This window comes from Aythya ferina (genome assembly GCF_964211825.1).
Source record: "Aythya ferina genome assembly, chromosome: W".
In the NCBI taxonomy this organism is placed as follows: Eukaryota; Metazoa; Chordata; class Aves; order Anseriformes; family Anatidae; genus Aythya; species Aythya ferina.
The window spans coordinates 18,455,147-18,599,325 of record NC_140313.1 but is presented as its reverse complement, the minus strand read 5'-3'; the positions used below and the strand labels follow the sequence as shown (position 1 = coordinate 18,599,325).

The 144,179-nt window shown below is 44.9% G+C and overlaps 1 protein-coding gene and 1 pseudogene across 6 annotated transcripts; one reads left to right on the top strand and one right to left on the bottom strand.

Moving 5' to 3' along the window:
- Positions 1-28,477: 28,477 nt before the first annotated feature.
- LOC311426287 (zinc finger and BTB domain-containing protein 5-like) lies at positions 28,478-140,909 on the bottom strand. Of its 5 annotated transcripts, none has more exons than XM_084502571.1 (4): positions 139,483-140,909; positions 37,467-37,512; positions 35,590-37,349; positions 28,478-29,969 (listed from the first exon to the last, which is right to left on the bottom strand). In XM_084502571.1, the coding sequence occupies exons 3-4, from the start codon at positions 37,343-37,345 to the stop codon at positions 29,836-29,838; spliced, it is 1,890 nt and encodes a 629-aa protein (XP_084358697.1). In that variant the 5' UTR covers positions 37,346-37,349; positions 37,467-37,512; positions 139,483-140,909; the 3' UTR covers positions 28,478-29,835. The 5 variants fall into 5 exon arrangements, with proteins under 5 accessions (XP_084358697.1, XP_084358696.1, XP_084358695.1 ...); XM_084502570.1 differs by lacking the exons at positions 28,478-29,969; positions 139,483-140,909 and adding exons at positions 38,268-38,372; positions 57,680-57,701 and having other exon boundaries at positions 31,362-37,349; XM_084502569.1 differs by lacking the exons at positions 28,478-29,969; positions 139,483-140,909 and adding exons at positions 38,268-38,372; positions 57,498-57,648 and having other exon boundaries at positions 31,362-37,349.
- LOC311426540 (mitochondrial nicotinamide adenine dinucleotide transporter SLC25A51 pseudogene) lies at positions 65,455-66,318 on the top strand (annotated as a pseudogene). The gene has a single exon. The product of its transcript is annotated as a mitochondrial nicotinamide adenine dinucleotide transporter SLC25A51 pseudogene (transcript).
- Positions 140,910-144,179: the final 3,270 nt, after the last annotated feature.

Below are 144,179 nucleotides of genomic sequence, written 5' to 3'. Positions count from 1 at the left end.
TCCAGCATACAGCTAAACAAAAACATCATATGATGGGTGAGCAATTGCCTACTGGGCAGGCCTCAGAGGCTTGTGGTAAATGGGGATGCATCAGGCTGGCAGATGGTCTCTAGTGGGGTCCCCCAAGGCTCCATTTTAGGGCCAGTCCTCTTCAATGTCTTTATAAACAATTTGGATGTAGGACTAGAAGGTGTTTTGAGCAAATTTTCCAACAACACCAAACTTGGAGCAGTTGTAGACTCTGTTGAGGGTGGAAAGGCCTTGCAGAGAGATCTGGATACATTGGAGAGCTGGGCAATCACCAATCACATGAAGTTTAACAAGAGCAAGTGCCGGGTCCTGCACCTGGGACGGGGCAACCCTGGCTATATGTACAGACTGGGCGACGACACAGAATCACAGAATCACAGAATCACAGAATTTTCTAGGTTGGAAGAGACCTCAAGGTCATCGAGTCCAACCTCCAACCTAACGCTAACAGCCCTCCACTAAACCATATCCCTAAGCTCTACATCTAAACGTCTTTTGAAGACTTCCAGGGATGGTGACTCCACCACTTCCCTGGGCAGCCTGTTCCAGTGCCTCACAACCCTTTCAGTGAAGAAGTTCTTCCTAACATCTAACCTAAAACTCCCCTGGCTCAACTTAAGCCCATTCCCCCTCGTCCTGTCACCAGGCACGTGGGAGAACAGGCCAACCCCCACCTCGCTACAGCCTCCCTTGAGGTACCTAAAAAGAGCGATAAGGTCACCCCTGAGCCTCCTCTTCTCCAGGCTGAACAAGCCCAGCTCCCTCAGCCGCTCCTCGTAGGACTTGTTCTCCAGGCCCCTCACCAGCTTTGTCGCCCTTCTCTGCACCCGCTCAAGCACCTCGATGTCCTTCTTGTAGCGAGGGGCCCAAAACTGAACACAGTACTCGAGGTGCGGCCTCACCAGAGCTGAGTACAGGGGGACGATCACCTCCCTAGCCCTGCTGGTCACGCTGTTCCTGATACAAGCCAGGATGCCGTTGGCCTTCTTGGCCACCTGAGCACACTGCTGGCTCATATTCAGCCGACTATCCACCATCACTCCCAGGTCCTTCTCTGCCTGGCAGCTTTCCAACCATTCCTCTCCCAGCCTGTAGCTCTGCTTGGGGTTATTGCGCCCCAGGTGCAGGACCCGGCACTTGGCCTTGTTAAACTTCATGCAGTTGACCTCAGCCCATCGGTGCAGCCTATCCAGATCCTCCTGCAGAGCTTTCCTACCCTCAAGCAGATGGGCGTCACGTTTGCTAGCCGCCAGTTGATTGGGACCTCCCCTGATAGCCAGGACTGTTGATAAATGATGGATAGTGGCTTGGCCAGCTCCTCTGCCAGTTCCCTCAGTACCCTTGGGTGGATCCCATCCGGCCCCATCGACTTGTGCACATCTAAGTGCCGTAGCAGGTCACCAACCAGTTCTTCATGGATAATGAGGGCCACATCCTGCTCCCCATCCCCTTCCACCAGCTCAGGGTACTGAGTATCCAGAGAACAACCGGTATTGCCGCTAAAGACTGAGGCAAAGAAGGCATTGAGCACCTCCGCCTTTTCCTCATCTCTTGTAACTAAGTTTCCCCCCGCATCCAGTAAAGGATGGAGATTCTCCTTAGTCCTCCTTTTTGTGTTGATGTATTTATAGAAACGTTTTTTGTTATCTTTAACGGCAGTAGCCAGATTGAGCTCCAGATGAGCTTTGGCCTTCCTAATTTTGTCCCTGCACAGCCTCGCTACTTCTTTAAAGTCCTCCTTAGTAGCCTGCCCACTTTTCCAAAGCTTATAAACCCTCTTTTTCCTCCTAAGATCAAGCCACAATTCTCTGTTGAGCCAGGCCAGTCTTCTTCCCCGCCAGCTCGTCTTTGCCACGTGGGGACAGACCGTTCCTGCGCCATTAAGACTTCCCTCTTGAAGAGCGCCCAGCCTTCCTGGACCCCTCTGCCCTTCAGAACCACCTCCCAAGGGACTCCACCAACTAGTGACTAGAGACGCTGGAGAGCAGCCCCGCAGAGAGGGATCTGGGGGTTGTGGTTGACAGCAAGTTGAATATGAGCCAGCAGTGTGCCCTGGCAGCCAGGAGGGCCAACCGTATCCTGGGGTGCATCAAGCACGGCATCGCTAGTCGGTCGAGGGAGGTGATTGTCCCGCTCTACTCTGCGCTGGTGCAGCCTCACCTCGAGTACTGTGTGCAGTTCTGGGCACCACAGTACAAAAAGGACATTAACCTGTTGGAGAGTGTCCGGAGGAGGGCGACGAAGATGGTGAAGGGCCTAGAGGGGAAGATGTATGAGGAGTGGCTGAGGTCACTGGGCCTGTTCAGCCTGGAGAAGAGGAGGCTGAGGGCAGACCTCATTGCAGTCTACAACTTCCTCACAAGGGGGAGTAGAGAGGCAGGTGCTGAGCTATTCTCCGTAATTGCCAGTGATAGGACCCGCGGGAACGGTGTTAGGCTGTGTACTGGGTCTGGCTGGAATGTTAACTTTCCCGGCAGCAGCCCATACAGTGCCGTACTCTGTACTTGTAGCTGGAATAGCAGTGTTATCACACCAGTGTTGTGTCTACTGCTGAGCAGCAGTGGCACAGCATTGGGCCTTTCTCTAACCCTCCTAGGGGGTGGGCAAAAAGTGAGGAGAGAAACATCACTAGGGCAGCTGACCTAAACCAATCAAAGGGATATTCCATACCATGTGGTGTCACACTCAGCAATAAAAGGTGGAAACAGGAAGAAGAGGGGAGGGGTGGGCTCTCGTTGAGAAGACGTCGGTCCTCCTCTCGAACACCGGCTGCGTGCGTTGAGGCCTTGCTTCAAGGACGTGGTCAATCATCGCTCATTTGTGGGAAGTAGAGAGTAATTTCTTTCCTCTGCACTTCCATATAGCTTTCATTTATTTTGTTTGTTTGTTTTCCTCCCTTTTTCCCCTTTCCCTTTTATTTCCCCTTAGTTAAATTGTTTAGTTCATGGTAGTCTTTATTTAATTATTATAATTATTTCCCTTTAATTAAATTATCCTTATCTCAACCCGTGAGTTGTTCTTTGCTTTACTTCTCCCCCTCCTCATCTAAAGGAGGGGGAGTGAGAGAGCGGTTGTGGGGTTTAGCTGCCCAGCACGGTAAAACCACCACAGGCTGAGGAAGGGGAAGTTTAGGCTGGGCATCAGGAAGAGGTTCTTCACCGAGAAGGTCGTTGCACACTGGAACAGTCTCCCTGGTGAAGTAGTCACTGCACCAAGCCTGTCTGAATTTAAGAAGCGATTGGACTGTGCACTTAATCACATGGTCTAAACTTTGAGTAGACCTGTGCAGTGCCAGGAGTTGGACTTGATGATACTTATTGGTCCCTTCCAACTCAGGATATTCTATGATTCTGTGATTCTATAAATCCTTGTTGTTACCGTGTGTTATATATGCAGTGGTAATTCATGTCAGAAAAATGGTTGATATTAATAAAGAAGGGGGAGATTTGGGAATGTGGCAATGGGGGTTGGAAAGCCTCAAGGTTGTTGATAACATCAAACTCTTAACGATGAGGTCATCAGGAATGTAAAGAGTTTAGAGGAAATAAAGATGGGGAAACAGTGAGCCTTTCATCCACAACGACCACCACAAAGAGAATTATAATATGAAGCGGGGGATAGGACATACATATGTATAGGCATACTCGGGTTTTCTTGTAAATATGTAACAGCAGTGTCCTATATATATTTGGAAAGTGCAACGGTTGCGTGTGTGTGTTGGTAGAGTATAGACTCCCCGCGTGCCCAGCGCTGTTTACTTGCCTTTTATAATTATTCTTTTATGTTGCTAAATTCAGAGTTGAGACTTCATTTATAACACTTCTATACATATGCATAACCTGTCCCTTTGTGAACAGTCCTCCTTATCTCAGACCCCTTCGTTAAAGTCCAAACCATGAGGTGGTTTTGATCTGGTTCTCGGGGTCCAAGGGGCTTCTGTTATCTGGAGGTCTAAGCACAGCACAGGCACAGTACATTGCAAATGTAACACATATTCATTCTTAATCAATCGCTCTCTAATTTCTAATTCCAGTGTTTCAGCTGCAGCATACTTGCTCTCTTCCGGATCCACGTGTATTCTACTATTAACATTAATGTTCAAAGCCTGACAGACCCAGTCCTCCGTGGACCCAAATATTGACCAAAATACATGGGGTCTTAAGGGTTCTTTTGCTCATTCTATCATATAATAATGGACTGTTATATATGGAGTGGCAATTCGTGTTGAGAAAATGGTTGATATTAATAAAGAAGGGAGAGATGTGGGAGTGTGGCCATGGGGGTTGGAAAGCCCCATGGTTGAGATAACATTAGACTCTTAACGATGAGGCCATCAGGAATGTAAAAGAGTTTAGAGGGAACAAAGAAGGGTGATTCAGGAGACTCCATGCAGTCTCAGGGTTTCTTGTTCTCCAGATGGTCTCTTGTTCTCCAGCCCTTAAGGCATGGAAGTTTCTGGGTGTTTGCTGTTGTTGTTATATTCAAAGTTGTTTGACCAATGAAAAGTTGTTTTGAAAAGAACTGCTGTGGAGAGAAGGGTATAAGAGGGGAGCCTGCCCTCAAGAAAAAAAAAAAAAAAAAGGAAGGCAACACAATGTGATGAAGTTACATCAATAAAGAAGTGGGAAAAAGAAGTGAAGAGGAACAGACTGGCAGAATGGAGACCAGGACGGGAACAGGCACATTGATTGCCTCATGAAGATAGGTTCAGCCAAACTCAGCAAACTGCTCAGAAAAGCTGGTACAGAAAGTCTCTGGAAATAGGCGCACTGGAGCTGGAGAAGCTCAAGCTGAGAGAAACGGACCTGTGCACACAACTGCCTCTTGCTGGTAAGAAGTTGCGCAGTATGGGGAATCATACGTCCTTAGAAACAAAGACTGTCCTGGTAACCTTACAGCTTATTCTCCTTATTAACAATCAGACAGTTTATGAGCCTGAAATATGGGACCAAACTGAGGTCAAGGTGTGGGACTCTGCAACTAAAAACGACAAGGTTGTAGTGGGATTGCTCGGCACCTGGCGAGCAGTCTCTGAGGCCTTAAAGAGAAACGTGTGGTTTGCCAGATAGTGAGGGAGCTGCGGGCTCCTTTACTAATCAGACTGCTACGCCATCGGCCCCTCTGCTGCTACAGCCATCGAAGGCTTTTGCTGTTACTTCCCCTGTTGACCTGGTTGTGCCTTTTGACCCAGGCCTTATTGGCCTTGAAAAGGAGATGGATAGGTTTTTCTTCGATCTGGGAAGAACGGGATACATAAGGCCTGAAGACCGAGTTGCTTGACAGCTTAAAGCAAGACATATTGTTCAAAAGGAATGGAAAACGGAGACTGTTAAGTCATGCAACTTAAAGGATTGTTTGTTACCTTTCCTGATTGTGCATATGTATAGGCATACTTGCGTTTAGTAAGTCATGCAACTTAAAGGATTGTTTGTTACCTTTTCTGAATGTACGTATATATAGGCATGCTTGCGTTTAGTACATAAAACAATGTTCTGTATATTTAGAATGTTTGATGTTCGTGTGTGCATGTTGGTGGAGCGTAGACTCCCCGCACACCCAGCGCTCTTTACTTGCCTTTTATACCTTTTATAGCTTTTATACCTTTTAGAAATATTTGTTTTATAAATATTACAAAATTCAGATTTAGTTGAGACTTCATTTATAACAAATTGCTGACCCCTACGTGATCTTCTTGGACTTTGAATCTGTGACCGGTAAAGGGAGGCACCCCACACAGTGGCCCTTGCTGATAGCAGTGCTAGAGTCCAACAAGATTTTGAACATAAGAGGCAAGTAAAGAACCAAGAGCTCTTCTTTGGGACCTGTAATTTTGCGCATGAAGACCCGAGCGAAGGTACCGTTCGGTTGGGTGGATTCGGTTGCGTGACTGTGTGTAAGGGTGTGACTGAGACGGAATTTAGTTCCGAAGCTAAGAATTCATGGGTGGGTTACCACTTGCAAGACACCTCTTGACACAGGCACAGCCAGGGATTTGGAACCTCTTTGAAGGTTCCAGGGATTCGGAACTTATTTGAAGGTTCCAGGATGGGTCAGGTGAAAAGGGACCCGTAACAGGAACTTGAAGTATATCAGGGCATAGCTACCCCTGTTGGATGCTAATTGTAGCAATTGAAATAATAGGTGGGAAAATTTACTTAGATGGTTGGTTATCTGCTTTGATCAATCGAATTTGATGTGTGTGATGCTGCTAGTGATGATTATTATACATCCTGAGGAAAAATGAGTTGTGTGAAATATTCTAGATATGGAATTCCAACAGTTGCTAAAAACTTGTTTATAAATCTTGCAGGGAATATTGTGACGGCATTCTCTTGTGGTTCAATTGGTCTTGGCCAAATTCGAAGCGAGACATATTGTTCCCATGACCAGCCCTGGAATTCTCTGGTGTTTGTAATCAAGAAAAGGAATGGAAAATGGAGACTGTTATATGATTTCAGAAAAATTAATGACAAACATCCATAAAAAAAATTAATGACAAGCATCCATTGATTAACAATTTGGGGGCTCGTCCGGGATGGCTATAGTTCCTGAATTCTGATTTAATCTAGGAGAGGCGCCCCACCATTTGGTGGCTCCTGTTTGAGTTGGATCGGGACTAATGCCATCCTGAACCTGAATAAAGGTAAGCAAAGAATTTGATTTTTTTTGAGCTCCCTTGCCGGCTGTTTTTTGCCTGTAATTCTGCGTGCGAAGATCCAGACGAAGACGACAGGGTCGTTTGGATACCGTTCGGTTGGATTCCGGTGTCCAGGATCGAACCGGATGAAGACGACAGTCGTTTGTGGATACTGTCTTGTTCGATCCCGGACAAAGACAGCAGAGACGCTTGTGGATACCGTCCGGTTGGATTCTGGACGAAGACGACTGATTCGTAAGATACTGTCCGGTTGGGTAAAGGTGCGGTTGCCAGTGTTTGTGTGTGTGAGAGTGTAACAGACTTCTAAAGTCAGCGTGGAGGTCTTTTTGTTTTCTCACCGGTTCTAATCTCCTGTGGGGGAGCTGGGCCGGTGAAGGGAGTGATACGTGGGTGTGTGATAGGTCCTAAACCCCCTGCAAGACACTCTCACTGGGGGCAACCAAGGGCTGTGGGAATTGCCACAAGTAAAATTCCCGGATGGGTCAGATAAAATCGAAGACCAAGGACCAGGAAGAAGGGAGCAAAAAGTCCATTATGAATAATGATTAGAAATTGGAACAATAGGGGCCCCAGAAAATTAAAGAGTAAATTAAAAATGATCCAGTATTATATGATAGAATGACCAAAAGGACCCTTAAGACCCCATGTATTTTGATCCACGGAGGAGGGGGTCTGTCAGGCTTTGAACATTAATAGTAGAATACCCGTGGATCCGGAAAAGAGCAAGCTGAAACATTGGAATTAGAAATTAGAGAGCAATTGATTAAGAATGAATATGTGCTACTGTGCTGTGCTGCGCTTATACCTCCAGATAACAGGAGCCTCTCGGACCCCGAGAACCAGATCAAAAACAACCTCATGTTTCGGACTTTAATCAAGGGGTCTGAGATAAGGAGGACTGTTCACAAAGGGACAGGTTATGCATATGTATAGGAATGTTCATGTATATGTAACTCTTTACTAAAGCAAGTTGCCACGTTAGGCGTGCACGACTTTGGTGGGACTACCCGCCCCATGCCGCCCAGAACTGAGTAAACATACCTACTTTACAATCTTACTGATTGTGGAGTCAGCTTTCTGTGAGTCATTTTGGTGAGCCAGCAAGGAGACACTCTGCTCGGCTGCGGGATCGGCTGCAGAGCGGACGCCCCTAGGTGCACCCTGAGCGTTTTTGCTCGGAGGGGACTCCACTCTCAGCTGCTCACCGCAGGAGCAAAGATCTGAAACTGCAGACAAATGGTATGTTTTCGGCTGCTGGAGGGATACTAACTGGAGTGTTAATAATTGTATGTGTTTTTAAATGTCCAGGTATTTTGTGTTGAAAGTATTTGTATAAGTGTAAGGGTTTAAAACAAAGTGTTACAAGTCAGTTCACGAGGAACACAGTCAGAGACAATACTTGTTTGGTTGGTTATCATTCTATTCCTGTGGTATGAATGAGATGTGCTGGAGGCCTCTGTGTGCGATTGTGCTGTGTGAGTGAGATGCAGCGTTGCTGCAAAGCGAGTGCAGAGTTCCGATCCGTGTTTCCGTACTCTCTGCAAGGGGAGTGGGCAGAGACGAATGAAGTGCGTGACAGACTGAAAAGAAGTGCTGTTTTATCCAAGTTTTGAGTGGTGGTGCCTAATATATGGGCCTGGCGGTGTATCTTGTGATCCTCTTTTTGCTCTAAAATGTTTTGAGTGTGACAAGAAAAAGGCAGGAGCATAATCTGACTCTACTGGTGCTTTCGGCCATGCTTCCTGCAACATACGAGACCTGAACAGGCCGAGAGCCTGGAGCGGCGCCAGGACATCCGAGATCGAGTTGCTATGGGAGACCAGAGGCGTCAGTGGACAACGGCAGCTGACCCTCACCGTGTGGCAAGTCGACACATAGCAGAGGGGCAGACATCAGGACCCTGCAGCCTGTCTGACGTAACCATGGAGGCAGCAGCGGCTGTGCTGCTTCACTCTAGCATTCTTTTTATAAGAGGTTTATCTTGCAATGCAACAAAGACTATTAGTCCCCAGATCGGTGTTATAACTATTACTAATGACGACTTAGCTCTATTGCGGGGCAGGAGTGCAGAGACGCAGATTACACTGCCAAATGACCACCGGCAGGCTCTTTCACAAGTAGCTTCTAAGGTTGCAGCTGGCACTGCCTGCAGCCGTATAGCAGACGTTACACTCTCTTTCCTAACTAGTAATCATGTGTCTCATCCATTTGTGGTGAATGGTCAGTGGCAAAAAGAAAAGGAGGATGCCACTGACACTAACAGCACGGGTAATAGGAGTAGTATAAGTGACACAGGTGACGGTGCGGGGCACTCTGCCTGCTGCTCGCCCTTGCCTGACTGTGCACTGCTGCCAACGGTGCTAGAGCAAAATGTGAAGACTGCTCAGATGGCAGTGATGAGAGTGCTTGTGTGAAGAAGACGTGTGCTGAATCTGACTTTGTGTGCAACAGTGGTCAGTGTGTGCCAAACAGATAGCAATGTGATGGGGATCCATACTGTGAAGATGGGTCTGACAAGAGTGCTGAGCTGTGTCATATGAGAACATGCCGGGTAAATGAAATCAGCTGTGGTCCTCAGTCAACCCAGTGTATCCCAGTGTCCTGGAAATGTGATGGTGAAAAAGACTGTGACAGTGGAGAAGATGAAGAGAATTGTGGCGATGTGACAGAGATCCTTATTGTAAGGATGGAAGTGATGAAATTAACTGCCCTTCTTGGACCTGCAGGCCAGACCAGTTCAGATATGAAGATGGGAACTGTGTCCATAGGAATAGGCAGTGCAATGGTGTGAGAGACTGTCTGGATGGCACTGATGAAGCAAACTGTAACAATGTTATTCAGTGCTCTGGACCTGGCAAATTCAAGTGCAGAAGTGGAGAATGCATAGATACCAATAAAGTGTGTAACCAGCAGAGAGACTACAAGGACTGGGGTGATGAGCCCCTGAAGGAATGCCACATAAATGAATGTGACTGTCCAGCTGGGAAACTGTGGAGATAGTGATGAATGCTTCTTATACAGTCATTAGCAGGTCTGTCCTGGCTCCCAAAAGTGGGATGCAGCGGAAACCTTGGATCTGCTCCCAAGATTGCTAGTGGCTGCTCTATCAGTCAGCAAATCCCCCCCTTAACCACTACGTCAGTCAGCCTATAGTGTACCCTCCTCCCATATGGGGACTATGCTGCACGTCAGATGTCTCTGCATGATTTACTAGCTGCCCAATATGGGGCCCCTTCTTTAAATGCAATACATACTGTTTCTCCACAGTCCAGCAGGTCGTCGTCTGCCCCTGCAGTGAGCAGCCGAGGAGTGGAGTTCCTCCAGGGAATTATGCCTGGTGCGCGCTAGGACGTCCACGGTGCGTCCACTCCTGTGGGCAGGCAGAGAGTCTTCTGGCTGGCTCGCCAAATGATTCGTGGAAACTGACTCCACAATCAGTAAGATTGTTAAGTAGGTATGTTTATTCAGCGCTGGGCAGCACAGGGGGGTAGTCCCACCAAAGTCATGCGCCCCTAACACGGCAACTTGCTTCGGTTATGTGCAGTAAAGGTTTACATATGCATGAGGTTTCCCAGTATGCCTATACATATTCATAACCTGTCCCCGCTTAGTATTAAAATTAGCTCCAAGAAGTCATTTCCATAAACTCCTCCCCTCTGCGCTTGCGCGGTACCTTCTGGTGGTGGGCGCTGAGGGTCGTGAGGATGAAGCAAGATGTCTTCATCAGGGTTGAACTTTTCACCTTGTCTCCTTGCACATGCTCTCTGAGCCCTTGGTCACAATCTGGGCCATAAGGTTGGTTTGGTCCGGTTCTTCAGATCTGAGGGGCTCCTGTTATCTTGAGGCCTTGCATGTTTGACGTCCTTTTTTAAGAACAGTCCTCCTTATCTCTGAGCCCTTGGTCACAGCCCAAACCATAAGGTTGGTTTGATCTGGTTCTCGGGGTCCCAGGGGCTCCTGTTGTCTGGAGGCCTAAGTGCAGCACAGACACATCGCAAATGTAGCACATATTAAGCAATGAGTGTTGCCTACATATGCATTCTTAATCAATCGCTCTCTAATTTCTAATCCCATGTTTCAGTCCCCCCTTTTCTGGAAAATCTAGTAAATTCTTTTAGTTAATACAAAAATTCTTCTTCCCAGTCTCTATGATATGTACTCCTCAATGCCTTGCCATGTACTTTTGTCAAGGAAGCTAATATAGCCATTTGTTGTAACTATTTCCAATTCCAAACAAGTATTACAAAAGACAATACTGAACTTATACCAACTAATATCAATAAAACAATAATTGGGTGACACAATGTGTTCAAAATCCTAGTTGCAGTTGGCAACCATCCAAAAAGTGCGTCCCACGAGTTGTGATTTGTGTCTTGTTTTACTCTTTGCAAAACTCTGCTTATTTCCTTTGTATCATGATGGACAGTGATTAGAGTCTTCTCTCCATTTTCCTGAATGATTTTTAAAATTTTGATCAGGTCTTGGTGTTTAACTAGTTGCTTCACTAGCGTGAGGTTCATCCCAATAGGTGTCAGTAATAACTTGTGATACATTGTGTTGTTAGACTTGATCAATTGGTGGGATACCACTGGTGCCAAATATAGAAAATCACACCCGACGATTCTAACAACGTTACAAATACAAAAGTTAGAATGATTTTTACTAGGGAGAGTTATGTTCTCCTTATATACTTCTACAAAAGCACAAGCAGCTCTTAAACACACACAGCCTTGACCAATATATACAAGCACAGTCTTTTGACTAGTATTTGGATGAATTTCAAAGTGGCAAACACCTTGCTCCATGTCAAGACATACATCCTGATCATCAACTGTGTTGCTTTCACAAATAAATCCTTGTTGTTCCCGTGTAACACATGATTCTATATTTACAGACTGCCATTTCCCATTCTTCATCTGTGCCCATGTTCTGTGCTCCGAAGGATAAAGAACTGTCTCCTCATGGTTTAATCCTAGTGCAATGATGGGGTGGATAACATAAACTGTGGCATTATGTATAGTAAGCACAAAGGTAGTAGCCATGTTAACAATGGGATCTTAGATAAAATTTACCAGAGTCCAAGATTGGAATTTCTCAAAATCAGTGGCATTGTCCCAAACAGTCTTTTGGACTTTAGCCGGAAAAATGCCTTCACTTCCTTCCCTAATGATCAAGGCAGCCGTTGCCTGAATCCATAACTGTGTTTGTATACAACTAAGAACTAGGAAAGTCGCTGGAAATAGGGGCACTGAAGCTGAAGAGAAACTCAAGCTGAGAGAAGCGGACCCGGGCACACAACTGCCCCTTGCTGGTAAGCAGTTGCACATTATGGGGAATCATATGTCCTTAGAAACAAAGACTGTCCTGGTAACCTTACAGCTTATTCTCCTTATTAACAGTCAGACAGTTTATGAGCCTGAAATATGGGACCAAACTGAGGTCAAGGTGTGGGACTCTGAAAATAAAAACAACAACGTTGCGGTGGGATTGCTCGGTACCTGGCGAGCAGTCTCTGAGGCCTTAAAGAGCCATGTAGGGCCACAATCAGAAACATGTGGTTTACCAGACAGTGAGGGAGCTGCGGGCTCCTTTACTAATCAGACTGCTACGCCATCGGCCCCTCTGCTGCTACAGCCATTGAAGGGTTTTGCTGTTACTTCCCACGTTGACCTGGACGTACCTTTTGACCCAGGCCTATTGGCCTTGAAAAGGAGATGGATAGGTTTTTCTTTGATCTGGGAAGAACGGGATACATAAGGCCTGAAGACCGAGTTGCTTGACAACTTAAAGCAAGACATATTGTTCAAAAGGAATGGTGTTAGAAATGGCTCAGGATTCAAATTAGGATTAAATAAAAAAATAGGATTTATTAAAAGAATATAAAGGAATAGAGGTAAGCAAACAGCGCTGGGTGCACTGGGAGTCTCCGCTCCACCAGGACGCACACCAGCCACATCAAGTAGCTGATTTTTATACTCCTTGACTAATACATATTCATTACTACTTCTAAAAAAATAGATTATTATAATTAGCTTCCGGGGTCCAGTCCCTCCTACTGGAGCATGCGCATCAGTCTCCTCTGGGGGTCTCTAGGGGTCTTTCATGCTGAAGGCTCGTAGTCTTCCTCTCCAAGTTTTTTTCTCGTCCTTCCCCTTTGTACTTCCTTGGCACCGTGCCAAGTTTATACAGCATCCCCTGCAGGTCTCGTCTCCCAGCCGTCCTTCAGCTTCTTTTTTCTTCTTCTTAATCTCTTGGCCACCTGGCCAGATATCAGAGGCTTGCATAGTATCCCATAACAGTCACTAGTTGTTATCAGTTGTTCTGAAACCCCCAGACATCAAAGACTTCATACAAACACAAATAGCTTTCTTATTGACACTTCACCAGTAATTAAAACATTCTTCACCAGCCATTCACAGGGACAGTCACACCTATAGCCGTGTTAAGTTAATCTCGAAGAAGACAAAAAAAAGGCTGTAATTGTTAGAAATAGAAGTCCAGAATAACAAAGGCAATCAGGTTCATAAAATTGAGGAGTATTTTCTGAAGACTTGATAAATTGACTAGAATGAGGGGGAGACTGGGACACACTGCATCTGTGGTTCAAGAATTAAATTGCCAGTGCAGGACCCAGAGGCAGACAGGACTGTTCTTTATTGACACGAATTGTTAAAACATTCCTCACAACTGGACAATAGACAATAATACCCTTTTACAATTGATGCTGTTCCTAAGAAGGGAAGGAAAATGGGATGAATTAGGGATATGGTTTAGTGGGGACTGCTAGCGTTAGGTCAGAGGTTGGACTCGATGATCTTGAGGTCTCTTCCAACCTAGAAATTCTGTGATTCTGTGATTCTGTGAAGTATCATATGCAGATATGTTTTTCACTCTCCGGAATCATCTGGAATGGCAAAGGGACTGTGGAATGGTACCACCACAGGACCCAATTGTACTTGTGCTTGAACAAGGAAATAATAAAGAATGTAGGGGTACACTGAGACGCTGTTGTTCAGCATGTAACATTGGGCAGAGGTGTACTAAAGTAGAAAAAGTTAATCAACCCTCAGAACAGGATCCAATAGATCTGTTTAAACATCCTCCTTGACCCCAGGAACAGGATACAGACTCTGATGGAGTGCCCCCCCCCCCAATAGTCCTGTGTCCTCCCGTACTAGAAAGAAATTCACTGCAGACGCCTCTTCGAGAGGCAGTAGGGCCCGAAGGTGGGACAATGTTGATCAAAATACCTTTTTCCACCACTGATTGGGGAGAATGGAAGGTTGCAAAGTGTTGAGGGATTTTTGAAACAGCAAAGATCCCATGACTTGCTGCAGCTGAGCAAACCAAGCTACCAGGATGACTATGAGAAGTTCCCATGACAATGTTCCCACATCGCCCGATTGAGGGATTTAAAAAATATTGTTGCCAGCAGCTGGCTTCAAGGACGAGATCTGCGTAACTGCTAATCACAAGGGGGTTGTTTTCTTGCAGGTGGGGTTGTTTTCTTGCAGTTGTTTTTCTGAGTGCTTTTTACCAATAATCTTGTGTGAGACACTATCCGCCCCTGTTAAGTTTGCTATAAAAGTCAGGCTATTCAGGTAATAAAGAGAGCGCATGATCTGACCAAACTGGTCTCTGTCATGTTTTCGGCTGTTCTTCCTGCAACAGAGAAAACTCTGAAACCACAGTGGGAAGGACCATACCAAGTGCTCCTTACTACCTTCACTGCAATTAAGATCAAGGAACAGCATGCCCGGATTCACCATTCTCAAGTGAAGAAAGCTCCAGGAGCCCCCTGGAAAGTAACGTCAGGTGGCGGTGAACTGAAAGTAAAACTCAGTCGAACAGAATGAGGACATTACGGTCAGGAGCATTTAGTAATATAGTTAGCAGAAATTTAGTTAACAGAATTGTTTTATTTCTATGGCTTATAGTTGTAATTGTGATTCAATAAGGTGCCTCTGTGATAATAGAGAATGGTGAGTGGCCTTGGTGCGAAGCCATAACAACAGAGGATAAGAGCATTAATGCAAAGTTAGCAATTGTGGTTATGTGGTAAACAAATGGCGACCATTTATATACATTATCAGAATGGCAAAAATTAGGGGAAGAGTGGACACACCAGAGAACCGTAGGGGACGAAATTAAAATAGGGTGCCGAATGATTAATGGAACGACCCACGAGAAATTAACGGGGATTTTAGTAAAACCGATTTCCAAAAGTGGCCAACAAGAAGGTTGTATCCACCCAGGTAAATTAGATTGCTGGTATAATTATATATTAAGATAGACTGTAGTAATTAGCTGGTTTTGGCTGTACTTCCTACAACCTATGCACCACCCCCAACCAAACTGGAACCGAAAATTTATGTAGTAAGGAACACAGGACAACAACAATTGTTATTTAATCGAGAATGGTCTCTCAAGAGTGTTGAATTGCTAATACAAATTAACATCTTGGCAGTTTGACCAGCCTGCTCTCCTTTCCTAAAGACATCATTTGAAGACTGGACAATATGGTCACAAAAGCTAGCACGCATCAGGGGCAAGACAAGAAGAGACTTAACTGGAATGCTAGGAACAGGATTAGGAGTTTTAAATGGAATTGATTCAGAAATATTAATGAATAAGCTAGACACAGCAACAAGTGATTTGATAAAACTAAAACAGCCCCTACAATCATCCTTATTGGCATTGGGAATGTTATAAATGAAGTCTCAACTCAATCTGAATTTAGTAATATTTATAAAAGGAATATTTATAAAAGGTATAAAAGGCAAGTAAACAGTGCTGAGTATGCGGGGAGTCTACGCTCCACCAACACACACACACGAACATCAAACATTCTAAATATATAGAACATTGCTTTTACATAGTAAACCCGAGTATGCCTATACATATGTACAATCATGAAAGGTAACAAACAATCCTTTAAGTTGCATCACTTAACAGTCTCCATTTTCCATTCCTTTTCTTGACTACAAACAAGTCTCCATTTTCTATTCCTTTTGAACAATATGTCTCACTTTAAGTTGTCAAGCAACTCGGTCTTCAGGCCTTATGTATCCCGTTCTTCCCAGATCGAAGAATAGCCTATCCATCTCCTTTTCAAGGCCAATAGGGCCTGGGTCAAAAGGCACGTCCAGGTCACCAGGGGGCATAACAGTAAAAGCCTTCGATGCAGCCTTCGAGGTACAGAAAGTAAGAAAACCCTTAACAATCTTACTGATTGTGGATTCAGTTTCCGCAAAATACTTTGTCCTGTTCAAGGAGAAGAATCATAAAAAACATATCTTTAACATCCAAAGCAGACATCCAGGGATAGGCAGTGCCTTGTATCGATGTCACTAATTCTGCTTTGTTTGGGAGCGCAGCAGTTAAAGGCACAGTGTTAGCATTTAACTTCCTGTAATCCACAGTAAAACGTTTCTGTACCAGCCACACTGGCGAATTATAAGGTGAATGGGTCCTTTTAATAATACCTCTTTCTTCCAATTCTGTTACCACCCTGTCAATTCCCATAAGTGCTGCTGCTGGCAATGGATATTGCCAAACATTAGTAATTTTAGAGGGATGTAAGGGTATGGATGTTTGTAACAGATTTAGTTTCACTGTGTCCGAATCCCTTTCATGTGTTGCAAAACTCCACAGTCCCATCTGGGAGTTTCCACATACTCCCACAGAGTATGTCAAATCCTAAAATATTAGTATGTGCAGCACCAACTAATACTTCTGCTCTGGTTAATTTTTGTTCTTCTGGCAGCCAGAGTGAAAGTTTTGTGATGGGGCATTGTTTTTCTACACCATCGGTTCCTGTGAATTTAACCCTGCATTGGTGTTATGCTCAGGGTTTGTCCTGTCTCATGTGTAATTACTGACATTTGGGCCCTGGTATCAATGAGGAAATTTACCACAATTTTTCAGGGTCCAACGGGAATGGCAGTAATGGGGTCAGAGTGTTCATTAGTGATCCATTGATTTGCTAATACCCGCGGAGCAGGGTGGCTCACTGTCCTCCCCGGGGATAGGAGTTTTTTTGCTGAGCTTCTGCCTCCTCAATTGGGCTCGGTGCAGAAGTTGCAGTTTCCTAATGGGTTGGGGGTTTTCCGGTTAGGCAATTCTCCCCAGCTGGAATATTTTTCTTACCCAAAGATCAGACTAATGTACGGAGGTCCTCCATAGAGGCACCATGCAAAATTGGGCAGGGTGCACCCAAAGCTAAAGCCACAACTCAGCCCGTTCTTTATTAAGTTTGAACCTCTCTTTGAAGTTGGGGTATCTGGAATTTTGAGTGTGGATTTGGCGGACTCGCCAAGAGTGATCTTGGGGCTTAATACTGGATGAACTAATCCAGCCCATTTGGCATCCGTACCTATCTATGTCTTGTACAATTTCACTCCAGGTGGGAATGGGGGAGTTCAGATTTTGCCTACGGCCACAATAGCCATCCCTACAAGCAGCTAGTATGCAATCCTGGGTATTTGCTACAAATATCTTAAGACAATCAGGGAGTCCTCGAATGAGAGGGGTTAATCGAGCTGGGTTGATAGGAGCTAACATCGGGGATTTCCTGTGTCCTGGTTTCAGTTAGAACAGAATTAATTCTCTTCTAGTAGCTGGTGGAATGCTGTGTTTTGGCTTAGGATGAGAAGAGTGCTGATAACACCCCGATGTTTTAATTGTTGCAGAGCAGTGTTTATACCAAGCCAAGGACATCTCAGCCTTTTGCTCTGTCCTGCCAACAGGCAGGCTGGGGGTGCAGTAAGAGCTGGGAGGGGACAGACCCAGGACAGGTGACCCAAACTAGCCAAAGGGGTATTCCATACCATCTGACGTCATGCTAAACAATATATAGGGGTGGCTAGCCGGGGGGAGGGGGCCGGACTGCTCGGGGTTAGGCTGGGCATCGGTCAGCGGGTGGTGAGCAATTGCATTGTGCATCACTTGTTTGTACATATTATTATTACTTTCCTATTATCACCATTGTATCATTATTATTATTATTATTATTTTGTTATTATTATTTTCCTGTCTTATTAAACTGTCTTTATCTCAACTCACAGGCTTCACTTTCCATTTCTCTCCCCATCCCAGAGAGGGAGGGGGGAGGGTGAGCGAACGGCTGCGTGGTGTTTAGCTGCTGGCCGGGTTAAACCACGACATCCTGAATTCATCTCTTTCATATATTGCCTGAATGCGGGCTGCTTTCTGTACTGCCACCACCAGGTCAGAATAGATTGTAGCTCTAGTTTCCAGTGGTTCTCCTCTCTCCTGGGGATCTATACCACCTGCCCAGTATGCTGCCCGTGTAGTTATAGAGTAATTATATGGTCTCCTGGTGTGGTAGTTAAAAATACTCCAGGTCCCCAAAAGCCTCCTGCCTCTTCCTCACTCAAAATAATTCGATCTCCTTCAAGAGAAACTTGCCACACATACTCAACTTCTGATTCCCCTGACCGCCTTCAGGACTTCTCCTGTATTTAAATCATCTCTGCTGCTGACCATGGGATTGTTCGCACAGTAGTGCAGATTTCAACAGCAGTCTCAGTCTTAACCAAAGGTCTCAAGGAAATTGATTGAGGTTCAGAATCAGCAGTCTCTTTGACCTCATCATCAGTGTCAAACCAAATATCACCATCCTAGTTTTCAGGATCTGCACTATGCATTAATCTACGAACCTGCTTAACTGGAGAAGGCTGGATTCTATTTAACAGTTGATTAAACCTTTCCAGTAATTGTTTAAGATGATTGTTCTCATTCACAAGTTTATCATTCCCATTAAAAAATTTATCCATTCTGATTCTAATGTTTTTCCTGTCTCCCTCTCAAAGACGAATGATGACTTCAACACCTCATTTTCCAATTTTAAAGCTGTATATTTGACATCAGAAATTAGTCTGGGAGCAGAAGTTTCCTTAGCTTCCTGCTCAGCACAAGACAAACAGGCACATGATACTGCACAGATTACACCTTTATCTTTTCTGTCTCCAATCTTCTGAGCAGCTTGACACTGCTTAATTCCTTTTATCACTTTCTCTTGATTTTTCCAAAATTTTTGGTCCCATTCTTTCCCCACCTGGGAAGGTGTCCTGGTTTCAGTTAGGACAGAGTTAATTTTCCTCCTAGTAGCTAGTAGGGTGCTATGTTTTGGATTAGGATGAGAAGAGTGCTGATAACACCCCAATGTTTTAATTGTTGCAGAGCAGTGCTTACACCAAGCCAAGGACCTATCAGCTTCTTACTCTGTCCTGCCAGCGGGCAGGCTGGCGGTGCAGCAAGAGTTGGGAGGGGACAGACCCAGGACAGCTGACCCAAACTGGCCAAAGGGGTTATTCCATCCCATCTGACGTCATGCTGAACAACAGATAGGGGTGGCTAGCCGGGGAAGGGGGGCCGGACTGCTCGGGGTTAGGCTGGGCATCGGTCAGTGGGTGGTGAGCAATTGCATTGTGCATCACTTGTTTCGTACACATTATTATTCTTAGTACTATTATCATCACTATTGTTATTATTATTATTGTTATTATTATTTTTCACAGAATCACAGAATCGTCTAGGTTGGAAGAGACCTCCAAGATCACCTAGTACAACCTCTGACCTAACACTAACCAGTCCTCCACTAAACCATAGCCCTAAGTTCTACATCTAAATGTCTTTTAAAGAGTTCCAGGGAGGGTGACTCCACCACTTCCCTGGGCATCCCATTCCAATGCCTAACAACACTTTTGGTAAAGAAGTTCTTCCTAATATCCAACCTAAACCTCCCCTGGCACAACTTTAGCCCGTTCCCCCTCATCCTGTCACCAGGCACGTGGAAGAATAGACCAACCCCCACCTCGCTACAGTCTCCTTTAAGGTACCTGTAGAGAGCGATAAGGTCACCCCTGAGCCTCCTCTTCTCCAGGTTAAACAATCCCAGCTCCCTCAGCCGCTCCTCATAAGACTTGTTCTCCAGACCCCTCACCAGCTTCATTGCCCTTCTCTGGACTCGCTCAAGCACCTCCATGACCTTCTTGTAGTGAGGGGCCCAAAACTGAACACAGTACTCAAGGTGCCAGGACTGCTGATAAAAGATGGAACGTGGCTTGGCCAGCTCTTCTGCCAGTTCTCTCGGTATCCTCGGGTGGATCCCATTTGGCCCCATTGACTTGCATACATCCAAGTGCTGTAGCAGTCCCAAGGGACTCTGCCAACCAGTGTCCTGAACAGCTCAGTCAGCCCTCCGGACATCCAAGACTGTGGTTTTACTGATCCCCGTCCCGACTTCGCCAAGAATGGAGAACTCTCCCATCTCGTGGTCACTCTGCCCAAGACAGCTCCCGACCACCACATGTCTCACTAGTCCTCCTCTGTTTGTGAAGAGAAGGTCTAGTGGGGCACTTCCCCTGGTAGGCTCACTAAACTGTTGTGTCAGGAAGTTATCTTCCATGTTCTCCAGAAACCTCCTAGACTGCTTTCTCTGGGCTCTGTTTGTGCTTCCAGGATATGTCTGGGAAGTTGAAGTCCCCCACGAGAACAAGCGTTGATGATTTTGCAATTTCTGCCAGATGCCTGTAGAATTCCTCATCCATCTCCACATCCTGGTTCGGCAATCTAAAACAGACCCCCACCAGGATGCTTGCCTTGTTGGCCTTCCCGCTGATCCTAACCCATAGGGACTTAACCTTATCATTCCTAGCCTCGACTTCCATGACATCAAAACACTCTCTGAGATAGAGAGCCACACCACCACCCCTTCCATGCTGCCTGTCCCTTCTGAAGAGCCTATAGCTAGATATTGCAGCACTGCAGTCATGAGTGGTCCCACCACATTTCCGTGATGGCAACCAAGTCGTAGCCTGCCTGCTGCACGATGGCTTCCAGCTCCTCCTGTTTGTTACCCAAGCTGCATGCATTAGTGTAGATGAACTTCAGCTGGGCCACTGCCTTCTCTGGCCTAGCCATTGTTCCCCCTGGCACACCTCCAAGAAGCCTTATTTCAGCCCCATCCCCCTTCTTACCTAGTTTAAAACCCTCTCAATGAGCCCTGCCAGCTCCTGGGCTAGGATCTGTTTTCCCCTTAGAGATAGGTGGGACCCGTCTGCAGCCATCAGGCCGGGTGCCAAGTAAAGTGCCCCTTGGTCAAAAAAAACAAAATGTCTGTGTTGGCACCAGCCTCAGCCATGTGTTTATCAGGTGGGCTTTCCATGTCCTCTCTGTACCCCTCCCTGCCACCATCGGGATGTACAAAAACACCACCTGTACTCCCGCTCCATCCACTACCCATCCCAGTTCCCTAAAGTCCTGTTTGATAGCCTTCAGGCTTCTCTCTTCAATATTATCGCTGCCAGCCTAGACTATCAAAAGAGGATAGTAATCAGAGGGGCAAACCAGGTAGGGAAGCTTTCTGGCAATGCCCCTGACCCTGGCCCCAGGGAGGCAGAAGACTTCTGTACGGGTAGGGTGAGGCCGACAAATAGGGCCTTCTGTTCCCCTGAGAAGAGAGTTGCCTACAACAATCACCATTCTTTCTGTTTTGGTGGAGGCAGTCTTGAGGCGTGGAGTTGACTTCCTCGCCCTAGGCATCCTCCTGGGTACACTTTCTACCTCAACCTCACCCACCGGTCTCTCAAGCTCTAGGGCCTCAAATCTGTTATGTAAGGGCACCTGGGAAGGTAGGGCCGGTAGGGTTGGTAGCGGGAGGCGCTGCTTGTGAGGTCGAGCAGGGACCTGTCTCCATTCCTCCTCAACTCCCAGGTCACCTCCCTCTGCCCGACTGTGACAGGGCCGGGGGTCCACCCCCATATGGGGTGTCTCACCTAGGTACCTCTCCTTCAGGCCTGGCAGGGAGTTGCTCCACCAGTCTATCACCCACTCACACTCCCTGATGGCCCTCAACCTCTCCACCTCCTCCTTGAGCTCTGCCACCAGGCTGACCAGGTCATCCACCTGCTCACACCTCACAAACATGGTGTCTCCGCCACCCTCAGAGGGCAGAAACAGGCTCAGGCACTCCCTGCAACCGGAGACCTGAACTGCCGCATTTTTGAGCGGGCAGTCAGTCTCAGTGGATGCAGACTTACCAGGGAGAGCTCTCTGCCTAATGTAGACCACTGCGGCCTAGCTAGGGGAAGACAGCCATTAGAGGATCTGTTCTTATAGGTGAGGGGCCCTCCCTGCACGAACTGCTGCGCAAACTGCCATGCAAAATGCCGTTCCCCGCCCTTCTGACGCGCCACGCCCTGTTTGCCTGGTCACTGTGCTCCGTTTTCTCCTGCTCCCTAGGGGCTGCTTTTGAACTTCAGGGTAGAGGGGGCGCTGCTGGCTCCACCTACACCTCATCAGCCTCCCTCGCGAGGGCTGCCGGACCCTGGCGGCTCCCTCAGCTGCCTTGAGGGGCCTCGATGCCCAAAAAAAAACCCCTGCCAGTCCCAATCACCGCTCCGCTGCAGAACGCGTCTGCCCCAGAGCCGATCGCCTCGGCATTTTCTGTCTTAATAAACTGTCTTTATCTCAACTCACAGGCTTAACTTTCCCATTTCTCTCCCCCATCCCAGAGAGCTTTCACTTGAAGGGGAGTCCAGTACATCTGGAATCAGCTGCCCCAGGGGTGGAAACACAGCCCTACCATTTGCCATGGAGTGATCCAGTCTGCACTGGAACAGGGGGAAGCTCCTGAACACCTGCAGTACATTGATGACATCATCGTGTGGGGTGACACAGCAGAGGAAGTTTTCGAGAAAGGGAAGAAAATAGTCCAAATCCTTCTGAAAGCCGGTTTTGCCATAAAGCAAAATAAAGTCAAAGGACCTGAACGAGAGATCCAGTTCTTAGGAATAAAATAGCAAGATGGATGCCGTCAAATCCCAATGGATGTGATCAACAAAATTACAGCTATGTCTCCACCAACTAGCAAAAAAGAAGCACAGACTTTCCTAGGTGTCATGGGGTTTTGGAGAATGCACATTCCAAATTACAGTCTGATTGTAAACCCGCTCTACCAAGGAACCCGTAAGAAGAATGAGTTTGAATGGGGCCCTGAGCAACGACAAGCCTTTGAACAAATCAAGCAGGAAATAGTCCATGCAGTAGCCCTTGGGCCAGTCCGAGCAGGACCAGATGTAAAGAATGTGCTCTACACCGCAGCCAGGGAGAATGGCCCCACCTGGAGGCTCTGGCAGAAAGAGCCTGGGGAAACTCGAGGTCGACCCCTGGGGTTTTGGAGTCGGGGATACAGAGGATCTGAGACCCAGTATACAAAAACCAAAAAAGAGATATTGGCAGCATATGAAGGAGGTTCAATTTTCTTCAGAAGTGGTCAGTACTGAAGCACAGCTTCTCCTAGCACCCTGACTGCTGGTACTAGGCTGGATGTTCAAAGGAAGGACACCCTTTACACATGCAACTGATGCTACCTGGAGCAAGTAGGTTGTACTGATTACTCAGCGGGCTCGAATAGGAAACCCCAGTCGCCCAGGAATCTTGGAAGTGATTGTGGACTTGCCAGAAGGCAAATATTTTGGGATATCATCAGAGGAGGAGGTGGTCTGTGCTGAAGAAGCCCCACTGTACAACAAGCTACCAGAAAATGAGAAGAAATATATCCTGTTCACTGATGGGTCCTGTCGTATTGAGGGAAAGCATCGGCGATGGAAGGCTGCTGTATGGATTCCTACACGAGAAGTTGCAGAAGCTGCTGAGGGAGAAGGTGAATCGAGTCAGTTTGCAGAAGTGAAGGCCATTCAGCTGGCTTTAGTTATTGCTGAACGAGAAAAACAGCCAGTTCTCTATCTCTCTAGTGATTCATGGATGGTAGCAATTGCCTTGTGGGCAAAAAACAAAAAAAGCCTCTTCAGTATGGAGGACAATGAAATATAAATATGGAGAGGCCTGGCAGATTGATTACATGACACTCCCTCAAACCCGCAACGGCAAGCACCATGTACTCACAATGGTGGAAGCAACCACCGGATGGCTGGAAAAATATCCTGTGCCTCATGCCACCGCCCGAAACACTATCTTGGGCCTTGAAAAGCAAGTCCTATGGTGCCATGGCACCCCAGAAAGAATAGAGTCAGGCAATGGGACTCATTTCCAAAACAACCTTATAGACACTTATGCCAAAGAGCATGGTATTGAGTGGGTGTATCACATCCCCTATCATGCACCAGCCTCCGGGAAAGTTGAACGATACAATGGACTGTTAAAGACTACATTGAAAGCAATGGGTGCTGGAACATTCAGAAATTGGGACACACATTTGGCAAAGACCACCTGGTTAGTCAATATTAGGGGATCTGCCAACCGAGCTGGACCTGCAAAATCAAACCTGTTACGTACTGTAGAAGGGGATAAAGTTCCTGTAGTGCATGTAAGAAATATGCTGGGTAAAACAGTCTGGGCTACTCCTGCCTCAGTAAAAGGCAAACCCATTCGTCGAATGGCTTTTGCTCAGGGACCTGGATTCACTTGGTGGGTAATGCAAAAGAACGGGGAGGTCTGGTGTGTACCTCAAGGGGATTTAATACTGGGTGAGAATAGCCCATGAATTGAATTGTACCATGTCAATTACTGTATAGTACTGGATGTCATCACTACCATGATTACTATATACCCTAGATGAAAATAGTGATTAATTAGAATGTATGGGAAAGAGTGTAACCTGAGCATGACATAAATGGTATGGAATAAGGGGTGGATAGATGTCCTGGTTTCAGTTAGGACAGAGTTAATTTTCTTCCAAGTAGCTGGTAGGGTGCTATGTTTTGGCTTAGAATGAGAAGAGTGCTGATAACACCCCGATGTTTTAATTGTTGCAGAGCAGTGCTTACACCAAGCCAAGGACCTATCAGCTTCTTACTCTGTCCTGCCAGCGGGCAGGCTGGCGGTGCAGCAAGAGTTGGGAGGGGACAGACCCAGGACAGCTGACCCAAACTGGCCAAAGGGGTATTCCATGCCATCTGACGTCATGCTGAACAATATATAGGGGTGGCCAGCTGGGGTGGGGGGCCGGACTGCTCGGGGTTAGGCTGGGCATCGGTCAGCAGGTGGTGAGCAATTGCATTGTGCATCACTTGTTTGTACACATTATTATTCTTAGTACTATTATCATCATTATTGTTATTATTATTATTGTTATTATTATTTTCCTGTCTTAGTAGGCTGTCTTTATCTCAACTCACAGGCTTCACTTTCCCGTTTCTCTCCCCCATCCCAGAGAGGGAGGGGGGAGGGTGAGCGAATGGCTGTGTGGTGTTTAGCTGCCAGCCGGGTTAAACCACAACAGAAGGGACACATTTTCATTTTTGCAGAAGTTTATCCATTGCAATCCTGCTGACTATGCCAATTTCTCTGTCGTGTTAAGGGGGTGTAGCCGATTAACTGTTAGGGTCAGATTCAGGATACTGAACTGTCACGGTCACAGATTCATCAATAGCATATTAACTGATATGGATCCAGTTTGATTTAGACTACTGAACTCCCATGGTCACAGATTCGCCAACAGTGTAACATGCCTTCACTCTAGTCTCGACTGATCCCAGAGGTCAGGAGGTCCTCGTGATGGTATGTTCCCTCATGATGATATCTTCCCTAACATCCCCTCTCTCTTAAGCCAATTTATATCATTTTCTATCTTTTAGGTGGAGCTTGAGTGACTCTAGTCATGCATATCTTGGATATGACTGGTGCAAAGTTTTCTCGCTTTCATTTAAAGCTATAGGCTACGAGAAATTCAGAGCACATGCTCAGTGAGGGGTGTTTGCACCTTGGATGCAGGTAGCTTTTGGGATGGAGGTGTGTTTTCGTATTATAATGATATTATAATGAGCAAAAGTTCACCAGAGTATAGCATTTTGTCAAAAACATGACAGGTCTTTGGCTCAGGATAGCAAATGTGCAGCTTATTGGTCTTGGTGTGCACAAGAACAGTCGAGTCTCCATCTTCTCCATCTTGTCACAGAGCCTACCTGTGGTGTCTCTACTCCACTCTACACTGAGATAAAGAACACTTAATAGGACAGAAAAGGAAGGAAAAATAAGAAGACGAATAAGAATGCACAAAACAAGTGATGCACAACTAAATTGCTCACCACCCGCTGACCGATGCCCAGACAGTTCCCAAGCAGCGGCAGCCCCCTGGACAAGTCCCCCCCGTTTTATTTTTCAGCATGACATTATATGGTATGGAATATTCCTTTGGCCAGTTCTGGTCAGCTGTCCTGGTTCTGTCCCCTCCCAGCTTCTTGTGCACCCTCCTCGCTGGCAGGGCAGTACAAGAAGCTGAAAAGTCCCTGATTTATTGTAAGCACTGCTTAGCAACAACTAAGACACCAGTGTGTTATCAGCATTATTCTCATCCTAAACCCAAAACACAGCACCATACCAGATACTAGGAAGAAAATTAACTCTATCCCAGCTGAAACCAGGACAGTTAATTAATATCAAAACTTATGGGCTTTGTTAGAATCATATTTTGTCAAGCATTTTCTTTAAAATGTCACTCTATTTTGTCATTTAACATATTTTAAATGTGCTATAAATATCTGTAGTGAAAACATTTGAAAGCTTGATAGATTTTCTCAAAACTTGTACTATGAATCACTACTAATGCTTTGTACTGCAATGAATTTTGATTTTTAATCTCTGTACTCAATTTTGGAGAGAGTTGTTCAATAATAAATATATGATTCATACTTGCACGTTTTTGTCCAGTTCCTTCTTCCTAGAAAGGGATGCAGTCTTTGCCTTGAGTATTCTCCATATTTCTGTATTTCTTTACATAACTCTAGATGGAAGGGTAATATGGTTGGGCATAAGCAATCCAGATTTCTGGAGTGTGTTCATGACAGTTTCTTGATGCAGGTGACTGATGAGCTGACTGGGAAAATGCACGGTGAAAGAACAAGAAGCAACAGGCCAAGCTGCAATGTAGGAAATTCTGATTAGATGTAAGGAAATTTCTTGTTGTTTTGCTTGTTTGTTTGTTTGTTTTCCCATGAATGTGGTCAGATATAGAAACATGGGCTCAAAGTGGGTTTTAAGTATCTCTAAGATGGAGATTCCACACTTGACAAGGTCCTGAGCATCATTATCTAGTGGATCAGCTGATCTGCTTTGAACAGGGTGTTGTCTTTCACTTCAGAAAGGATAGACAAGGAAGAAAGGGAGGGGGTGTTGCCCTCTACATTAGGGAAGGGAGTGATTGTGAAGAGGCCGCTGAGAAACAGCCACAGACAGGTTGAGAGCTTGTGGGTGAGAATTAAAGACTGTACCAATAAAGGACAGCTTGTGGTTGGGGTCTACTACGGGCCGCCTGATCAAGGGGAGCCTGTGGATGAAGCATTCTTGCTTCAACTACGAGAAGTGTCACACTCGCACACTCTCATCTTGATGAGGGACCCCAACCACTCATATGTCTGCTGGCAAAACAGCACAGCAGGCTGAAAGCAATTCAGATGCCTAGAGTACATTGTGGATAACTTCCTGGTCCAGGTATTAGACAAACCAACCAGAGGAGAAGCATTACTGGACCTGGTGCTCACCAATGAGGAAGAGCTCATTAAAGAGGTCAAGACTGGAGGCAGTCTGGGTTGCAGTGATCACACCTAGTTGAGCTTGTGATCTTGAGGGATACGGGCCTGGCAAAGAACAAAGTCAGGACCCTGAACTTCCGAAGAGCAAACTTCCAGCTATTTAAAGACCTAGTAGATAAGATCCCCTTGAACACCATCCTTAGGGACAAAGGAGCTGAGCAAAGCTGGCAGCTCTTTAAGGATGTTTTCATTAGGGCACAAGAACTGTCCACCCCCAACCCTGCATAAGAAAGTGGGCAGGGAGGGTAGACAACCAGGATGGCTGCTAGTCAAACTGAGGGACAAGAACGAAATGCACAGGCAGTGGAAGCAGAGGCATGTGGCCTTGGAAGAGTACAGACCTCACCTCTGTGCCTGGGAAGATCATGGAAAAGATCATCCTGAAAGCAATATCAAGGCACATGCAAGCCAAGGAGGTGATCTGAGACAGCCAGCATGGCTTCACCAAGGGCAACCAATGCCTGACCTCCCACAATACGACAGGACCCATCAGTGAACAGGATATATTTCTTCTCATTTTCTGGTAGCTTGTTGTACAGTGGGGCTTCTTCAGCACAGACCACCTCCTCCTCTGATGATATCCCAAAATATTTGCCTTCTGGCAAGTCCACAATCACTTCCAAGATTCCTGGGCGACTGGGGTTTCCTATTCGAGCCCGCTGAGTAATCAGTACAACCTACTTGCTCCAGGTAGCATCAGTTGCATGATGTGTAAAGGGTGTCCTTCCTTTAAAAATCCGAACCAGTACCAGCAGTCAGAGTACCAGGAGAAGCTGTGCTTCAGTACCGACCTCTTCTGAAGCAGATCGAACTCCCTCATATGCTGCCAATATCTCTTTTTTGGTTTTTGTATACTGGGTCTCAGATCCTCTGTATCCCCGACTCCAAAACCCCAGGGGTCGACCTCGAGTTTCCCCAGGCTCTTTCTGCCAGAGCCTCCAGGTGGGGCCATTCTCCCTGGCTGCGGTGTAGAGCACATTCTTTACATCTGGTCCTGCTCGGACTGGCCCAAGGGCTACTGCATGGACTATTTCCTGCTTGATTTGTTCAAAGGCTTGTCGTTGCTCAGGGCCCCATTCAAACTCATTCTTCTTACGGGTTCCTTGGTAGAGCGGGTTTACAATCAGACTGTAATTTGGAATGTGCATTCTCCAAAACCCCATGACACCTAGGAAAGTCTGTGCTTCTTTTTTGCTAGTTGGTGGAGACATAGCTGTAATTTTGTTGATCACATCCATTGGGATTTGACGGCATCCATCTTGCTATTTTATTCCTAAGAACTGGATCTCTCGTTCAGGTCCTTTGACTTTATTTTGCTTTATGGCAAAACCGGCTTTCAGAAGGATTTGGACTATTTTCTTCCCTTTCTCGAAAACTTCCTCTGCTGTGTCACCCCACACGATGATGTCATCAATGTACTGCAGGTGTTCAGGAGCTTCCCCCTGTTCCAGTGCAGACTGGATCACTCCATGGCAAATGGTAGGGCTGTGTTTCCACCCCTGGGGCAGCTGATTCCAGATGTACTGGACTCCCCTTCAAGTGAAAGCAAACTGTGGCCTGCACTCTGCTGCTCAAGGGATAGAGAAAAATGCATTAGCGATAGCAGTTGTGGAATACCACTTGGCTGCCTTTGACTCCAGTTTTTACTGGACTTCTAGCATGTCCGGCACTGCAGCACTCAGTGGTGGTGTGACTTTTTTCAGGCCACAATAGTCCCCTGTTAGTCTCCACTCACCATTAGACTTTCACACTGGCCATAAGGGGCTGTTAAAGAGTGAGTGAGTCTTGCTGATCATTCCTTGGTTCTCCAATTGACAAATTAGCTTATGGATGGGAATCAGGGAGTCTCGGCTGGTGCAGTATTGCTGCCATTGCACAGTTGTGGTAGCGATTGGCACTTGCTGTTCTTTGACCCTCAGCAACCCCACAACAGAGGGGTCCTCTGAGAGACCAGGCAAGGTAGATAATTGTTTAATGTCCTCTGTCTCTAAGGCAGCTATGCCAAAAGCCCACTGCAGCCCTTTTGGGTCCTTGAAATATCCTCTCCTAAGATAGTCTATGCCAAGAATGCACGGAGCATCCGGGCCAGTCACAATGAGGTGCTTTTGCCACTCATTCCCAGTTAGGCTCACTTCAGACTCCAATACAGTTAACTGCTGAGATCCCCCTATCACTTCATAAATACAGATGTGCTCTGGCCCTTTATAAGCTCGATGGCATTACAGTACATTGTGCACCGGTGTCTACTAAAGCCTTATACTTCTGTGAGTCTGACGTGCCAGGCCATCGAATCCACACAGTCCAATAAACTCAACTGTCCCTTTCCTCCCCCTGGCTGGAGGCAGGGCCCCCCTAATCCTGGTCAGAATCTTCATCACTGTGTCAGGGGGAATGCCCACTGGAAATTGGAACAGCAAATTTCTCAGAGAACCCCCCTTTTTCAATTGCTTTTCCTTGCAAGTCACGTACCCATGCCTCTAGGGTCAAGGTAGATTTTCCATCCCATTTTCTCATGTCCTCTCCATGGTCACGTAGGTAAAACTACAGGGTGGCACAGGGTGTGTACCCACTTTATCTTCTTTCTTGAACAGAAGGACGCTTACTCCTGATAGCTGAAACACTGCCTTGTACAGGTTGGGAGAAAGATATATCTCTTTGAATTGGTGGACCTCTTGAGAAAGTTTCTCTATTGACAAGAGGCAGGTCTGTAAGGAAGAAAAAAGAATTCCTTAGTACTACCAACATTCTCTAGTAAATTCATCCACCATGGGTTTTTCTTGGTCTTTCCAGGTCATTACTGCCCTAGTAAATGTGACTGACAAGACTCTTCCTTCTACCTCGTGCTACGTCCATATCCAACCACGCTCCTCACAGAGCTACGGAACCATGGATCGGGACCCCATACTCACTTCATACAAAAGTATATCTCAATCACACTTCACACAAGATTCTTACCCAACCCCCCAAGGTAATACTTAATATTTCTTACCTTGGTCTGTGCACAGAGTTACGAGGTAAATTCTTGAAATGGGGCTTCCCAGAAGGCTCCCGGACGAGCCCCCAGTTTGTGAGAAACAGTCTGCAGCCAATAACAAAGGCTCAGGCGAGGATCTCAGTGAAGTAGCATTTTTATTTGCAATTGCAATGGCGGCCGTCCTGCAAGCAGGAGTGCACAGCAAAAGTATATCATAACCTTATATTCCCTATTACCCGATGGTTGATTCCTCCCATTTCCTCATTGGCTGAGTACTACAGGTTCACAAATTACTCAATGCTTATTGCTATACTATATATGTATAATTTGATTTGACTAACCATTAATTTCTCCTTTTCCTTCCTTTCCTTCTTCTCTCGTGACTAGAGGGCCTGTGATTTTTCGTTTTTACTGATTTTGCACTGCTCGTCCTGCTTTCCTTAGCTATCCTCCTTATTTTGAGACAGTGGGACCTTCCCCTTATCTGCTTAACATACTCCACACTGCTATGCCACTGTCATGCCTGCACAATCACTTTTGAATATGCAAGGTTAGTGGAATTTTCCACAGCAAAAACACAACTTTGTTTCTCACTCCAGTGAGCTAACATATGATGATGGTGCACTCCGTACAAACTTCCGCCACATGGGTCATGTACACTTGACTTCATCTGGATCTGTCGATAGCAGTTCCTTGTCTAGGTCATCATAAATCACCTCCAGCACAGCTAATTCCCTCAGGTACTGTATTCCCCTCTCCATGGTGGTCCACTTGCCTGGCTGACATACAACATCTTCCTTGAAGGGATACCTTTCCTTCACACCTGACAGAACATGCCTCCAGAGGGTGAAGATGTGTGCTCCATTTCCAATTGCTTTGTCAATGCCTACATCTCTAGCAAGGGATCCCAGCTGCCTGGCTTCCCTACCCACTAATTCCAGACTATTGGCTTCGCTGTCCTGTGAGGAAAAATCTCAAATAATTTTCTTCAGACAGGATCTTCTGTGAAGCTATTTTATTCGCGATTGCAATGGCGAGCATCCTGTCAATTAGGAGTGCATTTTAGTAAACAAATCATAACCTTTTATTGGCTGAGTACTACAGGCTCACAAGCTACTCGACGCTCCTCTATACCATATATGTACAGTTTTTCTTTTTTTTTTCAACCCTTTAATTTCTCCTTTTTCCCTTTTTTTTTTCCATTTTCTTATATTTTAAGAAATTGTGATCTTTGTTTTACTGTTCCCACACTGCTCATCCTGTTTTTCTCAAGCTTCCACCCTATTTTGGAACAGTGAGGCCTTCTATTGTCCACTTATCTACTTAGCATTTCTCCTTATTATGACTACACAACTACCTTATATATCCCCATATGCTTCCCAGGCCACATGTCCCTGCTTCCACTGCCTGTGCATTTCCTTCTCATGCTTCAGTTTGACCAGCAGCTCCTTGCTCAGCCATCCCAGTTTCCTGCCTTCCCTGCTTGATTTCTTAGACATGGGGATAGAGAGCTCAAAAAAGCTCTCAATAAAGCTGACAATAGACAGTTTCCTAGGTAAAACCAAGGCTGCGCACACAAGCAAAGGAAAATAAGGAATTCATTCACTACTTCCCATTGGTAGGCAGATGTTCAGCCAATTCCAGGAAAGCAGGGCTCATCACATGTAAAAGTTTTTTAGGAATATTAATGCCATTACTCTGATTTTTTCCTCCTTCTCCTTCTTTCCCCCCAGCTTTTATTGTTGAACACCACATCATATGGTAGGGGATATCCCTTTGGTCCATTTGGTCAGCTGTCCTGGCTGTGTCCCTTCCCAGCTTCTTGTATACCCCCAGCTTCCTTGCTGGCAGGGCAGTGTGAGAAGAAAAGTGCTTGACTGAGTGTAAGCACTGCTCAGCAACAACTAAAACATCAATGTGTTATCAACACTATTTTCACCCTAAATCCAAAACACAAAACCATACCAGTTACTAGGAAGAAAATTAGCTCTATCCCAGCCAAAACCAGGGAAAAAGTTGAACAGTATTGGGACATGCCAGTATAGTGTGACTACAAGGGAAAAGGTTGGGTCAATAATTTGGCCTGTTCTAAGTTGGTCTGCATTGCACTGCTTTGTTATATGAAGTCAGTACAGTTCATTTGTTTCTGTTTGGACAATTTTCCTTGTTTGTAGTACTTAACATTGTCCAAACAGCTCATAAGGAAGCAGAAAAAGAAAAGTCATCAGCAGGAAGGGGGATAAACATTCTCCTGTTGTGCTCTGCTTTCCAGAAATCTGATTCCAGGGATAGAGAGTCCCATTGCATTTACTTATAATAGGTAGCATGAAAAGTTTATATTCTTCATATACTAGCGTAAATTTTTATTTTACGTCCCTTAGATTTTTGGTTTTTAGATTTATTTATTTATTTATTTATTTACAGTTTACTGATGGCTTGTATGAAAAAGGAATGGTTGAAGATGTTCACTGTAGCTCCATGAAGAGTATGCAACCTCGTCACTCTGGAATGGGCCCACCTCAGAGTCCAATGGACCAACATAATCAAGGTTTATACATATTATGCATAAAATATTATTTGGGGGTCCTTTTGTGCTACAGAAAGTCACAAGTTCCTTGGAACAAGTTTCTTATATTTCCTCTGTGCTCTGTTGAGAAAAGATAAATTGCTCATCTGAGAGCAAAATTGTACTGAAGTATGCAATCAGAGGAAGTTTTGCTTGTAACAGATCGATCCTTAAAATGAACAGAATGTTTACTCTGAAAATGAAAAATGGTTCAATTTAAACATAACGTGCTAATACTACACAAGCATAAATTGCAAATGTTTCAATTACGGGTATTTATAAAACATTTTCCCCTTTCACCTGCTTGCTGAGACCTGAGTCCTTGCCCTGTAAGAGCTGACAACATTAGTAACAGCTAAGACTGACTAAAAACTGCAGCTTCCTGATCTCTTTTTGGTGCATGTCAGCATCTGCTGAAAGGGAAACAAAGAATTGTGAAATTTTAATCTAAGCAAATCAAGCTTTTTAAAGAAAAAGCATTAAAAATATAGAATTTAATAGTTCACTTGGACGGGACCTTCAAAGATCATCTAGTCCAAATGCCTGTCCACTTTAGGGGTAACCAAAAGTTAAAGTATATTACTGAGGGCATTATCCAAATGCCTCTTGAACAATCGCAGGCATGGAACATCAACCACCTCTCTAGGAAGCCTCTTCCAGTGTTTGACCACCCTCACAGTAAAGAAATTTTTCCTCATGTCTGAATCTCCCCTGGTGCAGCTTTCTGCTGTTCCTGCACGTTCTATCATTGGTTACCACGAAGAAGAGACTGGCACCTCCCTCTCCACTTCTCCTCCTCAGGAAGTGGTAGAAAGCAATGAGGTTGACTCTTAGCCTCCTCTTCTCCAGACTAGACAACCCAAGTGTCCTCAGCCTCTCCTCTCCTCATAGGACATGCCTTCCAGCCCTTTTATGAGCTTTGTTGCCCTCCTCTGGACACTTTCAAGGACCTTAACATCCTTTTTATATTGTGGAGCCCAGAACTGTACATGATATTCAAGGTGAGGCTGCACCCATGCTGAATATAGCGGGTGAATCACCTCTTTTGACTGGAAGGCTATGCTGTGCTTAATGCACCTCCAAATGTGGTTTGCTCTCTTGGCTGCCAGGGAACACTGCTGATTCATATTGAACCTGCTGTCAACCATCACCCCCAGATCCCTTTCTGCTGAGCTGCTCTCTAGCCACTTGTCTCCCAGTCTGTACATGTGTCCAGCATTATTTTGTCTCAGGTGCAGAACCTAGCATTTTCCTTTGTTGAACTTGCTGTTGATGATTGTCCAGTGTTCCAATCAATCTAGATCTTTTTGCAATAACTCTTGTCCCTCTAGGGAGTCAGCAGCACCTTCCAGTTTACTATCATTGGCAAACATGCTGAGGATGCATTCTACTCCTTTATCCAGATCACTGATAAAAATGTTCAACAAGACTGGCCTAAGAATTGAGCCCTGGGGAACACAGCTAGTGACTGTTGAGCCCAGTTCATCACCCAGCATAGCATGAACCTGTTTATCTCACAGTTAGATAATTTGTACAGTAGGATGCTGTGAGGACAGCATCAAAGGCCTTACTAAAATTCAGAGATTATGTCTGCTACCTTCCCTTCATCTACCAAGCAGTTGACCTTATCATAGAAGGTAATCAAATTACTAAGGCAGGCCTTTCCCTTGATGAACCCATGTTGAATATGCCTGATAATAGCTTTGTTCTTTAACTGCCTTTCAGTATCTCCCAGGACAATCTTCTCCATAACTTTTCCAGGGACTGAGGTCTGTAGTACATCACTTATTACTCAATAGAAGTTTTTACAGAAAAACAGTAAAAAAACAAGGTCTTGCTGTATTCAAAGTATTTATATACACATCTAACAGTCCAGAAGTTACTTGTCATTGACTTATTTTAAGTATCTTCATTACATATTGTCCTTTACTGCAAAAGAGCCATAATTGTATTTGGAACCCTAAAACTATTTTCATAATTAACATATTCTAAAGCATTTTGTGACAGACAGGTGCACTTGGGGGGGGCTCTCATTATGAAAATGTCTGTCCTCCCGATCAACCGCTGCACATGCTGAGGCCCTGCTTTCCAGTATATGGCCAAACATTGTTTGTTGATGGGAAGTAGAGAATAATTGCTTTTTCTCTTTCTTTTCCTCTGGACAGTCTTTGCTTATTTTTTTCTCTTTCTTTTCCCTTTAATTAAATTATCCTTATCTCAACCCGTGAGCCTTTTTCTTTCCCATCATACTTTCCTCCTCCCCCCCCCTTTGAGGAGGGGGAGTGAGAGAGCGATTGTGGTGTTTAGATGTCCTTCAGTGTGAAACCACCACAAGTGAAGTAAATATGGCTTTATCGCCAATTTACAGAATCAAGACTTCTGTGTTTGTAACAATTTCACACACAAGAATTCACTAATCTATAAAGATAGCTTCTCAGACTTCAGCCTTGAACAAAATAGCATTAATATTCCTGAAATACTCCAGTCTTATAATTTTGTACTAGCATTCCCATAAAGCTATGGAGTGGAGGAGATTAAAGCAAAGTGCTAGGTAGATTGCTGCTCTGCCACCTCAGACAGGTTGTTTTGGAATGTTTATATAGGTGACTGGACTGGCTGAACCGTTTGCCACACTTCAAACAGGCATAAGGCTTTTCTCCTGTATGCACACGAATGTGCTTCTTGCAGTCTGTTAGAGTCAAAAAAGTCTTACAGCAGATCTTACAGGCATATTTACGAGCACCTTCTACAACCAACACATTGTGTTCAGATAAGGCTTTCTTACATTTTGAAAGAACATCGGCAGATGCCCTTGTCAACTGTGGTGGACCAGGTTGTGAAGGAAGTCCATTCTCAAAAGAAGTGGTTCCATTGATTAACAGCTGGGAACTGGAAGGGTTATCTTGTAGTTGGGAACTCCCAACAGAGGTCACAACAGGCATTTTGGGGGCTATGCGACGATAGCCAGGAAAACCACTAGCTCCACTTCTTATGGAACCCATCATTGTCCTTGACAAAGAGTGCAGGCCCAAGCCTGACTTTGGGAAATCAAGACCAAATTGTTCTGCAGCCCGGTACCCAGAAGTCTGTACACATGGAAGACCCATCATATCCTGCATTGGTCTAACAAAATGAGAGTCTGAAGGCTCACTGAATGGATTCTTTGCATGAGAAACCATAGCAGAGAAATGACCATTAGCAGTCCTGGACTCTGGACTCAATAGGTAAGAGGCATCACTATCCATTCTGCAGTCACTTATTGTATTTGGAATGTTGTCATTGGTATTTTGACTTGCACCCAAGTTGCCACCTCTGCTTTTATTCAGAAAATTTGAGATACTGAAAGTGGAATTATGTTCCAGGTTATTTGACACTTCCATAATATGGATGTCTCCAACCCTATCAGTACTAGACTGTGGATCAAAAAAGCTACGATCGCTGCTTTCAGGACTCAGTTCTAACTTCTCTGCAGTCACCACTCCTCCTTCCACTTCAACAGACTCACTGCCTTCTGCTTGAGAAGTGACATCACTCACTTCATCTTGAGGCTCTGGGGAACTCAAAGGTTCAGATTTAACCACCACCCCCATGTGTTCTTTTTCAGTTAGACCAACATCTGGATTTTTGCATGGGAAGTTGTTTTTCTCAGAAGTAGCTTCCCGATCAAAACAGGTTTCCACTTGTATTACCTGAGATGAGATAGATATCTGTGAAACGTTTCCTCTACTGTTGTCTGACTGGCTGGGTACTTGAGCATCTTCTTGAGCACCAGAAGACTGATCAAACATAATAGTATTATCCTCTTGTTTATCAGTAACAGCATCGGCCTTAGAATTTTCCACAATCTTCAGTGAATCTGGTGAAAGAAAATCTTCTCGTGAATGAACTACTGACTGCCTGCTCTCTGGAGTAACATCTGAAATGGACTCATCTACTGTAGGTCTGATTCGCTGTCTGGCCCGATCATCAGAAGACTGTTTACACTTGTGGAGAGTACATTGCTCTACGTTACTTCTCATTGATGAGCTCATGGTATTTGATTGCTCCTCTGTGCTTTGAGTGGAATTCAGTGCAGAGCTCACAATGTTGAGCCCGAGCTGTTGAAACATAAAAGATCTTTGGATGCGTGCATTTTGCTCCTGAACTCTATCATTAAGTGAAGACATTGGTAGCATCCTGGTAGTAAGGTAGTGTTTACACGCTTTAACAACAGAGTTCAAATGCAGGTGAGAAGCAGCAAGCAAGATATCCATTACATTGCTCTCTCCAAGCATTAGTGTAGAAGTGTACATCATATCAATCAGGGCAGAAAAGGCTTCTGCTGTCACCACTTCAGTGTCCAGTTGAATCATGTTCATAGTTTGATCACCCTCTGCTACAGTAAAGATTGCTCGGAAATGCGTGCTACATGCTGACAGAACAGAGCGATGGGCTTTGAAATGTCTGTTTCCCACCACAATGGCACAGTCACAGAGTTGGCCATGAAGCCTCTGGTAGTTTAGCTGCTGAAAGATTTGCTTGAAGTGTCCTGGAAAATCCATGATCCTATAAAATAAAGCAGAAGCAGCTATAATGATAAAAATAGATGGAGTTCAATTTAGAACACAGTGAGAACAGTTAAAAAAAAAGTGATAGCTAAGAGACAGATGACCAAAAACATACCTTACTTTTCCAATACCATATTGATATTATACTCCGTCTGGAAACCCTGTGAAGGAACACAAAATCAGAATCAAGACAAAAAAGCAAAGCAGGAATCTGTTATAGAGTTAACATGGTATAATAGGCAACAGTACATCAAATGTGTCACAGGATGCTCAATTGTGAGCTGAATAATGCAACATGGTTCCGTTAATTCCTGTCCAAACTAAAACACTCTTTAGTAAAAAACTTTTTACACTCTTTTAGTAAACCACTATTTTTTAGTAAACCATCCAATCCCCAATGTAAAAATTTCTACTTAAAAAGACAATACAGTCTTTGATAAATTGTTCAGATGATTATATATCCTCATATAGTCCAAACAAGGGGAAATGCTACGTCTTGAACATAGGGAGGAACAACCCCAGGCACTAGCATATGCTAGGGGCCACCCAGCTGGAAAGCAGTTTTGCAGAAAAGGACCCGAGGATCTTGGCAGACACAAAGTTGAACACGAGCCAGCAATATGCCCTTGCAATGAAGAAGGTCAGCTGCGTCCCAAGTTGCATTAGGCAGAACATTATCAGCAGGTCAAGGAAGGTGGTTATTCTCCTCTGCTCAGCATTGGTGAGACCACATCTGGAGTGCTGTGTCCAGTTCAAGGCTCCCCAGTACAAGAAAGACATGGACATACGGGAGAGAGTCCAGCAAAGGGTCACAGAGATGATGAAGGGACTGGAGCATCTGACATATCAAGAGAAAGTGAGAGAACTAGGATTGTTTAGCCTGGCTCAGGGGGATCTTATCTATGTATATAAATACCTGATGGGAGGGAGTAAAGATGGAGCTAGACTTTTCTCAGTGGCATCCAGTGAAGTATCCAGGATGAGAAGAAACAGGTACAAATCGAAACATAGGAAATTTCATCTGCACATAAAAAAAACTTTTTTTACTGCAAGGGTAGTCAAACACTGGACCAGAATGCCCAGAGAGGTTGTGGAGTCTCTGTCTTTGGAAACATTCAAAACGTGACTGGACAAGATTCTTGGGGATATTCAAAAGCCATCTTGACATGGTCCTGTGCATGGTCCTCTAGATGACCATGCTTTGAGCAGAGGGGGTTGTACTAGATGACCTCCAGAGGTCCCTTCCAACCTGAACTATTTTGTGTTTTTTATTAGCACACATGGAGAGACCCTGAAAATATTCACGATACTGTTTTTGAAATAATACATTTTGAATTTATATGAGTTATTCTGCCAACTGTAGGAGACCAGGTTTCATGTTAGAAAACCAGGTTAATGCCTTGTGTGCCTACATCCCCTGTGCAATAACCCAATCTTCTTTCCCCCTCAGACCTTTTCCCTTTTGGAATATCTTCAATTCTCCCTTACTTGCTAACTAGAGAAAGCACCGACTGTATATGATTCTGAGATAGGTCTGCTGATCAGCTGTTAGCTGGCCAAAACAAACAGCAGTTGAACACATGCAAAAACCTTCCATCCAGTGGGGACACTAGGTCTCCCTCTTCTACTCAGCCACCAGCTATCTAAAAAGGAAAGGAACTTTATGTATTGTATCAACTGAACCAAGACAGAGAAGGGATCGCTTTCCTGAATAGCAGTACAGCAAGATACAGTGATATTAATTAGAGTAACTTGGTCAAAATGCAGTAACACTAGCAAACACACACCACCACCCATAGAGGCAGCCATGACATGAATGCCTTGCTATACTATATTTTCAGCAAAGTAAAAACAAAACAAAACAAAACAAAACAAACAAAAAAACACAAAACAAACAAACAAACAAAAACCAAACAACCCTATGCCTTAAGCTCCATATGTATCTTGACTGCAAGTATACAGAAAACACTGAGAAGTACAGTGTTCAGCAGCAATTATTTCAACCTCAAGGCTTATCATCAACAAGCTACTTATAAGCATCTATCTCCTTCCAGACCCTGCGCATTACTTTATATCATTTTGAAAGACAGAATCACAGAATCGTCTAGGTTGGAAGAGACCTCCAAGATCACCTAGTACAACCTCTGACCTAACACTAACCAGTCCTCCACTAAACCATATCACTAAGCTCTACATTTAAATGTCTTCTAAAGACCTCCAGGGATGGTGACTCCACCACTTCCCTGGGCAGCCAATTCCAGTGCCTAACAACCCTTTTGGTAAAGAAGTTCTTCCTAATATCCAACCTAAAACTCCCCTGGTGTAACTTTAGCCCATTCCCCCTCGTCCTGTCGCCAGGCACGTGGGAGAACAGACCAACCCCCAACTTGCTACAGCCTCCTTTAAGGTACATATAGAGAGCTATAAGGTCGCCTGAGCCTCCTCTTTTCCAGGTTAAACAATCCCAGCTCCCTCATCCACTCCTCATAAGACCTGTTCTCCAGACCCCTCACCATAGTACATAGGCATAGTAAAATACATAAAATCCAAAAGGAAATGCATGGCACTGATAAAACTAATCTAAACAACTAAGGGACTAAATATTTTTCTGAAGATGATATAATATGCTATAGTCATTTCCCAGACTGAATTAAAGGAGAGACAACAGCATTGTACCCAATGAAGACAAAGACAGTATTTCACAATAGTCAAAAGATGAAGGTGGAATTCAAAAGAGAAGATGGGTTGTAGGAATGATCCAGTTATGACTAAGTTGTTCTCTTCCCCAGGAAGTGATAGGCATTTGAACCAGAGACAGTCAGGAAAATTGCTGTTTTGACCAATAGACTGAGAAATTTGAATTCTCAAAGGATCACTAAAAAGTAATCACATCATTTGCACACCTAAATCACACCTAAATCTTGATAGTTAATTTTTAAACACAGTAAAGGCTGAAATCCCAGGCCAAAAAGAAAAGTGATGAGGAAGGTGAGGTGGTGGAGTTGCTCTTTATATGAGTGAGCAACTGGAATCTATGCAGCTCTGCGGGGGGGGGGGGGGGGGGGGGGGGCAGGGAGGGGAGCAAAGTGCAAGTTGAGAGCCTATGGGTGAGGATTAAAGGGCAGGCCAACAGGGGTGACATTGTGGTGGGTGTTTACTACAGATGACTGGATCAGGAAGAGGAAGTGGATGAGGCCTTCTACAGACAGCTGCAAGTTGCCTCACGTCTGCAGGCCCTGGTTCTTATGGGGGACTTTAACCACCCTGTTATTTGCTGGGGAGACAACACAGCTCAGAGTAAACAGTCCAGGAGGTTACTGCAGAACACTGAGGATAACTTCTTGACACAGGTGGTAGGTGAGCCAACAAGGAGAGGGGCATTGCTGGACCTGGTACTAACAGAGATGGTCTAGTTGGAAACGTGAAGCTGAGGGCAGTCTCGGCTGCAATGACCACAAGATGTTGGAGTTCAAGATCTTGCGAGGAGGAAGCAGGGCAAAGTAGGACCACAACCCTGGATTTCAAGAGAGCTAACTTTGACCTCTTCAGGGACATAATTGGAGGAATCCCCTGGGCCAGGTCCCTAGAGGGAAAGGGGTCCCAGGAAAGTTGCCTAATATTCAAGCATCACTTCCCCCAAGCTCAGAATCAGTGCATCCCTCAGAGAAAGAAGTCAAGCAAGGGGGGCAGGAGATCTGCGCGGATGGGCAAGGAGCTTTTGGGAAAACTTAGAAGAAGAAAGCATACATAATGTGGAAGAAGGGACAAACCATTTGGGTGGAATATAGGAACATTATCAGAGAATGCAGGGATTCAATAAGAAAGGCCAAGGCCTGGTTAGAATTAAATTTAGCAAGAGGCATCAAGGATAATGAGAAGGGCTTCTTCAAATACATCAGCAACGAAAGGAAAACTAAGGAAAATGTGGGTGCACTGCTAAATGAGGAAGGTGCCTTGGTGATGGCGGATACAGACAGGGCGGAATTACTGAATGTCTTCTTTGTTTCAGTCTTCACTGCTAAGGCTAGCCCCCACGCACTACCAACCCCAGAAACAAGAGAGAATACCTGTAGAGAGGAAGACTTTCCACTGGCTGAAGAGGATTGGGTTAGAGATTATTTAGGCAAGCTAGACACCCACAAATATATGGGCCCTGATGGTATGCACTCAAAGGTGCTGAGGGAGTTGGCAGATGTGATTGCTGGGCTGCTTTCTATTATCTATCAGTGGTCATGGTCATCTGGAGATGTCCCGGAGGACTGGAGACTTGCTAATGTGATGCCCATCTATAAGAAGGGTCGTAAGGAGGACCCAGGGAACTACAGGCCTTTCAGACTGAAATGTGACAGGAAAGGTGATAGAACAGGTCATCTTGAACGCAATCACACAGCATGTACAAGACAACCAGGGGATCAGGCTCACTCAGCATGGGTTCATGAAAGGCAAGTCCTGCCTGACCAACCTCATTTCCTTCTATGACCGGGTGTCCCTTCTGGTGGATGAGGGAAAGGCTGTTGATGTAGTCTACCTAGACTTCAGCAAGGCCTTTGACATGGTTTTCCATGGTATTCTCCTGGAGAACCTGGCAGCCCATGGCTTGGACAGGTACACTCTTTGCTGGGTTAAAACCTGTCTGGGTGTCTGGGCCCAGAGAGTGGTGAATGGAGTGAAATCCGGCTGGCGACCGGTCACGAGTGGTGTTCCCCAGGGGTCGGTGTTGGGGCCCATGTCTTTATTGATGATTTGGACGAGGGAATTGAGTGCGCCCTCAGTAAGCTTGCAGACGGCACCAAGTTGGGGGGAAGTGTCAATCTGCCGGAGGGTAGGAAGGCCCTGAAGAGGGACCTGGACAGGTTGGGTCGATGGGCAGAGGCCAATGGGATGAGGTTCAACATGGATAAGTGCTGGGTCGTGCACTTTGGCCACAGCAACCCCATGCAACGCTACAGACTTGGGGGAGAGTGGCTGGAAAGCTGTGCAGAGGAAAAGGATCTGGGGGTGTTGGTCAATGTTCGCCAGAACATGAGACAGCAGTGTGTCCAGGTGGCCAAGAAGGCCAACGGCATCCTGGCTTGTATCAGGAATAGTGTAGCCAGCAGGACCAGGGAGGTGACTGTCCCCTTCGAGGTGAGGCTGCACCTTGAGTACTGTGTTCAGTTTTGGGCTCCTCGCTAAAAGAAAGACATCGAGGCCATGGAGAATGTCCAGAAAAGGACTACAAAGCTGGTGAAAGGTCTGGAACACAAGTCTTATGAGGAACAGCTAAGGGAGCTGGGGTTGTTTAGTCTGGAGAAGAGAAGGCTCAGGGGAGACCTTATTGCTCTCTACAACTACCTGAAAGGAAGTTGTAGGGAGCTGAGGGTTGGCCTCTTCTCACAGATAACCAGCAATAAGACTAGAGGGAATAGCCTCAAGTTGCACCAGGGGAGGTTTAAGTTGGAAATTAGGAGAAATTTCTTCTCAGAAAGAGTAGTCAGACCTTGGAACAGGTTGCCCAGGGAGGTGGTGGAGTCACCATCCCTGGGGGTCTTTAAGGAAAGGTTGGACATGGTACTTAGGGACATGGTCTAGTGGGTGTTATTGGTGGTAGTGGTATGGTTGGACCAGATGAGCTTGAAGGTCTTTTCCAACCTTAATGATTCTATGATTCTATGATTTAGCTTACAACAGAAATTATAATAAATATATATTAGTATAGATAATGCCTGTTTCAAGAGATTAAATCCATATGACAAACTCACATGTAGATAAGCCTTTAATTTGGGTTTGCTTACATAGTTGATTTACCTTTGATTTTGTTAGTATGTATCTAACTCTTTAAAGCTAAAGTATATGAATTATAGATAGTAAGCTACTACATTAATGCTCTTGTTAAGGAACAAATCATCCTAGTCTATTCTAATTTAATACTCCGAGCAATGTTAAAGTTGAGATTTTTATACATGAGCATTTGAGAAGTAAAAAGCTTTGTTTAGGTCAATATATATTATGTGTTAGCTACACACAACATTCATCAAAATGTACAATACTTTGGGTTATTAAATACGTGCGATGCAGTTAAGTCAATACCAAGATTATATTTTTGAAATGCTTAGTTCAATACATCATCTGATTTTCCCTTTTTGGTTCAGTGATGCTTCGCATTTCAGCAACAGCTGGCCACAAAGATTCCCAAAAGTACAAAAGAGATACAAAAGAAGTGTCACAAAGATTCACAAAGAAGTACTTGCAGGCTGTACACCTATATTTAGGATAAATGGCAGGGTTTGGTTTTGGTAGCAGAGAGTGCAGAACAGATCTGTCCATGCATAGGCCGTGAACAGCCAGCTCAGCAACTGATGAAAGCAACTCACCACATGACAAAACTTCACCCTGAGTAGCACATGAGAATTCTGTACAAAATTTTGACAACAGGTGGTAGCAGCTAGGGGCAGGAGACATGAGGACACACATGAGGAAAAATGGGAATCATAGAATCATTAAGGTTGGAAAAGACCTCCAAGATCATCTGGTCCAACCATCCCCCTACCACCAATATTACCCACTAAACCATGTCCCTAAGTACCATGTCCAACCTTTCCTTAAACACTCCCAGGGATGGTGACTCCATCCTGGGCAACCCATTCCAATTCCTAACTACTCTTTCTGAGAAGAAATTTCTCCTGATTTCCAACCTGAACTTCCCCTGGCACAACTTGAGGGCATTCCCTCTAGTCCTATCTCTAGTTATCTGCGAGAAGAGGCCAACCCCCAGCTCCCCACAACTTCCTTTCAGGTAGTTGTAGAGAACAATGAGGTCTCCCCTCAGCCTTCTCTTCTCCAGGATAAACAACCCCAGTTCCCTCAGCTGCTCCAATGAGATTGATAAGCTGCATATTTGCTACCCTGGGACAATGGCCTGCCGCGTTTTTGACAAAATGCTGTCCTTTTGGTGAACTTTTCCCATTATAATATCATAATACCATAACACACCGCCATTCCAAAAGCTATCTGCTTCTAAGGTGTAACCACGCCTCACTGAGCTTGCGCTTTAAATTTTTCTATTCTGTACCTTTAAAAGCAAAGCTAGAAAATTTCACACCAATTGTAACAAAGGCATATATGACTAGAGTCACTTCACTCAAGCTCAAGATAAAAAAATAATATAAATTATCTTAAGGGAGAGCAGATGTTAGGGAAGATACCATCACGTAAGGGAAGACACCTTCTGACTTCTGGGATCAGTTGATGGGCTGAGCGTCTCTTGCCCCCCATTGGGATGCCTTTGAGTAAGATTTGAACACTTGGTTATGCTAAGTGCCTCCCCGGGAAACTTAGAAATCTCTATAGAGTTGCTCTATATCTTTTAACGCATATATAGCCAGGCGGTATTACTCATACACTTAGCATTTGCACGTGTTTTGCAGACAGTGAATTTATCACTGGCAATCCAAAGAACCTGTGTACCTGTTGCTTTAATAAACTGCACTACTCATTTTGCACTCACATGACCAAATTCTTTAAATGTGGGCGCACTAGTTCATGGAACACGACTAGACTGAGGGTGTCTTACATTATTTATACATCTGTAACTGTGATAGTTCACTACACTGAACTAATTCTTTATCCTTTTTTATTTAAAAGATCCTACAACCTTTTATGAAAGGTTAAGTGTGACTGTTCTGAGCTGAACCTAGCACAAGTAATGCATAATTAAGTTGTACCCATTCTTGGTCTGGTATAATGGTCTTCCTCCCAATAGGATGTTTTTGCTGAAAAAAAATCTATCCTCTCTACATCAAACTATTAAGCAGAAGCTTTAGACAAGCAGCTAATAGCAAGTAGTGAAAAGAATGTTCCAGCAATTCGTGTCAATAGAGGGCTTGAAGGGTAAACCTTGAGTCTCTGATATCTGGGGGGGGGTTCAGAATAACTGCTAACTATTGTGACTATTGCATGGGACACTATGCAAGTCTCTGATATCCAGCCAAGAGATTCAGGAGAAGGGGAAAGCTGAAGGACAACTAAAAGACAAAGCTTGCATGGGACGCTGCGAAAGTCTCTGATATCCAGCCAAGATGGACAAAGGAGAAGGACAAGGACAAAGCCTGGGAGGAAGACTACGAGCCTTCAGCACAAGAGACCCCCAGAGGGACCACCGGAGACTGATACGCATGCGCCAGTGGGAGGGTTCGGATTCCAGGAACTAGTTATAATAACCCTGTCTTTTCTAGGAGTAGTAATGAATATGTATTAGCCTAGGAGCATAAAAACCATCTGCCTGATGTAACTTGTGTGCGTGTTGGAGGAGCCCAGACTCCCCGCGCACCCAGCACTGTTTACTTGCCTTTTATTGACCCCATAAATAAACCTTATAAAGCTAAATTGACTCCGAATTTATAACAGTAGGATGGGGGAGAGAACTGGAAAGATAAAAGTGTGAGAACTCGTGTTGAGATAAAGACAGTTTACTAGGCAAAGTAAAAGCTGCACACACAAGCAAAGCAAAACAAAAAATTAATTTGCTACTTCCCATTGGCAGGCAGATGTTCTGCCATTTCCAGGAAAGCAGGGCTCATCACACATAATGTGTTTTTTTGGGAAGACAAATGCCGTCACGCTGAACAACCTCCCTTTTTCTTTCCCCCAGCTTTTATTGCTGAGCATGATGTCATATGTTATGGAGTATCCCTTTGGTCAGTTGGGGTCAGCTGTCCTGGCTGTGTCCCCTGTGGAATAATTGCCTGAGGTGACTTGGGAAATTAAACTAATATTCACATTTTAAAGAAAATATACAGCACTGAAGAAGCTTTCAGGGTGGAATTTCATTATAATACCTAAACATACCCAACTTCTTGTGCAGCCCCAGCCTCCTTGTTGGCAGGGTGGTATGATACCATCATGACTTTTGGGTTCAGTTGACAGGATGAGTCTCTCTGACTGTTACATCGTTCTTGGTTTGCTCAAAAAGAAAAAGTGGGAATTGTTGAGGGATTTTTGAAACAGCAAAGATCCCATGGCTTGCTGCAGCTGAGCAAACCAAGCTACCAGGATGACTACGAGAAGTTCCCATGACAATGTTCCCACATCGCCCAATTGAGGAATTTAAAAAATATTGTTGCCAGCAGCTGGCTTCAAGGACGGGATCTACATGACTGCTAATCACAAGGGGGTTGTTTTCTTGCAGGTGGGGTTGTTTTCTTGCAGTTGTTTGAGTGCTTTTGACCAATAATCTTGTGTGAGACACTATCCGCCCCTGTTAAGTTTGCTATAAAGGTCAGGCTATTTGGGTAACAAAGGGAGAGCATGGTCTGACCATACTGGTGTCTGTTGTGTTTTTGGCCATTCTTCCTACAACACCCATAGATCCAGAAGAGAGCAAGTATGCTACAGCCTGGTTGGGACTAACGGAATCACCTGCCACTCGTGTATTTAATTTAATTAAGTATTGCAATCAATGGTGGCCACTATATAAACTAAATGGCCACTTTATGGGTCAATCGACTATAACGCTGTCGTGGTTTAACCCGGCCGGCAGCTAAACACCACACAGCCGTTCGCTCACCCTCCCCCCTCCCTCTCTGGGACAGGGGAGAGAAATGGAAAGTGAAGCCCGTGAGTTGAGATAAAGACAGTTTAATAAGACAGGAAAATAATAATAATAATAATACAATGATGATAATAGTACTACTACTAATAATATGTACAAACAAGTGATGCACAATGCAATTGCTCACCACCCGCTGACCGATGCCCAGCCTAACCCCGAGCAGTCCGGCCCCCTCCCCCGGCTAGCCACCCCTATATATTGTTTAGCATGACGTCAGATAGTATGGAATACCCCTTTGGCTAGTTTGGGTCACCTGTCCTGGGTCTGTCCCCTCCCAGCTCCTGCTGCACCCCCAGCCTGCCTGTTGGCAGGACAGAGCAAAAGGCTGAGGTGTCCTTGGCTTGGTATAAGCACTGCTCTGCAACAATTAAAACATCGGGGTGTTATCAGCACTCTTCTCATCCTAAGCCAAAACACAGCATTCCACCAGCTACCAGGAAGAAAATTAATTCTGTTCTAACTGAAACCAGTACAAACGCTATTTTGCAATTGATGTTGTTTTTGAGGAGAGAAGGTAAATAGGATGAAATGTAGTATACTGATATGTTGTTTCAGCATCTTAGAGGGAAAAGGAGTGGACTTAAGTTGGCCGCTGACTGAGCCTTTGGTGTTGGCATGAGAAAAGTACAGGCTGAAGAAAGATAAAGGAAGTGTTAAAAGGGTTGTTGAAGGTGTTAAAGGTGTGGCATGTAGTATTTAACAGTGTCCTGGTTTCAGTTAGGACAGAGTTAATTTTCTTCCTAGTAGCTGGTAGGGTGCTATGTTTTGGCTTAGTGCCAAAAGAAGTGCTGATAACATGCTGATGTTTTAATTGTTGCAGAGCAGTGCTTACACCAAGCCAAGGACTTTTCAGCTTCTCACTCTGTCCTGACAGAGGGCAGGCTGGCGGTGCAGCAAGAGCTGGGAGGGGAAAGACCCAGGACAGCTGACTCAAACTGGCCAAAGGGGTATTCCATACCATCTGACGTCATGCTAAACAATATATAGGGGTGGCTAGCCAGGGAGGAGGAGGAGGGCCGGACTGCTCAGGGTTAGGCTGGGCATCGGTCAGCGGGCGGTGAGCAATTGCATTGTGCATCCCTTATTTCGTACACATTAGTAGTAGTAGTACTATTATCGTCATTATTGTTATTATTTTCCTGTCTTAGTAGGCTGTCTTTATCTCAAGTCACAGGCTTCACTTTCCCGTTTCTCTCCCCATATCCCAGGGAGGGAGGGGGGAGGGTGGGCGAACGGCTGTTTAGCTGCCGGCTGGGTCAAACCACAATACAGAGCTGCTTGAAGTTGAATGAGCAGGGAAAGAGGATGTAGGAATGTTAATAGTTCCGCCTCAACAAGAAGCTGAGATCTCAAAATCACGGGTGTGAGCCCTCTGGGGCAGAGGGACCATGATAGGTCTGAGAGAGTTGTCATGGAAACAGAAAAGCAGCAAACTCTTAAAACAGCCTGAGTTTATGAGTGAGCTCAGATTGCCAACGGGACCGCTCAGGGTTGACGATTGCTCAGTTGACGATTGCATTCCCCTGATTGACCCCCCACTGAGACCATAATCACCCCGGAAATAATGAACGGTAAATACCAAAATCTGGTTAAGTTGAGAATCTGTTCCAACAAGGTCCAAAAGAAACCTCTATGGAATTTCTGGACCAACTTTGAAATGCAATGGAAAAGAAAACAAAACGAATTTGGACCTGGCTTCAGAATACAAACAGAGGCAATTGGCTAGCCTCTTTCTAGGGCAATTGGCCCCTGATATCAGAAAGAAATTGTCTAGGGCTGCAGGCAGGAATGACAGGGACCTAGAACTTCTACCCTAGCAGGTCCACTGGTACTCTGACCAGGGGACACACTTCACATCTAAGGTGTTACGGGACTTAACCACTGCCCTAGGCATTAAATGGTAATACCATACTCGATGGCATCCACAAAGGTCAGGATGAGTTGAGAGAATGAATCAAATGATTAAACAACAATTGGCTAAATTAATGATTGAAACCCAACTGTCTTAGATAAAATGTTTGCCATTGGCATTATTGAATATTAGGACTATGCCCCATAGTGAAACGGGTATCTCACCTTATGAGATATTATATGGAATGCCATATTCCCAAGGAATGCCATTGGATTATTCATTGATAGAGAATTATGAAAGCAAGAAATATGTGATCATGACAGGGAAACAACTACAACAACTAAGGGAAAAGGGAATTTTAGCACAAAACGCCCCACTGGGGTTTGCTATTCATAAGATACAACCAGGAGACAAGGTCTTAATAAAAACCTGGAGGGAAGAACCATTGAACCCCCAATGGGAGAGACTGTACCTTGTTTTACTACTGAAACAGCTGTGAGAACAGCAGAAAGGGGTTGGACCCACGCATCCAGAGTAAAGGGACCAGTAACTACCAAAGCTTGGAGGGTGGAGTCCACTCCTGGGGAACTGAAACTAAGGCTAAAGAACGACTAATATTCTGGCAACGAGGCTCTGCACAAATTAAGGGCATCAGATAAAGAGGACAAGTCTGAAGGGAGGAAAGGGAGAAGGCAAGACTGGGGCAGGACCTTCCACTGCGGTGTGTATGGTCTACCAAGGGAGCCAACCCCTATGGGTATTGACCGCCGAGTGAGAGGGTGTGGTGGTTTTACTCAGGTGGGCAGCCGAGCTCCACCACAACCACTCTCTCACTCCCCCTCTCCTCAAAGAGGAAGGGGGAGAAAATACAACACAGAGAACTCGAGGTTTGAGATGAGAAAGGTTTAATTAAAGGGAAAGGGAATGGGGAGAAAAAAGAAACAAAAGAAACAATAAGGCCGCGCGGAAGCACAGAGAGAAAGGAAAAATTTATTCTCTACTTCCCATCAACGAGCGATGTTCGGCCACGTCCTGGGAAGCAGGGCCTCAAAACGCGTAGTGGTTGTTCAGGAGGACAGCCCCCTCCCCCATGAGAGCCCTCCTTTTTATTGCTGAGTGTGACATCAGGTGTTATGGAATATCCCTTTGGTTGGTTTAGGTCAGCTGCCCTGGCAATGTCTCCTCCCCATCACTTGCCCACCCCCAGCCTGCTGGCTCTTGGGGGCTTGGAGGGAGTCCTGATGCTGTGCCAACACTCTGCAGCAATAGACACAACACTGGAGTAATACCAGTGCTGTTCCAGCTACGAGTGCAGAGCACAGCACTGTGTGGGCTGCTGCAGGGAAAAGGTGACTCCAGCTCAGACAGACCCAACACAGAGGGCCTCGACCAGACTTCTCCTGCACTAAGGTCAGGTCGTCCTGAGAAAAGTAACATAAGAACCACCTTATATATATATATATACACACACACACACGCACACACACAGTTGTGATTAGTTTTCTAGGAGCTGGATCACCCCTACAGGCTGAATGGTAACACAAGCCCAAACCAACTCTGAAATCGGGCCCAACCCCTTCATTGAAGGCGTTTCCCACACCCTCAGGATTGGATGGTGTAAAAGGATAAGAAATGCTATACTTCCTGGTATTGTTTTTACAGGGGCAATTGAGCCATGGGCAAGAATGGAGGAATAACTTTTTCACTCTGGGGGAGGAAGTGGACAAGGCCTTTAACCTTAGTAATGTGGGAATAGAAATGTTGTTTTTGCAGAGTTACATTGTTTAGAAGGAGGGAATGTGGTACTGAGATATGCTTACAGTGATAAGAAAGTTTAGCAGGCGACCTTGTAAAATGCAGACAACCAGACTCCTTAGGACAATTAGGTGAAAATCACGGTGTCAAGTCAAGTCAGATAAGTGAAGAAACATTACCACTTCAAGCAGTAAAAATGTCAAAAGAAATTTGAAATGTAACAGGCCGGCGACTGAAGGCCATGCATTGTTTGTGAAGCATCAGATAGATTGTGAACCTGGATTCCCCACTCAGTGGGGAAACAGGGGAGGGTCCTGCCATCAAAAGGTATATAAACTGTGTTTTGGAACTAGTAGATGCGCTCTCTCCTGCTTGTGGGGCACCCGCCATTGCAATCGCGAATAAATTACTACTTCACTGAGATCCTCGCCTCAGCCTAAGTTATTGGCTACGGAGTGTTTCTCACAGTAACTGCTGGGTTTGTGGAGGACCGGGGGGAACTGAAAGTTGGCCCTGGGTAGCTGGCCTGGTTCAACCCAAGTGGTGGGTTAGTAATTTGAGTGATGTTCATAATGGGACACAATTTTGGAAAGAGGAAGGAGGCCCGTGGCAATTGCACTCGTCAGATCGGGGTATATACTGTTTAAACAGGGGATCAAAAAAAAAAAAAAAATCAAGGGGATTTAATTTTGGGTGAGAATAGCCCATGAGTTGAATTGTATGATGTTAATTGCTATATAATATTATCTGTTATCACTGCTATGGCTACTATATGCTGAAAGGGAAACAAGCTACTGGTATGTAAGGAACTTGAGTAGCTACTGTTTGACATTAGAAAAGTAAATTTAGGGAAGCCTTAGGCCACAGTATGAGCTCTGTGCAACCCAAACCTGGTATGTAGTGGTGATTGAGCACCTTTTAGTGGCATTGTGTTGGGGTCTGGGTGGCATGTGCTGGCCAAGGAAGGCACCAGATGAGAGCCTGTCCCAGGAAAAAACAGTAGCCATCCTGCCCTGCAACAAGCAACTGCCAATCTGAAAGAAAATAACACATATTTCAAGAACTGAGTGGACTATAGCTGATGAAATGAAGATTGCATGGTTACAAGAACCCAAGGAAAGTTATGATCATGTTCCCACCTTCCAGGCACCCAGCTTGAGCTCATATATGGGTACCATTAAATTCTTGCTGCTTTAAATAAGAATCAACACTTTGAATGAATTCTGGATGCTGCGGAGACCCATTCTGCTAGGGGAAACAACAGAACACCATAATAATACCATATCAACGGTATTACAACAAGTATTACCCAGATTAATGAAAAAATAATTTTGGGTGAGAAAAAATAATGATGAAAAAATAATTTTGACAGTCTTTTTTTTTTTTTTTTTTTTGAAGTCTGCCTTCAGGAAATCTAAGGTAGCAATTTTACTTTTACCCCCCTCCTGACTCCACCAAGAATAGAGAACTCTACCATTTCATGGTCACTCTGCCCAAGACAGCTCCCAACTCACCACATCTCCCACCAGTCCTTCTCTGTTCATGAAGAGCAGGTCTAGCAGGGCACCTCCTCTGGTAGGCTCACTAACCAGCTGACTCAGGAAGCTGCCTTCCGTACACTCGATTGATGGAGCAGCTAATCTCAGAAAGACACATGAAGGACAAGAAAATCATCAGGAGCAGTCAGCATGGATTCACCAGTCAGCTTGCCTGACCAACCTGATAAGCTTGTACAATGAAATTACCAGCCTGATGGATGAGGGGAGAATAGCAGATATTCTCTACCCAGACTTCAGGAAGGTATTGGAAACTGGACCCATAAGATCCACATGGACAAGCTGTGGATGCATGAGCAAGATGAGCAGATAGTGAGGTGGACTGAAGACTGGCTGAAGGGCTGAAGCCAAAGGGTGGTGATCAGTGGCACAAAGTCTAGTTAAGTCCAGTATCTAGTGGTGTACCCCAGGGGTCAATACTGGGTCCAAATTCTGTTCAACATCTTCATTAATTATCTTGATGATGAGGTAGAGTATACCCACAGCAAGTCTGCACATGACAGAAACTGGAAGGAGTGGCTGATTCAACAGAGGGTCATGCTGTCATCCAGAATGGCCTGCACAGGCTGGAAAAATGGTCTAACAGGAACCTCATCAAGTTCAACAAGGGGAAGTGCAGAGTCCTGCACCTGGGAAGGAACAACTCCAGTTGTTGTACATGCTGGGGGCCACCCAGCTGAAAAACAGCTTTTTAGAAAAGGCCCTAGGGATCCTCAGACACCAAGCTGAACACAAGCTAGCAATGTAGCCTTGCAGCAAAGAAGGCTAATTCTATCCTGGGCTGCATTAGGCAAACAAAGTATTACCAACAGGTCAAGGGAGGTGATCCTTCCCCTCTACTCGGCTCTAGTGAGGCCACACCTGGCATCCTGTGTCCAGTTCTGGGCTCCCCAGTACAAGAGAGACATGGACATACTGGATAGAGTCCAGTGCAGGGCCACGAAAATGACTAAGGGACTGGAATCTCTCTTGTATGAGGAGAGGCTGAGAGAACTGGGGTATGTGTGTGCCTCAAAACAAAGTTAGATATATCAACAGCTCTAAGGGTTTATACAGACTCAGCATAAACTACAACTTCCACAAATTATTTTAACCACCATTTAACTCACTTCCTCCATCCATCCAAAAACTGAATACGTGTGCCATCTTCATGTTACCTACAATACTAAGCAAGAGGCACTCTTGGGACTTTTATTTCACATCTGAGAAATAAAGCAAAGCAACAGCTAGTGACTTTCAGCACCTGACGCTCAAGCTTACAACAGTACATTTGCAATATCTGCTTAATGTGGTTTTATGCATAGTTTAACATGCACAACTTTTCTCCTCAGTGTCAGAGAGAGTTAGTTACCATTTGCCCAGGAATCAGAGGAAACTCTGCTCTGCACTGCTCAATTTGCTCCTGATAGCACAAACTGTCCAATGAAGAGCAAGAGATTTCTATCTGGCTCAGGAAGCTTCCAATGTTTTATCACCATCTGGTAAGTACTGCAAATAGTCTCTGTGAGACCAACTTGCTAGTAAAAAACAGCAGCACAGTCTGCTAGCCACAAAGAGCACGTTTAAGGGAAAAAATAAAAAAATCTTTTTGTGAATTATTTTTTTTATTAAAAGAACACTGCTGTCTGAAGCAACCAAAGCTATCTGATATCAGGGTGCATGCCCATCCACTTATGATTTTTGTCTTCTAGATCACTTATCTCCAACCCTGTTGTGCACCACCTCTCAGTCATGGTATCACACTTGAAAGCATGACATACATTAAGAGCCTAAAACATTTAACTCCTGCATTCTGATAGGCCTTGACAATTAAAGTGTTTCCTGTTGTAACTTCAAATAGAACATAAGACAGACACTGAACACTGGTACTTGCTAATTTTCACAGAATCACAGAATTGTCTGGGTTGGAAGAGACCTCAAGATCATTAAGTCCAACCTCTGACCTAACACTAACAAGTCCTCCACTAAACCATATCGCTAAGTTCAACATCTAAATGTCATCCCCTCCAGGGATGGTGACTCCACCACTTCCCTGGGCATCCCATTCCAATGCCTAACAACCCTTTTGGTAAAGAAGTTCTTCCTAACATCCAACCTAAAACACCCCTGGCACAACTTTAGCCCATTCCCCCTCATCCTGTTGCCAGGCACATGGGCACATTTTTGGCCACTACCTTTATTACTTGAGCTTCAAAAATCAGTATTATAGCCTTTATATGAGTTAGTCTTTAGCAAGATCCAACGTGTTTTTCTAGTCTGTTATATGAAAGCACAATATTTGCTAGGCATTAATAGAAAATTGGAAGTGAAGTTCTTAGATTCCATTCTTGAATTCAGAACTTCTTAAATAACAAATATCACTTGTGCCACCTGCACAGAAACTACATCAGTTTTCAACATGAGTTTTAACTTCCAAGCTGCATCCACATAATGGATTCAAACAAATAAGACTGCATTACATTTGAGACTTACTATGCGTATTTGCTTTTGAACTTCTCAGAAAGTGTTGCAGTTTAACCTGATAGGCAGCTAAGCACCACACAGCCATTCACTTCACCACCACCACCACCACCCACACACAATGGGATGAGGGAGAGAAAGAGAGGGGAAAAAAAGTTTTTTAAAAAATGTGTGGATTGATATAAAGAAAATATAATAGGGCAGGAAAGGAAGAGAAATAATAATAATGATGATAAAAAAATATACAAAGCAAGTAATGCACTGTGCAATTGCTCACCACCTGCTGACTGATGCCCATTCCATGCCAAAGCAGCAGCCCCTACTCACCCCATCCCAGCCAGCCACCCCAGTTTTATTGTTCAGCATGACATCATATGATATAGAATACCCCTTTAGCCAGTTTGGGTCAGCTGTCCTGGTTGTGTCCCCTCCCGGCTTCTTGTGCATCCCCAGCATCTTTGCTGGCGGGGTAGCACAAAAAGATAAAAAAATCTTCAACTCTGTGTAATGAAAAAAAATAACTCCCTCCCAGGCAAAACCAGGACACAAACTCATTTAAATTTGAGTTAATTTCAAAAATTTATCTTCTGATCATGTGGCTCAAAGCATTAAAAGCTTGTTATAAATCATTATACCAATACAATTCCAGACATTTTAATGTGTACCAAAGAATCAAACATTTTTCATTTTTTCAAAGGTCAAACATTTTTTAAAACCATGTTTTTAGCAGTTACACAAAAGTGTTAAGTGTTTTTTCCTCAGTTCAAATGTTTTAATTAAACAAAAAAAAAAGTCTACATGACCTTTGCTTTGTTATTTATAAGTTTACAAAATACATCATCATCAACATGATTACCAGCTTGACCTCATTAGCATCAATGAAGAAAAACTAATAGCCAGTCATGTCAACATGACAGATAATACATATTTATAAGAAACATCTATAATTTGTGTAAGACTTCTATGCTGATAGCATATATAAACACTTTTCCATGTGAGTAAATGTTATCCTCCACAACATGAACTATTTATGAGCAACTGAATAATGACTATTGAAAAAAAAAAAAATAGTTCTTCCTAAAGTGTCACCTAAAGATCTTTTTTATTAAAAATTCCAAAAAGTGAAACTAATTTTTGGAGGGAGAAAGACTACTCATTTCTCCACCTGTTTTTGAGTATTCAGTATACCTCAGCATATTCAAGTCATAGCTGTTTTAGATCAACTTGAATGTTCAAATTTCATGTATATCTCTAGAAATTCAGGGTTGTATCTATGGTTTATCCTTGCAGAATTACTAAATGGAACTGTAACATATTCAGCACTATATTTCACATAGCTATCATCATCTGTAAAGCAAGCAAATACTACAGATTTGGGGTATTTTGTGCATACGTTATCTCAATTGTTTTTTATAAGCGTGACTTGCTCAAAAAGTTCTAAATCAGAGATGAAATACCAGTTTCATTTCACTAGTGTGTTCTCCCCCTCCGACCTTTTGTTTGTGTTAAATGGTATTGAATACTCCCTTTTGGCTTTGGATTTGCAAGACAACTAATGGTTTGAACATGACAACTGCATATTGCAACAAGAACTTTTAATCTACCAAGAGGAAGCCTAAACAATAACTCAAGCATACAGTCAAAGAGTATAAATAAAGTATCTGCTGCTTTCTAGGAATTACGTGCTAACCTTCAGTTACTTTTTACAAAAATCACATCCTCCATTATCTAAAGAAATATTCCTACTTAATTTCTATCACTTCAGCATCATTGGCTGAATGGAAAGATCTCAGTGTTGCAAGCCTCTCATTCATATGATGCTGTCAAAATGAAATCATTCAAACTTCTCACTCCATGGCACCCAGATATTTTTCAGCGTATGTACTGCTATGTCATTATGCATGTTATACTACCTACAAAGCCATACTAACATGGTGAAATTTAGGCGTTGCTCATGCCCAAAAACTGCCTATAAAAGGTGCGTTCATTCCCCATGCAAGTCAGACACTACAAGCATGGAAGAGAAACCTCAGAGCACTGTCCCCATTGACTTGTCCTTTTACCTTTTCCCCCAAGAAATACACACGTGCTTATGAAAGACCGCCTGCAGAGCATCACTCCCTTCCCATGCAACTACTCAGGCTGAAGTTTCATTTGGGCCCAGCAGAAGTGCAAGCGAGAGGATGGTAAAAACCCCTGGAAACACCAAATAGAAGGAATAAAGTACTACAGAAAACTGAGAGAAAGGAAAGAAAGGAAAGAAAGGAAAGAAAGGAAAGAAAGGAAAGAAAGGAAAGAAAGGAAAGAAAGGAAAGAAAGGAAAGAAAGGAAAGAAAGGAAAGAAAGGAAAGAAAGGAAAGAAAGGAAAGAAAGGAAAGAAAGGAAAGAAAGGAAAGAAAGGAAAGAAAGGAAAGAAAGGAAAGAAAGGAAAGAAAGGAAAGAAAGGAAAGAAAGGAAAGAAAGGAAAGAAAGGAAAGAAAGGAAAGAAAGGAAAGAAAGGAAAGAAAGGAAAGAAAGGAAAGAAAGGAAAGAAAGGAAAGAAAGGAAAGAAAGGAAAGAAAGGAAAGGAAAACACACACAAAAAAAAAAAAAACAAGGCAGACTCAGTAAAGAGGACCTCACGGCTACTTGAAGGGATACAAGGTGCAAGGGGAGAATACCAGAGAGGGAGATACAACCCTACTCCCTACCCGAGACACCTCTATGTTACTTCCCAAAACACGTCTGGATCACGGGTAAAAGACACGGCCCACTCCCCCTACCGCCAGCTAATCAAATCGACAATAAACCACCTCAGTCCACTGATACACCCACCCTCTTCACATTCACTAATTCACGCTCCGGCGCACATACGTGAGCCAGACACTCCCCTGTCAGTATAAAACAATCATCTGCCTTTGCCAGCTAATACTAATCACCGCCCGTCTACCTCACCTGTAGTCCCCAAACCGTTTCTCTTTATATCCAGATGGAAAAAGCTCCAGAGAAAGAAAAAGGCCAAAAATAGCTATTATTTTCAACACCAACAATTCCGCCTCCAATTCATTCTGATTCTGACCACTTCCAGACACAGACATCCGCAGCCTCACCAACACCCGGAAATAGTATCATCATACCATGATCCACTCAGTACTGAAGGGGTGGGGCAAATAAAAGAAAGCGTCCACATCTGCAGGAATAGGAAACCACCAGCCAATCATACCTCCATTCACTGCCTCGTGGCGCCTTACACACGGGATCAGCCAATCAGTAACATCATTACTGGTACACTATTGGGGCTGCTGGAGGTTTATAAATCAGCTGCGTATTTTTCTTTACTTTTTGATTATGGGAAGAAAGTTTGTAATTTTCTCTTTTTGTTTTAGCTGTATCTTGTTACATTAGAAGTCTTTGAGCAAGGCAGCAACTACTAATGTAGGTGTAAGGGACTTGGGGTGGGCTGTGTCTTCAGAGTCAAAGGGAGCACGTCAACAGCCAGAACAGGTCAGTCTTGCATAAAAAGGGGGACCTTACCCAGTATCAGCAGTGCTGCTTAAACCTGCCCTTCTGTGGTGGGTTTACCCTGGTTGACTGCCGGATACTCACCCCTTATCCCTGGTCACTCTTACTCCCCCTCCTCAGTAGGACGGGGAAAAAATAAGATGGACAACCTTGTGTGTTAAGGTAAAGGCAGTTTAATGAGAAGAAAAGAAAAAAATCGAACATAAAAAACCCATGTTGGGTTGAGGTGAGAGAGAGATGGTACAGGGATATTTCTAGATCTCAATGAGAAAGGCCTGACAACAAATGGCTTAATAAAGTGTCTGTTTTAATAATAGAGAATAAGAAAAGGAACATAAATAGCGAGTAAATCTTATGCCCCTTCAGATGCTGGGAATTCCATGTTCATGCAGTATCAGACAGAGCCTAGATAGCTTTCCCACAGCAGGCCATGCAGATTCTGTCTATGGAAGGAACCTTCTCCTCTTTGACTGAGCTATTATTTAATTTTCTTACAAGAAAACAACTTTATTCATAAAGGATGTTCACATGTGAACTTCTTGACTTTGCCTGTTGATTAGCCCTGAGCTTGGTTTTTGCTCTCTTCCTTAAATGGTGTTTCACTGATGTGCCAACTTCAGTTGAGTTACGCAGGCTGTTTCATTTTCTTCTTATTTTCCCTTTCCTTCTTATCTCCAAGGTCAGTTGACCACATCTTGCAATCCTTCCACTGCTCCCTTTGTTTTAGCTTATTAGTGCTTAAATAAGCAGAACATATAGTACAAAAATCCCTTACTAGGCAGGACATATAATACAAGGTTCCTTCCATGATATCAATATTATTCAGGCCAAGAGATCTATCTGTATCAAGAGTACAGACTATTCAGTTTAACTGTGATGTGTATCATTAACTCCTTGATGTACAATAGTCTCCTGGACAGGATCCCTATACTCCCCCTTGGGTTTAGCTTTTCATTTGCATTGGGGAGGGAAAGACTTACTGAATAATAAGATAGATAATAGTCATTCAAATAATTGTTAAGTGTTAAGGATGTTATGAAAGCCCCCAATCCAACAGACTCCAAGGCCCAGTTATTCCTCCTTCCAGGCTGCAGAAGCCCAGTCTGGTGTGCTTATGGACCCAGATTTGTCTGTCCCAGTCTGATGGATATGGCTACTGCTGTTCCCATTTTCAGGTCTGGCCAGTAGAAAGGCTGAGCATGTATCACAGAGAATAAGAGAGAGACACAGCGTTTGTGACAGACAGATACAGTTGTAGAACTATAAGCTCATTGGAATTCCAGCAACATGGTGGGATAGCTCTCATGACTGGAGCATTGCAATGGAGGGATACAGGTTCTTCAGGAAGGATAGGTCAAGATGTGATGAGGGTCTTCCTTCCTCATCCCTCCTGTAAAGGGAAGGCTTCAATGCATAGAGCTGTGCCTTTGGGGCACAAAAAAGTTGAGAGCTTGTAGATAAGGATTAGAAGCCAGAACAGCACAGCTATTGTAGTAGGTGTCTTCTACAGGCCTTCTGCTTAAGAAGAGAAGGCAGATGAAACCTTCTTTACACGGCTAGGTAAAGCCTCACAGTCACAGGCCCTGGTATTCATAGGTGATTTCAACCACCCCAGTATCTACTGGAATGGCAATATATCTGGGCATAAGCAATTTGGGATATTTCTGGAATGTATTGAAGACAATTTATTGATTCAGATGATCAATGAACCAACTAAGGGAAATACTGTGTTGGACCTACTAGTCGCAAACGGGAAAACTGCTGGAAAATGTAAAGGTCAAGGGCAGCCTTGACCACAATGACCATGAGACTGTGGTTTCTAAGAACCTGATAGGAGTGAGCAAGACAAACAGCAGAATTACAACCCTGGACTTCAGAAGAGAAGACTTTAGCCTATTCAGGGACCTACTTGGGAGGATCATGAGAGAAACTGCCCTGGAGGGCAGAGGAGCCAAGTAGAGCTGTAGTCGTCAAGGACATCCTCCTCAGAGCACAAAAATGGTCCATTCCAATGTGCAGTAAGCTGAGAAAGCATGGCAGAATGGATGAACATGAAGCTCCTGATAGAGATCAAATACAGAAAGGAAGTACATAGAAGGTGGAAGCAAAGACAAGCTACCTGGAAGCGTGAGAAAAATCTCAAATAATTTTCTTCAGACAGGATCTTCTGTGAAGCTATTTTATTCACGATTGCAATGGCGGGCATCCTGTCAATTAGGAGTGCATTATAGTAAACAAATCATAACCTTTTATTCCCTATTACCCAACACCTGATCACCTCCCCTGTTTCCTCGTTGGCTGAGTACTACAGGTTCACAAGCTACTCGACGCTCCTCTATACCATATATGTACAATTTTTATTTTTTTCAACCCTTTAATTTCTCCTTTCTTATGTTTTGAGAACTTGTGATCTTTGTTTTACTGTTCCCACACTGCTCATCCTGTTTTTCTCAAGCTTCCACCTTATTTGGGAACAGTGAGGCCTTCTACTGTCCACTTATCTACTTAGCATTTCTCCTTGTTATGACTACACAACTACCTTGGAATACAGAAAAGTAGTGAGGAATGTGAAGGGCAACAAGAAGAGCTTCTATAGTATGTTGGCAGCAAAAGGAATATTTAAGAGAGTGTGGGCCCATTACTCAGTGAGGCAGGGGACCTAGTGATCAAGGACATCAGAAAAGTCATTACTCAATGCATTTTTTTCTTCGTTTTTTTTACAGGTAAATTCTGCTCTCAGGTCCCTGAATCTGTTAGCACAGTTTTGGGAAATGAAATAGTAACACAGTAGAGAGAGTTAGGGAGCACTTAAGGCAATTGGACATATACAAGTCCATGGGACCAGATGGGATGCATCTGAGGTTGCTGAAGGAGCTGGCCAATGTCACTGGGAGGCCACTGTCTATCATCTTTGAAAGGTAGTGTCAATTGGGGGAAGTTCCTGGTGGCTGGAAAAAGGCAGATGTCAGGTCTATCTTCAAGAGGAAGGATCCAGACAACTACAGGCTACTCAGCCTTATCCTCATTCCCCAGGAAGCAAATACTCTTAGAAGCCATTTCTAAAGAGATGAAAGACAAGAAAGTGATTGGGAACAGCCAACATGGGTTTAGCAAGGGCAAATCATGCCTGTCCAATCTCATTGCTTTCTGTAATGAAGTGACTGACTCCGTGGAAAAGTGGAAGGCAGTGCATGTTGTATACCTTGGCTTTTCATTAGGAAAACAAATGCCATAATTATAATTCTGAATGTGTCCTGTCGTGTCGTGTCCCCCCCTCCAAATTTTCTCCTTCTTTCCCCCCCTCTTTTATTACTGAGCTTTATGTCATATGGTATGGAATATCCCCTTTGGTCAGTTGAGGTTAGCTGTCCTGGCTCCCAACTTCTTGTGCATCCCTCTAAGACTAAATCTAGAAGACTTAGTGGTCTTTTAGTCTGATACTAAATACAAATGGGTCATTTGTTCCCCTTCTAGAAGAGATGTAGTATCCACAGCACAGTCCTTTCAATGCAAGTAGGAAAGGTGCAGTTTGTTTACATGCTGTTTTGAAACCCAAAGTTGCTTGGCTTTTTGCAGGTATGCATAGAGGATATGTATCCTTGCTTACCGAGCAAAAAGAGCATCATAACACCCACAAGTCCCTTCTGGCACAAGGCTGCACCCAGGCAGCTCTCTGATTAGTTGAGAGGAAAAGGGAGATGGGGTGGGGCTTACTTCTCCCAGCTTCTCCTTCTCTTGGTCACGTGTAGTTGACACAAGTTGGATTTCTGTGCTGCACATCCTACGTCATCTAGTGCATAAGGTGGTGGATATAGCATCCAGTTAGGTTGACAACAGTGGTGACATCTGTCTCCAAATTGCATTTCCAGGTGTTATAAATGAAGTCTCAACTCAATCTGAATTTAGTAATATTTATAAAAGGAATATTTATAAAAGGTATAAAAGGCAAGTAAACAGTGCTGGGTGTGTGAGGAGTCTACGCTCCACCAACAAGTACACACAAACATCAAACTTCTAAATATACAGAACATTGCTTTTACATACTAAACCCAAGTATGCCTATACAATCAGAAAAGGTAACAAACAATACTTTAAGTTCCATAACTTAACAGCCTCCATTTTTCCATTCCTTTTCTTGATTACAAGCAAGTCTCCATTTTCCATTCCTTTTGAACAATATGTCTAGCTTTAAGTTGTCAGGCAACTCAGCCTTCGGGCCTTATGTATCCTAATCTTCCCAGATTGAAGAAAAGCATATCCATCTCCTTTTCAAGGCCAATAGGGCCTGGGTCAAAAGGCATGTTCAGGTCACCAGGGGGCGTAACAGCAAAAGCCTTCGATGGCTGTAGCAGCAGAGGGGCCGATGGCATAGCAGTCGGATCAGTAAACAAGCCCGCAGTTCCCTCACTGTCTGGCAAACCACACGTTTGTGATTGTGGTCCCACTGTGTCACGTTTGTGATTGTGGTCCCACTGTGTCACGTTTGTGATTGTGGTCCCAGCACTGAGGGGGAGGGGTGGGGAGCACCCGGAAGCAGCAGGAGGGGTGTATGGCAGCCAGACTGCATCAATTCGGCCTCAGATGCAAATCGTCCCCACTCTCCAGGCTGGGAGTGTCATCTTCAGACATGCTTCTCAGTGGGGACTGCAGGAGACATGTTCTGCTATGCTTCAGAGTAGGCAAAAACTGGAGAGGAATAGAAAGAATGACAGAAGCACGTGGCAGTCTGCTGAGAGCAGCACGGAACCCCAGCTGCTGATCCCTTGCTCCCTTTCTTTTATCCAAGCAGGCAGTGAGCTCTGCAGTACCTGCTGTTGAGGAGCTGGTGGCAGTGAAAACAGCAGAGGTTGACCCCCAGCTCCCCACAACTTCCTTTCAGGTAGTCATATAGAGAGAAAGAAAACAATGAAAAAAAAGTTCAACCCAGGGATCTTCAGTTTCTGGGAAAATCGTAGAGAAAATCTTCTTGGACTATCCTTTTGAGTACATGAAGGAGAAGGTGACTGGGAACTGTCAGCACACATTTATCGAGGGGCTATCATGCCTGACCAACCTACTTACCTTCTATGATAAAATCGATGGTGTCCTGGTTTCAGCTAGGATAGAGTTAATTTTCCTCCTAGTAGCTGGTAGGGTGCTGTGTTTGGAATTTAGGATGAGAATAATGTTGAAATCTGTGGTGGTTTTACCGTGCTGGGCAGCTAAACCCCATGTCCTGGTTTCAGTTAGAACAGAATTAATTTTCTTCCTAGTAGCTGGTGGAATGCTGTGTTTTGGCTTAGGATGAGAAGAGTGCTGATAACACCCCGATGTTTTAATTGTTGCAGAGCAGTGCTTATACTAAGCCAAGGACGTCTCAGACTTTTGCTCTGTCCTGCCAACAGGCAGGCTGGGGGTGCAGTAAGAGCTGGGAGGGGACAGACCCAGGACAGGTGACCCGAACTAGCCAAAGGGGTATTCCATACCATCTGACGTCATGCTAAACAATATATAGGGGTGGCTAGCCGGGGGAGGGGGGCCGGACTGCTCGGGGTTAAGCTGGGCATCGGTCAGCGGGTGGTGAGCAATTGCATTGTGCATCACTTGTTTGTACATATTATTAGTAGTAGTACTATTATCATCATTGTATTATTATTATTATTATTATTATTATTTTCCTGTCTTATTAAACTGTCTTTATCTCAACTCACGGGCTTCACTTTCCATTTCTCTCCCCCGTCCCAGAGAGGGAGGGGGGAGGGTGAGCGAACGGCTGCGTGGTGTTTAGCTGCCAGCCGGGTTAAACCACGACAGTCTTTTTGGCGCCCAACGTGGGGCTCGAAAGGTTGAGATAACGGCAGATCTGACCAGAGTGTGTTAAACTAAAATTGGTATAAGTATTAGACCTGCTTAATAGTCACTTGTCATAATGCTGATTGCTTTAATCTCAACTGTGCTGCGCCTGTTTTCCAAATTGAGTATTATAGCACGTTATTTTCCGTATGTGCTCTCTGTCATGTTGTTTATCCTCTCCGGGCCCTGGTTTCAGACCATTATGGTACTGTGTGTTGTATCAGTGGCTTATGAGATGATGAAATATCTGGCCGTGACTCTAACCTGGTCACGGTCCAGGGTATCCAGGGTATCCAGCCTAACCCTGAGCAGCTGGTCCCTGCACCCTGGCCAGGCACCCATATTAATTGTTTAGCATGTCCTCATATTGTATGGAATATCCCTTTGGCCACTTTGGGTCAGCTGTCCTGGGTCTGTCCCCTTCCAGCTCTTGCTGCACCCCCAGCCTGCCCACTGGCAGGACAGAGCAAGAAGCTGAGACGTCCTTGGCTTGGTGTAAGCACTGCTCTGCAACAATTAAAACATCAGCATGTTATCAGCACTCTTCTCATCCTAAGCCAAAACATAGCATTCTACCAGCTACTAGGAGGAAAACTGACTCTGTCCTAACAGAAACCATGACAGAAGTAAATACACTCAAGGGCAGGGCTGCCATTCAGAGAGACTTAGACAAAGCTGGAGGAATGGGCTGACGAGAACTTTATGTAATCACCAAAGACAAATGCCAAGTCCTGCACCTAGGGAAGAAGAACCCCTGGCACCAATACCATCTGGGGACTGGCTGGGGAACAGTTCTGCTGAAAAGGACTCAGGATTCTTGGATATCAGCAAGCTGAATATGAGCCAGCACTGTGCCCTGGCAGCGAAGGTGGTTAGCAGCATCCTGGGATGTATTACCAGGAGCATTGCCAGTAGACTGAGGGAAGTTTCCAGGTGACAGGTTTCCAGGTTTCCATGGTTTCCTCCTCTACTTAGTGCTCATTAGATCACATCTAGAATGCTGTGTCAAATTTTGGGCACCACAATACAAGGAAGTCATTGATAAAGTGGATTAAATTAAGTGGAGAGCCACTAAGATGGTCAGAGGGCTGGAGTAGTCACAGTATGAGGAGAGGCTGAGGGAACTGTACTTGTTCAGTCTAGAGGAAAGAAGGCTGTAGGAGCACCTAAGAGCAGCCCCCCCGTACCTATGAGGACGCTATCAAGACAGAGACAGGCTCTAACAGACAAATGTCAAATTGTTTTCATTTAGTTTGTTTTTAATCAACAGAACATACATGGAGGAAAAAAATGGCTAATTTTTCATATCCTTGGATCTGGTGCAGGAAATCGTGTATTTTGCATCATCTGTCAGATGCAGCATTTGGCATACTGTTCCACTGAATTTGATGAAGTTTCTTCAGGATGTAAAATACTGAGCAGTGTGCACATGTGTGTGTGAGCTGAAATACCTGTCACATGCAGTTTTGTTCACATTCTTTTCTTCTTTTCTTTTTTTTTTTTTTTTTTTTGACATAGGAAAAGAGATCTAAGCTATTTCTTAAGGGGCAAAAGAAAGATGGATTCACAAGACTGTGTCCCAACAAATTCAAAGCAAGATTTCAGACATTACATAAAGAGTAGGTCTGGTATACATTATCTTTGTGGCTGTTGTGCAGCCTTCACCAATATAGCAGTCACCTTCCCTATCCAGAAGGTCCTCTTTCAGTTGTATGGCTTGAAAACAAAGGATGCAGTACATCAGCTGTAGAAGGATGGAATTCAAAATCTCTGTCGTGGAATCCTTCCTCCATTAATGCAAAAAAACACCACCCTGGCTCTAATGTTTGGCTTGTATGAAGGTTTCTCCTCCTTGTTCCACAGTCACACAAGTGCACCCAAACTCCTAACTTGTAGCATGGCAGCAGTGCTTGCAGGGACCACAGAAGCCCTTCTTACACCTTTTGAACGAGTCCAGACTTTGCTTCAGGACTACAAACATCATGAGAAATTTACAAACACTTAACAGGCTTTCAAGGTACTAAAAGTCTATGGGATTAAAGAATATTATCAGTGTTTTGTGCCCATTCTGCTCTGGAATGGAAGCAGTAATATGCTCTTCTTTGGCCTACGAGGACCTATCAAACAATGTATGCCTGAAGCAACTAATAGCACTCATTTGGTCAATGGCTTTATCTGTGGAGGGCTGTTGGGTGCCATGCTGGGATTCTTATTTTTCCCAATGAACGTTGTAAAAGCTCGCATGCAATCTCAAATTGCTGGTGAATTTCAGTCTTTTTCAAAAGTTTTTCTGATGATCTGGCTAGAACATGATAGAAAATTGATGCATCTTTTCAGAGGAGCCCATCTGAATTACCATCGTTCTGTCCTGTCATGGGTCATAGTCAATGCAACATATGAATTCTTGCTAAAGCTATTATAAAAAATGTTAACTTCCTTTGAAGACCCTCTATTATCTGGGGTATTAGCATATTTGAGGTCACAGTCTCTAGGAACACAAAAATTTATGGAACTTTTAATGAATAACACGGAGTACCATGAAGTTTGGAGAGAATTTGTAGTGGTTTTACCCAACTGGGCAGCTAAGCTCCACCACAACCACTCTCTCACTCCCCCTCCTCAAATGGAAAGGGGGAGAAAATACAATGGAAAGGGCTCAAGGGTTGAGATAAGGACAGGGAGATCACTCAACAATAATTGTCATGGGCAAAAAAGACTCAGTACAGGGAGATTAATACAATTTATTGCCTATTACTAACAAGCTAGAGCAGTGAGATACAAAGGGGAAGAAAAAAAAAAGAAAAAAAAAAAAACTTTCCCCCATCCACCCTCTTCTACTTCTTCCCCCCAAGCAGCACAGGGGAATGGGGGAATAGAGGTTGTGGTCAGTCTACAGGTCTATAGCACTTTGTCTCTGCCGCCCCTTCACAGTCACTCTCTTCCCCGGCTCCAATGTGGGGTCCTTCCCATGGGATGCCATCCTTTCAAAACTGATCCTGCATGGGCTTCCCACTGTGGTGGTTTTACTTGGATGGGCAGCCAAGCTCAACCGCAGCCATTCTCTCACTCCCCCTCCACAAAGGGAAAGGGGGAGAAAATATGATCATAGAATCATAGAATATCCCGAGTTGGAAGGTGTTATAAATTAGACCACACAATTTACTGGTCTATTGAAATTATTTTATTAATCAAGTAAGCAGACACAAGCAAAACAGCGCTGGGCGGCTGGGGAGTCTCTGCTCCACAACAGCACGCAACTTTAATATTAATATTAATTATGTTATAATTAATAGTTCCATTTAGGGGCCACTCCGCTCCATCCTCTAGTTTATAAAGTGGCCACCATTGATTACAATATTTGATAAGAGTTCTTTTACTTTCTGTACCCTCTCACCCCACTATATCCCTCCAATGTGTTAGTATACACCCTAGGGGGCTTTTCCTCGGGGTTTCTTTGCTTTGAACATTTCCTATTGTAATCTACAGTGGTTAATATTCCACTGTTTTCCTAGAAGCTCTTTACTAGTCAATCCCAATCCCTCCAAAATTCACAATATATAGATATACAAATAAAATCAAACCACTGTAAATTAACTGCCTGTTGACAATTACACTGAGGACATTTAAACCTGATGAGCCGATGATACGCCTGGGCAAATTTTGTTCCCTTAGACATACACCTCAATGGCAGTTCTTATATTTACATATTTACATATTAACATATGTATAAAAGAATACTTTAACAAAAAATGCCCGGGCTTTTATATATACAATATACAATGTACAGTTATTATTCCAGTTAGAATTATTCCTCAGCAGCTGCAAACACTATGCCAGTTGCCATTAAAGCTTGCTTACCCTCCTCCTGTCCTTTTCTTAAAATCTCGGACATCCCCGGAGTTAATGGGGATGGCCACATATTCCATTCCTGGCTGGGGTCCCCCCATCGCTATTTCTCGTAGAGGATATAATCCCTCCCTTAAAGCAGATTTCTGATTTCTTGCCCTGCTTCTGGTTACCAGCCCCTGTGTTTCATGATCCGATTCCGATTCTCCTGGATTAGCTAATTCGGGGAGTCCATTAAGGACGGGAGCCGTTGGTGTGGGCGGTGGAATATAGGGCGGGGGTGGTGTCGGGACTTCTAAGTCCTTTCTCTTTTTATCCCGCCCTCCTTTTTCTTTTAGAGGATATAGATGCGTCCTCGTATCTGAATTTATCCAGAGGTGCGCATACTCACTTTCTTCCAGACTAAAGGGTTCCTTTGAGTTTACATAAATATTTAGGCCTGACAAACCCAATCTTCAAAAGACCCAAATACAGGCCAGTAAAGGTGGTCTCCTCGAATCTGTTTACCACCCCAAACTTCAACACAATAATGTATCATTTTTACTTTATTCCTTCCCCGCCTAAAAGGGGAATCCTCCCAATTTTTAATCATTAATCCCGGGGTAACCTAACATCAGACGTTACCCCACCCATGGGACCAGAAGGCTTACTCTTCTTCTGTCCCATCTTCTGGAACACCTTCACACACACACACATGGATCGCTTCCCCCTTTTCGTGGCCCAGTCCCTCGCAGGATGTGGGAACCGCACTACCGAGGGGTCCACACTCGCTTCATCCGCAATTGCACGTCTCGTTTGTTGTGTTCCGGGATACCCAACCCCAACCGAACGGATCACCGGCCTATACTTACCCACCCCGTGGGTCTTCGTTCGGGCTTCGTGCACAAAGGTTGCCTGGGGTTTACCGGTTTTATTTGCTTGTGTCTAATTTTTGGGTTCATCGGTGAAGGATTTGAATGAAAGTAGTCCTAGCGAAGGCCGCTGAAATCAGCGGGGCGCCCCCTCCAAAGGTCTTTCAATCAGATTGCCTTCATCTGAGTCACGGCACGAAATTGTTATAAATTAGACCACACAATTTACAGGTCTATTGAAATTATTTTATTAATCAAGTAAGCAGACACAAGCAAAACAGCGCTGGGCGGCTGGGGAGTCTCTGTTCCACAACAGCACGCAACTTCCCTTTCCAGTGTTGCTGTTTTATAGCAGTTGAATTCCGGCTTATCAGGACTTGTTGAACTGGCTGAGGCTGCACAGTCTATTGTTGAGAGGGGGGGTCGTTATTCCTCTGCTTTGTGTTCAGGTGGGGGTAGTGAAGCGGCAAAAAGGATGTCTTGTGGTAAGGAATTTCACAGAGTCTGGTTTAACTCAAGGATGTTCACCCAACACCCTTTCCTGCTTCCTCCCTTATCAAGGCCATTAAATTTTACAACCTTTTCTCCCCAGCAGATTCTCCAAATTCCTCAAAGACAATGAACAAACCCCCACTAATTTATCACAGAAGGGACCCATAAGGATCATCAAGTCCAACTCCTGGCACTACACAGGTCTACCCAAAAGTTTAGACCATGTGACTAAGTGCACAGTCCAATCACTTCTTAAATTCAGACAGGCTTGGTGCAGTGACTACTTCCCTGGGGAGCCTGTTCCAGTGTGCAACCACCCTCTCGGTGAAGAACCTCTTCCTGATGTCCAGCCTAAACTTCTCCTGCCTCAGTTTAACACCGTTCCCACGGGTCCTATCACTGGCAATTACGGAGAATAGCTCAGCACCTGCCTCTCTACTCCCCCTTGTGAGGAAGTTGTAGACTGCAATGAGGTCTCCCCTCAGCCTCCTCTTCTCCAGGCTGAACAGGCCCAGTGACCTCAGCCACTCCTCATACGTCTTCCCCTCTAGGCCCTTCACCAAATCATCAACCCATGATGCAAAGGGCTCAAGGGTTGAGATAAGGACAGGGAGATCACTCAACAATTACCATGATGGGCAAAACAGACTCAGAATAGGGAGACAGCAAGATTTATTGCCTATTACTAACAAGCTAGAGAAGTGAGAAAAAAAGGAAAGAAACCAAAACCACCTCCCCCCATCCGCCCTCTTCCGCCTCTTCCCCCTGAGTGGCGCAGAAGAACAGGGGAATGGGGGTTGCGGTCAATCTATAGCACTTTGTCTCCGCCACTCCTTCTGGGTCACTCTCTTCCCCTGCTCCAACATGGGGTCCCTCCCACAGGATGCAGTCCTTCCCAAACTGATCCAGCGTAGGCTTCCCACAGGCAGCAGCTCTTCAAGAACTGCTCCAGATATGGGTCCACACCATGGGGTCCATCCATCAGGAGCAACCTGCTCCAACCTGGGACCCCCACGGGCAGCAGTTCCTGCCAGGTCACCTGCTCCTGAGTTGTCCTGTAGCTCCACAAGCTACAAGTCTGGCCCAGAATCTGCTTTGGCAGCCCGCACCCTCCATCACTGCAGGTCCACGTGCTCCACCGTGGTCTCCTCCATGGGCTGCAGCATGGAAATGTGCTCCACCATAGCACATCATGGGATGCAGGGGGTCAAGCAGCTCCACCATGGTCCTCTCCACAGGCCACAGGGAAACCGGCTCTGGCTCCTGGCGCACTTCTCCCCCTCCTTCTTCACTGACCTTGGCACCTGCAAGGATGTTTCTCACTCCTCTCTCTCCCAGCTGCTGTTCCCAGCAATTTTTTTCCCTGTCTTAAATATGCTGTCACAGAGGCTCAAACAATATCACTTATTGGCCCGGCTCTGGCCAGCAGCAGGGCCCTTATCTAACATGAGGCAGCTTCTGGATTCTTCTCGCAGAAGCCACCCCTATGCCCCACCACCACCACCACCAAAACCTTGCCACATAAACCCACTACACCCACAAAGAGCAGCTCTTCAAGAACTGCTCCAATATGTACCATAGGGTCCATCCTTCAGGAACAGACTGCTCCAACATGGGTCCCCCACGGCTAGCAGCTTCTGCCATGTCATCTACTCCTGCATGGGCTCCTCTCCACGAGCTACAGTTCCAGGCCAGAGTATGCTTCGGCAGGGGTTCTCCAGAGGCCACAGCCTCCTTTAGGTCAGATCCACCTGCTTCACCATGGTCTCCTCCATGGGTGTGGAAATGTGCTCCACCATAACACACCATGGGATGCAGGGGGACAACTTCTCTTGCTTGATACGCTACAAAGGGTTAAGAAAGTAAACTTCCAAATTTCTTGGGGTTCTAAAATATATTTAAATAGAAGCTTTAAATAGGTTTAAATAGAAGCTACCAATTTCTGATGAGGATGACTTTCTGAATCTCAAGTTTAAACTGAGCCTACACAAACTATTTTGCCAACCATTTTACTGCTCAACTTTAACATGAACATCTTCTCATTCAGCAACATAATAGTAGATCTGAATATTTAACTTCATTGTAATCTGACTCAGTACAAAGTGGGATTGGTATGTGTGTTCCTTGAAGGTGGAAGGAGTGAAACACTAATTTTATTTCAAGCTTTAAAAGTGCTTTTTCTTGTTGAAAGACTCTCCTGGTTTCGGTTAGGATAGAGTTAATTTTCCTCCTAGTAGCTGGTATAGTGCTGTGAGAAAAATCTCAAATAATTTTCTTCAGACAGGATCTTCTGTGAAGCTATTTTATTCACGATTGCAATGGCGGGCATCCTGTCAATTAGGAGTGCATTACAGTAAACAAATCATAACCTTTTATTCCCTATTACCCAACACCTGATCACCTCCCCTGTTTCCTCATTGGCTGAGTACTACAGGTTCACAAGCTACTCGACGCTCCTCTATACCATATATGTACAATTTTTATTTTTTTCAACCCTTTAATTTCTCCTTTCTTATGTTTTGAGAACTTGTGATCTTTGTTTTACTGTTCCCACACTGCTCATCCTGTTTTTCTCAAGCTTCCACCTTATTTGGGAACAGTGAGGCCTTCTACTGTCCACTTATCTACTTAGCATTTCTCCTTGTTATGACTACACAACTACCTTGGAATACAGAAAATTAGTTCTCTACTGCAAAAACACAACTTAGTTTCTCACAATTCCCCCCTCTTCTTTTCTTCTATTGTTGTTTTTGCACCTCTTCACATACTGCACTCTTGAGTTTTTCCAACTTTAAGATGCAATTTTATTCTTTGGATGTCATGGGGGATGACAGATATACAATGCCATTATTATTACAATACCAACAAATAGTTGTTTGAGACAATTCTTTTCTGGTAACCACAAAGCTAGTTTCTCCCAAATGTTTCTAAATCCCCAGGAATTGTCATCTTGAGTTACTCTATGTAGGATCTCGTTGTGTTGTTTTTTTTTTTGGTTTTCCCAAATATTTTTGAGATCAGTCAAATTCTTCCCATTTGATCTACATATATACAGCAACTAGTAATAATTACTGTGCACGCTCCTCCTTATGAGGTTATTAATAAATCTAATACTGTTTGATTCTAGAGTACTATTTTTGCAGACTTATCAAACTTATTTTCTAGTTCTTCAATTATAGCTGAGATATTTACGATAGCATTTTCTAATTCACTTACCCCTAACCAAGGTAAAAACCACCTTGCAAAACTGTGAAATGCTAAAGGATTTTACTAGAGGATTATCTGAAGTCTGCTTAATTCTTCGTGTGGTATCAAGGGGGCTTTGGCTTTGTGGGTCTTCAATAATAATTACTTTTGGAATTATTGCCCCCAGGGTGCAAGCTCCCTTCTGTCCTAGGGGCAACACTTTCCTGTTGCTTTCATTTAAAAGCCTCTGTTAAACTTGAAATGATGTGGTATCATTGCTTATTGGAAGGAATGCTTTGTGTATGAATGCTTTGTGACTTAATGCACACAATTACTTAACATCCCTTGACATCCACTGTTTTCTCATTGAAATGTAGGTACTAAAATGTGTGTTAAATGCATGCATACAATTATGTTGTGCTAGCATCTAAGGCTCTTGCATTTTAGAGCCCAAGTCATAGTTTTCTGAAGTATTTATAATTTAAGATAATCACAGCTACATATGGTCTTACATATATATGACAGGTACATATAGTACATATATACCTACCTTTAGTCTCTGAAGCAAAATTTGTTGCCAGAAGTCAATTTTAACTTGAGTGCCAAGTGCAAGAACCAGGAGCTATTCAATCTGTTTAAAGCAACAGGGAATGTGAAACCAAGAATGGCTATTTGTAATAGTATGGGGGGAGGAAGATAGACTTGTATGTGTTTTGGTACGTTTTTCTCTGAAGTGTATTTACTTTAGATGTGAGCTTTATCTGAGGTGTGTGGATTTTTTGTTTGTTTTGTAAAACACTTGGGAAAGCAAAAAAAAAAAAAAAAAGAACTACAGAAACTCCAAACATCATGTAGTTCTTCTGGTTTTCTGAAATAGATAAATAATTCTAACTTGTAATTGATACATGAGTTCATTATTTCTAGTTTCCTCCTTATCTGCAAGCAAGCAACTTGAAGAGGAAGTCCATTAAAAACAACAACACCCCCCCATTCTATAGTCTCAATATAAATAAACAATGTTTTCTTTGAAGTTAAAAGAGGTTCCTGGTAGTTCTTGTGATCCTTTAGAAATGTTTGAGTTTCAGAAAACTGTACATTTAACCCTTGGTGGAGAAAATTTTGATCTGAAGCTTTATCCTTGTGCTGCTAAATTAAGGGTGTCTGTAGCTTAGGGGGTTACCACAGATACTGGGACTCCAGTTGTATTTGGGAGAGCAGACTTAATTTGAAGAGGTTCTACGGGTTGAGTGAAAATCTGCAGTTAAATGCCCCTTAATTGGGATTTGAATAGAAAGAAAATAAGTAACTTGAGTTATATGAATTTATTAGCTTTTTTCATTCAGTTATAGGGTTATTGGAAGCAGATTATTTATTTAAAAAAATAATAATTAATACAATACAGTAACTTCTTTATTTCTTTATGCTGAATCATATAAAAATAGAAACTAATTTTGTGATGTCTCTTCAGTTTTGCAATTCCAGTTGAATGGTTTGTCAGAAAAGTAAGGAAAGAAATGCCTGAAATGAAGAGCCAGTATACTAGACTCTGTAAAATTTGTTTCCTTCTGACAAAGTGACCTAGGTATTTTGGCTGTGTAGGAATAGAAATGTTGTTTTTGCAGAGTTACATTGTTTAGAAGGAGGGAATGTGGTACTGAGATATGCTTACAGTGATAAGAAAGCTTAGCAGGCGACCTTGTAAAATGCAGACAATCAGACTCCTTAGGACAATTAGGTGAAAATCACGGTGTCAAGTCAAGTCAGATAAGTGAAGAAACATTACCACTTCAAGCAGTAAAAATGTCAAAAGAAATTTGAAATGTAACAGGCCGGCAACTGAAGACCAAGCATTGTTTGTGAAGCATCAGATAGATTGTGAACCTGGATTCCCCACTCAGTGGGGAAACAGGGGAGGGTCCTGCCATCAAAAGGTATATAAACTGTGTTTTGGAACTAGTAGATGCGCTCTCTCCTGCTTGTGGGGCGCCCGCCATTGCAATCGCGAATAAATTACTATTTCACTGAGATCCTCGCCTGAGCCTAAGTTATTGGCTACGGAGTGTTTCTCACACGGGGAATTGCTTGGAAGTACACCAGGGAATCTGGTAAACTCATAGGTGTGCGGTAACGCTTGCACAGGGAAGTGCTTGTGTCCTGGTTTCAGTTAGCACAGAATTAATTTTCTTCCTAGTAGTTGGTGGAATGCTGTGTTTTGGCTTAGAATGAGAAGAGTGCTGATAACACCCCGATGCTTTAATTGTTGCAGAGCAGTGCTTATACTAAGCCAAGGACATCTCAGCCTTTGCTCTGTCCTGCCAACGGGCAGGCTGGGGGGTGCAGTAAGAGCTGGGAGGGGACAGACCCAGGACAGGTGACCCAAACTAGCCAAAGGGGTATTCCATACCATCTGACGTCATGCTAAACAATATATAGGGGTGGCTAGCCGGGGGGAGGGGGCCGGACTGCTCGGGGTTAGGCTGGGCATCGGTCAGCGGGTGGTGAGCAATTGCATTGTGCATCACTTGTTTGTACATACTATTATTACTTTCGTATTATCACCATTGTATCATCATTATTATTATTGTTATTATTATTTTGTTATTTTTTTTCCTGTCTTATTAAACTGTCTTTATCTCAACTCACGGGCTTCACTTTCCATTTCTCTCCCCCGTCCCAGAGAGGGAGGGGGGAGGGTGAGCGAACGGCTGCGTGGTGTTTAGCTGCCGGTCGGGTTAAACCACGACAGTCTTTTTGGCGCCCAACGTGGGGCCCGAAAGGTTGAGATAACGGCAGATCTGATCAGAGTGTGTTAAACTAAAATTGGTGTAAGGATTAGACCTGCTTAATAGTCACTTGTCATGATGCTGATTGCTTTAATCACAACTCTGCTGCGCCTGTTTTCCAAATTGAGTATTATAGTACATTATTTTCCGTATTTGCTCTCTGTAGTGTTGTTTCTCCTCTCCGGGCCCTGGTTTCAGACCATTATGGTACTAAGTGTTATAGCAATGGCTTATGAGACGATAAGATATCTGGTCATGACTCTAACTTGGTATTTATACTCAGTAACATCGTGGACTCTGTACTTTGGAAACAGCATCTTGGGAACTATTAGCAATTATACCTATTGTTTTTCTCCATTAGAGAGTCAATCTGTGGAGGGGAAAGGGGAGGATATTTTTCCTTACTTGCTTACTCTCCCTTTCTCCTTCACCACCCCTGTATCCTCCTGGGTCACTCTGCCTTCCTCCTTCACCACCCTCTTATCCCCTGAGCTTGTCACAATAGCTCTCCAAGATATTGAATATTTCTGGAATACTCAGAATACCATAGTCTTGTTGTTCTGCCTCATGAATGCACTTCAGATTCTGCTTAAAGTTAAACAACTACTTATGAAGCTCATCCGGAGATCTGCCCGGAGGCAGTATAGTTGTGGGTGGCAGGGAGTATGGGTGGATATGGGCAGGCATCTAGAGCAGTTGGCACCCCCAGTGTGTTGGAAATTCACCCCTGAACAATGGCAAAATCCTCAAAAACTGGCAGAATGCTTGAAAAAAAGGTGTAATGATTCTGGCAGTTCCAAAGTAACACAAATCATTGTAACGTGCTGGGGCCTGGCTCATGCCTATCGAGCTGCCATTGATACTGCTGTCAACTTAGTGACAGACCCTGCGGCCACTCCAAACCCTGTGACAGATCCAACGGCCACTGTGACCCCTACGGTGGATTCTGCAGCCGCTCCAGTCCCAGCTCCTGCAGCCGCTCCAGTCCCAGCTCCTGCAGCCGCTCCAGTCCCAGCTCCTGCAGCCGCTCCAGTCCCAGCTCCTGCAGTCGCTCCAGTTCCAGCTCCGGCCACTACTCCAGTCCCAGTTCCTGCAACTGCTCCAGTCCCAGCTCCTGAAGCCGCTCCAGCTCCAGCTCCTGAAGCCGCTCCAGCTCCAGCTCCTACTGCTGCTCCAGTCCCAGCTCCTGCAACTGCTCCAGCTCCAACTCCAGCTCCTGTAGCCGCTCCAGCTCCTGTGGCCGTGTCAGAGAAACGAGCTGTAGCAGTGCAAGTTGACCCTGCAGAGGGCATTCCAACCCCTGTGGCAGACCCTGTAACAAAGTCAGAGAAACGAGCAGTAGCAGTGCAAGCTGCCCCTGTAGAGAAGGTGAAAATATGGTATAGAAATTCAAGTCGTTTAGAACGCAGAGAGTCTTCTGCCAATCCAGGTAAGGCTTCTGCCAAAACTAAGTATAGAGATGACGAAGATGATGACGACGCTGGGCCGTCAAGGATTCAGGAGGAGGAAGATGAGGATGCCGAAAGAGCAACAGTAACTACCCGAAGCCTAAACGAGCGCGAGCTACAAGATGTGCGAAAAGATTTTGGTCGCTGTATAGGTGAGCAGCTTGTCACCTGGCTGCTCCGGTGCTGGGACTCTGGAGCCAATTGTGTGGAATTAGACGGCAGGGAAGCCAAGCGGCTGGGATCCCTTGCTCGAGACGCCAGCATTGACAAAGCAATTGCAGATGGAGCACGACCCACCAGCCTCTGGAGGCGTCTCCTCTCAGCTGTGAGGGAAAGGTATCCCTTCAAGGAAGATATTTTATGTCTACCAGGCAAGTGGACCACTATGGAGAAGGGAATCCAGTACCTGAGGGAATTAGCCGTACGGGAAGTGATTTATGAGGATCCAGACCTCAAACAAACATCCACAGATCCAGATGAAGTCAAGTGTACACGACCCATGTGGCGGAAGTTTGTACGGAGTGCACCATCATCATATGCCAGCTCATTGGCAATAATGGCCTGGAAAGAGGATGAGGAACCCACAGTGGGTGAAGCGGCTAAACAACTCCGGCAGTACGAAGAAAGTCTCTCCTCTTCCTTACAGGCCTGCGTCTCAGCTGTGGAGAAACTTTCTGAAAAGGTTCACCAACTTGAAGAGAATCTATTGTCCTCCCCACCTGAACCAACCAGTGCCCACCGACCAAAGGAGAACACTTGGGAGAAACTTTCTGAAAAGGTTCACCAACTTGAAGAGAGATTATTCTCCTTCGCACCTGTACAAAGCAGTGTCTCAGCTGTCAGGGGTAGGCGTTCACCCACACAAGGAAGACGATATGGTGGGTACTCACCCCGTGCCACCCTGTGGTTTTACTTACGAGACCATGGAGAGGACATGAGAAAGTGGGATGGAAAATCTACCACGACCCTAGAGGCACGGGTACGTGAGTTGCAAAAGAAAACAATCAGGAAAAAGGGATTCTCCGAAAAGTTTGCTGCTCCAACTTCCAGCAGACAGTCCTTCAAACACAGAAACGAGGAAGATTCTGACCAGGATTAGGGGGGCCCTGCCTCCAGCCAGGGGGAGGAAAGGGACAATCGAGTTTATTGGACTGTGTGGATTCGATGGCCTGGCACATCACGCGCACAGAAGTATAAGGCTTTAGTAGACACCGGTGCACAATGTACTATAATGCCATCGAGCTATAAAGGACCAGAGCCCATCTATATTTGTGGAGTGACAGGGGGATCTCAGCAGTTGACTGTATTGGAGGCTGAAGTGAGTCTGACTGGGAATGAGTGGGAAAAGCACCGCATTGTGACTGGTCCGGATGCTCCATGTATCCTTGGCATAGACTATCTTAGAAGAGGATACTGCAAGGACCCAAAAGGGTTCCGGTGGGCTTTTGGTATTGCTGCCTTAGAGACAGAGGGCATTAAACAATTATCTACCTTGCCTGGTCTCTCAGAGGACCCCTCTGTTGTGGGGTTGCTGAGGGTCGAAGAACAGCAAGTGCCAATTGCTACCACAACTGTGCACCGGCGGCAATATCGCACCAACCGAGACTCCCTGATTCCCATCCATAAGCTAATTCGTCAATTGGAGAGCCAAGGAGTGATCAGCAAGACTCATTCACCTTTCAATAGTCCCATATGGCCAGTGCGAAAGTCTAATGGCGAGTGGAGACTAACAGTGGACTATCGCGGCCTGAACGAAGTCACGCCACCACTGAGTGCTGCAGTGCCGGACATGCTGGAACTTCAGTATGAACTTGAATCGAAGGCAGCCAAGTGGTACGCCACAATTGATATCGCTAATGCATTTTTCTCCATCCCTCTAGCAGCAGAGTGCAGGCCACAATTTGCCTTCACTTGGAGGGGAGTCCAATATACTTGGAATAGGCTGCCCCAGGGGTGGAAACACAGCCCTACCATTTGCCATGGGCTGATCCAGTCTGCACTAGAGCAGGGGGAAGCTCCTGAACACCTGCAGTACATCGATGACATTATTGTGTGGGGTGACACAGCAGAGGAAGTTTTCGAGAAAGGGAAGAAAATAGTCCAAATCCTTCTGAATGCCGGTTTTGCCATAAAACAAAATAAAGTCAAAGGACCTGCACGGGAGATCCAGTTTTTAGGAATAAAATGGCAAGATGGACGTCGTCAAATCCCAATGGATGTGATCAACAAAATAACAGCTATGTCTCCACCAACTAACAAAAAAGAAACACAGACTTTCCTAGGTGTTGTGGGGTTTTGGAGAATGCACATCCCAAATTACAGTCTGATTGTAAACCCACTCTACCAAGTAACTCGTAAGAAGAATGAGTTTGAATGGGGCCCTGAACAACGACAAGCCTTTGAACAAATCAAGCAGGAAATAGTCCATGCAGTAGCCCTTGGGCCAGTTCGAACAGGACCAGATGTAAAGAATGTGCTCTACACTGCAGCCGGGGAGAACGGCCCCACCTGGAGCCTCTGGCAGAAAGAACCTGGGGAAACTCGAGGTCGGCCTCTGGGGTTTTGGAGTCGGGGATACAGAGGATCTGAGGCCCGCTATACTCCAACTGAAAAGGAGATATTGGCAGCATATGAAGGAGTTCGATCTGCTTCGGAGGTGGTCGGTACTGAAGCGCAGCTCCTCCTAGCACCCCGATTACCGGTACTAGGCTGGATGTTCAAGGGAAGGGTCCCCTCTACGCATCATGCAACTGATGCTACATGGAGCAAGTGGGTTGCACTGATTACTCAGCGGGCTCGAATAGGAAACCCCAGTCGCCCAGGAATATTGGAAGTGATCATGGACTGGCCAGAAGGCAAATACTTTGGGATATCATCAGAGGAGGAGGTGGGTCGTGCTGAAGAAGCCCCACTGTACAACCAGTTACCAGAGAATGAAAAGAAATATGCCCTGTTCACTGATGGGTCCTGTCGTATTGTGGGGAAGCATCGGAGATGGAAGGCTGCTGTATGGAGTCCTACGCGACGAGTTGCAGAAGCTGCTGAGGGAGAAGGTGAATCGAGTCAGTTTGCAGAAGTGAAAGCCATTCAGCTGGCTTTAGACATTGCTGAACGAGAAAAATGGCCAGTTCTCTATCTCTACACCGATTCATGGATGGTAGCAAATGCCCTGTGGGGATGGTTACAGCAATGGAAGCAAAACAACTGGCAGCGTAGGGGCAAACCTATCTGGGCTGCTGCATTGTGGCAAGATATTGCTGCTCGGGTAGAGAACCTGGCTGTGAATGTACGCCACGTAGATGCTCATGTGCCCAAGAATCGGGCTACTGAAGAACATCAAAACAACCAGCAGGTGGATCAGGCTGCTAAGATTGAAGTAGCTCAGGTGGACCTGGATTGGCAGCATAAAGGTGAATTATTTATAGCCCGATGGGCCCATGACACCTCAGGCCATCAAGGTAGAGATGCAACATACAGATGGGCTCGTGATCGAGGGGTGGACTTGACCATGGACGCTATAGCACAGGTTATTCATGACTGTGAAACATGTGCTGCAATCAAGCAAGCCAAACGGTCAAAGCCTCTTTGGTATGGAGGACGATGGCTGAAATATCAATATGGAGAGGCCTGGCAGATTGATTACATCACACTCCCTCAAACTCGCAATGGCAAGCGCCACGTACTTACAATGGTGGAAGCAACCACCGGATGGCTGGAAACATATCCTGTGCCTCATGCTACCGCCCGGAACACCATCCTGGGCCTTGAAAAGCAAGTCCTATGGCGACATGGCACCCCAGAAAGAATAGAATCAGACAATGGGACTCACTTCCGAAACAACCTTATAGACACTTGGGCCAAAGAACATGGTATTGAGTGGGTGTATCACATCCCCTATCATGCACCAGCCTCCGGGAAAGTTGAACGATACAATGGCCTGTTAAAGACTACCTTGAAAGCAATGGGCGCTGGGATGTTCAAAAACTGGGATACGCATTTGGCAAAGGCCACCTGGTTAGTCAATACTAGGGGATCTACCAACCGAGCTGGACCTGCCCAATCAAACCTGTTACGTACTGTAGATGGGGATAAAGTTCCTGTAGTGCATGTAAAAAATATGCTGGGTAAAACAGTCTGGGCTACTCCTGCCTCAGGAAAAGGCAAACCTATTCGTGGAATTGTTTTCGCTCAGGGACCTGGATATACTTGGTGGGTGATGCAAAAGAACGGAGAGGTCCGGTGTGTACCTCAAGGAGATTTAATACTGGGTGAGAATAGCCCATGAACTGAATTGCACCATGTTAAATAGTATATTATACTGTATGTTATCACTACCATGATTACTATAGGTGACTAATTAGAATGTATGGAAAAGAGTGTAACCTGAGCATGACATAAATGGTATGGAATAAGGGGTGGATAGATGTCCTGGTTTCAGTTAGCACAGAATTAATTTTCTTCCTAGTAGCTGGTGGAATGCTGTGTTTTGGCTTAGGATGAGAAGAGTGCTGATAACACCCCGATGTTTTAATTGTTGCAGAGCAGTGCTTATACTAAGCCAAGGACATCTCAGCCTTTGCTCTGTCCTGCCAACGGGCAGGCTGGGGGGTGCAGTAAGAGCTGGGAGGGGACAGACCCAGGACAGGTGACCCAAACTAGCCAAAGGGGTATTCCATACCATCTGACGTCATGCTAAACAATATATAGGGGTGGCTAGCCGGGGGGAGGGGGCCGGACTGCTCGGGGTTAGGCTGGGCATCGGTCAGCGGGTGGTGAGCAATTGCATTGTGCATCACTTGTTTGTACATACTATTATTACTTTCGTATTATCACCATTGTATCATCATTATTATTATTGTTATTATTATTTTTGTTATTTTTTTTTCCTGTCTTATTAAACTGTCTTTATCTCAACTCACGGGCTTCACTTTCCATTTCTCTCCCCCGTCCCAGAGAGGGAGGGGGGAGGGTGAGCGAACGGCTGCGTGGTGTTTAGCTGCCGGTCGGGTTAAACCACGACAGCTTGGCAGCACACCCTCATCTTTCAGTACGTTGGTGTGTGGTACACTGCAGAAGGGAAAATTCTGTAGCACATACTGGCGAGGGCTAGGAAAAATGGGAAATATGAGTTCCAGGGGACAGGGAGATATCCCTGGGGGAGTGCCTACTAATAGTTCTTCCTGAAGAATGATAAGAAATTGGAAACATAATCCCAAAATTAGAGGGATTGTAAAAGAAAAATAATTTAAAAAAGGTTAAATATTGTGTATCAGTCTGGACAAAAGAACCAATTAAGGAAACAGCAGTATTTTGTCCAAAATACGGGTCTGATGAAAATTCAGGCTTTACATTTATGTGTAAACAAGAAGATTCCTTTTTTAGAGAAGGAGCCCAGTTATGCTCCCTATAATCTTAATATTGAACTGGTGGCAGCAGCAGTCACTCCGGGAAGGGAGACAGGGACTGTAATTAACACTGTCCCTAAAGAAGGATCGTACTCTAGGCTCTGGCAAGAATTAGAACAAGGTAGAAGAGATATTGAGAATTTTGCCTTCCCTGATACTAACAGTACTAACACTAACTGTGTATCCTCTTAGGTGAACTACCCCTCCCTCCTTACCAGCAGAGAGGTTAGGACTTTTAAGAAGGAGAGGAAGTCTTTATTCAAGGACCCCAACAGCCTAGCTGAACAATTAGACCAGTTCCTACGACCTGACATATTATACTCTTGGGGGAGGGACTTATGTCTATAAGTATGTTGTTTACAGGGAAAGAAATGGGAATGATCAGGAGGAGAGCTGCTATACAAGAATGGGAAAGCGCTCATCCTCCAGGATCAGGAGTAATACCGGCAGGGCAGAAATACCCACTTGCCAATCCTGGCTGGAATAATAATAGTGTGCAACACAGAAATCATATGAGAGACTTGGGGGTCAGAATGAGAAAGTACTTGGGGATGAGACCTGAGGACCCAGTATCCCAAGGGCTCTTGAAAGTTCATTGTGTGATTAAAGCCTGGCAAGATACACAGAAAATGTTTCAGAAGGTGGGTGGATGTAGTGAACAGTCACTGGGGGACCCTCCTGCGGGAGGCCCTGGAGGTGTGTGTCCGGAGGGAAGATGAGAAGGAAAAGCAGAGAGCGAAACTAAGGGTATTGACAGTGCAGCGGGTAGTGAGGCAGAGGGTTGGAGAAAGAGGAAGAAAATCTTCAGGGGGAATCAGGGCCAGGATGGAAAGGAGAGGAAGAGAGAGATGAAGGAATGGCAGGCAAAGAAGGCTGCCTGTGTTGTGGCCCGAGTCCTAGCAGAGACAGGCTTTGATAAGATGTTTTAAGTGTGGCCAGGCTGGCCACTTCGAATAGGAATATCTGGAGTGGAAGAAGGAGGAAAGAAGGAAAATGGGATGAAATATGCTATATTGATATGTTGTTTCAGTATCTTGGAGGGAAAAGGTATGGAATTAAGTTGGACCCTGACTGAGCCTTTGGTGCTGGTATTAGAAAAGTATGGGCTGGAGAAAGATAAAGAAAGTGTTAAAAGGGTTGATGAAGGTGTTAAAGGTGTGGCATGTAATATTTAACAGTTTGAAGTTGAGTGAGTAGGGAAAGGGGATGTAGGCATTATCTAAGTAACAGTCCAGAAGTTTTGGTATATTTGCTGTGGTGTTCAGTCAGTTTCCCAAGCATCGGGGAGGGGGACAAGGACGGGAACAGCCTGCTCCACCAGGGGCCTCTCCAGAGGCCGCAGGGGGGCTTCGGCTCCAGTGCCTGGAGCGCCTCCTCCCCCTCCTTCTGCACTGACTTTGGTGTCTGCGGGGGGGGGGTTTCTCGCTCTCCCAACTGCTGATGAGCAGCAGGTTTTTGTTTGTTTCTTTGTTTGTTTGTCTTTGTGGATGTGCTCTCACATAGGCACGGACTGTATTGCTCATGGCTTGGCTCTGGGCAGCAGTGGGCCCCTTTGGGGCCAGATGAAATTGTCCCTTATCTGCCACGGGGAGGCTTCTGGGTTTTTCTCACGGGGGCTGCCACTGCAGTTTCCCACCCCCCCACTCACAGCCCCCCCGAACCTTGCCATCAAACCCAATCCACTGGGGAACAGCTAGGTCATTACTGACTTGTAAAGTATCAGGGATTAAATTAACTAATGAAACCCTAAAAAGTGATGGGGGTAGAAGGGGCTGGGATAACAGTGCCAGTTTTGGGGGATACCAAGCTGAGACTAGGGGATAAAATGATCACTGGGCAATTATTGTATGTATCCAAGGCAGAGACTAACTTGTTGGGAAGGGATTTGATGATTAAATTGGGCATTCAAATAGTAAATTGTTAGACTGGAATAACAGTGTTATTAATGGAGTGCTCTCAGGCCCTGAGAGCAAACACGTATTCACCTCTGACTGGAAAGACCCTGAAATGGGGGCGGAAGCAACAATATAGGTGGACAATTTTACCTCAGGGGTTTACAGTGCCACCTATCTATTTGGGTAAGTCTAAAAAAAAAAAAAAAAAGATTTTGGAGCAATTACAACCTCCCAAGGAGGTATTAATGTTAACAAATATGTGGATCATTTTCTATTGTCAGGACAGGAGAAAACAGTTGTGAAGAAAGCTACTAACAAGCTATTCAACTTTCTGGGAAAGCAGGGCTTGGGAGTATTGAAAAATAAATTACAATATGGAGAAAGAGAAGTCAGGTATTTAAGTCATCTAATGTCTGAAGGAAAACAAAGAATAAATGCAAAGAGGATTCAGGGAATTGTTGAAAATTAAGAAAGAACTAAAAAGTTTTAAAAGAAAGATTTTTTTAAGGAATCAGGAGCCATGAAGTCTGAAGGAAAACGGATACTCCCTGATGGGAGAGAAATGCTGAATAAAGTGATAATGAGGCAAATATTAACTGTTTTACATCAGAAGAGTCATTGGGAGGTGCAAGCAATGCGTGATGTGCTAAGAAAGTATGTCTGTGTAGGAATATACACTTTAGGGAAGCACATATGCAGAGGATGTACCATATGTCAAAAGGTAAATAAAAAGGTCTTCTGTAACCCATCTAGAGGGGGATGGGAGCCAGGGGTTTGATCTTTCCAAAGTATACAGGTAGACTTTACTGAGTTACTTGTTTGTCCTAATTGACCATGTGACTGGATGGGTGTAAGCTTTACTGCAAGGGTTAAAGCAGGCCTTAGAGATTGAGTGGGATTTTCACAGCCCCTGGCACCCCTCCTCTTCTGGGAAGGTGGAGCGAATGAATCAGACATTAAAGAAGCAATTAACTAAATTAGTGTTAGAAACTAACACTAATTTAGAAATTAGAAACTAATTAGTTAGAAACTAATTTCAGAGAATCCCTTTTTCCTGATTGTTTTCTTTTGCAACTCACGTACCCGTGCCTCTAGGGTCGCAGTAGATTTTCCATCCCATTTTCTCATGTCCTCTCCATGGGCTCGTAAGTAAAACCACAGGGTGGCACGGGGTGAGTACCCACCATATCGTCTTCCTTGTGTGGATGAACGCCTACCCCTGATAGCTGAGACACTGCTCTGTACAGGTACGGAGGAGAATTATCTCTCTTCAAGTTGGTGAACCTTTTCAGAAAGTTTCTCCCAAGTGTTCTCTTTTGGTCGGTGAACACTGGTTGGTTCAGGTGGGGAGGAAGATAGATTCTCTTCAAGTTGGTGGAACTCTTCAGAAAGTTTCTCCACAGCTGAGACGCAGGCCTGTAAGGAAGAGGAGAGACTTTCTTCGTACTGCCGGAGTTGTTCAGCCACTTCATCCACTGAGGGTTCCTCATCCTCTTTCCAGGCCATTATTGCCAATGAGCTGGCATATGATGATGGTGCACTCCGTACAAACTTCCGCCACATGGGTCGTGTACACCTGACTTCATCTGGATCTTTGGAATTTTGTCCGAGGTCTGGATCCTCATAAATCACTTCTCGTATGGCTAATTCCCTCAGGTACTGGATTCCCTTCTCCATAGTGGTCCACTTGCCTGGTAGATATAAAAGTTCTTCCTTGAAGGGATACCTTTCCCTCACAGCTGAGAGGAGATGCCTCCAGAGGCTGTTAGATTGTGCTCCATCTGCAATTGCTTTGTCAATGCCTGCATCTCTAGCAAGGGATCCCAGTCGCTTGGCTTCCCTGCCGTCTAATTCCACACAATTGGCTCCAGAGTCCCAGCATCGGAGCAGCCAGGTGACAAGCTGCTCACCTATACAGCGACCAAAATCTTTTCGCACATCTCGTAGCTCACGCTCGTTTAGGCTTCGGGTAGTTACTGTTGATTTTTCGGCATCCTCATCTTCCTCCTCCTGAATCCCTGATGGCCCAGCGTCGTCATCGTCTCTGTCGTCTCTATACCAAGATTTGGCAGAAGACTCTCTGCGTTCTAAACGACCTGAATCTCTATACCATTTTTTCACCTTCTCTACAGGGGCAGCTTGCACTGCTACTGCTCGTTTCTCTGACCTTGTTACAGGGTCTGCCACAGAGGTTGGAATACCCTCTGCAGGGGCAACTTGCACTGCTACAGCTTGTTTCTCTGACCTTGTTACAGGGTCTGCCACAGAGGTTGGAATACCCTCTGCAGGGGCAACTTGCACTGCTACAGCTTGTTTCTCTGACCCAGCCACAGGAGCTGGAGCAGCTGCAGAGTCCACCGTAGGGGTCATAGTGGCCGTTGGATCTGTCGCAGGACTTGGAGTGGCTGCAGGATCTGTCACTAAGTTGATAGCAGTATCAATGGCAGCTCGATAGGCATGAGCCAGGCCCCAGCATGTTACAATGATTTGTGTCACTTTGGAACTGCCAGAGTCATGACACCTTTTTTTCAAGCATTCTGCCAGTTTTTGAGGATTTTGCAGTTGTTCAGGGGTGAATTTCCAAAACACTGGGGGTGCCAACTGCTCTAGATGCCTGCCCATATCCTCCCATACTCCCTGCCACCCACAACTATACTTCCTCCGGGCAGATCTCCGGATGAGATTCCTAAGTAGTTGTTTAACTTTAAGCAGAATCTGAAGTGCATTCAGGAGGCAGAACAACAAGACTATGCTGGTCTGAGTATCCCAAGGATATTCAATATCTTGGAGAGCTATTGTAACAAGCTCGGAGGATAAGAGGGTGGTGAAGGAGGAAGGGAGAGTGATCCAGGAGGATACAGGGGTGGTGAAGGAGAAAGGGAGAGTAATCAAGTAAGAAAAAATATCTTCCCCTTTCCCCTCCACAGATTGACTCCCTAATGGAAAAAAGCAGTAGGTATAATTGCTAATAGTTTCCAAGATACAGTTTCCAAAGTACAGTGTCGACGATGTTACTGAGTACAAATACCAAGTTAGAGTCATGACCAGATATCTCATCGTCTCATAAGCCATTGCTACAACACTCAGTACCATAATGATCTGAAACCAGGGCCCGGAGAGGATAAACAACATGACAGAGAGCAAATACGGAAAATAATGTACTATAATACTCAATTTGGAAAACAGGCGCAGCAGAGTTGAGATTAAAGCAATCAGCATTATGACAAGTGACTATTAAGCAGGTCTAATACTTATACCAATTTTAGTTTAACACACTCTGGTCAGATCTGCCGTTATCTCAACCTTTCGAGCCCCACATTGGGCGCCAAAAAGACTGTCGTGGTTTAACCCGGCCGGCAGCTAAACACCACGCAGCCGTTCACTCACCCTCCCCCCTCCCTCTCTGGGACGGGGGAGAGAAATGGAAAGTGAAGCCCGTGAGTTGAGATAAAGACAGTTTAATAAGACAGGAAAATAATAATAACAATAATAATAATAATAATACAATGGTGATAATAGGAAAGTAATAATAATATGTACAAACAAGTGATGCACAATGCAATTGCTCACCACCCGCTGACCGATGCCCAGCCTAACCCCGAGCAGTCCGGCCCCCTCCCCCCAGCTAGCCACCCCTATATATTGTTTAGCATGACGTCAGATGGTATGGTGTTGCAGGAAGCACGGCCGAAAGCACGACAGACACCAGTAGAGTCAGATCATGCTCCATTTTATTGCCCGAATAGCCTAACTTTTATAGTGAACTTAACAGGGGCGGACAGTGTTTCACACAAGATTATTGGTCAAAAGCACTCAGACAAACAACTACAAGAAAACAACCCCACCTGCAAGAAAACAACCCCCTTGTGATTAGCAGTCACATAGACCTTGTCCTTGAGGCCAGCTACTGGTAACAATATTTTCCTGAATTCCTCAGTTGGGCGATGTGGGAACACTGTCATGGGAACTTCTCATAGTTGCCCTGCTAGCTTGGTTTGCTCAGCTACAGCAAGCCATGGGATTCTTGCTGTCTCAAAAATCCCTCAACAATTCCCCCTTTTTTTTCTTTTTTGAGCAAACCACCCCCAATATAACATTTTTGCAAGTAACCCTTTAACCACATTTATCACAATACCACATGCAATGATGATTGACACCACAGCAAACAGAATCCTTAATCCCTCTTTGACTAATCCCAGTCACTGTCTATGCATTGTTTCAAACAAATCAGGGAACCATTGATTGAAAGGATTGATACCATATTGAATCTTTCTCATGTGCTCTTTCAGGAAAGTAATGGATTTGTGAATTGACTCATTATGATCAGAAAGGTTTAAACAGTACATTCCCTTAAAGTCCTCACACCCATTCCTTTGAGCCAAAAGCAAGATGTCAATAGCAGCTTGATCCTGTAAAAGCACATGTCGCAGACTATTTTGATCTGGTAACATCTCCTCAAGTATCTCTGTCGTGGCATAGGCTTGCTTCTCGGCCCAGCATACCAATTTTACTAAGTTGTTACGTGCGGCCAGAGGTGCCACTCCAGGCACTAAAATTGCCAATGCCGCTCTAGCTGCAACCCCACACAATTCAACATTATCATTGCAATCTGGTGCAAGCAATGCCCATTTATGTCTGGTGATCTCACACAACTGTAACAAGCTAGTAGCAAATACAATGAGTTTATCTAAGTAACACGGACATCTGATTGCAAATCAGGATCTCTGTCACAGTCTTTTTCACCATCACATTTCCAGGACACTGGGATACACTGGGTTGACTGAGGACCACAGCTGATTTCATTTACCCAGCATGTTCTCATATGACACAGCTCAGCACTCTCATCAGACCCATTTTCACAGTCCGGATCCCCATCACACTGCCATCTATTTGGCACACACTGACCACTGTTGCACACAAAGTCAGATTCAGCACACGTCTTCTTCACACAAGCACTCTCATCACTGCCATCTGAGCAGTCTTCACATTTTGCTCTAGCACCGTCGGCAGCAGTGCACAGGCCAGCGAGGGCGAGCAGCAGGCAGAGTGCCCCACAGCGCGGCAGCACCCACCGCCGCCCTGCACCTGTGTCACTTATACTACTCCTATTACCCGTGCTGTTAGTGTCAGTGGCATCCTCCTGGTACCGTTTCTGTCTTTGTCGCCCCTTACTCTCCCCCTTTTCTTTTTGCCACTGACCATTCACCACAAATGGATGAGACACATAATTACTAGTTAGGAAAGAGAGTGTAACGTCTGCCATACAGCTGCAGGCAGTGCCGGCTGCAACCTTAGAAGCTGTTTGTGAAAGAGCCTGCCGGTGGTCATTTGGCAGTGTAATCTGTGTCTCTGCACTCCTGCCCCGCAATAGAGCTAAGTCGTCATTAGTAATCTGTAGAATGTGGCAACCCCACGGAATCTTATCCAGAAACATAGTTATAACACCGATCTGGGGACGAATAGTCTTTTTCGCAGTGCAAAATAACCCTCTTATACAAAGAATGCCAGAGAGAAGCAGCACAGCCGCCGCTGCTTCCATGGTTATGTCAGACAGGCTGCAGGGTCCTGATCTCTGCCCCTCTGCTATGTGCCGACTCGCCACACGGTGAGGGTCGGCTGCCGTTGTCCACTGACGCCTCTGGTCTCCGGTAGCAACTCGATCTCGGATGTCCCGCATCACACCGCGATTACTTCAATTTCACGCGATTACTTTAATTTCCCGCGTTTTCCGCGGCTCCGTTTCCCGAGTCCCTCCGCGATTCCTTTTTCCGCGTCCCTCCGCGATTCCCTTTTCCGCGTCCCTCCGCGATTCCGCGTCCCTCCGCGATTCCGTTTTCCGCGTCCCACCGCGATTCCGCGTCTCACCGCGATTCCGTTTTCCGCGTCCCGCCGCGATTCCGCGTCCCACCGCGATTCCGTTTCCCGCGTCTCACCACGATTCCGTTTTCCGCGTCCCACCGCGATTCCGCGTCCCACCGCGATTCCGTTTCCCGCGTCTCACCGCGATTCCGTTTTCCGCGTCCCACCGCGATTCCGCGTCCCACCGCGATTCCGTTTCCCGCGTCTCACCGCGATTCCGCGTCCCACCGCGATTCCGTTTCCCGCGTCCCACCGCGATTCCGCGTCTCACCGCGATTCCGCGTCCCTCCGCGATTCCGAGTCTCACCGCGATTCCGCGTCTCTCACCGGGAGTACCGCGTCTCACCGTGAGACCTGTGTACAGTGTTTCCGGGTCGGTGTCTGGTCTGCTCCAGCGCCGGTCGGATGGGCGCTCCGATGTCCCGGCGGCGCGGCGAGGTCGCGGCGCCGCTGGTCCCCGGTGCCGCTGGTCCCGGCGCCGCGCCGATGTCGCGGCGCCGCTGGTCCCGACGCCGCTGGTTTCCTGGTCCCCCTGCGTTCCGATGTGCCGGCGCCGCTAGTGTCCCGCTGCGCTGCGATGTTTGTCCCGGCGCCGCTGCGATGTCCTGTTCGGGTCCTGTTCAGGTCTCAGCCTGTTCGGGCGCCATATGTTGCAGGAAGCACGGCCGAAAAGCACGACAGACACCAGTAGAGTCAGATCATGCTCCATTTTATTGCCCGAATAGCCTAACTTTTATAGTGAACTTAACAGGGGCGGACAGTGTTTCACACAAGATTATTGGTCAAAAGCACTCAGACAAACAACTACAAGAAAACAACCCCACCTGCAAGAAAACAACCCCCTTGTGATTAGCAGTCACATAGACCTTGTCCTTGAGGCCAGCTACTGGTAACAATATTTTCCTGAATTCCTCAGTTGGGAGATGTGGGAACACTGTCATGGGAACTTCTCATAGTTGCCCTGCTAGCTTGGTTTGCTCAGCTACAGCAAGCCATGGGATTCTTGCTGTCTCAAAAATCCCTCAACAGTATGGAATACCCCTGTTATAAATTAGACCACACAATTTACTGGTCTATTGAAATTATTTTATTAATCAAGTAAGCAGACACAAGCAAAACAGCGCTGGGCGGCTGGGGAGTCTCCACTCCACCACGGCACGCAACTTCCCCTTTCCAGTGTCGCTGTTTTATAGCATTGAAGTTCCGGCTTGTCGAGACTTGCCGAGACCTGTCGATTTGTCGAGACTTGTCAATTTGTCGACTTGTCAAGACTTGTTGAGACTTGTCGAGACCTGTCCTGAGACTGCGCAGTCTGTTGTTGGGGGTCGTTATTCTTCCTCCGGTGATCATGCGTTGTGCTTGTGTTCAGGTGGGGGAAAAACAGGATGTCTTGCGGTGGGTGGGTGGTATCTTACAAAATCTTTGTTTTAACAAGGATGTTCACCCAACCCCCCTTCCCCATTTGTCCCCATGTTACAATGCCGTGAGTTGTGAAACCTTATCTCCTCAGTAGATTCTTTAAATTCTCAAGGACAATGAACAAACCCCTACTAATTTATCACAACCCCTTTGGCTAGTTTGGGTCACCTGTCCTGGATCTGTCCCCTCCCAGCTCTTACTGCACCCCCAGCCTGCCTGTTGGCAGGACAGAGCAAAAGGCTGAGATGTCCTTGGCTTGGTATAAGCACTGCTCTGCAACAATTAAAACATCGGGGTGTTATCAGCACTCTTCTCATCCTAAACAGAGAAGGACTGGTGGAGGACGTGATCGTCGGGAGCTGTCTTGGGCAGAGTGACCACGCAATGGTGGAGTTCACTATTCTTGGCGAGGCCAGGAAGGGGACCAGTAAAACCGCTGTATTGGAGTTTCGGAGGGCTGACTTTGAGCTGCTCAGGACACTAGTTGGTGGAGTCCCTTGGGAGGTGGTTCTGAAGGGCAGAGGGGTCCAGGAAGGCTGGGCGCTCTTCAAGAGGGAAGTCTTAATGGCGCAGGAACGGTCTGTACCCACGTGCCCAAAGACGAGCTGGCGGGGAAGAAGACCGGCCTGGCTCAACAGAGAATTGTGGCTTGATCTTAGGAGGAAAAAGAGGGTTTATAAGCTTTGGAAAAGTGGGCAGGCCACTAAGGAGGACTTTAAAGAAGTAGCGAGGCTGTGCAGGGACAAAATTAGGAAGGCCAAAGCTCATCTGGAGCTCAATCTGGCTACTGCCGTTAAAGATAACAAAAAACGTTTCTATAAATACATCAACACAAAAAGGAGGACTAAGGAGAATCTCCATCCTTTACTGGATGCGGGGGGAAACTTAGTTACAAGAGATGAGGAAAAGGCAGAGGTGCTCAATGCCTTCTTTGCCTCAGTCTTTAGCGGCAATACCGGATGTTCTCTGGATACTCAGTACCCTGAGCTGGTGGAAGGGGATGGGGAGCAGGATGTGGCCCTCATTATCCATGAAGAACTGGTTGGTGACCTGCTACGGCACTTAGATGTGCACAAGTCGATGGGGCTGGATGGGATCCACCCAAGGGTACTGAGGGAACTGGCAGAGGAACTGGCCAAGCCACTGTCCATCATTTATCAACAGTCCTGGCTATCGGGGGAGGTCCCAATCGACTGGCGGCTAGCAAACGCGACGCCCATCTACAAGAAGGGCCGGAGGGCAGACCCGGGAAACTACAGGCCTGTCAGTTTGACCTCAGTGCCAGGAAAGCTCATGGAGCAGATCCTCCTGAGAGTCATCACGCAGCACTTGCAGGGCAAGCAGGCGATCAGGCCCAGTCAGCATGGGTTTATGAAAGGCAGGTCCTGCTTGACGAACCTGATCTCCTTCTATGACAGAGTGACGCGCTGGGTGGATGAGGGAAAGGCTGTGGATGTGGTCTACCTTGACTTCAGCAAGGCTTTTGACACCGTCTCCCACAGCATTCTCCTCGGGAAACTGGCTGCTCTTGGCTTGGACTGGCGCACGCTTCGTTGGGTTAGAAACTGGCTGGATAGCCGGGCCCAAAGAGTCGTGGTGAATGGAGCCAAGTCCAGTTGGAGGCCAGTCACTAGTGGCGTCCCCCAGGGCTCGGTGCTGGGGCCGGTCCTCTTTAATATCTTCATCGATGATCTGGACGAGGGCATCGAGTGCACCCTCAGTAAGTTCGCAGATGACACCAAGTTAGGTGCGTGTGTCGATCTGCTTGAGGGTAGGAAAGCTCTGCAGGAGGATCTGGATAGGCTGCACCGATGGGCTGAGGTCAACTGCATGAAGTTTAACAAGGCCAAGTGCCGGGTCCTGCACCTGGGGCGCAATAACCCCAAGCAGAGCTACAGGCTGGGAGAGGAATGGTTGGAAAGCTGCCAGGCAGAGAAGGACATGGGAGTATTGGTTGATAGTTGGCTGAATATGAGCCAGCAGTGTGCTCAGGTGGCCAAGAAGGCCAACAGCATCCTGGCTTGTATCAGGAACAGCGTGACCAGCAGGGCTAGGGAGGTGATCGTCCCCCTGTACTCAGCTCTGGTGAGGCCGCACCTCGAGTACTGTGTTCAGTTTTGGGCCCCTCGCTACAAGAAGGACATCGAGGTGCTTGAGCGGGTGCAGAGAAGGGCGACAAAGCTGGTGAGGGGCCTGGAGAACAAGTCCTACGAGGAGCGGCTGAGGGAGCTGGGCTTGTTCAGCCTGGAGAAGAGGAGGCTCAGGGGTGACCTTATCGCTCTTTTTAGGTACCTCAAGGGAGGCTGTAGCGAGGTGGGGGTTGGCCTGTTCTCCCACGTGCCTGGTGACAGGACGAGGGGGAATGGGTTTAAGTTGAGCCAGGGGAGTTTTAGGTTAGATGTTAGGAAGAACTTCTTCACTGAAAGGGTTGTGAGGCACTGGAACAGGCTGCCCAGGGAAGTGGTGGAGTCACCATCCCTGGAAGTCTTCAAAAGACGCTTAGATGTAGAGCTTAGGGATATGGTTTAGTGGAGGGCTGTTAGCGTTAGGTTGGAGGTTGGACTCGATGACCTTGAGGTCTCTTCCAACCTAGAAAATTCTGTGATTCTGTGATTCTGTAAACCAAAACACAGCATTCCACCAGCTACTAGGAAGAAAATTAATTCTGTTCTAACTGAAACCAGGACAGTGCCCTTCCCATGGGGGTGGACCAAAGACTCCCAAGGGATGCGATGTATGATTGCATTGTACCAAGAAAAGACTGCCTGGGGAAGTGAGGCCTGTAAGTCTCTCTTTGCTGTTCCTTGCATGATAGCAATATTGCGGTTCCCCCTGCATTCTCTACAGCTATAGGTAACCATACAGCTTGCCTCTCACAGCAGGGTGTGAGTGATACCTGGCATCTGGGAGAATTTGCCTTGTGCTACCAAGGACTTGATGGGAAACTGCTCAAGACTTGAGATCCCCAGGGCAGATCTCTGGTGCTACGGTGGAGGGAAGATCTTATGGTCCACCCTACCATCTAATTGGGAAGGCACTTGTGCACTTGTTCAATTAGCTATACCCTTCACCCTGGCATTTGAAAGAGAAACATCACAAATACCCAGAAGTAGTAAAAGAGGCTTAGGAATATCATTTGATGATAGAGTATACATAGATACTATTGGGGTACCTAGAGGAGTTCCGGAGGAACATAAAGCCAGAAATCAAATTTCTGCAGGGTTTGAGTTACTGTTCTGGTGGGTAACAATCAATAAAAATGTGGATTGGATTAATTATATCTATTATAATCAGCAGAGATTCAACAGTTATACCAAGGATGCGATGAGAGGAATCGCTGAACAACTAGATGCCATCAGCAAAATGGCTTGGGAAAACAGGATAGCATTAGATATGATGCTCGTGGAGAAGGGTGGTGTATGCATGATGCTGGGCAACCGTTGTTGTACTTTCATCCCTAACAATACTGCTCCGGATGGCACAGTAACAAGAGCATTGCAAGGGCTTACAACCCTTGCCAATGAATTGGCAGAAAATTTGGGAGCAGACACTTCCATCACAGGATGGTTGGAATCTTGGTTTAGTAAATGGGAAGGGATGGTAATGTCCATTTTTACATCCTTGATTGTAGTAGCAGGAGTTTTGACAGCTATTGGCTGTTGCATTATCCCCTGTGTAAGGGAACTTGTCCAGCGGTTAATTGAAACGGCATTACTGAAACAAATGACCATGGATCATGGACCACCACCCTACTCAGATAAAATGATGATATTAGAGGAAATGGAGAGCAAAGAAAGTGAAGAAGAGGAAGATATTTACCAAATTACACTCAAATAAATAAATAAATAAATAAAAATTTAAAAAGAGATTTTGCAAAAATCAACAGTTTATAAAAAAAAGAAGAGGGGGGAATTGTGGGAATAGAAATGTTGTTTTTGCAGAGTTACATTGTTTAGAAGGAGGGAATGTGGTACTGAGATATGCTTACAGTGATAAGAAAGCTTAGCAGGCAACCTTGTAAAATGCAGACAATCAGACCCCTTAGGACAATTAGGTGAAAATCACTGTGTCAAATCAAGTCAGATAAGTGAAGAAACATTACCACTTCAAGCAGTAAAAATGTCAAAAGAAATTTGAAATTTAACAGGCCAGCAACTGAAGGCCATGCATTGTTTGTGAAGCATCAGATAGATTGTGAACCTGGATTCCCCACTCAGTGGGGAAACAGGGGAGGGTCCTGTCTGATTTAAAGATCAAAGCCAAATTTCCTTAAGTGGTATATTCTTTATTGCAGCGCTGGATGCACGGGGGATCCTTCTGCCTATCGTGCATGTTCGAAGTGACAAACTATCTCGTATTTATACAGCGAAACAATGAATATTCAATTAGCACCTATACATATTCATTACCTAACCCTGCCTACCCTCGCTTCGTATGCTAATTAGATTATCAGTCCTTGCGCTTGCGCAAAGCCTTCCAAGAATTGTGGGCCAGGGTCTCCAGGATGTGGGCAGTGGTCTTTGGGAGGAAGGCCGTAGGTCTTCCTCGTAATGCACTTTCTTAATCAGTTGTTTTCCAGGCTGTAAAAATGCTGAGTTGTCTTTCGGTTTAACTGAGGGTCGGCGGATAACAAGATGTCTCAGTTAACAAGACATAACAGACAGTTGACTCAAGTTATCTCAAGTCTCAGCCTGACTGAGTGTTAACGGATAATGGGGTGTTTTCAAATAACAAAATGCTTAAACGTAACAGAAGGTCTACAGATAACAAGATGTTGTTTACTTTGTCCTTGCTAACTTTTAGTCACAAGTTCTATTCTATCCTAAAGTAAGTTTATACAATATCAAACCACAAGCTTTATTCTATCCTAAAGTGAGTTTATACTATATCATGTCATCAAAAAGCACATATAAACTGTGTTTTGGAACTAGTAGATGCGCTCTCTCCTGCTTGTGGGGCGCCCGCCATTGCAATCGCAAATTACTACTTCACTGATATCCTCGCCTGAGCCTAAGTTATTGGCTACGGAGTGTTTCTCACAGATGTTGTAGCATGTCACAAAGTCAGCCTCTTAATTCGTCAAGTCATGCTGAACCCAGCTTTGGAGACATTCTAGTATTCTCAGACTTGGTTATAAGTTTCTGTAATTTTGTATGCCTAAAAAAATATTTCTTCCAAACTTTTGTGTTTATTTTGATAGGAGAAAAATTAAGAAGTGTTTTTTTTTTTTTTTTTTTTTTTTTTTCCGGTGGCTGACATTGTAATAATCAATATATGTAGCTCTTCCCCTGCTTTGCTTGGGACAGGCATGGGTAGTTGATTGCAAAGCATCACAGCTTGGGTGAGGGACTGGAAACTGTTCCTAGCTAAGTCTTGCTACTGGCGCAGATGAATATGCAGTGGAACCAGATCACAACGTAACCTCTGGCTTGATCTAATTATCAGCATTTACACTGGCTAACTTCCTCTGTAGTGGGCAAAAAGTCAGGTATCTCACAAAAACAAAAACTAAAATAAAGTTATTTAAGCAGTTAGTTGCTTCCTGACATGAAATGTTATGGATTCAAATACTTAAAGAATACCAGAAAAAATACATAACCTTCACTTTTGCATAACCTTCACTTTCCAAAACATTTTTATATCAGAAGAGGTGTGGCTCTGGACTGCATTGGACTACAATCCAGGAAATTGTGATTCCAATTTACTATTGCCATTGAGCAAATAGCTAGCATACACTTTCCTCAAACTCTGACCTAGAGCTACTACAGAAGAGTTTATCTTAAGCTATCTACGTGCCACAATGTATGTATGAAGCAGCTCTTCCTTGTGTTTTACAGTAATGCTTATATCTACAATATAAAATGCACACTTGTAGAATATTAAAGTACTTCAAAGTGCTAAAACCAAAACTGATTTCTTTTAAATGTAAGCCTGTTCATTTTGATAAGGACCATGCCTCTCAATCCTGAGATGAATGAAGAATTTCGTTCCAGCCAATCTTTTCTGTTAGCTTACTGCACTGTTTTTTTGTCATCATTATTTGAAAGAGCAAATAGTTTTGTTTACATATGGTTTTAACTGTTAAAAATATATTTGGGAGGAAGGGACATTGTAACAAAGAAAATAAACATCACTGCCTAAGCGCATATTGCTGCTGATTTGTTTTAAGTAGATACTATAAAATGTTTGAATATGGGAAATATAAATAGGTTTTTGAATTTCTGGTAGGTCCCAGGAAAATGTCAAGAAATCTCAATAAGTGACTTTGACCCCCTGTTCTAACATAATGATTCTGATTGTGAAGCATACTGTGAAATAAGAGTTACAGTGCAGGAAACTTTCAAAGTGCTTAGTAACAAGCTTTCCAAGGGCTACAGGATGGTACTGTTGCACTGGATGAAATATCTCCTTCCTTCTGGAGGAGGAAAATAAATGGTCTTCAGTTGAAAGCAAGAATCAGACAGGTACAAGTTACATCATTGTGTTTTAAAAGGTGTCATGCATTCTGCAATTTATCAGTGATTAAGGCAGCAAGTACTATTTTCCTCCCCCTTTTAAAAATGTGATATGTAACAAGGTTGTTAGAGGCAGAGTTGAGAACAGAAACCACAAGATCTCCCAAACAACAGATGTCCTTCTCATCCATTTTGCTTTGTAGACTTTACTAATTAACCTTAACTTAATGAGCTTTGGTAAACTATCTGGAGTCAGTGTTGAATCATTACAGCACATTCATTGGAATTGGCAGTAATGTCTTTAGAAGTATAATACTTAACTGCTACATCACAAATACTGTTTAAAATTGAACTGTATGTGGTATCTTGACATCCTGAGCACTTTTTACACTTAAACCAGCATTTGTATGTTACATCCCTTTTTTGGGATCCACTCTTCCTGGCAGATGGAATGGTGTTTGGCTAGCTGGCCATTTCCCAGACTTAGAATGACAGTTTTATGACAATTTCGTTTAACAGGACAAAGGACATATTTTTTGAGATATACTTATTATTTTTAGTGTAAAGTGTACTCTGAAAATTGCAGGTGGAATGTTCTTGGCAATGCTGCAATGTTTTCACATTGTCTTATCTTCTGGCATATGAAAAAATGCTTACAGCAATTAAAAATAATACATTATCTGTGTGAAATGATAGGGCTTTTCCTAGTGATTTTAATATGTTGGTTAGCTGGTCCCAGTTGAGACTTGCTGTAAAATGCGTAACCTTAAGTGAAGCTATTAAGTGTTTTTGTAAGTCAGTTAGTAAACAAAGCCAGTAGATTAATCTTTATAAATTTTCCCTTTTTCCTGCAGAGTTATTACATACAGCATTTCCTTGGAAGCTGTGACAACACTTGTCGTCTTCCTCTCCTGCCAATTATTTCACAAGGAAATTCTGCGAGAAAGTCTCATTCAGTTCTGGCGGGGCTGGACTAAATAGCACAAAAAAAAGCTTCTGATGGCTTGTTTATACTGTTTGTACTTGAAAACAAAAGACAGTGAAATATATTTTGATAGTAATTTGTTCTCCTCAGAAAAAGAAGTACTGAAGTTCCAGCATGTCCGGCACTGCAGCACTCAGTGGTGGCGTCACTTCGTTCAGGCCACGATAGTCCACTGTTAGTCTCCACTCGCCATTAGACTTTCGCACTGGCCATATGGGACTATTGAAAGGTGAATGAGGCTTGCTGATCACTCCTTGGCTCTCAGACTGGCGAATTAGCTTATGGATGGGAATCAGGGAGTCTCGGTTATTGCGATATTGCCACCGGTGCACAGTTGTGGTAGCGATTGGCACTTGCTGTTCTTCGACCCTCAGCAATCCCATAACAGAGGGGTCCTCTGAGAGACCAGGCAAGGTAGATAATTGTTTAATGCCTTCTGTCTCTAAGGCAGCTATACCAAAAGCCCATCGGAACCCTTTTGGGTCCTTGCAATATCCTCTTCTAAGATAGTCTATGCCAAGGATACAGGGAGCATCCGGGCCAGTCACAATGTGGTGCTTTTCCCACTCATTCCCAGTTAGGCTCACTTCAGCCGCCAATACAGTTAACTGCTGAGATCCCCTGTCGTGGTTCCGCTCGAGTGGGCAGCCGAGCTCCACCACAGCCGCTCTCTCACTCCCCCTCCTCAAAGAGGAATGGGGAGAAAATATGTGAAAAGGGCTCAAGGATTGAGATAAGGACGAGAAAATCATGCAATAATTATTGTAACGGGCAAAACAGACTCGGCATAAGGAGATAGAAAGATTTATTGCCTACAACTAACAAGCGAGAGAAGTGAGAAAACAAAGGAAAAAAAAAACAAAAGCACCTTCCCCCCCATCCACCCTTTTCCACCTCCTCCCCCCGAGCAGCACAGGGGAACGGGGAATGGGGGTTATGGTCAGTCTACAGCACTTCTTCTCTGCCGCTCCTTCTCGGTCACTCTCGTCCCCTGTGCTGTGGGGTCCCACCCACGGGATGCAGTCCTTGATGAACTGATCCGGCGTGGGCTTCCCACAGGCAGCAGCTCTTTCAGAACTGCTCCAGATATGGGTCCGTACCATGGGGTCCATCCCTCAGGAGAAAACTGCTCCAACCTGGCTCCCCTACAGGCAGCAGCTCCTGCCAGGTCACCTGCTCCTGCGTGGGCTCCTCTCCACGGGCTACAGGTCCGGCCCAGAATCTGCTCCGGCAGGGGTCTTCCACAGGCGGCAGCCTCCGTCGGTGCAGGGCCACCTGCTCCACCGTGGTCTCCTCCACGGGCTGCAGCGTGGAACCCTGCTCCACCGTGGTACTCCATGGGCTGCAGGGGGACATCCTGCTTCACCATGGTCCTCACCACAGGCCGCAGGGGACTTCTGCTCCGGCGCCTGGAGCACCTCTCCCCCTCCTTCTACACTGACCTTGGTGCAAGGCTGTTCTCTCACTCCCTTGACTCTCCCGGCTGCTGTGTGGCGCAGCGTTTTTTTCGCTGTCTTAAATATGCTCTCACAGAGGCGCAAACAACATCGCTTATTGGCTCAGATCTGGAAAACAATGAGGCCCTTCCCAAACATGGGGCAGCTTCTAGATCTTTCTCACAGAAACCACCCCTATAGCCCCCTGCTACCAAAACCTTGCCACGTAAACCCACTACAACTGGCAATTTAATTCTTCCACAGATGTGGTTTCTTCCCTTTCCTCCCAGTGTCCCAGTCTCCCCCTCATTATAGTCAAATTATCAAATCTTCAGAAATATTCCTCAAATCCATGAGCCTATTTGCTTTTGTTATTCTGAACTCTTATTCCTAACAGTTACAGCCTTTTTGCCTTCTTTGTGGTTGATTTAGCACTGCTATAGATGTGACTGGAGTGTCTCTGTGAATGGCCTGTGAGGAATGTTTTAACAACTCGTGAAGTGTCAATAGAGAGCTATTTGTATTTGTATGTTCTTTCTTTGAAGTTCCTGATGTCTGGGGGTTTCAGAACAACTTATAACAACTAGTAACTGTTATGGCTTCTGAATGGGACACTGTGCAAGCCCCTGATATCTGGCCAGGTGGCCAGGAGATTAAGGAGAAGAAAGAAAGAAGCTGAGGGATGGCTAGAAGACAAAACTTGCAGGGGATGCTGTGTAAGCTTTTGACATACTGCCAAGGAGTACAAAGGGGAAGGACAAGAAAAAAAACCTGAGAGGAATACTACGAGCCTTCAGCATGAAAGACCCCCAGAGACCCCTAGGGGGACCACCAGAGACTGATGCGCATACTCCAGTAGGAGGGTTTGGATCCTGGAAGCTAATTATAATAACCCATTTTTTTTTTTAGAAGTAGTAATGAATATGTATTAGCCTAGGAGCATAAAAATCAGCTACTTGATGTAACTGGGGTGCGTCCTGGTGGAGCGGAGACTCCCGGTGCACCCAGCGCTGTTTGCTTACCTCTATTCCTTTAATAAATTGTAAACTTTGATTATAATCCTAATTTGGGACTGAGCGATTTATAACATCCACAGCTGAGACGCAGGCCTGTAAGGAAGGGGAGAGACTTTCTTCGTACTGCCGAAGTTGTTTAGCCACTTCATCCACTGTGGGTTCCTCATCCTCTTTCCAGGCCATTATTGCCAATGAGCTGGCATATGATGATGGTGCACTCCATACAAACTTCCGCCACATGAGTCTTGTACACCTGACTTCATCTGGATCTCTGGATGTTTGTCTGAGGTCTGGATCCTCATAAATCACCTCCCGTACGGCTAATTCCCTCAGGTACTGGATTCCCTTCTCCATAGTGGTCCACTTGCCTGGTAGATATAAAAGTTCTTCCTTGAAGGGATACCTTTCCCTCACAGCTGACAGGAGACACCTCAGAGGCTGTGAGATTGTGCTCCATCTCCAATTGCTTTGTCAATGCCTGCGTCTCTAGCAAGGGATCCCAGCCACCTGGCTTCCCTGCCCTCTAATTCCACACAATTGGCTCCAGAGTCCCAGCATCGGAGCAGCCAGGTGACAAGCTGTTCAACTATACAACGACCAAAATCTTTTCACACATCTCGTAGCTCACGCTCGTTTAGGCTTCGGGTAGTTACTGTTGATTTTTCGGCATCCTCATCTTCCTCCTCCTGAATCCCTGATGGCCCAGCATCGTCGTCTCTATACCTAGATTTGGCAGAAGACTCTCTGCGTTCTAAACGACCTGAATCTCTATACCATTTTTTCACCTTCTCTACAGGGGCAGCTTGCACTGCTACAGCTCGTTTCTCTGACCCAGCCACAGGAGCTTGAGTGGCTGCAGGAGCTGGAACTGGAGCGGCTGCAGGAGCTGGAACTGGAGCAGCTGCAGGAACTGGAGCTGGAGTGGCTGCAGGAGCTGGAACTGGAGCGGCTGCAGGAGCTGGAGCGGCTGTAGAGTCCACCGTAGGGGTCACAGTGGCCATTGGATCTGTCACAGGACTTGGAGTGGCCGCAGGGTCTGTCACTAAGTTGATAGCAGTATCAATGGCAGCTTGATAGGCATGAGCCAGGCCCCAGCATGTTACAATGATTTGTGTCACTTTGGAACTGCCAGAGTCATGACACTTTTTTTTAAGCATTCTGCCAGTTTTTGAGGATTTTGCAGTTGTTCAGGGGTGAATTTCCAAAACACTGGGGGTGCCCACTGCTCTAGATGCCTGCCCATATCCTCCCATACTCCCTGCCACTCACAACTATCCTGCCTCTGGGCAGATCTCTGGATGAGATTCCTAAGTAGTTGTTTAACTTTAAGCAAAACCTGAAGCACATTCAGGAGACATAACAACAAGACCATGCTGGTCTGAGTATCCCAGGGATATTCAATATCTTGGAGAGCTATTGTAACAAGCTCGGAGGATAAGAGGGTGGTGAAGGAGAAACGGAGAATGAACAAGTAAGAAAAAATATCTTCCCCTTTCCCCTCCACAGATTGACTCCCTGATGAAAAAAGGCAACAGGTATAATTGCTAATAGTTTCCGCGATACGGTTTCCAAAGTATAGAGTCGATGATGTTACTGAGTACAAATACCAAGTCATGACCAGATATTTCATCGTATCATAAGCCACTGTTACAACACACAGTACCATAATGATCTGAAACCAGGACCCGGAGAGGATAAACAACATACCGTGCTGGGCAGCTAAACCCCACAACCGCTCTCTCACTCCCCCTCCTTTAGATGAGGAGGGGGAGAAGTAAAGCAAAGAACAACTCACGGGTTGAGATAAGGATAATTTAATTAAAGGGAAATAATTATAATAATTAAATAAAGATTATTATGAACTAAACAATTTAACTAAAGGGAAATAAAAAGGGAAAGGGGAAAAGGGAGGGGGAAAGGGAAAAATAAAAAGAAGGGAGGAAAACAAACAAATAAAATAAATGAAGGCTATATGGAAGTGCAGAGGAAAGAAATTACTCTCTACTTCCCACAAATGAGCGATGATTGACCACGTCCTTGAAGCAGGGCCTCAACGCACGTAGCTGGTGTTCGAGAGGAGGACCGACGTTTTCCCAACGAGAGCCCACCCCTCCCCTCTTTTTCCTGTTTTCTTTCCTTTTTTTTCCTGTTTTTTTTCCTTTTTCTTTTTCTGAGTGAGAGAGCGGTTGTGGGGTTTAGCTGCCCAGCACGGTAAAACCACCACAGTCCTTTTTGGCGCCCAACGTGGGGCTCGAAGGGTTGAGATAACAATAGAATTGATTAAACGCATACAACTAACACACTTGCTTGCTAGTAACCATGTTCCTTGCCCTGTTAATAATAATGGCTTTGTTCATATGTCATTCGTGTCATATTCTCCTTTCTCCTATATATCCGATCCGACCAAGTGCTACAATCTGTGTTCACTTTTTTTAATTCGTTGTGCTGCCAAGCACTGACCTTGGTTTTACTCTGGAATTCAGGCTCTGCGCTGTTATCATTTGGGTCCCATGGAAACTACCTTTCAGAGAATATTCAGAACTACACTGCCTTCCTTTTCTCATCTGGACACCAGTTTATTAATAATATCAGGAATGGTACCTTTCCCTTCTTTCACAGTGGGCTAATTACAACAGTTTGGGAGTATTTTGAAGATCCATCTGTAACCCATTGTCGTGGTTTAACCTGACCGGCAGCTAAACACCACGCAGCCGTTCGCTCACCCTCCCCCCTCCCTCTCTGGGACGGGGGAGAGAAATGGAAAGTGAAGCCCGTGAGTTGAGATAAAGACAGTTTAATAAGACAGGAAAAAAAAAATAACAAAATAATAATAACAATAATAATAATGATGATACAATGGTGATAATACGAAAGTAATAATAGTATGTACAAACAAGTGATGCACAATGCAATTGCTCACCACCCGCTGACCGATGCCCAGCCTAACCCCGAGCAGTCCGGCCCCCTCCCCCCGGCTAGCCACCCCTATATATTGTTTAGCATGACGTCAGATGGTATGGAATACCCCTTTGGCTAGTTTGGGTCACCTGTCCTGGGTCTGTCCCCTCCCAGCTCTTACTGCACCCCCCAGCCTGCCCGTTGGCAGGACAGAGCAAAGGCTGAGATGTCCTTGGCTTAGTATAAGCACTGCTCTGCAACAATTAAAGCATCGGGGTGTTATCAGCACTCTTCTCATTCTAAGCCAAAACACAGCATTCCACCAGCTACTAGGAAGAAAATTAATTCTGTGCTAACTGAAACCAGGACACCCATGTATTGCTATTTCTAATTCTGAATAACAGGTTTCATTTTCTCTCTAAGATTAGTCGATTGTTTAGAAAACTTATTTGGGAATCTGTCCCGAAACAGTCTCGTGGTGAGTGGCAAGGTGTGTGGGATGATGTTGGCAGATACCTGTCACGAGTGTCTCCTCCAATAGTTTTGAACTTCACCCCTGAGCAAGTGCAAAATCCTAAAAACTTGGTAGAATGTTTGAGAGTTGTATGTCCTGACCCTGATAATGCCGGAGAACAACAGCTTGCAGCATTGTGCTGGGTCCTGGTTTATTCCTATCAAACACTGTTTAGCATCATCCAGCAACTTGAAGAGAGGGAGGAAGTCTCTGAATCTGATGACCAAGTAACACATGCTGTGGCTGACCCAGATGACCAACCAACTATGGTATCAGTCGCCCCCATTATCAAGTCAAAACAATGGAAACGGAGGTCAGCTCGTTTAGTAAGGGAAGAAGGCTCTCCTAAGAAGGAGGGAGAAGGGGAAATGGCAGGCACCTCTAAAGCAGAGCCATCACAAAAACAGCAGGAAGATGAGACGGAAATCATAAAGGAATCAGAAATCACTCGATCCATATCCCTGAGTGAGATGAGAGAAATACGAAAGGATTATGGTTGACGCCCAGGTGAACACATCCTCACTTGGCTGCTCCGATGCTGGGATGCTGGGGCCAGTAGCCTACAATTAGAAGGCAATGAAGCCAAGCAGCTGGGATCCCTCTCTAGAGAAAGGGTAATCGACAAAGTAATCGGGAGAGGAGCACAGGCCCTCAGCCTCTGGAAACGACTCCTGGCAGCTATCAAAGAAAGATATCCCCATAAGGAAGATATTGTATATCACATAGGCAAGTGGACCACTGTGGATAAAGGTCTCCAACATCTGCGGGAATTAGCTGTGCGGGAGATGATTTATAGTGATTTGGACAATGCCCAGACACCTCAAGACCCCGATGAAGTCCAGTGCACAACATCCATGTGGCGTAAATTTGTGCGGAGTGCACCATCAGCACATGCCAGTACCCTGGCAGCAATTCACTGGGATGAGGGGATGGGACCAACAATGTATGATGTCTCCTGCCAGCTTCAACAATATGAAGACAATCTCTCTGCTCCGCTACAGTCCTGTGTCTCAGCTGTGGAGAAATTGTCTAAAGGACTTGACAAGCTTGTGGAGAAAGTATATTCCCCCTCATCTAGACAGAGTGATACTTCAGCCACTAAGAATCAGCATTCGCCTGCTCAAGAGAGAGAGTACCCAAGACGTATACCACGTGGCACCTTGTGGTTTTATCTGCGTGACCATGGGGAAGATATGAGGAAATGGGATGGTGTACCTACTTCAACCCTAGCTGCTCGGGTACGTGAACTGAAAGGAAATACAGCAGCAAGAAGAGGGGCTCCTAAGAGAAATGCTGCTCCAGTTTCTATTGGGCAGTACCCCAGAGGCAGTAGAAGAGCTGATGTTATTCTTGACCACGATGAAGGGACCTCTACCTCTCATTTGCCAGAATTTGTGCATTTGCAAGAATTAAGTGGCAGACGCTCCAGCCAGGACTAGAGGGGCCCTGCCTCTGGCCAGGTAGAGGAGAGGGATAACCGGATTTATTGGACTGTGTGGATCCGATGGCCTGGAACATCAGAACCACAGGAATACAAAGCTTTAGTGGACACTGGTGCACAATGTACCTTAATGCCATCAGGCTACCAAGGGACAGAACGCACCTGTATCTCTGGAGTGACAGGGGGATCCCAACAACTATCTGTACTGGAAGCTGAAGTGAGTCTAACTGGGAATGAGTGGCAAAAGCATCCCATTGTGACTGGCCCAGAGGCTCCGTGCATCCTTGGCATAGACTATCTCAAGAGAGGGTACTTCAAGGATCCAAAAGGATACCGGTGGGCTTTTGGCATAGCTGCTTTGAGCACAGAGAAGATTAGGCAGCTGTCTACCCTGCCTGGCCTTTCAGAAGACCCTTCTGTTGTAGGATTGCTGAAGGTTGAAGAACAACAGGTACCAATTGCTACCACAACGGTGCACCAACGGCAATATCGCACCAACCGAGACTCCCTGATTCCCATCCATGAGTTGGTTCACCGACTGGAGAGTCAGGGAGTAATCAGCAAGACTCGCTCACCCTTTAATAGTCCTATATGGCCAGTACGAAAGTCTAATGGCGAGTGGAGGCTAACAGTGGACTATCGAGGCCTGAATGAAGTCACGCCACCACTAAGTGCTGCAGTGCCGGACATGCTAGAACTTCAGTACGAACTAGAGTCAAAGGCAGACAAGTGGTATGCCACAATTGATATTGCTAATGCATTTTTCTCCATCCCTTTAGCAGCAGCATGCAGGCCGCAGTTTGCTTTCACTTGGAGGGGCATCCAATACACCTGGAATCGGCTGCCCCAGGGGTGGAAACACAGCCCTACCATTTGCCATGGACTGATCCAGTCTGCACTGGAGCAAGGGGGAGCTCCTGAGCACCTTCAGTACATTGACGACATCCTCGTGTGGGGCAACACAGCAGAAGAAGTTTTTGAGAAAGGGAAGAAAATAATCCAAATTCTCCTGAAAGCTGGTTTTGCCATTAAAAAGAGCAAGGTCAAGGGGCCTACACAGGAAATCCAGTTCTTGGGGGTAAAATGGCAGGATGGACGTCGCCATATTCCAATGGATGTGATCAATAAAATAACAGCAATGTCTCCGCCAACTAGCAAAAAGGAAACGCAAGCTTTCCTAGGCCTCGTGGGATTCTGGAGAATGCATGTGCCAGGCTATAGTCAGCTTGTGAGTCCTCTATATCGAGTGACTCGAAAGAGAAACTATTTTGAGTGGGGCCCTGAGCAACAACAGGCATTTGAACAAATCAAACAAGAAATAGCTCGTGCAGTAGCCCTTGGGCCTGTCCGTACTGGACCAGCTGTGCAAAATATACTGTACACTGCAGCTGGGGAGCATGGGCTCACCTGGAGCCTTTGTCAGAAAACCCCAGAAGAAACTCGAGGTCGACCTCTGGGCTTCTGGAGTCGGGGCTATCGAGGATCAGAAGCCAATTACACCTCAGCTGAAAAAGAAATACTCACAGCATATGAGGGTGTTTGAGCTGCTTCAGAAGTTGTGGGTACAGAGGCACAGCTCCTCTTGGCACCGCGGCTACCTGTGTTACATTGGATGTTCAAAGAGAAAATTCCCACTACACACCATGCAACTGATGCTACATGGAGTAAGTGGATAGCATTAATTACACAGCGGGCTCGAATGGGAAAACCCAATCGCCCAGGAATCCTGGAAGAGACCATGGACTGGCCGGAAGGCAGAGATTTTGGAGTTCCAACAGAAGAGGTAACCCGTGCTGAAGAGGCACCACCATACGAGTTGCCAGAAAACAGAAAGCAGTATGCGTTGTTTACTGACGGATCCTGCCGTGTGATAGGGAGCCATCGGAAATGGAAAGCTGCTGTGTGGAATCCCATACGACGAGTTGTGGAAGCCATGGAAGGGGAAGGTGAGTCGAGTCAGTATGCAGAAGTAAAAGCCATACAACTAGCCCTAGATATCGCCGAAAGAGAAAATTGGCCAGTATTGTATCTTTATACTGACTCATGGATGGTGGCAAATGCTCTGTGGGGGTGGCTGCAGCAATGGAAAGAGAGCAACTGGCAGCGCAGAGGTAAGCCTATCTGGGCTGCTACCCTGTGGCAAGATATTGCTGCCCGGGTAGAAAACCTGGATGTTAAAGTACGTCATGTAGATGCCCACATGCCCAAGAGTCGCACTACTGAAGAACATCAGAACAACAAAGAAGTGGATCGAGCTTCGAAAATTGAAGTGGCTCAGGTCGACCTAGACTGGGAATGTAAGGGTGAGCTGTTTGTAGCTCGATGGGCCCATGAAACATCAGGACATCTGGGGAGAGATGCCACTTACAGATGGGCTCGTGATCGAGGGGTGGACTTGACCATTGAGGCCATCACACAGGTTACCCATGAGTGTGAGACCTGTGCTGCAATCAAGAAAGCCATGAAGGTAAAATCTCCCTGGAACAGGGGGAGATGGTTAGGGTTTCAATATGGTGAGGCCTGGCAAATTGACTATATCGGACCACTCCCAAAAACTCGCCAAGGCAAACAGTACATTCTCACCATGGTAGAAGCAACTACTGGGTGGCTAGAAACATACCCTGTAAACCATGCCACGGCCCGAAACACTATCTTGGGCCTGGAAAGACAAGTATTGTGGCGTCATGGTACACCAGAGAGAATTGAGTCTGACAATGGGAGTCATTTCCGAAACAATCTTGTTACCTCCTGGGCAAAGAGGCATGGTATTGAGTGGGTGTACCACATCCCTTACCACCCACAAGCCTCTGGGAAGGTTGAGAGGTACAATGGACTGTTAAAGACTATGTTACGAGCATTAGGTGCTGGGACGTGGAAACAATGGGACACAAATCTACCAGAAGCCACTTGGCTAGTTAACAATAGGGGGTCTGACAGCCGTGCTGGTCCTGCCGAAACAAAACCCCTACACACTGTGAAAGGAGCTAAGGTTCCCGTAGTGCATATAGGAAGGTGGATGGGGAAGGCAGTGTGGGTTGCTCCTGCCTCGGGAAAAGGCAAACCCACTCGTGGGATTGTCTTCGCCCAAGGACCAGGGTATACCTGGTGGGTCATGAAAAAGAATGGGGATATCAAGTGTGTGCCTCAAGGAGATTTGACATTGAGAGAAAACTAATCTATAATCTAAGTTATATGTTGTAGGAAGATGCTGTAGGATCAACGACAGGTCAACTTTGCAAGGAGCCGGGCAGTGCAACAAGGACTTGAGCTAAGCTGGTGCTGGTGTCCAGACATCCAACTCCGCCTGCCTTGAGTGGCCACTTTGGCAGATGAAGACCTAATCATCAACAGTTCTTATGAACATTTTCCAAGAAAGACCTATGGAATGAAAAGATACATCTGCCTATTAATCCTGTCCTGTTAAATCCTTGTCCTGTTAAAGGACAAGGGATAATGATGAGAATGCTTGTATGCTAAAGTATGGGGATCTGAGTGTGACACAAATGTTATGGAATAAGGGGTGGAGGTTGTACTGGGTCTGGCTGGAATGTTAACTTTCCCGGCAGCAGCCCATTCAGTGCCGTACTCTGTACTTGTAGCTGGAACAGCAGTGTTATCACACCAGTGTTGTGTCTACTGCTGAGCAGCAGTGGCACAGCATTGGGCCTTTCTCTAACCCTCCTAGGGGGTGGGCAAAAAAGTGAGGAGAGAAACATCACTAGGGCAGCTGACCTAAACCAATCAAAGGGATATTCCATACCATGTGGTGTCACACTCAGCAATAAAAGGTGGAAACAGGAAGAAGAGGGGAGGGGTGGGCTCTCGTTGAGAAGACGTCGGTCCTCCTCTCGAACACCGGCTGCGTGCGTTGAGGCCTTGCTTCAAGGACGTGGTCAATCATCGCTCATTTGTGGGAAGTAGAGAGTAATTTCTTTCCTCTGCACTTCCATATAGCTTTCATTTATTTTGTTTGTTTGTTTTCCTCCCTTTTTCCCCTTTCCCTTTTATTTCCCCTTAGTTAAATTGTTTAGTTCATGGTAGTCTTTATTTAATTATTATAATTATTTCCCTTTAATTAAATTATCCTTATCTCAACCCGTGAGTTGTTCTTTGCTTTACTTCTCCCCCTCCTTATCTAAAGGAGGGGGAGTGAGAGAGCGGTTGTGGGGTTTAGCTGCCCAGCACGGTAAAACCACCACAATTGCTGAGTGTGATATCATATGGTATGGAATATCCCTTTGATTGGTTTAGGTCAGCTGCCCTAGTGATGTTTCTCTCCTCACTTTTTGCCCACCCCCTAGGAGGGTTAGAGAAAGGCCCGATGCTGTGCCACTGCTGCTCAGCAGTAGACACAACACTGTTGTGATAACACTGCTGTTCCAGCTACAAGTACAGAGTACAGCACTGAATGGGCTGCTGCCGGGAAAGTTAACATTCCAGCCAGACCCAGTACAGACAGAGAGCACATACAGAAAATAACATGCTATAATACTCAATTTGGAAAACAGGCGCAGCAGACTTGAGATTAAAATAATCAGCATTATGACAAGTAACTATTAAGCAGATCTAATACTTATACAAATTTTAGTTTAACACACTCTGGTCAGATCTGCCGTTATCTCAGCCTTTCGGGCCCCACGTTGGGCGCCAAAAAGACTGTTGTGGTTTAACCCGGCCGGCAGTTAAACACCACACAGCCGTTCGCTCACCCTCCCCCCTCCCTCTCTGGGATGGGGGAGAGAAACGGAAAGTGAAGCCCGTGAGTTGAGATAAAGACAGTTTAATAAGACAGGAAAATAATAATAACAATAATAATAATAATAATAATAACAATGATGATAATAGTACTACTACTAATAATGTGTACAAACAAGTGATGCACAATGCAATTGCTCACCACCCGCTGACCGATGCCCAGCCTAACCCTGAGCAGTCCGGCCCCCCTCCGCTGGCTAGCCACCCCTATATATTGTTTAGCATGACGTCAGATGGGATGGAATACCCCTTTGGCTAGTTTGGGTCTCCTGTCCTGGGTCTGTCCCCTCCCAGCTCCTGCTGCACCCCCAGCCTGCCTGTTGGCAGGACAGAGCAAGAAGCTGAGACGTCCTTGGCTTAGTATAAGCACTGCTCTGCAATAATTAAAACATCGGGGTGTTATCAGCACTCTTCTCATCCTAAGCCAAAATATAGCATTCTACTAGCTACTAGGAAGTAAATTTACTCTGTTCTAACTGAAACCAGGACATGTGGTTTGTACTTCAGCTTGTGACTGTAGAGTGGTTTTCACAGTGTATTTGTTGATACCTGCACCACGTTTTCATTCATCTTGATTCTAGTCACTGTAGTCATGCCTGAATATCTTTCTGCCTTAGTGCAAAGAGTTTTTTTTTCCTCTTCACTTGCTTAACTTGTGAAGACAATCCAAACTGTCACCACCTTACCTTCCTCCACAGCTTCTCTGATAACATATCCTCACATGATTTTTTACTTCTTGTATATCAGGTTTGCATTTCTTAATGCAAATTCTTAATGTTTCTGCCTTCGTCTGTTCTTGTCTCTTCCTACATTTTCACCCCTTTTGCTCCTTCTTGAACCATTCTCTTAACAACTCCCTTGGCATACCCCCCACACTTATTTTGTTGCTTCTTTCATGAATACTTGAAGTACTATCATTTCTCCTGGTGAATTAAGTATTTTCATATAAAGCTTTAGGTAAAAGAGCTTTTGTAAAGAGCTCTCTAATAACCCATCTAGGAAAGGGGAAAGAATAAATGCAGTTTCCTGTTAGAAAATTGGAATAGTATTTCTGTTTGTATGCACATGGTTAGTTAATATTCTTTGCCTGCATACAGTGCTGGACTATAGATGAAACTTGGATACACTGAGATTGGTAAAGTAAATGGCATATTTGTCCATTGATAATGGCTATGAATTAAGCCTTTTGTTATCTTTTTTTTTTTTTTATAGCATCAGCTACATGTGTAGAGCGCAATAGAGATTTTGAAAATAGCAGCACAGATTGATTGTCTGTTATAAAATAAAACAAGTTTTGAGCAATGGGCAGATGTGAAAAACTTCCAGAAATGATTTCTGTATTGTTTTATTTTTGTATAGTTTTGTAAGCTTTTATGATTTTACAGAATACATACTGAAAGAATGAAAGAATTGAAAAATCACTTTTATGTCTTTTAAATACTACATAATTCTTAAAGTAAGTCTAATGAAATAATCTATCATTTATTTAGGATGAAAATAGGTAGGAGCCTGGTTTTTAAAACCTTTACTTTTCATATGAAATTTTGAGGCATAAGATAATCATTGTACTTGGTAATTTGGAATTATATGATACCACAGTTATCTACCTTATTTTGTTTTTTGTGCATCTTTTGTAGTCACTTGCACAGCAGCAGATCTGCACACTTTTATAAGCACTGTATTGTAAGCCCCGCCTCCTTTCCTTCCTTGTGATTTGACAGGAGTGATAACTACACACAACATGAGCAGAAGTTTACCCTTTCTCACAGTTAACCTTCTCCTGCTTTTCATCCTTTGTAGCCTGTTTCTTTTCCTCTCATGAACCTCCTTAACCCTGAATCCATACAGCCAACATCATCACACTGATTACTTCTTGGTTTGACCTCTGATTGCATGTAAGTTGCCTGTGTGCTGCAAGTACGTTTCTTTCCTGTATTTAAAGTATCTTGATGAGAATTGTGTTGCCAATTATGCAGTCGTCCAGTAGCTAAATAAACAATTGTAGGTTTGGAGTGAGGAGGGGAACTGGGAGAAAAATCTCAATAATTTTCTTCAGAAAAGGTCTTCTGTGAAGCTATTTTATTCACGATTGCAATGGCAGGCATCCTGCAAACAGGAGCACACACTAAAAGTTTATGATAACCTTATATTACCTATTACCCAACACCTGATTTCTCCCCTGTTTCCTCATTGGCTGATTACTAAAGGTTCACGACCTACTCAACGCACTTCTGTACCATATATGTACAATTTTATTTGACCAACCATTAATTTCCCCTTTTCCTTTTTTTTCCTTCTTCTCTTGTGACTAGAGGGCCTGTGATTTTTGTTTTTACTGATTTTGCACTGCTCATCCTGTTTTCCTTAGCTATCCTCCTTATTTTGGGACAGTGGAACCTTCCCCTTATCTGCTTAACATACTCCCCACTGCTGTGCCGCACAATCACTTTTGAATATACAAGGCTAGTGGAATTGTCCACTGCATAAACACCTTCTATTGCAAAACCACAACTTTATTTCTCACAATTCCCCCCTCTTCTTTTCTTACTCCTATTGTTGTTTTTGCACCTCGTCACATACCCCACTCTTGAATTTTTCCAACATTAAGGTGCAATATTCTTCTTCGGCTGTCATGGGGGATGACAGATATACAATGCCATTGTTATTACAATACCAACAAATAGTTGTTTGAGCCCATTCCATTCAGGTAACCACAAAGTTAGTTTCTCCCAAATGTTTCTAAATCCCCAGGAAGTGTCATCTTGAGTTACTCTATGTAGGATCTTGTGTGTTTTTTTTTCCCAAAAATATTTTTGAGATCAGTCAAATTCTTGCCATTTGATCTACATATATACAGCAACTAGCATTAATTACAGTGCACTCTCCTCCTTGTGAGTTTGTAATAAATCCAATACCATTCGATTCCGGAGTACTATTTTTGCAAACTTGTTAACTACTTTTGTAGTTCCTGGACTGCATCCAGAGTGTTATTTTCTAGTTCTTCAATTATAGCTGAGATATTTACAATAGCGTTTTCTAATTCACTCACTCCTAACCAAGGTAAAAACCACCTTGCAAACTGTGAATTGCTCCGTTTCTTTTTACTAGAGGGTTATCTGGAGTCTGCTTAATTCTGTGTGTGGTCTTAAGGGGGCTTTGGCTTTGTGGGTCTTCAATAATAGTTACTTTTGGAATTATTGCCCCCAGGGTGCAAGCTCCGTTCCATCCTAGGGGCAATACCTTACTGGCTTTATTGCCATATAGCCAGTACCACCCCTTGCCATTCAGGACAGGCCATCCGGTTACAGGATTCTTATGTGGTATCTGGTGTACATTATGTATATTACCATTCCCGTAGCTACCATATTCAGTACAGTATGGATTATTCCCTACTTCATGGATAATATTTCCACACCCAGGGTCAGTATCATTGCCCCCTGAGTTTCTATCAATGTTATTTAAAAGGCACCTTTGATAACACAGTATATTGTAGTCAGGATTATGTGTAGGGAGCTCAACTTCAAAATCTATTCCTTCCTGGGACTGTGTATGATCTGTCATTCTTATAAATCTAGGGAATCCAGACACAGTTGCTGCTGGAAATAGCAATCAGGAACAAGGCCTTTTCAGTCTTTCTAGGCATCTGGGTGCAAATCCAACAATTATTTCAAGACAGAACTCGAGAGATGTTCTAGATTAATTGGAAATGCTGATTTTTCCCTCCATCCTATCACTAATCCATTGAGAATAGGTATGACTAAGATAAACTTAAAATACATAATTTCTATGTATATACACATCTCTATAATAATTAAGAAAAACAATAAAAATCACAAACTAATAAGGATTCTTCTGGGGGGTTAAATACCCCCCTTTCTCCCACTTCCAGGGAGTGTTCCCTGGAAACACTCCAATTCTGTGTAACTCAATCCCTTTTACTCATTAATTTATTAAGAATTCTTCTAAGGAGAAGTTAAAGGTTTACAATAGATAGTTTTAACAGTTTTAACCTTAAAAGTCTTTGTTAATGCAGTCTCTCAGGGGTTAACTGATGCTTTTACCCAGGTATGAGTCCACCCTTTCTCAGCTATTCTTCCTGTCATCTCAGTAGTCAGGAGCACTTGGAACAGTCTGTCCCACTCAGGTTGCAGTTTTAGTTCTCTCCATGTTCTCATCAGATCCCAATCTCCTTCTCAGAATGGATGGATCAGGGCTTCCAAGGGTGGGGTTTGAGCTAACAGTCCATGGGTCCTGAGAGATGACAAAGAGGACAACAGCCTGAGTATACAGTTCTTAAGAAAGGCATCTTTTGTCTCAATTTGAGGTAATTCATTCCCTTTGTCCATGTACAGCAATCCAAATAATATTTCATATGGTGAAACTCCCACATCATTTCTTGGTGCAGTTTGAATTCAGAGAAGTGCCAAAGGTAAGTACTTCGTTTGGGGAAGCCGAGTTTCCAGCACTTAGTCAATTGCTTCCTTACTGTCTGATTCTCTCAACCCTTCCAGAAGAGGAAGGATGCCAAGGAATGTGAAATTTCCACTTGATTCCTAGAGTCTGCATTAGCCCTTGCAATATTTCTGACATAAAGTGATTTCCTCGATCAGAGTCAATACTTTCAACAATTCCATACCTGGGAGTTATTTGTTCTAGAATTACTTTAGTTACTATGTTTGCAGTAGCAGATACTGAAAGGAAAGCTTCCACCCACCCTGACAAATGATCGACCAAGACTAATAAGTATTTAAATCTACCTACTCTAAGGAGTTCTGTAAAATCTACCTGTACATTTTGTAAGCGTTGAATTCCTGGTTCTCGCCCCCCTTTGAGCTGACTGCAGATAATTTTCCTATTTACCTTTTGACATACTACACAACTCCTGCGTACTCGTTCAGCCAGAGCATATATATATTCCTACACATACATATTTCCATAGCACATTGTCATGCTTTGCTTGAATTCCCCAATGACCCTCTTGATGTAAAACAGTTAATATTTGCCTCGTTAGCACTTTCTTCAGCATTTCTCTCACTTCAGGGAGTATCTATTTTCCTTTGGAGTTTGTGACTCCTAATTCCTTAAAAACCTCTTTCTCTTAAAACTTTTTAGTTCTTTTTAGTTTTGGGTAGGGGTAGCTCAACAATTCCCTGAATCCCCTCTGGATTTATTCTTCATTCCCCCTCAGACACTAGATGCCCTAAATACCTGACTTCTCTTTCTACGAATTTTAACTTATTTTCCAATAATTTCAAGCCTTGTTTTCCCAGAAAGTCGAATAGCTTGTTAGTGGCTTCCTTCACAACTGTTTTCTCCTGTCCTGACAATAAAAGATCGTCCACATATTGTAACAGTAACACCTCCTTTGGAGGTTGGAATTACTCCAAAATTGGTTCTAGAACTTGCCCAAATAAATTGGTGGCCTTGTAAACCCCTGAGGTAAAGTTGTCTATTTGTATTGTTGCTTTCGTCCCATTTCAGGATCTTTCCAGTCAGAGGTGAATATATCTTTGCTCCCAGGGTCTGAGAGCACCCCATTAAGAACACCATTATTCCATTCTAACAATTTACTATTTGAATGCCCAATTTCATCATCAAATCCCTTCCCAACAAGTTAGTCCCTGCCTCAGGTAGATACAATAATTGAGAGAAGGGGACACCCATTATACAGAATTAGAAATAGCAGTATATGGATTACACATGGATATTCAAAATACTCAAAAACTGTTGTAATTAGATCACTGTGAAAGAAGGAGGAGGTACCATTCCTGATATTATTCATAAACTGACTTCCAGATGAGGAAAGGAAGGCAGTGTAATTCTGAATATTCTCTAAAAGATAGTTTCCGTGAGACCCAAATGATAACAATGTAGATCCTGAAAGTCAGATTAAACACAAGGCCAGTGCTTGACAGCACAACAAATTAAAAAAAAAAAAAAAAGAACACAGATTGTAGCACATTCTTGGATCAGATACAGAGGAGAAAGGAGAATATGACACGGATTACATGATACATGATCAAACAGCCAAATATTAACAGGAAACTGAACATGGTGACTAGCAAGTGTGTTTGTTGTAAGAGTTTTAATCAATTCTACTGTTATCTCAACCCTTTGTGCCCCACATCGGGCACCAAAAAGGATTGTGGTGGTTTTACCTAGCTAGGCAGCTGAATATCACAACCGCTCTCTCACTCCCCCTCCTCAGAAGAGGAGGGGAAGAAGTAAAGGAAAGAACAGCTCATGGGTTGAGATAAGGATAATTTAATTAAAGGAAAAAATAATTATTAAGGAAAGACTATTATTAATTAAACAATTTAACTAAAGGGAAAAAAAAGGGAAAGGGGAAAAGGGAAAAAAAAAAAAAAAGTAAAGGCTATGTGGAAGTGCAGAGGAAAGAAAGTACTCTCTACTTCCCACAAATGAGTGATGCTTGACCATGCCCTTGAAGCAGGGCCTCAACGCATGTAGCCAGTGTTCGGGAGGACAGACGTTTTCACGAAAGCCCACCCCTCCCCTCTTCTTCCTTTTTCCACCTTTTATTGCTGAGTGTGACATCATATGGTATGGAATATCCCTTTGGTTGGTTTAGGTCAGCTGCCCTGGTGATGTTTCGTTCTCACTTTTTGCCCACCTCCAGCCTGCTGACTCTGGGAGGGTTAGAGAGAGTCCTGATGCTGTGCCAGCACTGCTCAGCAGCAGACACAACATTGGTGTGATACCACTGCTGTTCTAGCTACAGGTGCAGAGCACAGCACTGTATGGGCTGCTGCAGGGCAAGTTAACATCCCAGCTAGACCCAGTACAAGTGGTAGCCCCTGTGAGAAGAATCCAGCAGCTGCCCCATGTTAGATAAGGGCCATTTTCAGCCAACTCCAAAGGGGCTCACTGCTGCCCAGAGCTAAACCATGAGCAACTCAGCTTGTGCCTCTGTGAGAGCACATCCAAGAAAAGGGGGGAAAAAAATGCTGCTGCACAGCAGTGAGTGAAGAGTGAGAAACCTCCCTGCAGACAACAAGGTCAGTGCAGAGGAGGCACACCAGGTGTTGGAGCCAAACCCCCCCCCCCCCCCCCCCCCCGGCCCACAGAGAAATGGATTTGACTGTTCTGCTAGTCCTATAGGGTCCTCAATTAAAGACTTTGTTTCTTAAAAAAACCAACTTCTTAAAACTCCTAACCTCTCTGCTGGTAAGGTGGGGAGTTCACATAACCTATTTGTCCTTGTCTCACTGGAACCTCCCTAAGAGGATACACAGTTAGTGTTAGTACTGTTAGTATCAGGGAAGGCGAATTTCTCAATATCTCTTCTACATTGTTCTAATTCTTGCCAGAGCCTGGAGTATGCTCCTTCTCCAGGGACATTGTCAATTGCAGTCCCTGTCTCCCCTCCTGGAGCACCTGCTTCTGCCTCCAGTGCAATATTAGGATTATAGGGAGCATAACTTGATTCCTCTTCCAAAAAATGAGTCTTGTTGTTTACATATAAATGTAATGCCTGATTTTTCATCAAACCCATATTTTGGCCAAAATACTGAAGTTCCTTTTATTGGCTTTGTAGGCCAGACAATTACACAATATCTAACGATTATTTTTTTTAAATCCTTTTCCCTAGTTTTTGGGTTGTTTTTCCAAATCCTTGTAATTCTCCCCAAAGGACTATCTTTAGGCACAGTCCCGGGTTCTCCAACCCCACCCTGCTGACTTTTGGAACCCTTAATCCCCAGTTCTTCCTGACGTGCTGCCGTGGACTTTACCACCCACAGGGTACCACACGCCTTCACCTAGGATTAGGACGGAGGTGGGGTGTACTGCCAAGCACCTCACTTCACCGTGCTTGGGGTACTATACACCTAAGGGCCCAAACTCCCAGGACTCTTTCACTCGTCTATCTTTTGTTTCGTCCATCTCCAGCCGTGCCCCTCGCAGGACTATGGAACCGCGGATCAGGACTCCACACTCGCTTCGCACTAAAAGTACGTCTCATTCACACTCCACACAAGAGTCTCCCCAAACCCAACCCGAGGCAATGTACGGTAAAGTTTCCCTTACCTCGGTCCATGCACGGAATTCATGGTCTGGGTTATCAGCAGTTATCCCTGTGTCTGTGCTGTGTCTGTTCTGGCCTCCCTTCTCCCCAGTGCTTCGCAGAGACTGATTAACAGTCTCGCTCCTTTGTCGGCCATCCTGAGACGACCCACCACCCCCAACAGGACCGCTGAAATCAGCGGTGTGCACCTTCCTGTCTGTGGTGGCAAGAAATCTTCATCAGGTGACAAGATCCCGGACGAGCCCCCAAATTGTGAGAAAAATCTCAATAGTCTTTTTCAGACAGGGTCTTCTGTGAAGCTCTTTTATTTACAATTGCAATGGCAGGTGTCCTGCAAACAGGACCCCACCTTAAGTTAACCCCACCTTAATGCATCTTGAAGTACTTAGGAGTTACTGCAATGGTAGTTTCTCATGGACTTAGTGCGTGTTCAGATAATTTTAATTGTGATGGGTACAATGCTCTACCTGGAAGAAATCCATTAAAGGTGATTTATCTTGATTAGTCACCTGATCAATCTCCTTAACTAATTTGGCCCACAGATGTACTGTGGTAGCATTAATATTAATTACAGAACTCAATGTGTAGTCGTCAACAACTACTTGTTTTCTCATGTCTATACTCTTCGGTTGGAAATACAAAAACTTTTCTGAGCATTAATGAGTTTCATGGAAGTGTGTACTTCAGTCTGCATGATATCATTCAACAGTAGTGTACTTGAATTGGGAATCTGATGACCTATTTTATACATCTATGACTTGCGTATACCAAGGTTTCTTCTTTTGCTGACATGAACAGGAACACGTGCATGGTTACCTTTAACATTATAAGTTAACAATATAAGAAAACTGTTTATTCCTATCTAGTGTTTAATGCTAAAATTGAAGAGGAAAAAGTTGTTATGTAGTCTGATTTTTAATATCTAGATTAAAATATGTTGAAGTAGAAAGTCAAAAACTACGACTTACACAATGTGTATCTATTATTTCTTACCATTCCACCGGACTTTTTTCTTACAGATATTTCAGTCTAGTTGTTTTGACCTTCCAGAACCTGCTTCTGATTTGTCACAGATCTGGTGTATGATCTGCTGCATAAACCTAAACTTCAACTTTCTCTGTCTCCCTGGTGCCTCATCAGCGTTTGTCTGTTCATGCTCAGCACAATGAAAACGCAGATCTAAGACTTCTGTCCCACTTCTGTTAATCTTCCTTCTTGCTTACAGTCCATACCAGCAGCATCCTCTTGTCACTGTAATTATGGCATTTTGATTCAGCCTGTATGTGAAGATTTAGCTAGAGTCCTGATCTTTAGCCTTTTTCTTAGTCTCTCTGAAGACGTGTCTGAACTGCAGCAAAAAATGTGCCTGCAGCTCGAGTATGTGTTCTTTGAAATTAAGTTGGGTGTTAATAATAATGTAGCTGTGGGAGGTTCAGTCTGCAAAAGCTGCCCAGGAAGCTGGATTCTAGAGCAGCTTCATCCTGACCAACATTTGTGCTGCGTAGCTCCAGTGCTGTGGGGACCAGGTGAGCAGATCTGAAGTTAGGCCGAACTACTGTCAGACTGGAGTGTGAATGTTCCCTATGAGAGTCTTCATTGCCTTTTTGCAGATAAAATTAGTCTTCTGTCTTAATCACAGTAGCACAGATAAACATTGCCTCAGGCATAAATCTCTGCTGGCCAGAGATGTCTTCACTATCAAGCTTTTGCACAGTTCCTTTGGAATGCACTGTGAGGTATTCTAGTGTGTTGGTTTTTTTTTTAATTTAATTTATCTTTGTGATTGTGAAAATTTAAATTTATCTTTGTTTTGAATGATGTGAGAGCATACAACAGTTACACAGCAATTCTGGTAACACTTCTGGTAGCATGACTAGGCCCCAGGTTCAGCAAACATTTGGGGCATTCAATCACAAGGATCTGCAACCAGAAGAATCATAGTACAATTATTTATGAAATTGTTGATCTATCTTGTAAACTTCACCAACATGTTTTTGATAGTAAACCACTATTTAGAAACAGATGGGCAGGTAGCATAGGCTTTGCTATAGGACCCCCCACTCTTTTTGTAAACGTTCATGGTAATGATAGCAAAGCATTCCTTTCCCAGAAGAGCAATATACACTGTATGGTCCTAGGCCTGGTTGTTCACGGAAATCTTGCGTTGACTCCAGTGAGACCAGTTCTACTTCTGCAGGGAGCAAACAGTAGGATGTTTTTCTTCATTTCCTCTCAGGGAGACACTGCTGGGGACCCTTACAGCAGTGACGAGATATTTTGTACTAAATGTTCTCAAAGCTTATGGTTTATTCTTTAAGTCCTCGACAGCCTCTTTTCTGTGATATCTACCTGACACTGGTTTGTGGTGTGCTCAGGGTACTGCCCATGGTGCTGCCTAGAAACTGCCTCTTTTCTCTGGTCAGCCCCTCTCTCTGTGAAAAGCTTTTTTTCTGAAAAGCCATTCATTTTCACTCCACCTGGAACATCCCATAAAAATAGGATTATCGTTTTTGTACCATACTGCTCTGTGTGGAAAAAAAATCTCATTATAAAGTTTTTCATAAATAGAATATCATTTATATCCAGGTTGGATTTAAGTAGGCTCTCCTCTAATCTACCATGCTACAAAACTATTTGAAAGTTAAGCAGCATTAAAAGCAAAATGTCTTTGAAGCTTCTAATTCTTACTTCTGGGGCAATGTCAGTCAGTTTTGTGGCCTTCCATACTGAGTAGAAATTATTGCTAAAATCCAAGGCATATAGCACATGGTAAATGCCACCAAAGCAAAGGACAGGCAACAACAACAACAACAACAAAATATTTCAGAGTATCAGATTAATCAGGCATAGCATTATAGGGCAATGGAAGTTTGCTGGGATGGACAGGTCATTTTCTACTTCTTTAAAGCAAAGACAGAAAATCAAACACGCTATTTGAGTTGCAGGTAAATCATATAAAGTTGAAGAAAGATGCTTTTCCCTTGTTTAGTTCAGTGACATGACAACCCCCATGAAAGTCTTACGGGACAGGAATTAGAGGATGCCATCACTTCTATCAACTGGTCCCCAAAGCAGAGTCAGGCCTGCAGGGCATCCTGCATGCTCATGGCTTGCACCATGAACACAACCAATGGAAGCCAGCACAATTCTGATTTAGAAAAAAAAACATCTTTTATTTAGAAAACTTAGCAACAATATGACTAGGTTCTTTTCCATTTCTTTCATTAAGGTAATTTCTTTCTAGCACAAGTATAATCTATGTGCAATGAAAAAGTAAATAAGAGGAAATAATTACCTATTACTCTTAAACAGCTCAGACCAGAGATATTTACACATCACTTATTAGAAATTAGGGATTTGTGACTACACCCCTTCCAATGTCTGCAGAGGCAGAAATCACTACTTCGGTGAAACTATTCATTGCCCTCAATTAATTTTCCTTTTCTTTTGGTTACAAAAAAAGAAAGGGGAAAGATGATGCTTGGGGGGTTCAATATTAAACAGCTCTGGCCCCAGGGCATTTATTCCAAGAATGCCTTTCAGAACTTGATCTTTTATTACTGTGTAACTTGACTTGTGAAGTCTCTTGATATACACTGGTGTGAGATCAGACGTCTCTTTTCTCGAGGGTTTGCTATTATGGACACTTGGCTGTTATGATAGAGAGAACAGTAAACTGAGATTTAATTGTCCAATTAAAATTTGAACCCAGAACATAAAAGGCTTGTCTACAGATCGTTCTTGCAGTTGCATTAAAAAGCTGCTGCTGAAGTCCAGGCTCCTGCATGGTATGATGCAAACCTGTACGTTTCAGAGCATCCTCCAAGCCATGCAGCTCTGAGCAACACAAATACCTTGTTATAACAGTGCCAACAGAAGAGTAATAAAAGACACAGGAACTAGTTTTATTTTATGTGTTAATAAAAATTAAGGTTAGTTATTACACTATGACTATCTACTGACTTTTTTTTTTAACATTGCTCTTTGATTATTGAAAACTGAAAGCAGACATTTCTGAAATAAAACTTTTCCAATTTTATGTTTCATAGTGTCAAAGAGTTGCACCCCTAAATTCAGAATATTATAAACTTTATATTTGAAAAATGGTTCTTATTTAATACCATTTATTCCCTGATGCAACAAAGACAGAAATATGAGTTTAACAGAAATATTGCACTCTATTCATCTAATTTCCTTTGCTCAACTTGCACAGCTCATTTAAAATCTGAAGTGCCTACTACGCTGAAATTTTACCAATTAAAAATGAGACACTTGCATGAGAAGCAACTTTACTGAAGTTTTCAAATGAGAATGAAATTAGAAACCAAACAGCTTTGAAGCATTCATGCAGAAGCCTGGCTTTTTTTTTTTTTTTTTTTTTTTTTTCCAGTTTTGCTCCTTAAGGAGTGCCTTTGATTTGGGTAACTCAGTTTCACTAGTTTTCTGCACCAACTGTCCCATTGCTATTCTCAAACGAAACAGGAAGCTGTATGTTAAAGGGCTTCCCAAAAGCACCGTGGACATCAAAGGGAATAAAAAGGCAGGAAAACCAGAATGCTCACAGACTGTTAAAGCCATGTGGGAGAGAAATGTATTTATCTTCCTACATGTGAACAGCCTACTCAGTTCTGAGCCAGCAATTACATCTCATTATTGTAACTGTTAAGAAATTTTATGAAGCAATTACTAAATTCTAATTTCATCACATTCACAGAATAATTTCAGAGTTTTCAGTTTAATGTGGTCCTTAATAAGCAGGTCAGATCAGACGTCTTGCTGCTGCACAAGTGTTTTTCTTTCTTTGTAGAACACACACATACCGGACTATGTGAATAAGCAAGTGCCTGGCCACTGCAAAATGTCTTCTGCTTCTGTACAGAGGGATCCTTTTTGAAGAAAATTTAGGTTTGGAGTTAAGACAAAGCAAAAAAAATAAGAAATAAAACCACAGTCCCAACCCCAAAAAACACAATACAACTTACTGCTAAGGAACTGATGATGAACATGAAACTATGACACCACTTTTTTGCTTTAGAAATCAAGCTTGTGAAGTAGGTAGGAGAGCCTTCAATTTCTCCCCAGAGCCATAAAAACAGAAAATTCCATGTGCAGACCCGAAAGGGGGCTTAAGATTGACAATTTCAAAAGACTGCCAGAAAAGAAAGCAAATATAATTTCAAACTAACAAGTCAGGGATGTAAATGCATTTCTCAGCCTCAGCTCTTCTTTTGGCTCTAATTTTAAGGTGTCTTTTAAGTTAGCTTAAGTGAGCTCACTTATATGTTTTATAAATAATACATCTATCTATCTATCTATCTATCTATCTATCTATCTATCTAAAATAAGAAAACACTTTAAATAGTCACAGGCCAGGAAAAAAACGCCGGGGTACCACACCATTACAGAGTCAGCATCATTCTGCCAAATACAAGAAGACATGAAAAATATGATTAATTTTCTCCTTGTCCCTAATTCATAAAAACCAACTGATTATCTAGGGGAAAGCGGAGGCAAGTAACATGCCCTCTTCTTTTAAGAATAATACAATATAACAATTGATAATGTGACCAATTAAACTGATTATATACGGCCAGTAAAAAGGTAGGCCGAAAGAATACTCACGAAAGCTAAATGGTCTAGCACTCCATCAAATCAAACTTCAGAAACATTACAAAGATGTGCCATTCTATGAAGATGTACAATAAAAACATTGCAAGAAAAAATTAACCACTTCAATAAGGGACATTGTACACTAACCAAAACTCAAATTTACCATCCCAGCACATATTTATATTGTAAATGAACCCATTATTAGATAAGCAGTGAACTTGTTCTGCAAATAAACCAATATTCATTTCTGCAAACCCAAGCATTCAAGCATTATACCCACATCCTTTAGTATATAGATATTCTCATCACCTCTGTTCCCTGTCCATTAAAATATTTATAGGTCCGTACTTCTTTTCATTACATAGGCCTTTCCCCAAAATGTTCATAAAAACTGTTGATGGTTTCAGCTTCATCTGTCAAAGTGGCCACTCAGGGCAGGCAAAGTTAGTTTTCTTGACACCAGCACCAGCTCAGCTCATGTCACTGTTGCACTTGCCCAGTTCCTTGCAAAGTTGACCTGTCATTGGTTCTATAGTGTCCTCCTACAACACATAACTTGGATTACAGATTATTTTTCTCTCAAGGTTAAATCTCCTTGAGGCACGCACCTGATACTCCCCATCCTTTGCATTACCCACCAGGTATACCCTGGTCCTTGGGCGAAGACAATCCCACGAGTGGGTTTGCCTTTTCCCTAAGCAGGGGCAACCCACACTGCCTTCCCCATCCACTTCCCTACGTGCACTACAGGGACTTTAGCTCCTTTCACAGTGTGTAGGGGTTTTGTTTCGGCAGGACCAGGACAGCTGTCAGACCTCCTGTTGTTAACTAGCCAAGCGGCCTCTGGTAGATTTATGTCCCATCTTTTCCACGTCCCAGCACCCAATGCTCATAACATAGTCTTTAACAGTCCATTGTACCTCTCAACATTCCCAGAGGCTTGTGGGTGATAAGGGATGTGGTACACCCACTCGATACCATGCCTCTTGGCCCAGGAGGTAACAAGATTGTTTTGGAAATGACTCCCATTGTCAGACTCAATTCTCTCTGATGTACCATGACGCCACAGCACTTGTCTTTCCAGGCCCAAGATAGTGTTTCGGGCCGTGGCATGGTTTACAGGGTATGTTTCTAGCCACCCAGTAGTTGCTTCTACCATGGTGAGAATGTACTGTTTGCCTTGGCGAGTTTTTGGGAGTGGTCCGATATAGTCAATTTGCCAGGCCTCACCATATTGAAACCCTAGCCACCTCCCCCTGTTCCAGGGAGATTTTACCTTCATGGCTTTCTTGATTGCAGCACAGGTCTCACACTCATGGGTAACCTGTGTGATGGCCTCAATGGTCAGGTCCACCCCTCGATCACGAGCCCATCTGTAAGTGGCATCTCTCCCCAGATGTCCTGATGTTTCATGGGCCCATCGAGCTATAAACAGCTCACTCTTACGTCCCCAGTCCAGGTCCACCTGAGCCCCTTCAATTTTTGAAGCTCAATCCACTTCCTCATTGTTCTGATGTTCTTCAGTAATGAGACTCTTGGACACGTGGGCATCTACATGACGTACTTCTACATGCAGGTTTTCTACCCGGGCAGCAATATCTTGTCACAGGGTAGCAGCCCAGATAGGTTTACCTCTGCGCTGCCAGTTGCTGTTTCCATTGCTGTAGCCACCCCCACAGAGCATTTGCCACCATCCATGAGTCAGTGTAGAGATACTGTGCTGCCCATTTTTTTCTTTCATCAATTTCTAGGGCCAGTTGTATGGCTTTTACTTCTGGATACTGACTCGACTCACCTTCCTCTTCCATGACCTCCACAACTCGTCGTGTGGGATTCCACACAGCAGCTTTCCATTCCCGATGGCTCCCTACCACACGGCAGGGTCCGTCAGTAAACAACACGTACTGCTTTCTGTCTTCTGGCAACTCATTATATGCTGGTACCTCTTCTGTCGGCACTCCGAAATCCCTGCCCTCCGGCCAGTCCATGATCTCTTCCAGGATTCCTGGGCAATTAGGTTTTCCCATTCGAGCCCGCTGTGTAATTAACACTACCCACTTACTCCACGTAGCATCGGTTGCATGGTGTGTAGTGGGAATTTTCCCTTTGAACATCCAATGTAACACAGGTAGCCGTGGGGCCAAGAGGAGTTGTGCTTCTGTACCCACAACTTCTGAAACCGCTCACACCCCCTCATATGCTGTTAATATCTCCTTTTCAGCTGAGGTGTAATTGGCTTCTGATCCTCGATAGCGCCAGCTCCAGAAACACAGAGGTCGACCTTGAGTTTCTCTTGGGGTCTTCTGCTTGAGGCTCCAGGTGAGGCCATGCTCCCCAGCTGAAGTGTAAAGTATGTTTTGCACAGCCGGTCCAGTATGGACAGGCCCAAGGGCTGCTGCATGAGCTATTTCTTGTTTGAGTTGTTCAAAGGCCTGTTGTTGCTCGTGGCCCCACTCAGAATAGTTCCTTTTTGAGTTACTCAATTTAGAGGACTCACAAGCTGACTATAGCCTGGAACATGCATTCTCCAGAATCCCACAAGGCCTAGGAAAGCTTATATTTCTTTTTTGCTAGTTGGCGGAGACATAACCGTTATTTTGTTGATCACATTCGTCGAAATGTGGCGACGTCCTTCCTGTCATATTACCCCCAAGAACTGGATTTCCTGTGCAGATCTCTTGACCTTATTCCGTTTAATAGCAAGGCCAGCTTTCAGGAGAATTTGAATTAATTTCTCCCCTTTCTCAAAACCTTCTGCTGTGTTGCCCCACATGATGATATCATCGATGTACTGCAGGTGTTCAGGAGCATCCCCCTGTTCCAGTGTTGTCTGGATCAGTCCATGGCAAATGGTAGGGCTGTGTTTCCACCCCTGGGGCAGTCGATTCCAAGTGTACTGAATGCCCCTCCAAGTGAAAGCAAACTGTGGCCTGCATGCTGCTGCTAGAAGGATAGAGAAAAATGCATTAGCGATATCGATTGTGGCGTACCACTTGGCTGCCTTTGACTCTAGTTCATACTGAAGTTCTAGCATGTCTGGCACTGCAGCACTCAGTGGTGGCGTGACTTCATTCAGGCCCCGATAGTCCACTGTTAGCCTCCACTTGCCATTAGACTTTCGCACTGGCCATATAGGACTATTAAAGGGTGAGCGAGTCTTGCTGATCACTCCTTGGCTCTCCAGATGATGAACTAACTCATGGATGGGAATCAGGAAGTCTCGGTGCGATATTGCCGCCGGTGCCCAGTTGTAGTCACAATTGGCACTTGCTGTTCTTCAACCTTCAACAATCCTACAGCAGAAGGGTCTTCTGAGAGACCAGGCAGGGTAGACAGCTGCTTAATCTTCTCTGTGCTCAAGGCACCTATGCCACAAGCCCATCAGCACCCTTTTGGATCCTTGAAGTACCCTCTCTTGAGGTAGTCTATACTGAGGATGCATGGAGCCTCTGGGCCAGTCACGATGGAGTGCTTTTGCCACTCATTCCCAGTTAGACTCACTTCAGCTTCCAGTACAGTTAGCTGTTGGGATCCCCCTGTCACTCCAGAGTTACATATGAATTCTGCCCCTTGGTGGCCTGATGGCATTAGGGTACACTGCGCGCCTGTGTCCACTAAAGCTTTATATTTCTGAGGTTCTGGTGTGCCAGGCCATCGAATACACAGAGTCCAGTAAGTCTGGTTGTCCCTCTCCTCTACCTGGCCAGAGGCAGGGCCCCTCTAGTCCTGGTTTGTTGAGAGATTTTTGAAAAAGCAAAGACCCCATGACTTGCTGCAGCTGAGCAAACCAAGCTACCAGGACGACTATGAGAAGTTCCCATGACAGTGTTCCCACATCGCCCGATTGAGGAATTTAGAAAAATAAATATTGTTGCCAGCAGCTGGCTTCAAGGACGGGATCTACGTGACTGCTAATCACAAGGGGGTTGTTTTCCTGCAGGCGGGGTTGTTTTCACAGAATCACAGAATCACAGAATTTCTAGGTTGGAAGAGACCTCAAGATCATCGAGTCCATCCTCTGACCTAACGCTAACAGTCCCCACTAAACCATATCTCTAAGCTCTACATCTAAACGTCTTTTAAAGACTTCCAGGGATGGTGACTCCACCACTTCCCTGGGCAGCCTGTTCCAATGCCTAACAACCCTTTCGGTAAAGAAGTTCTTCCTAACATCTAACCTAAAACTCCCCTGGCGCAACTTAAGCCCATTCCCCCTTGTCCTGTTACCAGGCACGTGGGAGAATAGACCAATCCCCACCTTGCTACAGCCTCCTTTAAGGTATCTGTAAAGAGCAATAAGGTCACCCATGAGCCTCCTTTTCTCCAGGCTGAACAAGCCCAGCTCCCTCAGCTGCTCCTCGTAGGACTTGTTCTCCAGGCCCCTCACCAGCTTCGTCGTCCTTCTCTGGACCCGCTCAAGCACCTCCATGTCCTTCTTGTAGCGAGGGGCCCAAAACTGAACACAGTACTCAAGGTGTGGCCTCACCAGAGCCGAGTACAGGGGGACGATCACCTCCCTAGCCCTGCTGGTCACACTGTTCCTGATACAAGCCAGGATGCTGTTGGCCTTCTTGGCCACCTGAGCACACTGCTGGCTCATATTCAGCCGACTATCAACCATCACTCCCAGGTCCTTCTCTGCCTGGCAGCTCTCCAACCACTCATCTCCCAGCCTGTAGCTGTGGTTGGGGTTATTGCACCCCAGGTGGAGGACTTGGCAATTGGCCTTGTTGAACTTCATGCAGTTGACCTCAGCCCATCGGTGCAGCCTATCCAGATCCTCCTGCAGAGCCTTCCTACCCTCAAGCAGATCGACACACGCGCATAGCTTGGTGTCATCTGCAAACTTACTGAGGGTGCACTCAATGCCCTCGTCCAGATCATCGATGAAGATATTAAAGAGGACAGGCCCCAGCACCGAGCCCTGGGGAATGCCACTAGTGACTGGCCTCCAACCGGACTTGACTCCATTTACCACAACTCTTTGGGCCCGGCTATCCAGCCAGTTTCTAACCCAACGAAGCGTGCGCCAGTCCAAGCCAAGAGCAGCCAGTTTCTTGAGGAGAATGCTGTGGGAGACGGTGTCAAAAGCCTTGCTGAAGTCAAGGTAGACCATATCCACAGCCTTTTCCTCATCCACCCAGCGCGTCACTTTGTCATAGAAGGAGATCAGGTTCGTCAAGCAGGACCTGCCTTTCATAAACCCATGCTGACTGGGCCTGATCGCCTGCTTGCCCTGCAAGTGCTGCGTGATGACTCTCAGGAGGATCTGCTCCATGAGCTTCCCTGGCACTGAGGTCAAACTGACAGGCCTGTAGTTTCCCGGGTCTGCCCTCCGGCCCTTCTTGTAGATGGGCGTCACATTTGCTAGCCGCCAGTCAACTGGGACCTCCCCCGATCGCCAGGACTGCTGATAAATGATGGATAGTGGCTTGGCCAGCTCCTCTGCCAGTTCTCTCAGTACCCTTGGGTGGATCCCATCCGGCCCCATCGACTTGTGCACATCCAAGTGCTGTAGCAGGTCACCAACCAGTTCTTCGTGGATAGTGAGGGCCACATCCTGCTCCCCATCCCCTTCCACCAGCTCAGGTTACTGGGTATCCAGAGAACAACCGGTATTGCCGCTAAAGACTGAGGCAAAGAAGGCATTAAGCACCTCCACCTTTTCCTCATCTCTTGTAACTAAGTTTCCCCCCACATCCAGTAAAGGATGGAGATTCTCCTTAGTCCTCCTTTTTGTGATGATGTATTTATAAAAATGTTTTTTGTTATCTTTAACGGCAGTAGCCAGATTGAGCTCCAGATGAGCTTTGGCCTTCCTAATTTTGTCCCTGCACAGCCTCGCAACATCCTTATAGTCCTCCCTAGTGGCCTGCCCACTTTTCCAAAGATTATAAACCCTCTTTTTTCTCCTAAGCTCAAGCCACAATTCTCTGTTGAGCCAGGCTGGTCTTCTTCCCTGCCAGCTCGTCTTTGGGCACGTGGGGACAGACCGATCCTGCGCCATTAAGATTTCCCTCTTGAGGAGCGCCCAGCCTTCCTGGACCCCTCTGCCCTTCAGAACCGCCTCCCAAGGGACTCTACCAACCAGTGTCCTGAGCAGCTCAAAGTTGTTTTCTTGCAGTTGTTTGTCTGAGTGCTTTTGACCAATAACCTTTTGTGAGACACTATCCGCCCCTGTTAAGTTTGCTATAAAAGTCAGGCTATTTGGGTAATAAAGAGGGAGCATGATCTGACCATACTAGTGTCTGTCATGTTTTCAGCCGTTCTTCCTGCAACATATGGCACCCGAACAGGCTGAGACCCTTAGACGCTGAGAGACGCTGAGAGACCTGAGGGACGCTGAGAGACTCGGAGCACAGACCCGAACAGAGAGATCGCGGTGAGATGCGGAGATAGATACAGAGATCGCGGTGAAAGATACAGAGATCGCGGTGAGACGCGGGAACAGAGGAATCGCGGTGAGATGCGGAAAATTGACGTATTGCAGTGAGACGCGGGACATCCGGAGTCGAGTTGCTACGGGAGATCGGAGGCGTCCGAGGAAACGGCAGACGACCGCCACCGTGTGGCGAGTCGTCACATAGCAGAGGGGTGGAGATCACGACCCTGCGGCTCGTCTGACATAACCACGGAGGAGGAAGCAGCTATACAGCTTCTCTCTAGTATTCTCTCTAAGACAGGTGTATCTTCCAATGTAAAAAAAAAAAAAAAAAGATCAAATCCTTGGTGCCCTGGGCTCAGAAGGAGGGTTTTCTGAAGGAAATCCCTCTAATGTTTAGCCCAGATGAGTGGCAGCACGTAGGAGATCACTTATGGGATAAAGCCATCTCAAGTGGAAAGCTAGATAAAGATGTAAGTGGGACGTGGCACACAGTGATTAATGTGCTGTGCGGTATGAAAACCGAACAGCAGCTCGCTATGGCGGCGGTGCAAGCCTTGTCAGTACCGTCTAGGACTGACAGAACGCCGAGTACAAAACCTGAGACCTCAGGAACGCGGCTGACACGATCTTTTTCGTCGGTTCCTGCACCCACCCCGGTTTGGGGTATGACCTCTTCAATAAATAAGTCAGCGGCAGAAATAACTAAGGGACTATTGGAGCAGAGTGCTGATGGGGAGTGGGGGCTGCCCTCCCCACCCCCCGTGCCGGAAAATCTTGATAAAGCTGTGCTGCCAGCATCCGTGCTGCTGCCAGGCAGCAATAAATCCACTTGGGATGCTTCGCCAATGAGAGGTGCAGCAGCAGCATGTGAAAATCGACCTTCACTGGAGGAGTTGTTCCAAGAACTGCTAGTGAAATTGGAGAACTTAAAAATTACGGATTCGGAGGAGCTTCCTCTCTCGTCTGCCCCACCGGAGCTGACTCCCTCATTGTCCATCACTACACCACTGTCGGCACCAAGGAGGGACAGGTGCTCCGACGTCATAAGTGATGCCATCATAGAAGGGCATTGGCATGCTACATCCTTGGCCTGCCCTTTTATTATAGACCCTGTGCAAGGCACCGGGTTGTGACAGCTGTATGATTGCAAGCTTTTACAACAAGCTCGAAAAACGGTTATGGACTACGGTTTACAATCCCAGGCAGCTCGACAGATAATTCAATGGATTTTCCAGGCAGAATTAATGTGTCCACTTGACTGTCAAAACTTGGCGCACTTATTGTTAACTCCTTCCCAATTGTTATTGTTTGAAAGGGAATGGTTGCGGTTAGCACAGGGGGAAGCGGGGCGGGTCAACTGCGTCAACCAGGGGACCCTCTGTATGGGATTACTGCAGAGATGTTAACAGGGACGGGTCCTTATCTCAATACCCAGGTTCAGCTGCAGTTCCCTGCGATTATTCACCAAACAGCTGCACAGTTCGCACTGAGGGCTCTTCTTAGTCTCCCAGGGGAAAAGAAGGCACCTCCATTCGCATCTGTAGAACAGGCCCCTTGGGAACCATATGCTAAATTTATCGATTGGTTGTGGGCAGCAATTCCTGATCATCCTGATCCAACAGCAGAGTCTAAAAGCAGTGTGTTTAAAATGCTTTCATTTGATAATGCAAACCCAAAACCTCAAAACTTCTTAGTTACACTGCCAAGAACCACACTGGTAGAGGACATGTTGGTACAGAGAGCTGATCAGTCCAGGAAACCAGATGTGGTGGCACAGGACTGTCAGAGATTTGCTTTTACGGTACCCTCCATTAACAAACAGGCCCCGGCAAAGCTCTATGAATGGCTAGTGCTTCCGCAGGGGATGAGGAATTCTCCTACATTATGTCAATTATATGTGGCCTGGGCAAGTTTTCTATAAAAGTCAGACTATTCAGGCTATTCAGGCTATTCAGGTAATAAAGAGAGAGCATGATCTGACCATACTAGTGTCTGTCGTGTTTTCGGCCGTTCTTCCTGAAACACTGGTTGGAGCATCTGTCAATTAATTCTTCCAAATGTGAAGCAGAGGTCTCTTTGTCAGGGTCAGGAGTAATGCTAGCCCTTCTACTGCCTCTGGGGGACTGCCTAACAGAAACTGGGGCAGCAATCCTCCTAGGGGCCTCTTTTCTTGCTGCTGTATCTTTCTGCAGTTCACGTACCTGAGCAGCTAGGGCCGAGGTCGGTTCACCGTCCCACTTCCTCATATCTTCCCCATGGTCATGTAAATAAAAACAGAAGGTGCCCCGTGGTGTGCATCCCGGATTCTCCCTTGCTTGAGCCGGAGACTGCTGACACTTAATGGCTGAAAGATTCTTCCATCTAGGTGAGGAGGAAGTTATGTGTTCTTCTAACCATTGGGACAGTCTCTCCATGGCTGAAATGCAGGCCCGTACTGGGCCAGAGAGATTTTCTTCATATTTATGAAGCTGGTTGGATACATTATCCACAGTTGGCCCCATCCCCTCCTCCCAATCCAGTGCTGCCAATGTGCTGGCATGTGATGAGGGTGCAGCCCGTACAAACTTCTGCCCCATGGATGCTGTGCACTGGACTTCACCAGGGTCTTTAGGTGCCTGGGCATGGTACAAATTACTATAAATCATCTCCAGCACAGCTCAGTTGCTGGAGACCTTTCTCCATGGTGGTCCACTTGCCTACTTGGTATACAATATCTTCCTTGTGGGGATACCTTTCTTTCACAGCTGCCAGGAGTCGCCTCCAGAGGCTGAGAACTTGTGCCTCTCTCCCAATTACTCTATCAATGAGCCTTTCTCTACAGAGGTGTTATAAATGGCTCAGGATTCAAATCAGGATTAAATAAAAAAATAGGATTTATTGAAAGAACATAAAGGAATAGAGGTAAACAAACAGCGCTGGGTGCACCGGGAGTCTCCGCTCCACCAGGACGCACACCAGTTACATCAAGCAGCTGATTTTTATGCTCCTAGACTAATACATATTCATTACTACTTCTAAAAAAATAGATTATTAAAATTAGCTTCCGGGGTCCAGTCCCTCCTACTGGAACATGCGCAGTCTCCTCTGGGGGTCTCTTCTGGGGGTCTCTAGGGGTCTTTCATGCTGAAGGCTCATAGTCTTCCTCTCCCCCTTTGTACTTGGCACCATGCCAAGTTTATAGAACATTCTCTGCAAGTCTTGTCTCCCAGCCGTCCTTCAGCTTCTTTTTCCTTCCTCTTAATCTCTCGGCCCCCCTAACCAGATACCAAAGATCCGCATAGTATCCCATAACAGTCACTAGTTGTTATCAGTTGTTCTGAAACTCCCAGACATCAAACACAAACAGCTTTCTTATTTGACGCTTCACGAGTAATTAAAACATTCTTCCCCAGCCATTCACAGACACATCTATAGCAGTGTTAAGTTAATCTCGAAGAAGACAGGAAAAAAAAAAAGGCTGTAACTGTTAGAAATAGAAGTCCGGAATAACAAAAGCAAACAGGTTCATAAATTTAAGGAGTGTTTTCTGAAGACGTGATAAATTGACTAGAATGAGGGGGAGACTGGGACACACTGCATCTGTGGTTCAAGAATTAAATTGCCAGTGCAGGGCCCAGAGGCAGACAGGATTCAAACAGAATTGTTCTTCATGGACACGAATTGTTAAAACATTCCTCACAATCCCTTATCTTCTTTTTAATATCAACAATTCGTGTCACTTCTGTTGTTAATAACTGGATTTCATCAGTCCGTTCTTGGAGGGTCCAATTCTTAAACATCATAATTGACATATCCCCTTCCTTTTTTAATGAAGTTATTACAAATGTACTATTTATCACCCGGTGTATTAATAATGTAAGACAAGGTATCATACAAGGTATAAACAATAACATCATTACACCACATAACAATAAAAATAACACTCTTTTAACCCATGGTCCACCAGACAGCCATGAAAATAAATCCCATTCCATATCCTTCCAGGTTTGTGTTTGCTCGCTCACCTCCCCCCCCTCCTTCTCTGGGATGGGAGAGAGAAATGGGAAAGTGAAGCCTGTGAGTTGAGATAAAAACAAGAAAATAATAACAATAATAATAATAACGATGATAATAGTACTACTAGTAATAATGTGTACAAAACAAGTGATGCACAATGCAATTGCTCACCACCTGCTGTCCGATGCCCAGCCTAACCCCGAGCAGTCTAGCCCTCCTCCCAGCCTGCCTGCTGGCAGGACAGTGAGAAGCTGAAACATCCTTGGCTTGGTGTAAGCACTGCTCTGTAACAATTAAAAACAATTAAAACATCAGCATATTATTAACATTCTTCTCATCCTAAACCAGAACATAACATTCTATCAGCTACTAGGAAGAAACACCCTTTTTATCAATCTTTAAACAGCAATTACTAAAGCTAAATTTTCCACAGACTTCTCCTTCTTGTGCTAGTAAATAATCCAAAGCTAGGCAATTTTGATACAAAGCAGTTCTCATCTTTATAACTCATTTAGATCAGTTCTCATCATTTATAACTATTTCTATTACAGCTAATAACCTAATTATTCTATTAAGTATATATACTGAGGTCCTATAGCCCCAGGATCTGTCTTCTGCCCACGTAGCTGGATCATAATAGGCAAACGCCTTCAGTCAAGGAGTTAGGCCCGTGTTACCGTTCGGCCTGTCAGGGTGATCCAGCTCCTGTAAAACGAATTAAAACGAATCACAATTTTATATAGGTTTAAAAAGGTTCTTATGTTATTTTCTCGGGACAACCTGGACAACCTGATCTTAGTGTGGGAGAAGTCCAGTCGAGGCCCTCTTACTCGGCAGTCAATACCCATAGGGGTTGCCTCCCTCGGTAGACCATACACACCACAGTGGAGGGTCCTGCCCCGGTCTTGCCTTCTCCCTTTTCTCTCTTTAGGCTTGTCCCCTTTATTTGGCATCCTTAATTCATGCAGAGCCTCGTTGCCAGAATATTAGTTCTCCCTTAGCTTGAGTTTCAGTTTCCCAGGAGCGGACTCAACCCTCCAAGTTTCAGTAGTTACTGGTCCTTTTATTCTGGATGCGTGGGTCCCTTTCTGCAGTTCTCACAGCTGTTTCAGTAGTCAGTAAAACAAGGTACAGTCCCTCACATCGGGGGTTCAGTGATTCTTCCCTCCCATGGCTGCTTGTAGAAACACTTTCTTTTTTATCTTCTGACAAGTTAAATAACAGTTATCTAATTTGCTTTGCCGTATGGCCCTTTCCAGGTTCCTGTAGCAGGATTCATCTGATAGCCTTTCAGGTTGATACAGATTTGACTACAGATACCAGGGTTTTGGCATTCATCACTATCTCCACAGTTTCCCAGCTGGACAGTCACATTCATTTATGTTGCATTCCTTCAGGGGCTCATCACCCCAGTCCTTGCAGTCTCTCTGCTGGTTACACACTTTATTGATATCTATGCATTCTCCACTTCTGCACTTGAATTTGCCAGGTCCAGAGCACTGAATACAGTTTGCTTCATCAGTGCCATCCAGACAGTCTCTCACACCACTGCACTGCCTTCTCCTATGGACACAGTTCACATCTGAACTGGTCTGGCCTGCAGGTCCAGGAAGGGCAGTTAATTTCATCACTTCCATCCTTACAATAAGGATCTCTGTCACATCGCCACAATTCTCTTCATCTTCTCCACTGTCACAGTCTTTTTCACCATCACATTTCCATGACACTGTTCTCGTATGACACAGCTCAGCACTTTCGTCAGACCCATCTTCACAATCCGGATCCCCATCACACTGCCATCTGTTTGGCACACACTGACCACTGTTGCACACAAAGTCAGATTCAGCACACATCTTCTTCACACATCTTCTTCACACAAGCACTCTCATCACTGCCATCTGAGCAGTCTTCACATTTTGCTCTAGCACCGTTGGCAGCAGTGCACAGTCAGGCGAAGGTGAGCAGCAGGCAGAGTGCCCTGCACCGTCACCTGTGTCACTTATACTACTCCTATTACCCATGCTGTTAGTGTCAGTGGCATCCTCCTTGTACCATTTCTGTCTTTGTCTCCCCCCTTTTCTTTTTGTCACTGGCCATTCACCACAAATGGATGAGACACATGATTACTAGTTAGGAAAGAGAGTGTAACGTCTGCCATACGGCTGCAGGAAGTGCCAGCTGCAACCTTAGGTTTGTGAAAGAGCCTGCCGGTGGTCATTTGGCAGTGTAATCTGCGTCTCTGCACTCCTGCCCTGCAATAGAGCTAAGTCGTCATTAGTAATAGTTATAACACTGATCTGGGGACGAATAGTCTTTTTTGCATTGCAAGATAAACCTCTTATAAAAGGAATGCTAGAGTGAAGCAGCACAGCCGCTGCTGCCGCTGCCTCCATGGTTATGTCAGACAGGCTGCAGGGTCCTGATGTCCGCCCCTCTGCTCTGTGCCGACTCGCCTCACGGTGAGAGTCGACTGCCGGTGTCCACTGACGCCTCTGGTCTCCCGTAGTAACTCGATCTCGGATGTTCCGCTGCACTTGAATTTCCCCGCGTTTTGCAGCTTCTGTCAGGTCTATTCTGTGTCTCTCAGAGCCGTCCGTGGCTCTGCAGCGTCTCTCAGGGCTCTCTCCGTCCAGCGGTAGTCCCTCCGTAGTGTCTCGGGTCTCCCAGTGCCGCTCCAGTCTCTCGGCCTGTTCAGGTCTCAGCGAGTCCAGGTCTTGGCCTGTGCGGGCCTCATATGTTGCAGGAAGCATGTCATATAATGCTCCTGCCTTTTTCTTGTAACAGTCAAAACATTTAAGAGCAAAAATAGGATCACAAGATACACAAGATACACCGGGCCCATATATTAGGCACCACCACTCAAAACTTGGATAAAACAGCACTTCTTTTCAGTCTGTGTCCTGGTTTCAGTTAGAACAGAATTAATTTTCTTCCTAGTAGCTGGTGGAATGCTGTGTTTTGGCTTAGGATGAGAAGAGTGCTGATAACACCCCGATGTTTTAATTGTTGCAGAGCAGTGCTTATACCAAGCCAAGGACACCTCAGACTTTTGCTCTGTCCTGCCAACAGGCAGGCTGGGGGTGCAGTAAGAGCTGGGAGGGGACAGACCCAGGACAGGTGACCCAAACTAGCCAAAGGGGTATTCCATACCATCTGACGTCATGCTAAACAATATATAGGGGTGGCTAGCCGGGGGGAGGGGGCCGGACTGCTCGGGGTTAAGCTGGGCATCGGTCAGTGGGTGGTGAGCAATTGCATTGTGCATCACTTGTTTCTACATATTATTAGTAGTAGTACTATTATCATCATTGTATTATTATTGTTATTATTATTTTGTTATTATTATTTTACTGTCTTATTAAACTGTCTTTATCTCAACTCACGGGCTTCACTTTCCATTTCTCTCCCCCGTCCCAGAGAGGGAGGGGGGAGGGTGAGCGAACGGCTGCGTGGTGTTTAGCTGCCAGCCGGGTTAAACCACGACAGTCTGTCAAGCACTTCGTCTCTGCCCAATCCCCTTGCGGAGAGTACGGAGCAACGGATCGGAACTCTGCACTCGCTTTGCAGCAACGCTGCGTCTCACTCACACAGCACAATCGCACACGGAGGCCTCCAGCACATCTCATTTCATACCACAGGAATAGAATGATAACCAACCAAACAAGTATTGTCTCTGACTGTGTTCTTCGTGAAGTGACTTGTAACTTTGTTTCAAACCCTTACACTTACACAAATACTTTCAACATAAAATACATACAATATGCAAATATTACAATATACAAAATGTCAACACAAAATATATACATAAAAACACATACAATTATTAACACTCCAGTTAGTATCCCTCCAGCAGCCGAAAACATACCGTTTGTCTGCAGTTTCAGGAGATCTTTGCTCCTGCGGTGAGCAGCTGAGAGTGGAGTCCCCTCCGAGCAAAACACTCAGGGTGCACCTAGGGGTGTCCACGCTGCAGCCGATCCCACAGCCGAGCAGAGTGTCTCCTGCCTGGCTCACCAAAATGACTCACAGAAAGCTGACTCCACAATCAGTAAGATTGTAAAGTAGGTATGTTTACTCAGTTCCATGCAGTACGGGGCAGGTAGTCCCACCAAAGTCATGCACTCCTAATGTGGCAAATTGCTTTAGTAAAGAGTTACATATACATGAACATTCCTATACATATGCATAACCTGTCCCTTTGTGAACAGTCCTCCTTATCTCAGACCCCTTGATTAAAGTCTGAACCATGAGGTTGTTTTTGATCTGGTTCTCGGGGTCCGAGAGGCTCCTGTTATCTGGAGGTATAAGCGCAGCACAGCACAGTAGCACATATTCATTCTTAATCAATTGCTCTCTAATTTCTAATTCCAATGTTTCAGCTTGCTCTTTTCCGGATCCACGGGTATTCTACTATTAATGTTCAAAGCCTGACAGACCCCGTCCTCCGTGGATCAAAATACATGGGGTCTTAAGGGTTCTTTTGGTCATTCTATCATAAAATACTGGATCATTTTTAATTTACTCTTTAATTTTCTGGGGCCCCTATTGTTCCAATTTCTAATCATTATTCATAATGGACTTTTTGGTCATATATCTGGTAATTTGCTCCCTTTCTGGTCCTTGGTCTTCGATTTTATCTGACCCATCCGGGAATTTTACTTGTGGCAATTCCCACAGCCCTTGGTTGCCCCCAGTGAGAATGTCTTGCAGGGGGTTTAGGACCTATCACCCACCCACATATCACTCCATTCACCAGCCCAGCCCCCCCGACAGGAGATTAGAACCGGTGAGAAAACAAAAAGACCTCCACACTGGCTTTAGAAGTCTCAGTTACACTCTCACACACAAAAACTGGCAACCGCACCTTCACCCAACCGGACGGTATCTTACGAATCAGTCGTCTTCATCCAGAATCCAACTGGACGGTATCCACAAGCATCTCTGCTGTCTTCATCTGGGATCGAACCAGACGGTATCCACAAACGACTGTCGTCTTCGTCCGGTTCGATTCCGGACACCAGAATCCAACCGAACGGTATCCAAACGACCCTGTCGTCTTCGTCCGGATCTTCGCGCGCAGAATTACGGGCAAAAAACAGCCAGCAAGGGAGCTCAAAAAAAATCAAATTCTTTGCTTACCTTTATTCAGGTTCAGGATGGCATTAGTCCCGATCTGACTCAAACAGGAGCCACCAAATGGTGGGGCGCCTCTCCTAGATTAAATCAGAATTCAGGAACTATAGCCATCCCGGACGAGCCCCCAAATTGTTATAAATGGCTCAGGATTCAAATCAGGATTAAATAAAAAAATAGGATTTATTGAAAGAATATAAAGGAATAGAGGTAAGCAAACAGCGCTGGGTGCACCGGGAGTCTCCGCTCCACCAGGACGCACACCAGTTACATCAAGCAGCTGATTTTTATGCTCCTAGACTAATACATATTCATTACTACTTCTAAAAAAATAGATTATTAAAATTTGCTTCCGGGGTCCAGTCCCTCCTACTGGAACATGCGCAGTCTCCTCTGGGGGTCTCTTCTGGGGGTCTCTAGGGGTCTTTCATGCTGAAGGCTCGTAGTCTTCCTCTCCCCCTTTGTACTTACTTGGCACCATGCCAAGTTTATAGAACATTCTCTGCAAGTCTTGTCTCCCAGCCGTCCTTCAGTTTCTTTTTCCTTCCTCTTAATCTCTCGGCCCCCCTAACCAGATACCAAAGATCCGCATAGTATCCCATAACAGTCACTAGTTGTTATCAGTTGTTCTGAAACTCCCAGACATCAAACACAAACAGCTTTCTTATTTGACGCTTCACGAGTAATTAAAACATTCTTCCCCAGCCATTCACAGACACATCTATAGCAGTGTTAAGTTAATCTCGAAGAAGACAGGAAAAAAAAAAAGGCTGTAACTGTTAGAAATAGAAGTCCAGAATAACAAAAGCAAACAGGTTCATAAATTTAAGGAGTGTTTTCTGAAGACGTGATAAATTGACTAGAATGAGGGGGAGACTGGGACACACTGCATCTGTGGTTCAAGAATTAAATTGCCAGTGCAGGGCCCAGAGGCAGACAGGATTCAAACAGAATTGTTCTTCATGGACACGAATTGTTAAAACATTCCTCACAATTGTGCCTCTCTCCCAATTACTCTATCAATGAGCCTTTCTCTACAGAGGGATCCCAGCTGCTTGGCTTCGCTGCCTTCTAGTTGTTGGCTATTTGCCCCAGTGTCCCAGCATCGAAGCAGCCAGGTGAGGATGTGCTCACCTCGATGATGACTGAAATACTTTTGTATTTCTCACAACTCACTCAAGGATAGGGATCGAGTGGTTTCTGATTCATCTATGATTTCGGTCTCTTCTCCCTGATGCTGTTGTGATGACGCTGCTTTAGAGCTGCCTGCCTTTTCCTCTTCTCCCTCATCCTTAGGAGGAGCTTCTTCCCTTACTAAACGAGTTGACTTCCGTTTCCATTGTTTTGTCTTGACTATAGGGGCGACTGATACCATAGATGGTTGGTCTTCTGGGGTGGTCACAGTGTGTGTTATCTCGTCATCAAATTCAGAAACTTCCCCATCCCCTTGAGGGTTCTGGGCAGTGTTAATTACCATTTAATAGGCGTAAGCCAGACCCCAGCAGAGTGCAGCAAGCTGGTGGAGTTCTCTGGTATTGCCAGGGTCAGGGCATGTGTCTTTCAAACATTCTACCATTTTTTGGGGATTTTGCACTTGTTCAGGGGTGAAGTTAAAAACCATTGGAGGAGACAACTGTGACAGGTACCTACCCATATCCTCCCCCACACCTTGCCACCCACAACTACCTTGTCTAGGGGCAGGTTCTTGGATGATATTCTTAATAAATTGTTTGACCTTAGGGAGGAAGACAAACACTAGAACTAGTAATAGGAGGATGACATCCGACCAAGGGTATTCAAAATGCTCAAAGGCTGCTGCAGTTAGCCCACAGGGAGAGAAGAAGAAGGCACCACCCCCGATATTATTTACAAATTGACTTCTAGGGGAGAAAAAGAAGGCGGTGTAATTCTTAATATTTCCAAGAAGATAATCTCCAGGAGACCAAAATGATAACAATGCAGGGCCTGAGTACCAGACAAAACTGAAGGCCAGCATGTTACAGCACAGCATGATAAAGAAACCAAACACATATTTCAACACATTCTCTGATCGGATATAGAGGAGAAAAGAGAACAGAGAACGGATTACATACAACATAGTCACACAGAAAAATATTAACAGTAAACCGAACATTGTGACTAGCAAGTATGTTAGTTGTAAATCCTTTAATCAATTCTACTGTTATCTCAACCCTCGAGCCCCACGTTGGGTGCCAAAAAGGACTGTGGTGGTTTTACTTGGGGGGGCAGCCGAGCTCCACCACAACCGCTCTCTCACTCCCCCTCTCCTCAAAGAGGAAGGAGGAGAAAATACAACACAGAGAACTTGAGGTTTGAGATGAGAATGATTTAATTAAAGGGAAAGGGAATAGGAAAAAAACAAAAAACAAAAAACAAAACAAAACAAAACAAAACAAAAAAAAAAAAAAAAAAACAAGGCCACACGGAAACACAGAGAGAAAGGAAAAAAAAGTTATTCTCTACTTCCCATCAACAAGTGATGTTCAGCCATGTCCTGGGAAGCAAGGCCTCAAAAGGCAGCCCCCTCCCCCATGAGAGCCCTCCTTTTTATTGCTGAGTGTGACATCAGGTGTTATGGAATATCCCTTTGGTTGGTTTAGGTCAGCTGCCCTGGCGATGTCCCCTCCCCATCACTTGCCCACCCCCAGCCTTCTGGCTCTTGGGGACTTGGAGGGTGTCCTGATGCTGTGCAAGCACTATGCAGCTGTCCTGGTTTCAGTTAGAACAGAGTTAATTTTCTTCCTAGTAGCTGGTAGAATGCTATGTTTTGGCTTAGGATGAGAAGAGTGCTGATAACACCCCGATGTTTTAATTATTGCAGAGCAGTGCTTATACTAAGCCAAGGACATCTCAGCTTCTTGCTCTGTCCTGCCAACAGGCAGGCTAGGGGTGCAGCAGGAGCTGGGAGGGGACAGACCCAGGACAGGAGACCCAAACTAGCCAAAGGGGTATTCCATACCATCTGACGTCATGCTAAACAATATATAGGGGTGGCTAGCCAGGGGAGGGGGGTCCGACTGCTCAGGGTTAGGCTGGGCATCGGTCAGCAGGTGGTGAGCAATTGCATTGTGCATCACTTGTTTGTACATATTATTAGTAGTAGTACTATTATCATCATTGTATTATTATTATTATTATTATTATTATTTTCCTGTCTTATTAAACTGTCTTTATCTCAACTCATGGGCTTCACTTTCCATTTCTCTCCCCCATCCCGGGGAGGGTGAGCGAACGGCTGTGTGGTGTTTAGCTGCCGACCGGGTTAAACCATGACAGCAGCAATAGACACAACACTGGAGTGATAACAGTGCTGTTCCAGCTACAAGTGCAGAGCACAGCACTGTGTAGGCTTCTGCAGGGAAAGGTGACTCCAGCCCAGACAGACCCAGCAAAGTATTGTAATCACAAACGTTTTTACTGAACTCTGACAATTTCATTAGACCAATTGCAGCCATAATTGAAACATGGCTGATAAGTTTGAAATCATTAGATTCTAGATTCGCATTACTCCATATTTCAACAAACTAGCTTCATGGTTTCATAGGCAGCAATATAAAATACACAGCCACATGCATCTATTATCAAAATTCAGAGATTTCTTTAGGAATAAATCAAGTTAAAAGAGCACTGTTATGGGATATACATTTTGCACTCCTGCCATACGTATTCTTCACTCTCTCTAGCACTAACTCCAGAAAGCTTTCTTCTCATCCAGTATGAAATTTGCCAATTGATGCTACTTGCAGCTGGTAAGTAATTATTAACAAATACTTTGCAGCAGCAATACAACATTTCTACAGAGACTCAAGACAAACTTCCAGAGGACACTGGATTAAAATGTCTTTAATCGAATGCAAAAGGTGCAGTTTAAAGCAACATCATGCACTTTTCTTCATAAAGAACTTTCATAAAAAATTCATAAATATTCTAATTCAAGAATGTGAAATGTGTTCATCTGATTCGTGTGAATATGGAACAATGCTAGGGCTGCATGGTATGATGAATGTGACCTTCTGTCTTACATACCCTTGTATAACCACAAGTCTAAGAAAAACAGAGTGGTTAATGTATATAGTTCTTGTATCTTGCAAAGGAATGTTTTAGCAATTCAAGTCAATAGAGAGCCTGAAGGGAAATGTATTTGTAGGCTTTTCCTTGAAGTCTCTGATATCTGGGGGGTTTCAGAATAACTGCTAACTATTATGACTATTGCATGGGACACTATGCAAGTCTCTGATATCTGGCCAGAAGATTAAGAAGAAGGGGAAAGCTGAAGAATGACTAAAAGACAAAGCTTGCAGGGGATGCTGCACAAGTCTCTGCCATACAGCCAAGTTGGACAAAGGAGAAGTACAAGAAAAAAAGCCTGGGAGGAAGACTACGAGCCTTCAGCACGAGAGACCCCCA

Coding starts and splice junctions, on each gene's coding strand:
- LOC311426287 (XM_084502567.1), bottom strand. CDS start 37,345: ATGGATTTTCCAGGACACTTCAAGCAAATCTTTCAGCAGCTAAACTAC.